The sequence below is a fragment of the Pseudorca crassidens genome, chromosome 15 (genome assembly GCF_039906515.1).
Source record: "Pseudorca crassidens isolate mPseCra1 chromosome 15, mPseCra1.hap1, whole genome shotgun sequence".
Lineage (NCBI taxonomy): Eukaryota > Metazoa > Chordata > Mammalia > Artiodactyla > Delphinidae > Pseudorca > Pseudorca crassidens.
The window spans coordinates 15,410,617-15,521,246 of NC_090310.1; the positions used below are offsets into that span (position 1 = coordinate 15,410,617).

The 110,630-nt window shown below is 53.0% G+C and overlaps 6 protein-coding genes across 18 annotated transcripts; 1 reads left to right on the top strand and 5 right to left on the bottom strand.

Annotated features, from left to right (window-relative positions):
- Positions 1-9,232: 9,232 nt before the first annotated feature.
- STX4 (syntaxin 4) lies at positions 9,233-17,984 on the bottom strand. Of its 5 annotated transcripts, none has more exons than XM_067706081.1 (11): positions 17,473-17,918; positions 17,183-17,284; positions 16,971-17,070; positions 16,760-16,834; positions 15,959-16,029; positions 14,316-14,424; positions 14,168-14,244; positions 13,793-13,930; positions 12,794-12,904; positions 12,616-12,714; positions 11,272-11,411 (listed from the first exon to the last, which is right to left on the bottom strand). In XM_067706081.1, exons 1-10 carry the CDS (start codon positions 17,500-17,502, stop codon positions 12,634-12,636), a joined length of 894 nt encoding a protein of 297 aa, XP_067562182.1. In that variant the 5' UTR covers positions 17,503-17,918; the 3' UTR covers positions 11,272-11,411; positions 12,616-12,633. The 5 variants fall into 5 exon arrangements, with proteins under 5 accessions (XP_067562180.1, XP_067562179.1, XP_067562182.1 ...); XM_067706082.1 differs by lacking the exon at positions 11,272-11,411 and adding an exon at positions 11,427-12,519 and having other exon boundaries at positions 16,971-17,092; positions 17,473-17,928; XM_067706080.1 differs by lacking the exon at positions 11,272-11,411 and adding an exon at positions 11,430-12,519 and having other exon boundaries at positions 17,473-17,914.
- A 14,665-nt stretch (positions 17,985-32,649) lies between these two features.
- STX1B (syntaxin 1B) lies at positions 32,650-51,623 on the top strand. The gene is made up of 10 exons (XM_067706107.1): positions 32,650-32,936; positions 41,675-41,749; positions 41,948-42,047; positions 42,136-42,210; positions 44,704-44,777; positions 45,183-45,291; positions 45,485-45,558; positions 47,539-47,676; positions 47,778-47,888; positions 48,145-51,623. Exons 1-10 carry the CDS (start codon positions 32,907-32,909, stop codon positions 48,223-48,225), a joined length of 867 nt encoding a protein of 288 aa, XP_067562208.1. The 5' UTR covers positions 32,650-32,906; the 3' UTR covers positions 48,226-51,623.
- A 109-nt stretch (positions 51,624-51,732) lies between these two features.
- On the bottom strand, positions 51,733-55,469 carry HSD3B7 (hydroxy-delta-5-steroid dehydrogenase, 3 beta- and steroid delta-isomerase 7). Of its 7 annotated transcripts, none has more exons than XM_067706102.1 (7): positions 55,334-55,469; positions 54,793-54,979; positions 54,415-54,570; positions 54,013-54,121; positions 53,836-53,881; positions 53,320-53,482; positions 52,232-52,790 (listed from the first exon to the last, which is right to left on the bottom strand). In XM_067706102.1, the coding sequence occupies exons 1-7, from the start codon at positions 55,445-55,447 to the stop codon at positions 52,375-52,377; spliced, it is 1,191 nt and encodes a 396-aa protein (XP_067562203.1). In that variant the 5' UTR covers positions 55,448-55,469; the 3' UTR covers positions 52,232-52,374. The 7 variants fall into 7 exon arrangements, with proteins under 7 accessions (XP_067562204.1, XP_067562202.1, XP_067562203.1 ...); XM_067706100.1 differs by having other exon boundaries at positions 53,836-53,935; positions 54,793-54,964; positions 55,334-55,468; XM_067706099.1 differs by having other exon boundaries at positions 53,836-53,935; positions 55,334-55,468.
- Positions 55,470-55,976: 507 nt separating this feature from the next.
- Positions 55,977-78,396, bottom strand: SETD1A (SET domain containing 1A, histone lysine methyltransferase). Its single transcript, XM_067706095.1, is given in 19 exon segments — positions 55,977-56,803; positions 56,886-57,023; positions 58,572-58,691; positions 58,873-58,983; positions 59,076-59,248; positions 59,675-59,852; positions 59,854-60,710; positions 66,692-67,027; positions 69,207-69,294; positions 69,451-69,608; positions 70,322-70,409; positions 70,544-70,720; positions 71,243-72,028; positions 72,182-73,031; positions 73,316-73,545; positions 73,779-73,900; positions 75,442-75,712; positions 77,691-77,786; positions 78,002-78,396. Coding segments are annotated over 19 exon segments (5,103 nt in total). The 5' UTR covers positions 78,152-78,396; the 3' UTR covers positions 55,977-56,629.
- A 2,755-nt stretch (positions 78,397-81,151) lies between these two features.
- ORAI3 (ORAI calcium release-activated calcium modulator 3) lies at positions 81,152-86,570 on the bottom strand. Its single transcript, XM_067706106.1, has 2 exons — positions 85,552-86,570; positions 81,152-82,623 (listed from the first exon to the last, which is right to left on the bottom strand). The coding sequence occupies exons 1-2, from the start codon at positions 85,810-85,812 to the stop codon at positions 81,964-81,966; spliced, it is 921 nt and encodes a 306-aa protein (XP_067562207.1). The 5' UTR covers positions 85,813-86,570; the 3' UTR covers positions 81,152-81,963.
- Positions 86,571-87,626: 1,056 nt separating this feature from the next.
- Positions 87,627-106,439, bottom strand: FBXL19 (F-box and leucine rich repeat protein 19). Of its 3 annotated transcripts, none has more exons than XM_067706097.1 (11): positions 106,116-106,439; positions 104,602-104,802; positions 103,063-103,206; positions 102,855-102,941; positions 102,543-102,761; positions 102,012-102,044; positions 100,230-100,741; positions 93,132-93,295; positions 92,880-93,041; positions 88,279-88,497; positions 87,627-88,170 (listed from the first exon to the last, which is right to left on the bottom strand). In XM_067706097.1, the coding sequence occupies exons 2-11, from the start codon at positions 104,776-104,778 to the stop codon at positions 87,992-87,994; spliced, it is 1,896 nt and encodes a 631-aa protein (XP_067562198.1). In that variant the 5' UTR covers positions 104,779-104,802; positions 106,116-106,439; the 3' UTR covers positions 87,627-87,991. The 3 variants fall into 3 exon arrangements, with proteins under 3 accessions (XP_067562198.1, XP_067562197.1, XP_067562199.1); XM_067706096.1 differs by having other exon boundaries at positions 101,883-102,044; XM_067706098.1 differs by lacking the exons at positions 102,012-102,044; positions 102,543-102,761; positions 102,855-102,941; ... (1 more) ...; positions 104,602-104,802; positions 106,116-106,439 and adding an exon at positions 101,474-101,597.
- Positions 106,440-110,630: the final 4,191 nt, after the last annotated feature.

The following is a 110,630-nucleotide window of genomic DNA, read 5'->3' on the forward strand; positions in this document are numbered from 1 at the left end:
GCCAATGCAGGGGACACGGGTTTGAGCCCTGGTCTGGGAAGATACCACATGCGACAGAGCAACTAAGCCTATGCGCCACAACTACTGAGCCCATGTGCCACAACTACTGAAGCCCGCGTGCCTAGAGCCAGTGCTCCGCAACAAGAGAAGCCACCGCAATGAGAAGCTCACGCACCGCAGCAAAGAGTAGCCCCTGCTCGCCGCAACTAAAGAAAGCCCGCAGGCAGCAATGAAGACCCAACACACACAAAAATAAGTAAATAAAATTTTTTTAAATGTTTAAAAAAATGAGGCTTATTAATCTATGTTGTTGAGCAATATTCAAAAAATATGTCAAGTGTAAAATAGTGAAGTACAAAGCAGTGTGGTTAGTATGCTCCCATTTGGGCCGAATTACACATAAGTGCTCAAATTCCTATAGAATATTTCTAGAAAGATAATCAAGAACTGATTCTGGACTATAAATTCTAACCACCAGGGCCTTCTGCATTTATAAGCCAAAACAAAGCCAAAGGTCAGAGTGAACCAGATCCTTCTTTCTATGCTGTTATCTGTAGACTTGGGGGCCACCAAGTTGGCAGCCTTAGGAAGTGCCCGGTGTGCCACTGCCAGTCATGGGGACTAGGCAGCAGCTGGCTGTAGCCCAGGACTGGTACACCAGGTAGCACCTGGAGCAGAAGTACTAGGTATCCCCTTGGTGTCAGGGGCCTCACTCAGTGTTGTCATGCCCAGGCCCTCATTCCTGTTCTCCACAGCAGAACAAGGGGGCCACATGGCAACAGCAGGGATCAGTGTCATGGCTGCAGAAAGAGGGCACCAGTTTGACCAAGGACACTCACTGCCCAGAACCATATCCAGAGCAGGAAAGAAACAGACACCGGAGGGATTGAAAGCAGGGGAACTTTTGTTTACTACTGACTTGAGTTTTGGCCTTGAGCAAGATGATTTATCTTGGGGTTTGGGGAGGCACCTTTTAAAAATAGGTGTAAAGATACCATATACACTAATCAACAGATATCCCTGGGTATCTATCTACAGTGAAGGATGAAGTGGGTCCCCTGGATGTTCAGAACAGATCCACAACTCCTGCTCCCTTTCTGGGCCCAGACAACACACCCATCCCTTGGTCCCTCTTCTCTGACACCCCCAGTATCCCATACCCTAGTTCCTCCTCCCTGAGGACACAGTCTGACTTTCAAAAAATTAACAGCATTATTAAAATATAATTCATATACCATACAATTAACCTGTCTGAAGTGTACAATTCAGTGTTTTTTTTGTATATTCACAGGGTTATGCGACCATCACAGTCTGATTTTAGAATATTCTCATACCCTCAAAAGAAACTCCATACCCATTAGCTGTCACTTCCTATTGATCCAAGCCCCTCCCCCCACCAACCCTTTTCCCTCAGCCCTCATCAATGGCTAATCTACTTTCAGTCTCTATAGGTTTGCCTATTGTGGACATTTCATGTAAATGGAGTCATACAATATGTGGTCTTTTGTGACGGATTTTTTACTTGGCATAATGTTCTCAAGGCTCATCCATGTTGTAGTTTGATCAATTCTTCATTCTTTTTAATTGTCAAATAATATTCCATTGTATGGCTATGCTACCTTTATTTATCCTTTCATCAGCTGATGGACATTTGGGTCTCCATCTTTTGTCTATTGTGAATAATGCTGCTGTGAACATTCATGTACAAGTTGTTTTTTTTTTAAATGAACTAAGTGAGCCTGTCTTTTTTTAAAATACATTTACTTATTTTATTTTATTTATTATTTTTGGCTGCACTGGGTCTTCATTGCTGTGCACGGGCTCTCTCTAGTTGTGGTGAGCGGGGACTACTCTTTGTTGCAGTGCACGGGCTTCTCATTGCGGTGGCTTCTCTTTGTTGCGGAGCACAGGTTCTAGGTGCGCAGGCTTCAGTAGTTGTGGAATGTGGGCTCAGTAGTTGTGGCTTGCGGGCTCGGTAGTTGTGGCTCGCGGGCTGTAGAGCACAGGCTCAGTAGTTGTGGCGCACGGGCTTAGTTGCTCCGTGGCATGTGGGATGTTCCCAGACCAGGGATCAAACCCATGTCCCCTGCATTGGCAGGCGGATTCTTAACCACTACGCCACCAGGGAAGTACCTGTACTTTTGGGTGGACAAATTTTCAATTCTCTGTGTATATATCTAGGAGTGGAATTGCTGGGTCGTATGGTAACTCTATGTTTAACCATTTGAGCAACTGTCAGACTGTTTGCCAAAGTGGCTGCACCATTTTACATTCCCACCAACAGGGTATGAATGTTCCAGTTTCTCCACATCTTCACCAACAGTTGTTATTATCTGTCTTTTTTATTACAGCCATCCTAGTAGGTGTAAATTTGTTGTTTTGATTTACATTTCCCTGGCGGCAAATGATGTTGAGGATCTCTTCATGGGCTTATTGGCCATTTGTATATCGTCTTTGGATAAATATCTATTCCAAGTCCTTTGCCCATTATTATTATTTTTTTTTAATTTGGCTGTGCTGGGTCTTAGTTGCGGCACGTAGGATCTTTTAGTTGCAGCATGCAAACTCTTAGCTGTGGCATGTGGGATCTAGTTCCCCGACCAGGGATCAAACCCGGGCCCCCTGCATTGGGAGCACCAAGTCTTAGCCACTGGACCACCAGGGAAGTCCCCCTTTGCCCATTTTTTAAATTGGATTGATTCTGTTGAGTGGTAGGACTTATGTATTCTAGATACAAGTTCCTTAGGATTTGCAAAAATTCCCTCCTGTTGTGTCGGTTGTATTTTTACTTTCTTGATGGTGCCCTTTAAAGCACAAACATTTTTAATTTTGATGATGTCCAATTTGTCTATTTTTGTCTATTTTTGCTTGTGCTTTGAGAGCCATATCTAATAACCCATTTCCTAATACAAGGTCGTGAAAATTTATGCCTATGTTTTCATCCAAGGGTTTTATAAACATTTACAAAGTTTATAATTTAGTTATAAATGTAAAAGTTTAAAATGCATAAAAGTTTTTTTCAAATAAACTATGTTTTTATAGCTAAAAGCTCTTACATTTAGATTTTTGATCCATTTTGAGTTAATTTTTGTATATGGTTTGAGGTAAGGGTCCAACTTCATTCTTCTGCATGTGGATATCCAATTGTCCCAACTCCATTTATTGAAAAGACTATTTTTTCTCCACTGAATTGTCTTGACTTCATTGTTGAAAATAAACTAACTGTAAATATAAGGGTTTATTTCCAGACTCTCAATTTTATTCCCTGGGTATATATCTTTCTTTATGCCAGTATCACATTGTTTTGCTTACTGTAGCTTGGTAGTAAAATTTTAAATCAGGACCTGTGAGTCTTCCAACTTGTTCTTCTATTTCAAGATTAGTTTTGTTTTTCTAGATCCCTTGCATTTCCATATGAATTTTAGGATCAGCTTGTCAACTTTTGCAAAAAAGAGGAAGAAAAGCAAGCTGTCTGGGATTCTGATAGGGATTGCATTGGCTCCGTAGATCAATTTGAGGAGTACTGTCATCTTGACAATATTAAATATTCTGACCCATGAACATGGGGTGTTTTTAAATTTATTTAGATTTTAATTTCTTTCAACAGTGTTTTATAGTGTTCAGTGTATAAATCTTACATTTCTTTTGTTAAATTTATATAGAAGTATTTTATTCCTTTTGTTCCTATTGTAAATGGAATTGTTTTCTTTCGTTTTTGGATTGTTCATTGCTAGTGATGAGAAATACAATAGATTTTTGTACATTGTTCTTGTTTTCTGAAACCTTGCTGAACCAGTTTACTAGCTCTAATATTTGTGTGTGTGTGTATTCCTAAGGATTTTCTATATACAGGATCATGTCATCTGTAAAATGAGATTGTTTACTTCTTCTTTTCCAGTCTGGATGCCATTTGTTTCTTTTTATTGCTTACAGGGTTAAATAGAAGTGATGGGAGAAGACATCCTGATCTGAGGGGGAAAATATCCAGTCTTTCATCATTTAAGTATGATGTTAGCTGTGACTTTTTCACAGATGCCCTTTGATAATTAGCAAGTTAAGGAAGTTCCCTCTTATTCCTAGTTTCTTAAGCTTTTTTAAAACATCAAAGTTGTTGGGCTTCCCTGGTGTCACAGTGGTTAAGAATCCACCTGCCAACGCAGGGTACACAGGTTCGAGCTCTGGTCCGGGAAGATACCACATGCCGCAGAGCAACTAAGCCCGTGTGCCACAACTACTGAGGCTGCGTGCCACAACTACTGAAGCCTGAAGGCCTAGAGCCCATGCTCCTCAACAAGGGAAGCCACCGCAATAAGAAGCCCGTGCACCACAACGAAGAGTAGCCCCGGCTCACTGCAACCAGAGAAAAGCGTTCACACAGCAATGAAGACCCAATGCAGCCAAAAATAAAATTAATTAATTAAAAAAAAAAAAGAAAATCGAAGTTGTTGGATTTTGTCAAATGTATTTTCTGTGTCTATTGAGATGATCAGAGGGTTTTTGTTCTTTATTCTACTAATATTCTTTATTACATTAATTGATTTTCAGATGTTAAACCAACCTTGCATTCTTGAGATAAATCCCACTTATATAATCATTTTTATATATTGCTGAATTCTGTTTGCTAGTATTTTGTTGAGGATTTTTACATCTATATTCATAAGAAATAGTGATCTGAAGTTTTCTTTTCTTGTGATATCTTTGTCCCGTTTTGTTATCTGGATAATTCCCAGACAGTCTGACTTTTGGCCCTCACTTTTCTTCTGCCCCAACTTCAATTCCCTGGCTCTCTGCCAGGACTGTCCCAGGTAGTGAAAGCATCTTGGGAATGCAAAATCATAGGCCCCGCTGCTGGGGCAATAGCTGGCATCACTCCTTAGTCTGTACTTTGGACTTCAGTCATGATCCCCTCCCCAGCTGAATGTCTGCATAAACTGGGACTCCTTGCAGGAGAAAACTCCAGAACCAGGGCTGAGGCAGAGGTAAGGGAAGGCAGCAGGCTTTGTAGATGGGGCGGTCATTCTAGATTCAACCAAGGAGATTTGGAGACTTGTTCTCAATTACTTATGCACAGCCCACTCTCAACTAAAAGCCCTCTCCCTGGAGCCTGCTTTCCATTCAAGTCCTATCCCAGCTCTGACCTCATCTCTTACCTACTTTTTACACTCAGCAGGCTCCAGCCATGCTGGCCTTCTGTTTATTTTCTTCCCAGTCTTGGGACCTTTGTACTTGCTGCTTCCTGGGGATGGAACCCATAATCCTAGATTTGCCCATGATGCTCTTTCTTTTCAAGTCTCAGCTCAAATCTTACTGCTTCTACTGCTGCATAATAAATGACCACAAACTTAACATCTTAAAAACAACGTCCATTTCTTATCTTATGGTTCTATAGATTAGAAGTCCAGGCTGATCCAGCTGGGTCCTCTACTTGGTGTCTCATGAGGATGAAGTCAAGGTCTTGGCCAGTGTGAGCTTTTATCTGGAGGCCCTGGCATAGAATCCACTGCCAGACTCACCTGGGTTATTAACAGAATTCAGTTCCATTTGACTGTAGGAATGAGGTCCCTGTTTCTTTGTTGGCTGTCAGCCAGTGGTTGTTCTCAGTTTCTAGAGGCCATCTACATTCCCTGGCTAGGAGCCCCTCCCTCTTCAAGATCAGCAATGGCACATTGAGTCCTGCTTCAAATTTCTCTGACTTCTGTCTTCCTCTTCTGTAGCTAGCTGGAGAAGCTTTTCAGCTTTTAAGAGCTCATATGATTACATTTGGTCCATATGAATAATTCAGGACAATCTCCCTATCTTAAGGTCAACTGAGTAGTAAACTTAATTACATCTGCAAAGCCCTTTTTCTCATGTTAGGTAACATATTCATAGAGATTAGGGCATGGAATCTTTGGGGGCCATTATTCTCCTTACCACAGTTCACCTTCTAGCCCTCAAAGATTCATGTCTGTCCCACACACAAAATACACTCACTTCCTCCTGAGGTCCCTAAAAGTCTCATCCCATTACAGCATCAAGTCAGAGTAAAAATAAAAAAAAAAAAGTCTCATATAAATCTCATCAAACCAAAAGTCCCAAGTCTCATTATCTAAATTAGATGCAGATGAGGCTCTGGGTATAATCCATCCTGGAGCACAATTCCTCCCATCTGTGGACCTATGAAACTAAAAAAACAAGTCATGTACTCCAACATGCAATGCTGAGACATGCATAGGGTAATAGTTATAGACATTCTGGTTCAAAAAGGGAAGAAATGGAAGGTAAAAAGGAGTCACTGATCCAAAGCAACTTCAAAAGCCAGCTGGGCAAATTTCTTTAGGTGTCCAGGCCTACAAGTAACCCTCCATGGCTCTGCTCTGCCTTCTGAGCGCTCAGTTCTGCCCTTTGGATTAATCACCTCCCCTAAGAAACCACTCCTGACTATCTTTTAGAACAGCCGTCTCCAACCCCTTGTAATTTTTTGTCACAACACACTGCTTAATTTTTTAATAATACATGTCCTGGTTTTGGGATGTCTTAGCTATTTCTTTACTTGTCATCTCCACTAAAATATAAACTCCACGAAAGCAGAGACCTTGTCTGAATTTTCACCTCTATTTCTCCAGCACCCGCCATAATGCCTGGTGCGTAAGTCTTGCTCAATAAATATTTTGGGAATAAATGAAAGAATCAGTTAAATGTGGATTGGGGTGCTGTGGTATGCTGAACAATAGCCCCCCAAATATGTCCACATCCTAATCCCTGGAACCTGAGAATGTTACTTGACTTGGTAAAAGGGATTTTGCCAATGTGATTAAGTTAAGGATGGTGAAATGGTAGATTATACTGGAGTATCTGGATAGGCCTAAGGTAATCACAAGGGTCCTTATAAGAGGGAGACAGGAAGGTCAGAGTGGGAGGAGAAGGTGATATGATAGAAGCCAAGATTGGAATGATGTGCTTTGCAATGGAGGATAGGGCCACTAGCTAAGGAATGCAGACATCAGTTAGAAACTGAAAAAGGTAAGCAAATGGTTCCTCCAGAAGGAGCCAGCCCAGCCAACTCCTTGACTTTAGCCCAGTGAAACTAATTTTGGATTTCTGACCTCCAGAGCTATAAAAGAATACATGTATGCTGTTTTAAGCCACTAAGTTTATGGTAATTTGTGCCAGGAGTAATAAGAAACTCAAGTTCCATTGCCTAAAGCAAACCATAGCTGATGTCAGTGGAGTGGGGATATATAATCTTTTCGTATGGAGGGGCCCCACAGGGAAGGCCAACGAGTTTTTGAACAATTGTAAAATCTTCCCCCGTCTGCCCTCTTTGTCACAAATACTGTCTTTTGTGTTTCCTCCACATGCAAAATAAATGCATCCCCGTCTCAAGGCAGACCACCCAAATGACCTATCTAATCATGGCATCAGGCTCAAATCCAGGACCTCTGATAGTCTCTATATCAGGTCCAGATGTGGCATCTCTTGATCCAGAGACCTATGACCCAAAGTAAATAAACAGATAAACAGATAACTAGATAGATAAATAACTAGATAAATAGATCAATCAATCAATCACAAGTTATCTCTGTCCCCTCCACCACATCCAACATATGAAGTGGAACAGGGACAGGATAATAGCAGTAAATACCCTCATTCAGAAGGAAAAATGGGAGACAGAAGTTACTGGTCTATGATAATTCTAAAAATCCTGCTGGGCAGATGTTGAAAAGGACCCCCCTCCTTCCCCTGGGAGTGGGACTGCTTCCTGGGACTAGTTCCCTAGTTCATTCTTCTCCATGTCCTTAGCTCTGCCTTTGTTTGTTTGTTTATTTGGCTGTCTTAGTTGGGTCTTAGTTGCCCCGTGCGGGATCTCCAGTTGTGGCATGAGGGATCTTTAGTTGCAGCATGCGGGATCTTTAGTTGCAGCATGTGGGATCTAGTTCCCTGACCAGGGATCAAACCCAGGCCCCTGCATTGGGAGTGCAGAGTCTTAACCGCTGGACCACCAGGGAAGTCCTGGCTCTGCCCTTACAATGGCCCATCCTTTTCCATTTATTCTCCTTGGCCACATTTGAGAACACTTGGAGGTTATGCCTTTCTTTAATAAGGCAGCTTTCTTTTTTTTTTTTTTTTTTTTTTTTTTGCGGTACGCGGGCCTCTCACTCTCGTGGCCTCTCCTGTTGCGGAGCACAGGCTCCAGACGCGCAGGCTCAGTGGCCATGGCTCACGGGCCTAGCCACTCTGCGGCATGTGGGATCTTCCCGGACCGGGGCACGACCCCATGTCCCCTGAATTGGCAGGCGGACTCTCAACCACTGCACCACCAGGGAAGCCCCAGACATGCCTCTTTTTCGACTTAGTTGTAGGCAAATGGAGAGTTACACTCTTAATCTCTTTTCCCTGAATCACCTTGTATAACTGAAAGGATTTACTGGAAACCACTTCGACCAAGTCAGAGGTTTTTACATAAGGCATGAGAGCCATACACTTGATATGGCCCTTGCCACAAAGATGAGTTTGTTTTTTTACAATAAATTTATTTATTTATTTATTTTATTTTTGGCCGCACTGGGTCTTCGTTACTGCACGTGGGCTTTCTCTAGTTGAGGCGAGCGGGGGCTACTCTTCCTTGCAGTGCGCGGGCTTCTCATTGCAGTGGCTTCTCTTGTTGTGGAGTACAAGCTCTAGGCACGCAGGCTTCGGTAGTTGTGGCTCATGGGCTCTAGAGTGCAGACTCAGTAGTTGTGGCGCACAGGCTTAGTTGTTCCACGGCATGTGGGATCTGCCCCAATCAGGGCTCAAACCTGTATCCCCTGCATTGGCAGGTGGATTCATAACCACTGTGCCACCAGGGAAGTCCCACAAAGATGAATTTTAATAAAACTTTGTGCCTTAATGGCCTTGTCAAGTTGTATCTTTCACTGGTTAAAAATCTGGATCACTTGCCTGGAGTTTCTATATTCTCTTCCATTTCTGCTTAAAAACTGGCCAATTATATTCTGAGTCATCTCTTTCTTACAGTAACTTGTCAAATGCACGCAATAGCAACCAAGGCATGCTACTAATATTCTCTTTCCCCAATTTTTTGCCTAAAGCTCTAAACTCAGTTGGACATTATTTATACTCTTAGTTCTATTCCCAGCTTACAGTTTAAAAAAGTGCTTCACCACTGCATAACACACATCACCATCTTTCCAGCTTCCAATGGTAGTTTCCTCACCAGCCACTGTCCAGCTCCAAAGCCAATGACACACAATTCAGGTTTATTTTTTATTGTAGCAACACCCCACTGCTGGGTAATAATTCTGTAACAGTTGAAAGGACTGTTGATGTGGTAACAGCCAACCTCAAAATATCAGTGGCTAACAGCAAGAGAAGTTTCTCATTTACATTACGCACCATTTTACAGGTGGGCTACAGCTCAGCTTCATGTCCTGTTAATTCTGGGTTCCAGGCTGAAGGAGTCTTGATCTGGCAACTGACAGTTTCATGGCCGAGGAAAAAGAGAAGGGAAGCTCTCAGAATACTCATTGGTGCTTAAAGCTTCTATTTGGAAGTGGTACTTTGCATTTCTACTCATATTCCACTGGCCATAGCCAAGCCCATTGTAAGTGGGGCATGAATGTATAATCCTCCTAAAGAGAGGGGCCCAGTAGGAAGGACAGCATATATTTGGAACAATAATCTACCACAGGGCTGTACCGGAAACTGATATCAATGACTGAACTCGTCCATTCTTGCTTCATATGCACTCTGCTGCAGCGTTTTGTACCATGTGACACCTCTCATACATCTTGATCAAGGGTAAAATCTTGACTCAAGGTAGACAATTCATAGCTAGGTCAATGTAGCCTGACCTGGACCAGTCAGGTTCCTTTTCTTAAGAATCTGAAGCATGAAATATTCAGCGGGTGAGGGAGTAAGTGGAGAGGGCTTGCAGGTGAAAGGTGATACAACATGATTTGGAAAAGCCACAACTAACACAGGCCATGTTCCCTGAAAGTTGGGCTGACAGCAGCCAAGCCAGGATTTCAGTGCAAAACCTGCCCTGAGCCCCTCACTCAGGTCGGTTTCCCACAGGGAAGGGGTATATGCAAGGAAGCCTGTGAAACCTCCGGTGCACTTGTCTTCTAAGTCTGCTCCAAACTTGCCACTCACCTGTTCAAAAATCTTCTATAGGTCCCCACAGCCCACAGAAAAAGTTCAAATTGTTGAGCCCGGCATCTGAGCCCTCGCTTGGCCATCTAGCCACCTCTTCCAGGAGGTTCTGGATGGCGTCCTGGGTGAGACGGTTAAGCAGCCTTTCAGGGTGGCGCTGTCCAGCACGGCCAAGCGGAAGACACACGCTGCACGTGGACACCCAGCTGCGTAGATGTGGCAGTCTCCGCGTCGGCTTGACAATCTCTATCAGATTCCAGTAGGTACCATGGGTCGTGCAGTTTGATTCTGAAGGTAGAAAAATGGGGGACTGGACAAAGGCGACCAAGAGGACAGGATTCTGCTGAAGCAGCAGGCCGCAAGGGGAAGAGATGGAGAATGGAGAATCAGGGAAGCGCAGAGGCCCCGCGTCCAAATCAGTCTTCCCCTGGGGCAGGATCCATCCGGTTCCGCAGTTTCCCCATTGGGTGGGCATCCATAGTGTTCGAACGCTTCTGAAAATGAGGGGTTACTTCCTGTAGGCGTCTACTAGAGTTTCTTCTGTACACAGGACACAGGATCTCAGACAGGACGAAGGCGTGGGTAACCTCCCAGACTCGGCCAGCCGCAAGTCCGAGCAGCTAGGGAGAGCGACCCGGCCACGCCTTCTCGCGTGAGGTTCTGACTCCCTGCGCACGCCTGCCAGTCTCTCACTGGCCAGCCGCCTTCCGTCTCCTTTGGCGTTTTGATCATGCCCCTTGAGCTCTGTGATCCAATCGCTTTTGGGTGCGACTGAGGACTCGCTCTGAGGCCCCGCCCACATCAGCGTCCTCTAATTGCTGTTTAATACCCGGTGCTCACTCCTTCAGGACGCCCTACGGACCAATCCTGATGCTCTTCAGGAACAACACTTAGGTCCGCTAGTCAGTCGTTTTCCAAGTGGCGACCGGGCTACCCTTCAGCCACACCCCGTACACTCGGGGCCAAGTGTACCCTCGGATCTGGCGCAGGCACCGAGCAACCGCCATTCTAGGGCCACAGGGAGGGGCTGCAGGCGGGCGCCCAGCCACGGATGGAGGCTGGGCGGTCCTGTCCCACGTCACTGGGGCCCAATCCCGCCTTCTGACCCCTCCCCCATCCCGGGTCCAGGGGCGGGTCCGAGTCTGCACCAACGACCACACAGCTAGCCCTTCATCGCTCGCATCGCCCCGGCACCCACGTGTGCACCCCATACTTGGTGGCCGAAGCGAGCGGTACTGCAACCAGACGGGCTGGGCTACAGGAGCAGCAGCGGTGACCTGTGGGATCGAAAGTGCGATGGGACAGGGCGGCTGGAACCCGGCTCCCAGACCTTGGTCAGGATCAGGCACCTCCCTCTTTTTACCAGGCTTCGGAGCCAGCAGCCCTGAAACTAGGTGTCTGGGGACAGGCGCCACACCCAGCTGCAGAAACTAGGCATGGGACTTGGAACTCTTAGACATTTAGAGTGGAAGCCTGGAGCTCAGGTGAGTCATGGAAACCCTGGGGTCAGGCTCCTCTGCCTCCTCTACCCGCTTCAGCCACAAGACCCCTGAGAAACAAGGTGAGCTGATACAGTGCCTGGCTCCATAACCTGAACTCATATAAGAGGCAATGCCTTTTTCTGGGCACAGGGCCTGGCCTGCTGAACCCTTTGCCTGGCAACCTCTTCACTGATTCTTCCCATAACTGGCCCCTCCTCACTTGCCACGCCACTCAAATATCGCCCCCTCTGAGACAGGCCCTTCCGAGGCCACTATATCCAAAGTAACAGGCTCAATTACTTTTTCACAGTGCCTCTTCTTCTTGGCCTCAGGAATGCCCATAGATGCCACACACACACACACACACACACACAGCACCTGTGTCCCAGCCTGGCCTGGCTCAGCCTCACTTCTTTGGGGTTAGGTACTCACAGCCAGATGTGGGTGTTACACCCTCCCGGCCCCACTCATTCTCATGGGAGAGTAGAAGGGCACTGCCAGCCTGGTGTGCTCACAGCACCTACGACAGTCTGATCTGAGCCTGCCTGGGCTGGGCCTGTCCCCAAGGGTGGCCAGGAGGTGGGAGGCTGGTTACCTGGAGGCCCTGGACCAGCCTTTTCAGGAACACACATGCACAGGGGAATCTCCAAGCTTTTTTTTTTTTTTTTTTTAATTTCTTACAAAACCACATGTCCCAGCCAGACAGGACAGTGCAGGCCCGCCCCCAGGCACTGTGGCTGGAGGAGGGAGGCCCCCATGGATGAGGGGCTGCCGACCCCAGAAGGACCGTCTGCCCCTCTGCACAAGGCCAGTGTGAGGAAGGGGTCTGGCTGGAGGCTCTGTCCTGCCCACCCCCAGCTGCTGGGAGAGAAGGTAGACCCGGGGTCCCTGGTGCTCTTAGTGCCTGCAAGGGAAGGAGTGCAGAAGAGGGTCTGAGGGGAGGAGGAAAGGCTGGGGTCAGGGATGGGGCAGGCCAGGGGGCAGGCCCACAGTATCTCACCGAGAATATGCAGCGCTATCAAACCAACGTGGAGACGCTAATGATGACCACCAGAACGAGGACAGTGACGGACAAACAGATGGCAATAAAGACTTTCTTCTGTGGGAGAGGAGTGGGGTCAGGGAAACTCAGGAGCGGAAGGAGGGCCACCCGGGGGGTGGGGTGGGGGGAGGCTGACCTTCCGCGCCTTCTTCTGGCTCTCCAGGGCCATCTTGACATGTTCCTGCCCACGTTCCACATAGTCTGCTGAGCTCAGAATGTTCTTCTCAATTCTGTTGATAGTCTCCCCCTGTTCGGAAGAGGGGGCGGTTCAGGCAGGTAGGAATGACTGGGGGTGGAGGGCCCAGCAGCTCCTCAGTCTGCCCAGCCCAACCACAAATGACTGAAGGACATTCCTGACAGAGAACACTGCACTAACAAAGATGTGGAGGCAGGACCACATCTGACCAAAGTCCGCTCTCCTGCAGGTGGCTTCGAGGCCCCCTTCCACCATGTGGTCCCTTCTGTCCTGCTCCCTCTCCCCATACAACCTCTACTCGCAGTGCTGGCTGGGAGCTGAGTGCCTTACATGGCTCCTATCTTTTCACACAGGGTGAACTTTTGTCCCCTCACAAGTCTGTCTGAAGTCGTGTTCTTTAGGCCTGTCTCCCTGCTGCTGTGAAGCTCTCCCTATCCTGGTACTCCTACCGAGTGAAAGCTCTTCCCCATGACTCCCAGCTGCGAAAGAGCATTGGGTCAGCTCCTCCAGGACAGGGCTGGAAGCTCCCCTTATCCTGAGATAAGGGCCGGGGGGAAGAATACCACCTCGCACTCCATACTTGTACAGATTTTAGGAGGCAGGCCCTCTAGGGGGCAGCTGTGGAGCGCTCAGAAGTATGAGGGTAGATTCTGTTGGTGGAGGAGAAGCCAGGGTTGGGGCCATACCTGGGGTGGGCTCAAGTTTGAGGGATGGGGTACAATGTATAGAGGAGTGGCCATCCAGGTAGCTGTTCAGGAGGACGCAATTTGGGGGCACAGCTAAGGATGGAAACAAAGGCCAGCCTGGGGGCTTGGCCCAGTCTGGAGGGGAACAAAAGCCCCGGGGAGAGAGGCTAAGGGTGGAGGTGGGCTGACAGGCACAACACAGTCTCACGTCTGGGGGCTGAATCAAGCCTGGCCAGCTGCCTGGGGTACCCACCTGCATCTCCACTTCAGTAGCCAGAAAAGTGAAAATCTCATGAAGTTCACGGATACTGCGCTCAAGCTGCTGGATCTCACTGTGCCGGGCCGAGATCTCATTTAGGGCCTGTCGAGTCACCTGTGTGTCCTTCAGTATCTGGAGAGTGGACAGGAGTGAAGGGACAAGTCACAGGGAAACCAGCAGCAGGTTCAGAATTTCCTGTTCAGCTTTGGAGCGGCCCTCAGGCCTAGAACTGGGGCCAGGCCCCTGATGAGTGGTTCCAGGCAGGCTAATTCGTGCCCTTCCGGGCCTCAGGATTCCCTCCATGAAAAACGGCCAGGACTCAGAGAGGACGGGGGGCCCGGCAGAGGGAGGCTGGCTGTGGCCACTCACATTGGACACAAACACCTCGCTCTGCCCGCTGTCCAGCATCTGCTCCAGCTCCTCGTCAGACACCATTCCAGCATTTGCTGTGAAGGAAAAGGCCAGGCTCAGAGCTGGTCAGGTCACCTGACCCTGTGGGCCGGATGCCGCAACTCACTGATCTTCAGCTGCCTCCGAATCCGCTCCACGTTCTTCTCCCGGTATTCGGACTGCATTGAGTTGCACTTGTTGATGAGCTCCACAAATTGTTGGGACAGGACCCCGTGCTAAGGATGGAGAATAGAAGCTGGGTACTCCTGGGAGGATCCCTGCCCGGTCTGGGCTTCAGCATCCCCGTGGGTACAGTGAGCAAAGAGCATGAGCTCATAGGTGCCTGCTGCCTTGACCACCTTGAAAGGCTCCCCCAGTCTCTCAGAGTAAAAGCCGAAGCCCTTACCAGGACCTGCAAGGCCCTATATGACCCGCCCCTTCCCCCGTTGCCCCTCTGACCTTACCTCCCAACACTGTTCCCTCACCCCTTCCCTCCAACCACAATGGGCTCTTTACTCCTCCCTGAGCAGAGCACAGCCCCACCTCAGGCCTTTACACTTGCGCGCCTTCGGCCTGGAGTGCTCAGGCCCCACAAAGGCCTTTAGTCTTTGTTACAATGTCACCTTCTAAGTGAAGTTTTCTCCACCTTATTGCAACCTGCCTTCTCCCGATGTTCTCATTCCCTCTCCTCCTGCTCTTTTCCCTTAATACTTCCTATGTTCTAAAATAATTTACTGATTTATTATGGTGATTGTCTCTCCGCACTGGAATGTAAGCTCTGTGAGGATAGGGATCTTTGGTTCACGGCTGTATCCCAAACAGCTGAAAAAGGGTCTGGCACACAGTAGACCCTCAACAACTATTTGTGGAATGCTTGTTGAACACCAGCCTCACTGCTTAGACTAGAGGTGTGCTGGGATGCCCGGGGGTCATAGCGATTGCCCAGATTTTTACAGGCCCACCTGGGCCGTCAGCCTCTCACACCAGTGACTACCACAAGCCCCCCCCTCCCCCGAAACGCTCTCTCTCCTTGTGAATTTTGCTGATGTCTAAAATCTGCTCATTCCTTGGAGTTCCTTCCTCAAAGACACATCTGCTCTCTTGGCTTCAGCTGTACCCTTTCAAGATGCCCAAACTGTTCCATCTTCAATCTGGGGTCTTTGCTGAGCTCTGGGCCCACCTACTTCAACTCTGATCTCCAAGAACTCCAAACCATGCCTCACTGCGCACCCAGAGGAGGCTGCTCAGACCACCTCAAATCTCCTTACAAAGCTGTTGATTCAGTGACCTTCCACCCCAGGGAAGTTCCTCTTCCTGACTTCTTGAATTCTGTCCCTGGGGCAGAGGATGTCCCTGTCACATAGGCAGGGAACCTCCCAGCCATTTGACTGCACCCTCTTCTTCCCTGGGCAGAGCCATTAGCTACCAAGTCCTACCTGAGTAATGTCTTTGTCATCTATTCAAGCTTAACTCCCCATCTTGGCTTCTAGAAAGTATCTCCTACAGCCGAGCCCAGATCATGTCTAGGGACTCAGCAACTTCTCACTGAATGGAGGAGAAGAGGGCAGTGATATAATGGCCTGGAAGTCATGAGACCTGGGTTCTTGACCTTGGGTGAATCCTATTCCTCTCTGAGCCTCAGTTTCCCCATTTGGAAAATCATCTGGTTGGACTTGATGATCTCTAAGGGCCCTTCCTTCTCACATCTGCCATCTAATGATCTATAAAACACTAGCTGAAATTTCCTAGTTCTGGGAATAACGAACCCACCTGGGTTTTTCTCATTCTTGTGTTGACCGAGTTATAGTTCTCATCAGCTTCCTCCTTCTGGGGCTCTATGGCTGTGGAAAGACACAAGAGTATTGGTAGAGCAGGGGAGTTTGACCTGTGGCTTCTGAAATTCGGTTTGGGGACTAGGACCCCAGCCACCCAGCCATACAATAGAGAGGGGCTTATGACATAGGATGTTTTTTTGGAAATAAAATTTATCATAAAATGACTAATTCTGAGTCTCTGACAGGCAAAAGTATATTTTTCTTTGCAATAAATACGTCAGAGAATTCCCACAGGCATGCAGAGGCCTCCTAACAAAACCCCCATCGGCCTGCCCAAAGAATGGTCACTGGTCAGCAAGAATTGTAGAAGTACAGCTGATCCTTGCACAACTGCATGGGTCCACTTATACTTGGATATTTAGAAAACAAATGCATGCTACAGAACTACATGATCCACGGTTAGCTGAATCCACCCATGCAGGACCTGGGATATGGAGGGTGGACCATACAGTTATATGCATATTATGACTTGGGGGGTGGGGTGGCAACACTAACCTCTGCCTCGGTCAAGGGTCAAATGTAAATGGTTTCATTATAAATAAGGGAACCTAAGAGGCAGGCATATGCTGTGGAAAGAACTTTGGACTGGAAGCCAGGAGACGGAGATTCTAGACGTAGGCCTGCTGTGTGACCTGGATATATGTCACTGGCCTCTCTGGGCCACACACTCCCCAGATATACCAGGAGCTGGGCAGGATCAGAGGAAAAGTATCTGTCTGAGGTCCTAGAAGCTCACCCTTCAGCTGCGCGCGGATGTCCCTCCCCAGCTGTTTGATCTCGTCGCGCAGGTTCTGCAGGTCCTGCTTCATGCCTGAACAAGAGAAAGCCATGATGCCCAAACAGCAGCCCCTACCTCAACAAATCTCCCTGCCCACCACCTGCGTGGAACTACAATCCCCACAATCCCTCGGGCTCAGCATGCGTTCTACACCCAGGGTTTGACTCACTCTCCTCGGGAAGGGGCGTGGCCAGAATGGTGACCTGCTGCTTCTCCAACTCTCGGACTTTATTCTCCAGCTTGACAATAGTTTGCCGAATTGTCCGAACCTGGGGAGGATGACCGAGAGGGCTGAAGGAGATATGGGGGTACTCCAGGCCGCTATGCTCTTCGGGTCCTCCAGCCCCCTCGTGAATCCAGGCCGAGACCCCAGCCTCTTACCTTCTGGAAGAATTCATCGTCCGGGCTCCCCAGCCGTGCAGTGCCCGGGTGTACCACCAGCGCGACTCTCTCCTTGTCTTCATCGTCCGAGCTGTCATCCCCCTGCCAGGGCCAGGGTCACTGGCATCACTTCCTTAATATTGCTCTCGCCCAGCAGGACTCACAGACTTCCGGGTCTTTCCTTCCTAGCCCACAGCCACCCCTCCCTGCCCCGAAGACCAGGAGTCCTGCATTCCAGCCAGACCCCACCCCGTCCGCCTGTCCCCAACCCTGCTGTTCCGACTTCTCACCTGCCTCAGCTCGTGGGTCCTGTCCCGCATGGCGGCCCGAGCTCCCTCTCCCCGGCGCCGGAGCCCGGCGGGCCTCAAGATTCTAAGTTTGAAACTCCCGTATCCCACTCACACTCTGACACTCCCCTCCGCCCTCACCCTGCGGACCCCAAAACTGCCCCCTCCACGAGCCGCCAGAGGCTCTTTCCCTGGCACCATCCACAGTCAAGGGGAAGGAGCCGATCTCGGGGACCCCCACGTTTCCACAGGTTGGAATTCCCTTTTCTTCCCCCCCTCCCGCTCCAGTAGCCTCGGCCCCGCCCCCTCTGGGATGACTGGAGCATGCGCACGGGAGCTCGTCCCTTCCCCACCCGAGGGAAAGGCGGAGGTCGGAAGCAGCAGGGCTCCGAACGGAAGCAAAATTGCCAGGACGTGAGAACCCGCCCACTTCGCCGGAACTATCGCATCTTCAAACGGAAATCTACTTGCCAAAAGGGGTGAGAATGCGTCATTGGTATGTAATCTGAGAGGCCCCTCATCTCACATCACCCCACGGTGCACCCCTCCTCGCGTCACGTGACCGGCCCGGTCCCAGCCTCTCGGACTACAGAACGTGACGCTTGGACTGTCACATGTCTCGGCTCTGTCAACTCCGTCTCTGGAACACCTATCTCCCCACGACGTCCTCGGCACCCCGGTGCCCGAGTTACCTCCCTTCAGCCCCCACGCGGCGGGGAGGGGGCGCTATCCCCAGAGGCAGTGGGTGGTAGGACCCTGGCTGAATTCGGCTTTATTTCTTTTGGGTCCGGGCGTGTTGGGCAGACGACTTAGAATTTGGAGCTGTCAACATGATGAGACCTTGAAATTCAGAAAAGAAAAAGATCCAGCATCAGAGAATTGCAGGGTTTTGTAGGCAGAGCATCTGGGGGTGGGAAGTGACCTCACCCGAGGCAGAAATCTCTTCTCCCGCATACTCCTGGCACAGCTTCTGACAGGTGGGCGGCTGGCGCCCGGCTTGAACGCTGCAGTCCCGCTGCACTCACCACCTTCTGAGCAGCGACACCATTTCAGGGCAGCTCAGGCTGAGAAAAGAGTCTATTATATTGAGCAGCATGTCACTTAGACCGCCGCCCCCCAGACCCCCACCTTGCACCGGAGTCTACCCTCTGGAGCCCACAAAAAAATTCCACATTATAGTGGCCTGTGAGCTCTTGAGGTGAGGGCATGACTGTAGGGTTCTCACCAGAATTCCAGCACCTAGTTCAATACCCAGCACATAGTGGACCCTCAGTAGATATTTGGGGTTTTGTTTTTGGGTTTTTTTTTGAGGTACACGGGACTCTCACTGTTGTGGCCTCTCCCATTGCGGAGCACAGGCTCCGGACGCGCAGGCCCAGCGGCCATGGCTCATGGGCCAAGCCGCTCCGCGGCATGTGGGATCTTCCCGGACCGGGGCACGAACCCGTGTCCCTTGCATCGGCAGGCGGACTCTCAACCACTGTGCCACCAGGGAAGCCCAGTAGATATTTGTGGACAGAATCTTAGCCTTTCATATAACTGAAGATGAAGCTTCTGGTTCCCTAGTCTTCTCTTTTAGGCTTCAGGCTGTCACGGTGACACTTCCCTAACCCTAGCCCTGTAGACATTCATTCATTCAGTGGATAGTTATTGGGAATTTACTATGGGCCAGACACTGTTCTAGGGCTGGGGATACATGAGGGCATAACAGACAAGAATGCCTTGCACTTTTGGAACCTACATTCTATAGGAGGAGGCCCCAAGGCCACTGAGTGAGTCTCAGCATAGCCAGGATGAATATTAGTTCTCCTGGATCCCAGGGTTCTTTCCAGGGAGCTTATATGAAGGTCAAGCAAGGGAAGGAAGGGCCCCTTTCTGTTATGCCCTACTAAGGAAATCTAGATTTTTTTTTTTTTTGGCCACGCCGTGCAGCATGCAGGATCTTAGTTCCCAGGGATCGAACCCATACCTTCTGCAATGGAAGCCAGGGAAGTCCCAAGGAAACCTAGATTTCTGTGACTGAGTTGCTGTGGACTTCTGGAAAGTCACTTCTTATCTCAGGGCCTTGATCTCCCATCTCTACAATGGGTGGCAGTAGGGGGATGGGGGGATAGTCTTTATGGGTATTCCCTGCTCTAAAGCTCAATGATAGTGAAACTGTCAAGTGCTGTATCACTCTATGTGAGGGGCTTTGATCCTTCTCCTCTTCCCTTTAGAATTCGGCTCGTCTGGGTTTGGGAATGAAGGAGTGAAGATGGTGCTGCTCTGATCAACCCACAGGGGGAATGAAGGGTTAGAGGCTTAAATGAAGGGTTCGGGAGGCCAAGCCCTGCCCACGGAGTTCCCTGGAAATCAGGAGGAAGAATTGCTCTGCTCTTGGGTCTTTCCTATTGGCCTCTGCCTCCCTGCCCCCCTCCTTTCTTTCCCTCTGTCTCTGTCCCTAGTCTCTCTCTGTCTCTCTGAGTGGTACGGTGGAAGGGCTTTTGGACATCTGACCTTTAGTCCTGTCTTAAATAATTCATTGCTCCTCCGTGGGCCCTAATTTCTTCATTTGACAACTTGGTCTGGTCATTTCTGTTTTGCCTAAGGTAAGAATTGAGCAATATCAGGTGAGGTAAGGAAGGATATGAAAGGGTCTTGCAAAAGCCCCCCTCTGTGGGCTTTTACTGCTGTGGATTCCAGGTCTCTCTGGGCCCACCAGTCCCACCTGTCTCTCTCTGTTTCTCAGCCTTTGGATGACTTGCCTTCTTGGTTCCAGCTATGATCTGGATTTGTTGGTGCCTTTGTTAAATTTCCCAGGATTATGATAGTCATTTTATTTGTGGTCTCTGGATGGGATCACAGGGCTATGGGATGGTGACTTAAGGACATACATAGGAGGCTGGGCTCAAAGCCCCATGGAGTGGTGTGTGGAGGAGCTGGGGAGCAGAGGCCATCTAGAGGGAATAGCTCTGGGGATGGAGCTTTCCAGAGCTGAGCCCATATCTCTGTTTCATGGTCCTTTTTGACTCCTCTCAGGCCCTCTGAACAGCCTTGAAGGGTGCATTAACTATATTGGGCCTCGAATGTGTGGGTGTTGGGGGGTATTTTCCTTTCAGTCTGTGGGAAGGTCAAACCCTACTTGATTTTCTTTAAATTTTGTTTTGGCTGTGCGGGCTCTTCATTGTGGTGCACAGGCTTCTCTAGTTGTGGCGCTTGGGCTCTAGAGTGCATGGGGTCAGTAGTTGCAGCATGCAGGCTTCTCTCTACTTGCAGCACACAGGCTTAGTTGCCCCGCAGCATGTGGGATCTTAGTTCCCCCACAGCATGTGGGATCTTAGTTCCCCCACCAGGGATTGAACCTGCGTCCCCTGCATCGGAAGGCGGATCCTTAACTGCTGGACCACCAGGGAAGTCCCAAACCCTACTTGATCTTGATGCCTGGCAGCTTGTCCTGTCCCCTCCATCTGCGGGTCCATCTACCAACAGTGGAACCAGATGACCTGGGTTGGAATCCCAGCTCATTCACTTGCTGTATAACTCTGTAAGTCAAGTTACTTAACCTCTCTATGTTAACTCAGTTTCCTCATTTGAAAAATGGGAACCATAACAGTACCAATCTCATAGGGTTGCCGTAAGGATTCAATGAAATGATATATGTGTAAGGAGAAAGAACAGTATCTGGTATTAGGTGCTAGCTAAGTGTTTGCTGCTATTATATGAGGGTGATGATCACGATTGTCACTCTGATGATGTCAGCAGCCCCAGTGTCTCTGCCAGGGTTTCCACGCTGCTGCTCGTCTTCTTTCCCCTTTCCATCTCCTGAGCCCCACTGTGCGCCAGATCACAGGCTAGCTGTCTTGCCAACTCCTGCCCATCTCTCCTGTCTCCACTTGGATCTGACACACCATATATTTTGCTAATTTATTTTATATATTGTCTGCCTCCACCCCTCCTCTCCACTACTAAAATGTAAGCTCCATGAGGACAGGGATTTTCACCTGCATTATTCACTGCCATGTCCCCAGTGCCTACAACAGTGCCTGGCACATAGTAGCTAGTCAATAAGTATTCACAAAGGAATGAAATTATTTCTTTTTAATTTAATAGTTACCTAGCATTCACTATGTGCCAGGTACCAGTACTAGTACTTTATAAATATTTGCTCATTTCATTCTCATATCAATTCTATGAGAAAGTACTATTATTGTCCTCATTTTACAGAGGAGGAAACTGAGGCACAGGGATGTTAAGTAATTTGCCCAAAGTTACACACTAGTAAATGCAAGGGCCAGGATTTGGAACCAGAAAGGAAGCTCCAGACTCTATGCTCTTTTTTTTTTTAATTATTTTATTACTTTATTTGTTTATTTTTGGCTGCTTTGGGTCTTCATTGCTGCGCGGGCTTCTCAGTGCAGTGGCTTCTCTTGTTGCGGAGCATGGGCTCTAGGCATGCGGGCTTCAGTAGTTGCGACACGCAGGCTCAGTAGTTGTGGTGCATGGGCTTAGTTGCTCCGCGGCATGTGGGATCTTCCCAGACCAGGGCTCAAACCCATGTCCCCTGCATTGGCAGGCAGATTCTTAACCACTGCGCCACCAGGGAAGCCCCAGACTCTATGCTCTTAGCCAGTTCACTAGGATCCAAGGAAAATGCCAGCCAGGGATGGCTGCCTGTGTTCCACCCACCTTTGGGGAGTTGTTGCTACCTATTGATGCACTGCTTTGGATCATCTGTGGGGGGAGGAGGGGGCCGACTGCAAGACTGAGCCTTTTTCCTTCCCCCATCACCGGGTCTCTCTTCCACACCTGTTGGGTTGGGGCGGACTGCCGGGGAGGTTGTTGGTCCTCCTCCCATTCCGTTTGCCGTCTCCCCAGGAACTAAAGATGTCCATGCGTGTATTACATAAAGGGCTTCTCTTCACCCTACAGATGTCTCTGAGGCTGGTTTTGTGCCCAAGCCCCAGGTGCTACAGAGATGAAGCCCACACAGCTCTCTCCTCATGATATGTCTTGAGCCTGACCTTGGTCACTCCCTAGAGCGCCATCTGAGAACCTCCCTTCTTTAAACTCTACACACATTCTCGTGGCTTTAACTGACATCGTATTTGGCTCCCAAGCCCACGTCTTCAGCCCCCAATTTTCTCATAAGCTCTAGACCCCTGAATCCACTTGCCTCCTGGACATCCCCTCCTCCCCTCTTGGAGGTCCCATGAATGTCTTAAACTCACCATGTCCCAAACACCATGCATCATCTCCCCCTGAGAATGTCCTAAACCAGCTTCTGTTCCTCCTGTTTCCTCTCAATGTGGATGACAGGGGGTCACCCATGCCATAACCTTGGCCTTGAACTTCATTCTAAAGGTGATGCTTCACACAACTTGTCAGGATAACCTCCATAAAAATACTAGAAGAGGGCTTCTCTGGTGGTGCAGTGGTTAAAGAATACGCCTGCCAATGCAGGGGACACAGGTTCGAGCCCTGGTCCGGGAAGATCCCACATGCTGCGGAGCAACAAAGCCCGTGCGCCACAGCTACTGAACCTGCACTCTAGAGCCCGCGAGCCACAACTACTGAGCCCACGTGCCACAACTACTGAAGCCCGTGCACCTAGAAACCGTGCTCCGCAGCAAGAGAAGCCACCACAATGAGAAGCCCGCGCACCGCAGTGAAGAGTATCCCCCGCTCACCGCAACTAGAGAAAACCCGTACACAGCAACAAAGACCCAACACAGCCAAAATTTTAAAAATTAAAAAAATAAAATAAAATACTAGAAGAAAATATGGGCAAAATTGTTTATAATTCTTAGAGTGAGGAAGGCCTTTCCAACTACAATTCAGAAACTAAATATTTTATAATAACCTATAAGGGAAAAAAATCTGAAAAAAAAAGATATATATATGTATAACTGAATCGCTTTGCTGTTCATCTGAAACTAACACAACTTTGTAAATCAACCAAACTTCAGTAAAAAAAAAAAAACACATTACCAATGGATATGAAAAATTCAGAAACTATAAAATAAAAGATTAATACATTGTCTACGTGAAAAAATTCTGCATGGCAAAAAAAGTCAAAGCAAAATCAAAGGCCAATAAACTGGGAAAAAATATTTGCAATCCTTATCATATACAAAGGGCTAATCGCCCTACTATTTAAAGAGCTCCCATATATCGATAAGAAAGACCAACAGTTCAATAAAAAAAATGGGCAAAGAACATGACAGATCACAAAAAGACAATAAAGACAAACAAATATGCAGATGTTCATCTTTGTGCATAATAAAAGGTGAAAATTAAGATAATACTGAGATATTATTTTTTAATTTATTGCACTAGCAAAATTCATATTTTTTTTTTCTTCTTCTTTTTTTTTTTTTTTGGGCCACACTGCGCAGCTTGTGGGATCCCAGTTCCCCGACCAGTGATAGAACCCGTGCCCCCTGCAGTGGAAGTGCGGAGTCTCAACCACTGGACCGCCAGGGAAGTCCAGCAAAATCCATATGTTTGACAACATAGTCTTTTGGCAAAACTGTGGGGAAACAGGGACTTTCACTCATTGGTGGGGCTGCAAAATGATACAACCCAGACCATAGTTATCAAGATTCTGAATGTATATATTGTTTCTGAATTCTGAATGCATGTATTGTGTCTCCAGATTCTAAGAATGGCTGGGTGGTTTTTCTGCCCATCTTACCTTAGATTACTCAGCAGCGGTCAGCTTGCCCCTTGGCTGGAGTTGGATGGCCCACGATGACCTCTCTCACACTTACATGTCTGGGACCTAAGCTCTGATGGTCCAGTTGACCAGGATGGCTGAGCCACTCTCTCTCTATGGTATTTCATCCTGGGTTTCTTCATAGCATAGTGGCCTCAGAGTTCCAAGACGGTGGGAGTAGAAGGTGCAAGGTCTCTTGAGGCCCTCCGGCACAACATTACTTGCACCATATTCTATTAGTTAGAGCAAGTCACAAGTCCATGCGGGCTGCAAAGGGTGAAGAAATGGAATTTTAATTCACCAGATCTGCACACATGTGAAATGACACATACATCAATGTTATTCATTGGATATTGTTTGCAGTACATCCGAAACTTGTCCATTAGCGGGTATGCAGCCATCAAAAAGAATGAAGATATTCATTATGTATAAATATGAAAACATTTCAAAATATATTGTTAGTTAAATGTTAGAATGAGTGTATCATGCTACCGTTGTATAAGAAAGAAAGTGTGCGTGTGAGTGTGTGTGTGTGTGCAGGCATATGCACGTGTTTTTCCTGGAACCTCATAAAGAAATCCTGGAAAGTTGTGCATAAACAAATAGAAGTGGTTCCTGTGGGTGGTTTGTGAGACTAAGGTAGTGAGTACAATTGTTAGAGTAAGAATTTTCACTGGAAACCTTTTGTATAATTTAGATTTTTGGACCATGTGAAAGTATTATTTTTTATTTATTTATTTATTTATTTATTTTTTTGCGGTACGCGGACCTCTCACCGCTGTGGCCTCTCCCGTTGCGGAGCACAGGCTCTGGACGCGCAGGCTCAGCGGCCAGGGCTCACGGGCCCAGCCGCTTCGCGGCATGTGGGATCTTCCCGGACTGGGGCACGAACCTGTGTCCCCTGCATCGGCAGGCGGACTCTCAACCACTGCGCCATGAGGGAAGCCCTTATTTATTTTTATTTATTTGTTTTATTTATTTATTTTTGGCTGCGTTGGGTCTTCTTGGCTGCGTTGGGTCTTCGTTGCTGCACGCGGGCTTTCTCTAGTTGTGGTGAGTGGGGGCTACTCTTCGTTGCAGTGCTTCTCACTGCAGTGGCTTCTCTTGTTGCAGAGCACGTGCTCTTGGCACACGGGCTTCAGTAGTTGTGGCGCACGGGCTCAGTAGTTGTGGCTTGTGGGCTCTAGAGCGCAGGCTCAGTAGTTGTGGCGCATGGGGTTAGTTGCTCCGCGGCATGTGGGATCTTCCCAGACCAGGGCTCAAACCTGTGTCCCCTGCATTGGCAGGCGGATTCTTAACCACTGAGACACCAGGGAAGCCCAGTATTATTTATTTTAAATAATTATATCAAAGAAAGAATGGTAAAGGCATACCTTTGAATAATTTTAAGCAAAGACATATGTCTTAGCTTGGGCTGCTCTAGCAAAAAGCCATATACTTGGTGGCTTAAACAACAGACATTTATTTCTCACAGTTCTGGAGGCTGGAAAGTCCAAGGTCAAGGTGCCAACAGAGGGAGTTCCCTGTCGGTCCAGTGGTTAGGACTCTGCGCTCTCACTGCCCAGGGCCAGGGTTCGATCCCTGGTTGGGGAACTGAGATCCCACAAGCAGCGTGGTGCGGCCAAAAAAAAAGGTGCCAACAGATTTAGTTCTTGGTAAGGGCTCTCTTCCTAGCTTGTACTCACTGTGTCTTCACATGGCAGAAAGAGAAAGTTCTGCTGTCTCTTCCTTTTCTTATAAGGGCACTAATCCCATCAGGGGCTCCACCCTCATGACCTGATCTAAACCTCATTACCTCCCAAAGGCCTCATCTTCTGCTACCATTACATTGGGAATTAGGGCTTCAAAATATGAATTTTGGGGCGACACAGACAGCCAGCCCCTGATAGAGCACCATGATCAAACTTTCATTTTACAGAGATACCCTCTGGTGGCCACGTGCAAGGCCACCACAGATGACTGTGCCAGTGTGCACTACACAAGGCACCACACAAAAGGGCCACCAAGTACATGTAGACACCATGTATTTGAACATTTATTACAACAGTTATCTGACAGATGGAGGTAGAGTGTCCTGGGAAAGGACACCTTTCTCTATTTGCACAAGGGTGTAGTAAGTATTGACTATAGTGAAGGTTGATTGGGAGATCAGTTAGGAATCAGGCCAAAAATAATGAGGCCTGAAGTTAGGGATGCAACATTCACTAAAGAGACAGATCTATCAGACACGGTTGCAGATTGGAAGGGATGGTGAGGGAGGAGGAGGGTCCTAGAGCACTCCTCAGTCTCTGGCCCTTGCTGTATGTGGAGGCAAGTTTGCGGGAATAAGAGAAATACCTTAAAATAAATTGCCATTATAAATCATAGCAACAAACTATTAGGAAATGTAAAATCACCATTTACAGAAATATATGATGCCTGGGACTTCCCTGGTGGTCCAGTGGCTAAGACTCCACGCTCCCAATGTAGGGAACCCAGGTTCAATCCCTGGTCAGGGAACTAGATCCCGCGCACCACAACTAAAAAGATCCCACATGCCACGAAGAAAATCCTGCATGCGGCAATGAAAATCCCACATGCCACAATGAAGACCCAGCACAGCCAAATAAATAAATATTTTTAAAAAAGAAATATATGGTGCCTAAATAAATCTTTTAAGAATATGTCAATGGCCTTTATGAGAGAACATTTTTAAATTTTATTGAAAGACTTTAAAGAAGTCCTAAACTAATGGCTAGATATCCCACGTGCATGGATAGGAAGACTCAATATTATAATGCCATCGGTTCTCCCAAAACACATCTACAAAGTCAGTGCCATGATCTAGTCTCTGCTGCATGATGTTGACTCTGGTTTTGATGGAGAGAAGGGCTAGAATGAGCCCACTGGGAGGCAGATGCCCGTCGATCAGGAGAATGTTTCAGTAGTCCAGGATTTCTGCCTGGTTTGAATCCTAGCTCCTGTCTCGAGTAAGTTACTTAAACTCTTTTACTTCAGTTTCCTTATCTGTAAATGGAGATAATAATAACAGTAATCCCAGATGGTTTTTGTGAAGATTAAATGAATTAACACTTAAACAGGGACTTAGAAGTTAGGTAAGTGGCTCCATGGGGACAGGTTGATGTTTGTTTTGCCCTCTTCTGTGTCTGTAGCCACAGGGCATAGTCCTGGCACAAAGAGCAGGGCCTCAATAAATACTGGTTAATGGATAAATAGGTCAAATGGGTATTCCTTCTTTTGTTCCTGAGCAAGCAGGTGTGATAGGTCCTGTGCCAGGTACCATGGGGAGGCAGAGATTAATCAGATGGGGTCCTTGAATATGAGGCACTCGGAGTCCAATGGGTTGTTAAGCTGCGTTTAAATTTTGCCACCTGAAGCACTGAGTCTTCCTTGAAGGACAGATGCTCTGGGAAGTAACCCAAGCCCACTACAAAAATAAACCTTTGTTGTGTTAAATCACTGAGATTTGGGAGGTATTTGTTATGTAGCATAACCTAGCCTTAGCCTTGCCTATCTGATATACTGTGGTTCCCAAACTTGACTGAAAATAAGAATTGCCAGAGGTAATTGCTAAAAACCCAGATCTACTGACTCAGAATTTCCAAAGAAGAGACCTGGTCATCTGTATATGTAACAGGCTTGCCCTTCAGCTTCGGGAGGGTCAAGAAAGACTCCTGCAGCTCACCTTGAAAGGAAGAGTAGGAGTTGGACTTGGAGATGGAAGAGGGAAAGGTATTCCAAGGGTCAGGAACAACGTGAAGAAAGGCATGGAGGTGGGGAGACGCAGGAACTACCTTGGGACCAGAATCAGGTACATGGGGAATGGTGGTACGTGCTAAAGTGGGAAGTCAGGTGAGAAAGTCTGAGCTTTATCTCATCAGCGACGGGGAACTGGAGAGGTTTTCTGAGCAGGGGCTGGCCTGGTGATATTGATGCTCTAGAAAGGCCACTCAGTCAGGGAGACTGCATAGGAGGCTGGTGTGTGGTCCAGGCAACCCACCTCACATTGTTATCGAGTGGACTTTAAGTGAGCATGGATGTATTGAGCTCAAAATCACTGACCCGTGAGACGGATTACCATTGTCGTCACATCGTGTGTGCTTATATGTGTCCTTAGAGCCGCAGCCAGATTTGAATTGTGCATCTTTCACACATTCACTCATTAATGAATATTTACTTTTTTGTTCTGTTTTTTTTATTTAACCAATATTTATTGAGCACCTACTATGTGCCAGGTGCCATAGTGCCACTGGAGAACCAGCAATGGACAAAACAAGCAAAAACCCCTGCCTTGAAGACCTGAATAAACACTTCTCCAAACAGGATATACAGCTTGCCAACAGGCACATAAAAAGATGTTCAACATCACTATCATCAGGGAAACGCAAATCAAAACCATCATGAGATATCACCTCACACCTGTCAGAATGGCTATCATCAAAAAGAACACCGATAGCAAATATTGGCGAGGATGTGGAGAAAAGGGAACCCTCGTACACTGTTGGTGAGAATGTAAATTGCTGCAGCCACTACAGAAAACGGTATGGAGGTTTCTCAAAAAACTAAAAATAGAACTACCATATGACCCAGCAATTCCACTCCTTGGTATATTTCCAAACAACAACAACAACAATTAAAAAAAACTAATTCAAAAAGATAATTGCACCCCAATGTTCACAGCACCATTGTTTACAATTACCAAGATATGGAAGCAACCTAAGTGTCCATCAACAAATGAGTGGATAAAGAATATGTGGTGTACACACACACACACACACACACACACACACACACACACACAATGGAATACTACTCAGCCATAAAAAATAATGAAATTTTGTCATTTGCAACAATATGGATGGACTTGGAGGGTATTATGCTAAGTGAAATAAGTCAGGCAGAGGAAGACAAATACTGTATATATCACTTATATGTAGAATCTGGAAAATACAACAAACTAGTGAATGTAACAAAAAAGAAGCAGACTCACAGTTATAGAGAACAAACTAGTGGTTACCAGTGGGGAGAGGGAGGGGGAGGGACAATATAGGGGTAGGGGATTAAGAGGTACAAACTATTATGTATAAAATGACTAAGCTATGAGGATATATTGTACAACATAGGGAATATGGCCAATATTATATAATGACTACAAATGGAGTATAATCTTTAAAAATTGTGAATCTCTATAGTGTACACCTGTAACTTATACTGTACATCAATTATATTTCAATTTTTAGAAAATCCCTGCTTTCATGGAACTTATTTTCTTTGTCTTTTTTTTTTTTGCGGTACGCGGGCCTCTCACTGTTGTGGCCTCTCCCGTTGTGGAGGGAGGCCTCTCCCAGGCTGCACAGGCCGGATGCACAGGCTCAGCCGGATGCACAGGCTCAGCGGCCATGGATCATGGGCCCAGCCACTCCACAGCATGTAGGATCTTCCTGGACCGGGGCACGAACCCGTGTCCCTTGCATTGGCAGGCGGACTCTCAACCACTGCGCCACCAGGGAAGCCCCCTTCTTTGTCTTTATGCTGGGATAAAGGTGTGAGGGAATATGCCATTCAGTCATTCATCTCTTCATTCAGATTTTTAGTGAATGTCTACTTTGTGCCTCACCTCATGTTAGTTGCTGGGGAGAAGCAGAAATGAGTCAGCCCCATGGGACTCCCATGGGAGTCCAGTGGTTAGGACTCCATGCCTCCACTGCAGGGGGCACGGGTTCCATCCCTGGTGGGGGAAGTAAGATCCTACAAGTTGCGGGGTGGCCAAAAAAAAAAAAAAGAAATGAGTCTAGTGTGGAAGCAGACTCAGCCCACGGCTCATGAGGCTGTCAGCCTGGACTGCCGGGAGAGGCTTGAACTGGGTCTTGAAGGATGAGAAGGCTGACTATCAATGAAGGGACGAAACAGCGTACTGGGTGGAGGAAAAGACACAGCAAAAGACTCCAGGGTGTTTGGGGTCCATGATTCCTTGGTGTCGTTAAGGCCTGGGGTCCATGGAACAGGGAGGGAAGTGGTAGGAGAGATGAGGTGATGGGGACCAAATGCCAGAGCAACGATTGAGTGTAATCCGGGAAGTTGTGGGGCGTTGACTTTGTTGATGTAGGGGACTGATTTTATCTCATTTCTTTGGGGGGTAATCACACTAGCACCTGGGTAGAAAACTGGATGTGAAGGAAAAGGGCTGCAGGTGAGAAGACCAGAAAGGAGGCTGTTCTTTCTTTCTTTCTTTCTCTCTCTCTCCATCCTTCCTTCCTTCCTTTCTTTCTTTCTTTTCTTTCTTTCCTTTCCTTTCCTTTCCTTTCCTTTCCTTTCCTCTCCTTTCCTTTCTTTGCCATGCCGCACGGCTTGCAGAATCTTAGTTCCCCAGTGAGGGATTGAACCCCAGTCCATGGCAGTGAAAGTGCCAAGTCCTAACCAACCACTGGATGGCCAGGGAATTCCCCAAAAGGAGGCTGTTCTGATGGCCCAGGTCAGTCACCCCTAGACTGACCAGGGGTGGTGGGGATGGAGGGGACCCAGGAGACAGCTCTGGATTTGGCAGTTGAGGGAGGGGCTAGAACCTTGTGGTCTTACGAGAATGAGCTTTGTAATCAAAAAATGCAGGCAAGAGCCCCAGCCCTGTCCTTTACTAACTGTTATTTAACTATTCCAAGCCTGTTTCCTGATCTGGGCACTTGGGATGATAGCAGTAGCTGTCCTGAGGTTGGAAGGATTATGGGGGCTACACAGTGGAGCACCAGGGACTTGGTGGATGCTCGGAACATGGTAGCATTCTTTGGATGGGGGAGGGAGCCAAGGACAGCTTTCTGTGTGCTTTGAGTGACTGGGTGGACGGAGATGCCCTCTTTGATGGAGAGCACTTTGGGGGAAGGCGAGGCCACCACAGTCTTTGTGGTCAGCGTCAAAGCCCTGGCCTCGCTTACGATAGTTATGGATCCACACGTCTCCGAGTGCATCTTTGGTCTCTGTTCTTGGTGCTCAGCTCAGTGCTCAGGCATACAGCAGGTACTGCCCTTGAAGAGCAGGACCTGGCTTGCAGGTATAGATGTGGATATTGCAGGCATGTAGGCGTGGCTGAACCTGGGGAGGTGACAGGGTATAAAAAGAAGAGAGGGCTTCCCTGGTGGCGCAGTGGTTGAGAGTCCACCTGCCGATGCAGGGTACGCGGGTTTGTGCCCCGGTCCGGGAAGATCCCACATGCCACGGAGCGGCTGGGCCCGTGAGCCATGGCCGCTGAGCCTGCGCGTCCGGAGCCTGTGCTCCGCAACGGGAGAGGCCACAACAGTGGGAGGCCCGTGTACCGCAAAAAAAAAAAAAAAAAAAAAAAAAAAAAGAAAAGAAAAGAAAAGAAACTGGGAGGGGGGCCCGGAAACCCTGCTGCTGCGGGGATGTGGAAGAAAGGGGGGGGTGGGCGGTCTGGAAGGAGGCTGGGAAACAACATCCAGAGTTTGGAGGGGGAGGCGTGGGAGGCAGGAGGCAGGTGGGAGCCAAGATGGGAAGGATTTCAAGAAGAGAGGGGTCATCAGTGTCGAATATCCTCCGATCACGATCACGGAGGATAAGGCCTGGCAAGTGGTCCATGGATTCAGCATAGAGGAGGTCACTGGGTAACTTGGCAGAAGCAGGTTCAAGGCCTGTTAGAGGCCAAAGCCCCATTGCAGGGGTAGAGGACTTGATGTGACATTAAGACGTGGAGATGGGAAGAGGTGAGGCAGGCATTAAGGAGAGGGATGCAGGGTACTTGGACCCTCGGGGGGACCAGAACTCCTCTCCCAATAAGGACAAGTTTTGTTTTGACAGAGCCATCTAAAGATAGGCCAGGAGGTCCCTGGAGGTGGTGAGCACCCTGTCCCTGGAGGTAGACAAGCAGAGCTCTGTGACCCACACTGTCCGGGGACTCTCACACTTAGAGTGGGGAAGGCTGTGCAAAAAAACAAGCCCCATGTCCTTCTCAGCTAGGCTTGGCCGATTCCTTGCATCACAGAAGCCACCTAGAGGGTCACTCTTGCTATTTCTAGTGTCCAGAGAGCCTCCCGCAGGGACACACACACAGAGGTGGTCGTGCACAGATTCACACAGATGCTCCCAAACACAAACTATAAAATCTATCTATATCTCCTGGTGTAAAGGGATCCACAGCTCCTCTCCCCAGGCTATTCCCTTAATTCATTCCCTTACCCCTTCTTTCTGCCATTCCACCGTCACCCCCGTCCCACAGCAGCATCCCTGTGCCTCCTGCCACATCTCCTCCGTCTCTCCGCATCTCTCCCTCCTTCTGTGGCTCTGCCCTTCCCCACCCTCCTCTAGGCCTCTCCAGTCTCCCTCCCTCCTGGGTCCCCCTCCCCGGACTACAACCCCCAGGCGCCCCCAGCCCCGGGCGCTGCGCATGCCCCCTGCTCCCCGCCCCCTCCCGGTTCCCCCCTCCCTCCCTTCCTCCTTACCTCCCTCCTCCCCCCTCCCCCGCGCTTCAGCTCCCGCATCCCTCCATCCAAGCCTGTGCCGCAGCCGCATCGCCACCGCATACCCGGCAGAGCCGAGCCAGGCCCAGGCCCCTGCCCCTGCCCGGCCCTCAGCCCGCCGCCCCTCAGCCCGCCCCCGCCCGCGGGCCCCCCTACAGCGGCCTCGGCGCCCCCCCGCCGGCGCCCCCAGACTCAGGACTCCAGCACCGAGGCAGGAGGCAGGGAGCAGAAGCAGAGGCAGGAGAACGAGGAGGAGGAGGAGGAGGAGGAGCCGTCGCAGGATGAAGGATCGGACTCAGGAGCTGCGGAGTGTGAGCTTGGGGGTGGGGAAAATGGGGGGGCGGGACCCCAGTATTTGGGGAGCGCGTGGGGGTGGAGTGGGGGAGGTGCTGGGACGTGGGGGCAGATGATGAGACTGGAGGTTGGTGGCAGGGGCACCCCAATATGTGAAGGCACCTGATGTCTCCAATGAACCTGCATTTTAGGGACAGTGGCTAGAAGGGGTTGGAGGCCATTAAGACACAAGGGGGCAGGAGAGGTCTCAGGGGCCCTGGACACCCTACATTCCCAGGAGGACCCTGGGGTCTAATCTGGGGATGGAAAAGAGTGAGTGTGGGAGAGAATTGGAGGGTGCTGTCATCCGCTGGGCAGATTTGCTGAATTAGAAGGATGTGGGCAGTTCCTGGGCCAGGCTGAGCCCAGCGAGACCCAGATTTGGGGGCTGCTGTGGGGAAGGACACACGTTGGGACTGACTGAGATGCCAGCACCTGGCAGTGAATGAAGCGTGTGTGTGTGTGTGTGTGTGTGTGTGTGTGTGTGTGTGTGTTGCTCTCCGTGGGGAGGGGGGCACCTCTCAGAGACAAGGAGGGAAGGGGTGGCCTCAGGAGATAGCCAGAGGGCCGGGGCCTGAGATAGGGTGACCCCAGAGGTGGGAGAGGGGGTTGCAGGGGAGACCGGGAGGAGGTTCCACGCACAGGGCCATGGAATTGGGCTGTATGATGGGGATCAGGCTCCACTGGGGAGAACTGGGGCATCCTAAGCTGACAGGGGCGGGCTGGCGTGGGCCTCTGGTCTGCAGGCCTGAAAAGGCCCAGCTCCAGGAGTCGGGCCAGGCAGTTAGCTGTGTTTGGGTGACGGGGGAGGAGGGTGGCACTGGTGTCTGCAGTGAAGGCTGCCATTTGGAGGGGCTGGGGAGTGGGGGCTTGTTAAGAGTGGCTTCTGGGCCTGGGGGGATGCGGTGGGGTGGAGGGTTGTAGAAATGACCTGGGGCCCCGAGGAGGCAGAGCTGACAGCCTGCTGTGGGGTTATGTTAATAAAGTACTAGACCCAACTGATGTAGCCTGACACACTTCACCAGGAGCCTATTGGTTATTACCCTGGGGTTGTTATCCCATTTGACAGATGAGGAGATTGAGGTTCAGCAATGGGCAGGAACTTGCCCAAGGTCACCAAGCAAGTGGCTGGGAACATCAGACAGGAATCTGGGTTTCCCGTCTGCAAAGTTGATATGCGTCTCTGCTTTTTTAGCCTTTGAAAGAGAAGTCTCAATACTGGGGGTAAAAAGCTCTGTCTTTGGAGAGCCCCTTGGATTTGGGGGTGGGGAACCTGCTCACAGAAAGACAAGAGGAAGGGGCTTAGAGGCAAGTGACTTGTCTCTGGGAGAGGTGGGTTGGCAGGTGGGAAGGAAGGAGGAACTGGTGGTTGGGGGAGGGAATTTTGAAGGTTTATTTTTTTAAATTAAACTTTGAGTGAATATACGCTTAGGCATCAGGAAAATGACGGTGATAAAAATAACCAACACTCATGTGCCAGACAGTTCTAAGTGTTTTATACATACTCATTTCGATCCTCACAGCAACCATAGGAGACTGGTACTAGTATTATCCCATTTTATAGATAAGAAAACCGAGGCCCAGAGAGGTTAAGTAACTTGACCAAAGTCACACAGCTAATTAAAGGCAAGCAGGCAGGCTGACTCCAGTGTTGGTGCTCTTAACTCCCTTTCTGTCCCCGTTTTCATCCAAAGCAGGTTGCCATCCATAATCTCATTAGACCCTCACCTGGTAAGGTGGGGAGACTGGGCAACTACTTCATTTTATAGTGAAGGAAACTGAGGCCCAGTGGTTGAAACTTGCCCAAGGTCACACAGCTAGCAAGTGAGTAGTCTGGATTTGAACCCAGATCCACTGCTGCCAAGACTATGCCATGACTCCAAAATCCCAAGAAATGGAAAGTGGGTCAGGGTGAGGTGGTGGTGGAATTGTGGTGTGATTAGAGGGAGGGGGAGGGAAAAGGCGAAGACAGGGGTGCAGGGAAGGCAGGGGATGGGAGTTCTCATCTGAGTGGATCAGGGACCCCCTGCCCAGAGGGGAGGAATCCTGTCTGCTGGGGCTGCTGGGGGCAGCAGATGGGGGAGGTGGGAGGCGGGGTGGAGGGGCAGAGGGGGCTGAGTGAATGCTGATGGCTCTGGTGTTAGTCATGGCTTAGGGAAACTGGAGATTTGGGAGGGCATGTGTGGGGCGGAAAAAAAGCTTCCAGATACAGGGAGTACGGGGGTCTCCCTGCCAGAGTTGAGAATGAGGAGGTTGGGAGGCAGGAGAGACTAGGCAGGGTGTGGGAGGCCTGGGAAAGGGGTCTCTGAGAAGCTGAGAGGGACGGAAAGGCAGTGATGGGCGGGGATGTCAGCCCAGGGGGCCTGATTGTCTTTTTTCAACAGTACTTTGAGTTCCCGAGGGGTTCTCACATCTGTTCATCACATAGCTGTCAAGGGCACAGATTTGGGAGTCAGACTGTCTGGGTTCAAATCCTAGCTTTGCTACTTCCTGTGTGACCTTGGGTAAGTTGCTTAACCTCTCTGGTCCTCACTTTCTTCATGTGTGAATTGGGAGTAATAACGGGACCTGCTTCAGACGGCTGTCCTGAGGATTGAAATTATGCTGGAAGCGCCTAGAAGGAGGCCTCGTGCTCAGCATTGCTCCATGAGTGTTTGTTATTCCACAGCTGACTCATTTATTTCTCTTGAGTCTCACATCAGCCCCCTGAGATGGGCAAGATGGGACCCCTAATTTATTGGAGTAAATTGAGGGCCACAATGGTAACCTGACTTGCCCAAGGTCATACAGCTGTTAATGGTGGAGCCAGCGTTGAACCAGGGTTTTCTGTTTCCAGTTCACCAGGCACCTTTGGTCAGCAACTGGGAGGCACTGGGCTGGAGTGGAGGCTGCGACGGGGAGTCAGTTGGCTGGATGGGTGTCCCAGGGTCCAAGAAGTGGGTCCAGGGATGGGGCTGAAGAGGAGAGCAAGGGAGCAAGTGAGGTGGAGAGGAAGGTTGCGGGGAGAGAGAAGCCACAAGGGGACGTGTTGTGGGCCGGAGCCTGAGAGGCAGCTGTGGAGTGGGAAGGCGGGGGTGGGGGTGGATGGGAGACTGGGAAGTGGGTGGGGGGAGACCTGAGGTGAGGGAGGCTGGAATTTGAGGACGGCTGTTCTAGGACAAATCATGCACCCTGGGGGCAGGGACTGGGTCCCAGGTGCAGCCCTCAGGTATGGGATAGGCACAATAGGCGCTTTAGAAATGCAGACCTGAAGCAGAAGGAAAGGGCGGCCTCATGTTTGAGGAGAGCGGGCACGGACCAGGAGAGCCCTGGGTGATGGGTTGGTATCCCCCAGCTGCGTGGGGCTTGTTTCTGCCATTCAGACACATCACATTCCCCCTGCTTGAGGGCCTTTGCACTTGCTGGTGCCTCTGAATGCTGTTCTCTCTGCCTGGACACTGTTCCCTCTGCCTTGAATTCTGTGTGCTCCAGATTGTGGTGCAGTTAACTCCTCAGGCCTTAGCTCAGATGTCAAGGCCCTCCCGAAAGGCCCTCCCTGATGCCCATTTCTCTCTATCACACCTCCTGCTTTATCTCCCTCTTGCTAAGTAGCACCATCTGAAATTGTCTTGTTCATTTTCCATTGTCTGTCTCCCTCCGCTGGAATGTCAGCTCCTTGGAGGCAGGAGCCCTTCCTGTCTTGTTCACCATTGTATTCTCCGCAGCACCCAGAAGAGAACTGGACACTGATCAGAGATATTTGTCAGATGACTGAAGGGCTCAGTGGGGCAGAGGGAGGGTGAGGAAGGGAGTCGGTCGGGGAAGGCAGGGAGGGCGGAGGAGAGAGGTTGGGATGGGAGGACTGGGTTGGATGCTGGGAGTGCGCAGAGGCCTGGGTCAGGGAGACAGATGGACAGAAGCAGGGGGTGCGGTGGAGAGAGGCTGCTGCCTCTAGATCAAAGGATGCTCATGCCCCTGAGAAGCAGGTGTCAGCACGTGTGTGTTGTATGCGTGGGCATGCATATGTATTTACACACACACACACACACACACACACACACACACACTCTGTGACTTTTTTTTTTTTTTGGCCGCACCACGCGGCATGCTGGGATCTTAGTTCCCCTACCAGGGATCAAACCTGCAGACCCTGCATTGGAAGCATGGATTCCCAACCACTGGACTGCCAGGGAAGTCCCCACTCTGACTTTTCTATCACCCAATTCCAGTCTCTTTCCACCTCTGTTTTAGTCACCCTCTCGTTTGTCTCTGTTGACTTCCTGGCCCACGTTGTCCCACTCCCTCCATCCACGCATCTGTCTATGTCGTCTCCCCGTCACTGACACTCCTATGAAGACCTCAGGTGTCTCTGATGGGGAAGGACTGAAGCTAGAGGCTTGGATCTGATGCCCCCTGTCCTCAAGGCGGTTCCAGAAGGTGCCCAGGGCCTCCACGGTCTCCCATTTCATCCTCCTGAGCGCTTGAGGAGCTGGCAATCCGTAAAGAGCAGCGTGCCTGGGTTCCAATCCAGCGCCATTGTGTCAGCACCCCATCAGCTGTATGATCAGAGGCAAATTACTTAATCTCTCTCTGCCGCATCCATCAGATGGGAATAAGAAGAGTGTCTACTTCATGGAGTGAGTGGCTGTAAGGATTAAACGAGAAATGCAAAGCACTTGTAACAGAGCCCGACGCATGGTAATTGCTACCTACTTGTTGGGTATATATGATTCTTACTTTCTTCATTTCACACAGGAGGAAACTGAGGCTTGAATTGTCCATATAGTGGATGGGAGCACATTTGGTCATCTTTTCTGAGGTAGTCTCATTTGCCCTCAGCCTGTTTTCTTTTAGTCTGGCCAGCTTCTTCCAGAAATGGAGGCCGTGCTCATTATGAAACACACACCTCAGAGCAGGGAGGGCCCATGCATTTCACAGATAAGCCGGGGCCCAGAGAGGGTCTGAGAGTCACACAGCAAGTCAAATGGAGGCTACAACAGCTGGCTTCCTGTCTGGGCTCTTCCTTGCAGCCTGGCACGTCTTACTGGTTTTCTGTCCCAGCCACAGGAGTTCAGTGGTACTGAGGACACAGCAGAGCAGACTCTTTAGGGGCCAGGAAGGAATAGAGAGACAGAAGGGAAAGAGCCTGAGGTTTAGCACCAGGACAATTCAGGTCCCACCTCTGGCCTTATTTCCTGTGAAGCCTTAGGCAGGGTCAGACAACCTCTCTGAGGCGGTTTCCTCATCTGTAACATGGGGGAGGCAGTGGGTAACAGCCAAGCCTCCCTGAGCACTTATTCTCTCAGGCAGCATCAGGCATTTTTACTGCCTCGTCTCACTGGCTCCTTCTGCCCACCATTTAGGGAGGACTTTCTCGCCATTCAGCAAATGCAGAGACTGAAACTCAGAGGGAAGAAGGCATGTGGCCTTCCAGCTGCTGACCTGGGCAAGCTCGTTAGCCTCTCTGTGACTCAGTTTCCCTATCTATAAAAGGCAGCTATTGTAAGAATGAAATGGATAAATAAACGCAGTATGCTTTAGAACGGTGCCCAGCATGTTATCAAATGCTGTGTAAATGTTTTCCACAATTATAGTTATGTTGACCAATGGTCCTTACAGAGTTTTAATGAAGATTAAATGAGATAACAAGAATGCAAGACCTAGGCCAAAGGTGCTATCACACGCTAGTATTTTGCTAGGTTTTCGGGGCGCAGAGCCTCGCCCAGATTGTGTCTTGTCAGGAGGGGACCTGAGAAGGGAAATCTCTGGTGGCAGAGTGGCCAGCAGGAGGCAGCCTGGTCTCAAGCCTCAGAAGGGACTATGGGAGGGGCTTCCCTGGTGGTCCAGTGGTTAAGACTCCACGCTCCCGATGCAGGGGACACAGGTTTGTCCCTGGTCAGGGAACTAAGATCCCGCAGGCTGCACAGTGATGCCAAAGGGGAAAAAAAAAAAAAAAAAGAAAGAAAGAAAGGAGGGGCTATGGGAGGAGGCATGTCTTAGATGTCTCTGGTTTCCTGGCCCCTTTCAGCCTGGGTGCCCTTGAGCAAGTCCATTTCCTCTTCCCCCTCAGACCTCCTGTTCCCCTCATCTTGAAATGGGGACAGCTTTTCTCGAGGGCTATGGTAGTGAGGATCAGAAGAGATTATAGATGTAAAAGTGTCTGTCAACTGGAGAGGACTTTAGCTGTCAGCTGTCTGTAATTATTACACCAACTAAGTCATCCTTGGGCACTCTACCTTTCCTCCTCTCTCAAGGGCAAGTAAACAGGCAGCCAGGGACACCCCAGGGCAGAATCAGGGATCTGGCCCTGGGAACCAAAGGAGAGAGGGAGAGAAATGAGACTTGAGGAAGTCTAAAGTCAGTCTGGGGAGGGGAAAGAGAGAACAGGAAAGTTCCCAGATACCTGGGCCAGCGAGAGGCCTCATGACCTGTGGGCAGCCAAGCTGAGGGCCAAGTGCTTGAAGGCAGAGAAGGGACAGAGGCGGCGGTGGCGGTGTGGGTGGGTAAATCCCTTGTGTGTCTCTGAGCCCTGGGGGGTGGAGGGCTGAGCAGCTGCAGCTTGGCTCTAGGGGAAGGGGAATCTCGTGAGGCAACTGGCTTTTTGAGGATAGAACATCATGGGAGGCCGATGGGTCCTCAGAGATGAGCCGAGCATCCCAGAGCCTCATGGAGCCAAGGTCTATTGGTGTGGTTCCGGGTCAGGTGGAAGCTTGAGAAGCCAGAAGTCGCATCAGGGTCGCCAAGCCCCACCTGGTACCACCCCTCCTTCTGGGGGCAGCTCAAATGGAGGCTAGAACAGCTGGCTTCCTGTCTGGGCTCTTCCTTGCAGCCTGGCATGTCTTACTGGTGGGCAGAGAAAGAAGAGCCTCCCTTTCCTGGGAGATATTTGGAGCTTAAATGGAAGTGCTGAAGGTATTCCCCAACATGGCGAGGGGAGGATCCCTGGGGACCATCTGAGCCGGGCTTGGGTGGGAAGCTGGGGTACCTTCGAGAGGGTCCAGCTGGACGTCTCTGTGTTCACGCTTCCTGAGGGTGCTGTCGGGCCTCTCTGATTCCAAGTTCACTTGGCTGTCTAGATCACATCTAGGTCCCATCTGGCCCAGTCTAGGTTCGATCTGAGCTGTCTGCCATCAGTCTGCGCGGAGTCTGGTTCGGTCTGAGCTGTCTGGTTTCTGTCAGGTCCTGTCTGCGATCTGCTCGGACCCTGTCGAGGCCCCGTGCAAGCTCTTCTCTTTAGATCCCAAATGGCAATACCCCCCGCTAGACGCTGTGTAGATCCCATCTTGATTTCATTCAGGCTCTGGTCATGAGATTCTGTCTGACTTTTGGCTCGTTTTTTTCTGGAAATCAGGGTGAACTGTTTTGTTTGTTTGTTTGCGGTACGCGGGCCTCTCACTGTTGTGGCCTCTCCCGTTGCGGAGCACAGGCTCCAGATGCGCAGGCTCAGCGGCCATGGCTCACGGGCACAGCCGCTCCGCGGCATGCGGGATTCTCCCGGACCGGGGCACGAACCCGTGTCCCCTGCGTCGGCAGGCGGACTCTCAACCACTGCGCCACCAGGGAAGCCCAGGGTGAACTGTTTTAAGTTTCCGTGGAGGCTGATTAGGGCCCCAGATGTAATTAAGCTTGATGGGCTCAGCTTTTGCCCTCAGACTTCTGTCCCGAGCAGAGTCTTGAGACTGGAGTTTGGAGCACTGGGGAGCCCTTCCTAACCCCCTTTCCTCCTTCCCAGCTCTGAGTGAGTGTGCAGACCGGATGCTCAGAGAGGCTGGGAGAAGAGCCCCAGAGGGCCCTCCCGAATGTCCCTGGGGGCAGAGGGCCCGCTGCACGTCTGTGTGTCCACATGTGTCGGCAGGCAGCTTTGCTGTGGGTCTGTGTGGGTGTCAGTGGGCCTATTTCTGTGTGCCTTGTGTGTCAGCCCTTCTGTCTATGTCACTGGCCTGTCTGGTGGCGGCAGTGGCAGTGTGGGTGGGTAAATCCCTTGTGTCTCTGAGCCCTGGGGGTGGAGGGCTGAGCAGCTGCAGGTTGCAACTGGGAAATCCAAGCAAGTGAGAGTAGGTGGGTGTGAAGTTGGAAGAGGCTGGATGAAAGCAAGTGAATACACGGAGGAGAGTGGGGGGAGGGGAAGAGAGTGGGTGGGAGGAGGGAGGTCGGGGTGCTGACTGTGTCTCTCATCCAGCCCTCCCCTGGCCGACTGCTTGCTTAACTCGGCGCCTGCCGCTGGCAGTGAAGTGACCTTGCATAGGGGACTAGGGGACGTGGCTGGTCGCGTTGGAGGCTGGAGGGGAAGAGAAGGGAGCAAATTGAAGCCTGGCAGGAGCGGCTGGGGGGATGGTGGGGGGGGGGGGTCAGGCTCCTGGGACGCTATTCCAGACCCCTTCTCGCAGCCCAGAGCCAATTACCGCAAGGCTGACATTTAGCTGGTTGTTACAATATCGAAATACTTCCATACTGGTTGGTTAAAGCATCTGTCCAGAGCGCCACCCGCCTCCAGGGTGACTGCGCTCACAGGACCACGTCTACCCTCGAAACGGTGCCTTTGGCTAACTCCCTCCAAGGTGTCCTTTGGGCTGTCAGGTACCCGGCCTCCGGGACTCTGTGCCACAAGACACCCAGGATTCGTTGTGACGGCTTGGTGCCCCGGCCCCCTGCATGTGACCCTTCCCAGGACCCCCGCTCTGAGCCCAGAGCTGGGAGCATCGGGATTGCGCACAGACTGCCTTTCTTTGCCTCCCAGGCGAAAGACAGCGACGATGAGGAGGAGGTGGTCCATGTGGACCGGGACCACTTCATGGATGAGTTCTTTGAACAGGTAACAGAACCTGGCCCCCAGCCAACAGCTTCCTTCTCCCTGGCCCCCGGCCCCCACCCTGCTCTCTACTCCTCCATCCCCTTGGCCTTTTACCAACCCCTCTGGGTCTGGCCCGTTTCCCTGAACCCTGACTGAGCCCCCTGAATCCCTTTGTCTGGCCCGACGACTTGGCTGGGTATAGCCGATTTGCTGCCCCAGGTGGAAGAGATCCGGGGCTGCATTGAGAAGCTGTCAGAGGATGTGGAACAAGTGAAAAAACAGCATAGTGCCATCCTGGCCGCCCCCAACCCGGATGAGAGTAAGTGCTGCTGCCGGGTGGCTGGGGTCTGTGGGCAGGAGTCTGGGGTCCCACCCAGACATCTCACCTGCCCCTCCCCTCCCCTCAGAGACCAAACAGGAGCTGGAGGACCTCACTGCAGACATCAAGAAGACGGCCAACAAGGTTCGATCCAAGTTGAAAGGTGAGGAATGCCATCCCCTGCCTAAGGAGGAAAAAAACTCTGCCCTCCATTGGACTAAACAGGCCTCTCTGTGAGGAGTGTCTACAGACTTCCAGGAGCCAGATTCTTAAACACTGAGAAAGCATAAAACCCGAGATTTCCCAACTTGCTCCAGATGCCTTGGAGAAAGATATAGACATGACAGGGAAATGACAGAGAGGAGGCTTTCTGTCCAAATTGCATCTGACCTCTGCTGGTTCCATCAGCAGGAAGGTCCACCAGGAAAATACAGTCTTCCAGGTGGGTTTAATTTCACGAAGGCCTCATTTCTCCAGAACAGTTGCCGGACATAGCGCTAAGCACCCAGTAGGTGGGCTCAGCAAATGCTTCTGAATTGGTATCCTTAGCGCAGGACAGATTGGACTGTGTGGCTGACATCAGGGGCTGGCAAACTTTCAGGAGGGACTTGCCAAATGCTCATGTATTCACTCTAATTTAAGGACTTGGGTGCTGGTAATAACCACCTTCCCCCAAATCACTGTGGGTTGGGAACCTCCTTGTCTGCTGGTGCCAGGGGAATAGCAGTGTTACCATGATGCTAATTTGTATGCTCATGGTAATTCAGCATCAGAAAACATTTGCTGAGCACCTTGAGGCACATTGCTGGGCTTTGGGGGAAAGGAGTCATGTCAGATGCCTGGCCCTGAGCACAATGACCTTGGTCCAGAGAGATGAGGACAGGGACTCCGTGCTCTCCTGGACTCAACAGGAGGCCATATGTGAGCCTCCAGTGCTGATCTGTAAGCCCTTTGCACTCAAGAGAGCGTGCTAGAAAGCAAAATGATCCAAACTGGGAGCACACTGATTGCAAATCCAGACAGAGGGAGCCCACTTCCATCACCAGCTCATTCTGGACAAGTACCCTACCCTCAGTTCCTCATCAGTACAGTAAGAACTACTAAAGCAATTTCAAAGCTAGATGTTTTTGTTGTTGTTTGTTTTTGTTTTTTGGTAGCAAAATCTTTTTTTCCCAAGTGAAATCTTACCCCAAATTCCAATACATACAACACATAAAAGTCAAGCTGTTCTGGCTGACCTGGGGTTGGGAGACCCAGAGCCCTACCTGCCTAGCCTCCTCATCACTCCCAGGAACAGACCCCTCTGAGGTTCCTTCTCAGAAGCAGGGTTCCGTGGGACACAAGTTTAAAAATCCCTGGGCTCAGCAATTTCTTTGAGCCCATTGAGCTCTGACATTAACACTCTTTATAAGACCATGAGGAGGGCTGTATGGTTTAGGAGTTCAGGAATAGACCAAGAAAGAAGCTAGGAAAAGTGGCAGTGGCTCAGAGGAGCTGACCCTCCAGAGCTCCAGAAAAAGAGAGATCATCTTCTCCATCTTTCTCCAGCTCTGTGGTGGCATGAGCTCCGGCATTGCGTGTGACCTTGAATGAGTTGTTTTCTCTATTTCAACCTCAGTTTCTAGTCTGAAACCTGGACTGAACTCCCAGGATTACTGTAAGAAGTCAATAAGATCCTGTAAAGGATCCTTTCCTCCTGGGCTTGGCCCCAGCCCCAAGTCTGACAACAGGGTCCCAGTCTGAGCCAGAGATTCCAACATTCCTGGGTGTGTGTTTCTGGACTTTTCCCATAACAGCTGGGCCAGAGCTGTCACTCAGTCCCTGTCCCGCCATCGCTGGCAGGGGAGCGTTGGGGTGCCACCCAGCACCGTACCTCCACCGCTGCCAGGAACGGAGAAGCAATGTTCTCGGGAGTGGCCCGGAGTCTCTTCCAGGTCTGAGAGGGCCTGGTGATTCATCCCTGCTGCATTTTCCGAGCACAGTAGATCTTACCCTCAAGCTCTTTTTTAGAAAATCTAAATAAGTGTGGGGAGTGCATGATCTAGAAGCAGTAATCCCAGTTAATCTGTGTGCTTTTCCAGAACATCCTTTAGAAGTGGGGATTCCTGGGACAGGGATCACTTTGTAAGGCGGGGGGAGCTATTTTCTCTGTTGGAACATCCATCCACTTACCCTAGAATTTTCCAAGGAAAGGGCAGCCACTGGAACCTGACCCACTTGAAAGTGCTTGCCCTCCACCAGATAAATCCCAGGGTGGGTTCCTGACCCTTTTCTGAGGCTGCAAAAAGCAGAGAGTTCTCCCACCCCCCATACAGGGGATGTGGACTGGGGGGCTGGGCAGGAGTTACAGCTGTGGGACTTTCCAAGACGCAATCCTTCCACCAGAACAAATAGCCCCCTTCTGTCTGGTGACCGACTGACCCTCGATATCCCCTCCTACCTGGTTTCCAGGTCCCCTCAAACATTGGTCCCTTTATCCGCTGGCCTCCTGCCTCCCCACCCTAGACTCTTTACTGTCTGCCCTCGCCTGGGTATGACATCCGTTCATGGGCCTGGGGGGCCTGCCTCGGGGTGTCCACTCTTCATATGCCCCAGACCCCCGCCCCACATGCGCCGGGTCTCTCGCCCTCCCGTCACTGCGTCCTCTCTCCCGCAGCGATTGAGCAAAGCATTGAACAGGAGGAGGGGCTGAATCGTTCCTCTGCGGACCTGCGCATCCGCAAGACCCAGGTAGGAGGCAGCGGCCAGGCACGGTCAGGGTCGGGGCCGGGACCAAACCGCACTGGACCGGACAGGGGAGGGGCCCAGGCTGGAGACCTGCCTGTTGGGCGTGGGCGGGCCAGAGCAGGCACTAGCGTGGGGCGTGGCCAAGGGGGAGCCTGGGCAGGGGCGGGGCTTGGGGCGGGACTACAGCGGAGGTCGGAACCCGGCTACATCTCAGTGCCCTAGCCTGGCCTTGGCTGGCTTGGGCGTAGGATGGGGGTGCTGGGGTATGGGACTGCACACTTGCGAGGGCTTGGGGTCGTGGCATGAGCTGAAGAAGGGGCCGTAGGCTAACTCAGCCCCTCCCGCCCACTCCATCCCTCCACGGTCTCTGCTCCCTGCCTCCTGATGTGTCTGTACCCCCCACCACAGCACTCCACACTCTCCCGGAAGTTCGTGGAGGTAATGACTGAATATAACGCGACCCAGTCCAAGTACCGCGACCGCTGCAAGGACCGGATCCAGAGGCAGCTGGAGATCAGTGCGTGTGACATCTCCCCCCCGCAAACTCCCCAGACCTGACCCATACTCCTTCCAGGCCCTTCCCCTCCGTGGAGGGGACTCGTGGCCTGAGGCCGGATGGGAGGGTGGGCTCCCGGGTCCCTACCACATCCCACCACCTCAGGTGTCCAGGCTGGCCCAGTCGCTGAGCAGCGAGTCGTTTCTCCCCACAGCTGGAAGGACCACGACCAACGAAGAACTGGAAGACATGCTGGAGAGTGGGAAGTTGGCCATCTTCACTGACGATGTGAGCCCCGCGTGGGGGTGGGGTCTGTTTTTGGAAAGCATTCGCCTTTCCTTTCCAAGCGTAGGCTGAACTCAAGGTCCTAAGTCCGCCGTGAAATAACAAGCATCGGGAAGTCTGAACCTGGAACTGGGGAATTCCATGGGGGCAGAGCAGGAAGTACCCTCATAAAAATGGCAATCAGTAAGGTGCCAGGCACCGTTCTAAGCATTGAATGTATTTACATTTACCTACTAAATTCATTTAATCCTCACCACAAGCCTCTGAGGGAGTCGTGTTTCACAGATGAGGTAATCTGATCCAGAAAGGTTAAATGACTTGCCGAGGTCACACAGCTACAGGCAGAGCAAGGATCTGAATCCGCAGTCAGGACTCTTCAGTGCTAAGATACACTTCTCCCTAGTGATGCGGGTCATTTCACCAAGTGACTAATTTGCCTACATTTTGAAGGTTTTCTAAAACATCAGTTTCAGTTTTGCTGAAGTTTGGCACACTGCCCTGCGCTTGTCATCTTATATGTGAAAGAGATGGGCTTTCCCCAACTGTAGTTCTTCTTTCTCTTTCTTGACTTTCGCCCTGGCTGACAGGTTTTATCTCCCTTTCAGCTTCTGGTGGCAGAATGACTCTGGTTTAGGTTTCTAGACCAGCGTTAAAGTACATTCAATGACCGTCTAGCAGTTTTCAGCAAATTGCTATTTAGAGAATTGATCTTTGTTAAATTAGCTTTGAGCAAATTGATAATGGGCCAGTTAGCCCGGAGCCCTCCCAAACAGCTCTGCCCAGGCTGTCAGTCTGTCTGAGAGTGGAGGGAAACCTGGTGAGGGGTTCTAAGGGGATAGAGCTGATCCCTGCCGGTTAACCCACCATCATTACGATGCAGGGTGGTCGGTACCTTGCCTGAGGGCTGAACAAGATGCAGACAGGCCCTAAGGTAGTAGTTAACTTCTAGGGTCGGGAAAGGCTTCCTGGGGGAGGTGGCATTGAGTTGTGTGCCTTAAGAGACAGGGAGCATTTGGACACGGGGAGATGGGCAAAGGACATTCCAGAAAAAGGGGACAGACTGAACAAACACAGAGAGAGTGGACCACTTGCCAAAGAGCCATTGGATGATTGGGGCTCTTAGGATTTGGGGAGATGAGGACGGAAACGGAGATGGGGCCTCGACTGCTAAGGAGGTGAGGACGGAAAGGGAGATGATGGGGCCTCGACTGCTAAGGAGGTGAGGACGGAAAGGGAGACCTCGACTGCTAAGGTGAAGGTGTGGAGCCTGTGGATGGTGGGGAGCCTCGGAGGGCTTCAGAGCAGAAGAGTGTCTGGATGTGGTCTAAACAGTGAGTGGTTTGGAAGGCGAGTGGTCTGGCTTCCGTGGGGAGGAGATATATCTGACTGTGGGTTAGAGTCTCTCCCACTGACTCTGGAGGGCTGCCGAGCCTTTCCTTATTATTTCTACCCCGGCCCATATCATGGGGGCTCCAGGGCACACTGCCTTCTCATCTGGGCCTCCTTTTCTGCTTCCACTCTCTGCTGTGTCCCCTTCCATTATCCTGTCTGCCTTTGACCAGATGGTGGCCCCCAATCCTGACAGGGGTCCAGGACCCCTGTCTCCCTTCCCAGGGCCTCCCTGGTGTGTGTGATAGAGACAGCCATGGGCTGAGGTGGCGGGCTCAGGGCAGGTTTTCCTTCTTGTAATTTAACAGATGTCTCTTTAGTGCTTCCTGTGTGCCAGGTACTATTCTAATTGATACACACATAGTCATTCACTTAATCTTCGCACAACCTTGTGAGGTGTGAAGTATCTGCATTTTCTAGGTGGGGAAACTGAGGCCTGAAGAGGTTAAACAATTTGCCCATGGTTACAGCTAGTAAACGCCAGCCAGGTTCGAACCCAGACGCTCTGGCTGCAGAATCCAAGCTCTTCCGGGAGTGAAGCGTGGTCTGCAGCTCTCCTCCCTCTTCCCCCCTGCCCCTCCCCTTTCACCCTAGATCAAAATGGACTCACAGATGACAAAGCAGGCACTGAATGAAATCGAGACAAGGCACAACGAGATCATCAAACTGGAAACCAGCATCCGTGAGCTGCACGACATGTTTGTGGACATGGCCATGCTTGTGGAGAGCCAGGTACTGCCTCTGCCACAGGCCTCGGGGAACCTCACCCGGGTCCCCGGGATCCCCTCTTCCAGCCCAGCTCCCACCCCATCCTATGCATGTATCCTCTGCAGGGCGAAATGATCGACCGCATTGAGTACAACGTGGAACATTCCGTGGACTACGTGGAGCGAGCCGTGTCTGACACCAAGAAAGCTGTGAAATATCAGAGCAAGGCCCGGAGGGTGAGCCGGGGCAGGCGGGCCTGTGGAGCAGGTGGGCTGGAGCCGAGCGGGCGGGGCTGGGCTCAGGCCAGGGCTGAGGTGAGTGATGAAATCCCGCGAGAGGCCTTATCTCTGGTTCTGACCTCTTCCTTTTTCTGTTTTCTCTCCCCTCTTCTTTTTCCTCACACCCTCCTCCCCATCTGTCTGTCGGTTTGTGTGTCTCTTTACCTCTCTGTCTCTCTGTCTCCTCCCTCCCTCTCGCCCTTCCTGCCTGCAGAAGAAAATCATGATCATCATTTGCTGTGTGGTGCTGGGGGTGGTCTTGGCGTCATCCATTGGGGGGACGCTGGGCTTGTAGGCCCCCCACCCCTGTCCCTCCCAGACCCTTCCCCACCACATCGGGAGCAATACCCCCACCACCCCTTCACTCCATCCCCTGCTCCAGGCTCACCCTCAAGACAGACCCGGGCAGCACCCGCAACCTTTACCGCCTGTCAGACCCTGGAGTCCCTGGACCTCCCCCCCGCCATGGACCACCCCCCGCCCCCGCACGTAGATAGCAGCAGGCGTGATTACACGTGCACACCAACATGCATGCCGCCGGCACATGCTCGAGACGTGTGGACTCCCCAGCGTGTGTGTGTGTACGTGTGTAGACGTGTGTAGAAGCACCGAATCGCCCTCTCTGCCCCCACCTCAAGTCTGTGTGTCGTCTGAGCTTTCCCCCTTCCCCTGGGTTGTTGTGTAGACTGTGGCTGGGTGTGACACAGCAGCCATCAAGCCCCACTCTTCTGTCTTCTGTGAATAGGGGTGTGTGTGTGTGTCTGTGTGTGTGTCTGTGTGTGTGTGGCGCCACAGATCCGTGGACACACAGTTTGCCTACATGGAATTTTGTGTTTGAGTGTTTAAATCCAATGTAACAGCACCTCCTCCACTGACACCCCCCCTCCCCCATGTCTGCTACAGATGGGGCAGGTTGTGAGTGTGCAGAGGCTCACACTAACATTCCCAGAGGATCCAGGCACAATACACACACAGGCCATGGCAGACATCCCAGCGTGATGTTGAGCAAACCCTCCTGGCTTAGTCACCCCGGGACTGACATGTCCTGGGGAACATGTGTGTGTGTGTGGAGTTCAGTCGAGGCGAGTGGAAGAATACACGTGTCAATAACCTAGCTTGGCCTGTATATCCATGTGCATTTCTCCCAATAGGTGATGTGAGGGACGTGTGTGTGTGTGTGTGTGTGTGTGTCTAGGATGTGCCTGAAGTGTCAGTAGGTCTTCTCCTGAGACAGAGCCCTCCACATTTTGCACTGGACATCTGTTTTGGGTGGGCACAGAAATCTATATTTCTACGCTATCTAGAGTACGCCTGTGCGAGTGTGTGTGTGTGTGTGTGTGTGTGTGTGTGTAGAGGATTTCTACGTAGTGTGTTTCTATCCCCCTGTGTATTATACACACACGTTTACCTTCAAGGACCTGTGCCCCATCCAGGTTTGTCTATCCAGATTATTTGCCCCCTCCCTTTCTCCCCAGAGCTGCTGGCCGCTATCTGGTGTGGCCACACACTGCTACATCAACATTGTGCAACTGCAGCTTCCTGCCCTGCGTGGTTGGATCCCCTGTGCATACATGCCCACGTGCTTATCTTTCTCGGTCAGATAGGCCTGTACATGTGGAAGCTGGGACACCTCAGTGTGCTCCCACCCGCCCCGGCAGATGAGGCCACACCCAGGCACACACATGCACACAGGAGCCGGCGTATGCTGACGCTGGCGCTGGCACGGTGCCTGTTCAGGCGGGCACTCGTTTGCACATGAATGCCTCCCTATTGATGGGAAGGGCTATTGATGGGAAACATTACTGATCACGGGAATGTCAAGGGCTATTGATGGAAGGGCTATTGATGGGAAGGGCTATTGATGGGAAACATTACTGATCACGGGAATGTCAAGGGCTGCCCCAGGCTCTCAGAAATAACCTTCTTGAGCACTAACCTCAGAACTGAGAGGCCAGCGATGGTCCCCACCGCCCCATCTGATGCTCTGGCCTTTGCCTCAGGAACCTTGGATTTAGGGAACTGTTTATTTCCGACGTACTGGAGTGGTCTAAGTCCTGGGGCCCATGCCCTGGACACATGTCCTGCTGAAATGTCACCAATATCTGTTCCCCTGCAGGCTGAGACTGAGGGTGGGACACGGGCCTGAGTTTCTGACGGTGAGGAAGAGGCCAGCTCCTCCCTTGCTGCATAGACAACATATGCATCAGTGGGTTTGTGCGATGGGTGGCAGGTGGGAGGTATGTGGGCAAAGGACAGTGTTAGAAGCCTCCCACTCCACTGGCCCAGGAACACAGACCCACATATACAGGATTGAACACACAAGTACAGGAATGCGCCCTGCCTTGGGGTCCGACATCCGTGTGCACAGGGTGGACTTTGGTGTGTGTGCAGATCGTTTCCTGGAGTCCCTCTTCATGTGAAGCGTGTATGTGTGAGAGAGAGACAGTGCAGATGTGACCTTCTGGAACATAGTACCCCACTCCCACCTCAGCTCAGATAGCCAACCTCTTCCCTACCTGGCTGGGCCCTGCCTGTGTGTGGCCAATATATATATATACATATATATATATATATGTATGTAAACCCCAAGGTGGGCTGTCCGTTCCCACAGTGCCCTTTGTCAGGACGGGAAGTTTGCCCCCGTATCTGACTGCAGCCCTCCTGCTCCCACTCAGGCTTCTTTGGGGACATCAGAGCAGGCCCCAGCACCCCCCACCCCAGCCTTTTTCCTTCCTGTGGTCCAGCCAGGATACCCTTTCATACCAGGCGTTTCTGGAATTCCCACAGCCTTGGGGCCACAAGGAGAAGGGTGGAGCCATGGCTGGAGTGATGCAACCGCCTCATTGACTGGTATTAGGCCCGTAGCTGCCCATCTCTGGGCCTCAGATGGACCAGAGCATCCCTGAGGGTCTGTTCTGCCCCAGCTTCTCTAAGTCCCACACATCACATGATGTGTTTGCTTGTTGGCTGCTGTGTCTGTATGTGTCCTGGAATGTTGTCTGGGGGCTGGTGTCTTTTGCATGTTCTCAGACAAGTGTGTGCTGCCCGCCCGCCAAGCACCTACAACCATCAAGCCCCTGTGTGCCCCGTGGGTGGTCCCGGACCTGGCCAGGGCTCGCTGCTTCCCCTCCCCCTTTCTCCCTCCCCCTGCCTCTCACAAAGCACACTGCGTGTCCGTCCCATGTGCCTGTGGGTTGATGTGCGCTCTTGCCACGCCTCGAGCGTGCGTACATGATGTGTTCTATGCATTCACCCTGCCCCATTCCCAGCCTGCCCCGCAGAGGACAAGATGGGTGGCCCCCGGCTCCCTCCTCCCCCACCCCGCCTGCTGTGCAGCCGTGTGCGTTGGCGTTTCTGTGTCGCTGGCGTGTCACGTGATATAGCCGTGTTTGCTGACATGAGCCCCTGCCCCTTCTGTTTCTCCGTTGGTTTCTAGAGCTCTTTCCCTCTCCTCCCCAGAGGGAACAGGACTCCTGGGGCCTGGCTGGGGGCCCAGAGCCAGGCCACCCTCTCCTGTTAGCCCTCAGAGTCCCATTTCTCTCTATTGGTGACCAAGTCGCAAATGGATAAAACACAGGAAAATTCTGCCCCCCTCCCAGCCCTGCATGTCCTGTCCCCAGAGCCCCTCACCCCCACCCCGGGCCGGGTCGGGCCCCGTGGGACGGGAGAAATAGCAACCAATCCAACAGCGGGCGTGCTGTGTGCTCACTTCCTTCTGTCCCCACACGGGACGGGCGCCGTGGGGAGTGGGAGACATGGTGGGAGGCGGGTGTGGGAGCTGGACAGGTGGAGGGACACAGGCTCGGAGAAGGAGCTTTAATCCAGGGCTTGGACTGGTACAGCATTACTGGGGCATCCTCAGGCAGAGATCAAACAGTGCTGCAGGAACTGATTTGGGTAGAGGGTGGCAAGAGGTGAAAATACACAGATTTCCTCAGCCTTCGTTGAAGAGAATAAAAAAAGATAAATGTCCAAGGGTAATAAATGTTTTAAAATAATGGGACTATGAACCCCAAGGAGGGACAAAGGTGGTGGGAGGAGCCAGAAAGCATCTTCACTCTGAACCCGGGTCTGAGGATCACACCTGGATATCCGAGGTCCAGCACGAGGCCCTGTGGAACTTCTACCCACTTCCTGCTTGAAAAGCCAGAAATGGGATGGGACCGTGGAGAACGTCAGGGGAGTCAGACCCTCGCCAACCAGCCATCAGGCCTGGGTTGAGAGTGAAGACACACTTGCTCCAAAACCCTGCCCTAGAACTGAGGGGTATTAGGACACAGGCTCAAGGCTCATGAATTACAATGTGGAGAGCTCTAGGACAGCCAGTCTGGCACCAGACCCCTCCTCCTCCGGCTCTAGAATGTAGCCCTCCCTCCCCACCAGGGTCTGAGGGCTCTGGACCTGGATGGCTGTGCCATGCTGGCCTCCAGGCCCAGCTCCACCATCACTGGGCTGAGCCCTCCACGGCCTGCACCCAGCGGATGGTGCGGGTCCTGCTCTCCTCCCAGGAGAACAGGGGCTCATAGCCAAAATGGCGCCGAGCCTTGTCGGTGCTGACGGTGAAGGTGGTGTTGGCCATAGCCAGCGTGTAGGGGTTGAGCAGGGGCGCATAGAGCAGCAGCGGCCGCAGCAGCCACTGCAGCAGGACATTGAGGGCAGCCAGAAACAGCAGCAGCCAGTAGGGCAACAGTGGGCGGGTGCCCACCAGCCGGAGTCCACAGGGGCCCAGGAACTCCATGTTGAAGTCCTCATAGCTCTTGTAGGGTGAGTTGTCATAGCAGAAGTACACCTGGCCACCCATGAGTGCAGCTCGGTGCTGGAGCTCCCGGGCCACCAGCACGTGCATCCAGGCCACGTTACCTGTGGGTAGCGGGGGAGAGGGGGTGCCGAGGAGAGAACCGGGGGTGGATATGTCCTTGAATGCCCTTGCAACCATGTAGATACTGCTCTATTCTGGGCCAGGGCATGGACAAGCCACCCCGTCCTTGGGCCCACGTAGATGCTGCCCACATAACTACGGCCCTGCTGAAGGCTGCTTCTTCCAGGCCCCTGTAGCAATTTACTCTCCCAGGCCAGCCTATATGGTTGCTACTCCTTCTTCTGTTAGTCCTGGGTAGATGCTCCCCCCTCCTCTCCCGGGAAGACGCTGCTCACAAAACTGCAACCCTTTCCTCAGCCTATGACACGGTATTGATGTCAGCCTTCCCAACTGGCATGGACACTGTTTTGTCTGTGGCCCCTGCAGACGATGCCCACATATCATAGTCTGCTCTGGCCCATGTATAGACCATCCTTTTTTAGCCAGAGTATAGAACACCCCCTTGCCCCAGTACCATGTGGGTCCTGCCCTGTTTTTTTAGCCTCCCCCAACGCCTAGCCCGGGCCTCACCCACGTAGACCCGGCCATGCTCCACAGAGGCTGGAATGGCCCGGAAGAGCCGACCCCCCAGGCGCAGGCCCTGGTGGTAGAAGTCCCTCATGATCTGGTGGCCTTCGCCGTAGATACCGGTGGGACGCAGGGCACATGTCACGAGGGGCAACCCCCCGAGGACCTGGGGGCAAAAGGCAGGCACTGCTAAGACCTAGGACCCGGTGGTTTGCCCTCTGCCCTGATCTCCTCAAGCTGGAGATGGAAGGAATCCAGGGCAGGATGCAAAGGAGCCCACAGTAAGAAATGAACAAACAAAAAACCAGGGGCTGCCCTGGTGGTCCAGTGGTTAAGACTCTGCCCTTCCACCGCAGGGGGCTGGGGTTCGATTCCCTGGTGGGGGAACTAAGATCCCGCATGCCGTGCAGTGCGGCCAAAAGAGGAAAAAAAAAAGAGGAGCCCACAGGCCCTGGCTCTGCCTCTGCCTGGCAGCCCTTTCCGCCCCCGTCTCCTACATCTCATCTTCTCCAGTCTCACCTTCCTCCCATTGGCTTCCAGGACGAGCTGCTCAGCTAGGGCCTTGCTGCAAGGATAGGGGTGTCTGTGTACTGCTTCGTATGGGGTATTCTCATTGCCCCTAGTCGGGGGAGAGGGAAGATTCTTAATGCTGAGGGGAGATGGGGCCCTTGAAGTATTGGGGGAAGCTCAGCTCACCTGTAAAAGGGCTGGCCTTTGATGTTGGGACCCACAACTTCCATGCTGCTTGTGTAGACCAGGAAGCGTGTTCCAGTCTGCACACACGCCTCAATCACATTCCGCGTGCCTGGGGGAAGGCGGGAGTGTATCCAAGCTGAAGCTTCCTCCCCCTCTGCGTCTTTCCCCTCCCCATCCCAAAGCTGGATGAGGACACGTGCCTTCTTTCCCCAGGCCCAGGGAGAACCGCCGCAGGCCAGTGAGGGCCAGCCCGCCATGACAGGGGCAGAAGTGTCCACAGGACAGATTGTCACAGGAGAATCACAGAGGTCAAGGTCAAAGAGGGGGGCAGGAAACAACCAAGATCAGGCCATGTGCCGGGGGTATTGAGGACATTGTCAGAACAGGTAGGGAGCATCTCACCCTGCACGTTGACCTCATGGATGGTTTCAGGACTGGTTTTCCCAAACACGTCCACCAGCCCAGCTGTGTGGATGACCACGTGGGCTCCGGCCACGGCTGCTGCCACCTCGTGGGCCTGGGTCACGTCCCCCTGGATGGCAGTCACCTGCACGGGCCCTGAGAGTGGGTAGGGGCAGCCAGAGGCAATGTCAGAGCTGAGGCCGTCAGCCAGCTGCTGGTTTCGGCCCACACCCTTGGGCGCCACACTTTCCCAGTGTGACTCATTCATCCTATCCATTCACACTGGAGAACATAACAGGCATCATCTTTTCCACAAGGAAGGGCGTCTACACCCTCCCCCGCCCCCACCCCCACCCCCACCCCGTCCCCACCAGTCACCTGTCTTCAGCTCCTCCAGCCAGGGACCCAGGTGTAGGTCAAAGATGCGCAGCTCACGGAGCTGGGGTTCCTGCTGCAGCAGCATGCGGACCACATGTTCCCCCAAGAAGCCACAGCCCCCTGTGACCAGGTACACCAGCTTCTGGGCTTGTGCAGAGTCTGCCATGCCTGGCTGGGGAAAGAGACACTGGCGCGCCTGGGTTGAGACACTGCCCCAGCACCAGCAGCCCCGTGACTCCTAGGAGGGGCCCCTGGCTGAGTGGCCTGGAGCAGTGACCCAGAGGCCAGAGCTGTTTCTGGAGGCTGTAGCTGTCGGTGCAGTGGCCAGGCTACCTGCCCTCTGACCCTGCCGGCTGCAGTTATTGAGATAAGGGGGAGGGCTTGGCCTGCAGAAAGGGGTCAGGGTTTGAGGTGGAGGGAGAGGTTCTGGGACAGAAAACGAAGGGTGGTTGGCAGGGAGCTGGGGAGGCAGAGTAGAGGAAGGCGAAGAGAGCTGGGATTGGGGGAAGGGACCCCGGGCCCTGGCATCACCACTGCCTACCTGCAGCCACAGTCCCAGGCCGCCCAAACCGGCCACCGGAGGCCGTCTTCTACAGGCTCCTGGGCCAGCGACACACCGTCCCCTTCCGCTTGCTCCTCCTCCCTCCCGGCCCATTCCAGCAACAGAGACCAGCCCAGCCTCCACCTCTCCGCCCCCGACACTCTTGCCACAGGGCACCCTCTGGTGGCCGCTCCGGGCTGCACTGGCATCTGGTTCCAGCAAAACTTGGGCAAGAGGGGTGGGGAAGCCAGAGCCTGCCGGATGGGTGCCGAGTAGGGTTTTCAGCCACAGAATGGAGCAGGCAGGGTGACCTCACTCCCGGTGCATGATATCAGCCTTTCCCTCTTGCTGGATTTCCCAGGAGGCCAGAAGCCCAGCAGCAGCTGTGGTTCTGGGAAGGGAAGGGAGGCCTGACCTTGGCCCCACTCTGGCTGGCCTTGGCGGGGGATTTCTGGATGGCTCTTGCAGCCTGTCTGCTGGCCCAGAGTGATGGTGGCTGAGTCTGCAGGTCTGGGATCTTGCCCAAAAGCCCCTCTACCCACCCCAAACGTCAGGCCACCTATTTCCCTGTCTTCACCTGCCCCACCCTCTGTCCTCAACCCCCATCCCACCCTGCTGTTCCCCAAAGATACTGACAAAGCCCTTTTGTAACAATAAAGTTTAATCACAATTATAAAAATGTGGCGTTGGGTTCGCGCTATTAACATATGTACAGTCCAGCCCAACAGGAAGGGCCCGCCCCCCACCATCCGGGCCTGGCGAAGCCGGAGCTTCCAGACACCAGGGTGGGAGGGTGACCCACAGGGTCTGGCAGGAACAAAAGACGAGGCAGGGTTCCAGGCACAGAGTCCCCAGGACTGGGGGCGCAGGGCCCCCCTCCAGGGGGAGAACATGGCCACTGCCCCTAGAGACCCCTAAACTGGGGAGGGGTGCACGCAGGGCACAGAGGGGAAGTCCCCATTAACACAGAGCAAGGGGGCTATGCAGCCCCCCCAAGAACAGGATCTGTACAGGCCGGCACCCCAGGTTTCCACAGGAAACAGCTGCTGGCAGCTACAAAACATTTACAGCTTCTTCTCCGCAAAGAAAAAAAATCGGGGTGGGTGGGCAGGGGCAAGAAGGGAAGCGGAAGTTGCCTCAAGGGACTGAGGCTCCCTCGCTAGGCTCGGGGCCCCCCAACCCCACATCTGGAGATGGGGCATGTGGGCCCTGCTGAGCCCACTAAGGCTGGGTGGGCTGGGAGCTCAGGGCACCAAGGGGAATAAATAGGGGTGAGGGCACCAGTCCTGCCCCACCTCAGTTGAGGGAGCCGCGGCAGCTCTCGGTGCCACACAGACAAGGGATCTTGTTGTCCTCCAGCGGGAACTTGTAGTCATAGGTGATCTCCTCATCCACGCCGATGGGCTGCTTGGAGTAGATCACGATCTTCTTCTGGGACTCGATGGTGATCACCTTGGCATAGCAGTTGGGCTACAGGAAGAGGTCAGCGTGAGTCACGCCGCCCCCTCGGCCCCTGCCCCGTCCGCTCCCCCCAGTCCGGCCCCCTGCGCACCGTGCAGCAGTGGTTGATGAACCTCGCCAGGTTGCCACACTTGGTGGCGTCGATGATGGTGTCGTGGTCCACCCGGAACAGGTAGCTGCTGCCAATGCCCTCTTGCACGTAGCGCTTCTCCCGCATGTCGGCCACCATCTAATAGAGGACAGGGTGCGATGGTTAGGGGGCTTCCCCTCAGCTTCCTGCCGGGCTAGGCCTGACCCCACCAGACCCTGTGATGGGGGGTCTGGACAGTCTCCCAGCTGCCACCCTGGGAGCCTCACTGGCCTGTCCTGGATCCACAGCTCTCCCTCTGGTACCTGCTACCCCAAGGTGCTGACTCCTGACTTTGCTTCCAGGACCCCCACCTCCCAATACCTTTGTCTGCCGTTATGACAAAGTCACCCACAGGACCCCAGGGAAGTCTGCACTGGCCATTGGGCAGGAGAAGCGGTCACTGTCTCCTCCTGGAGTGTCTGCCTGGCCCACGGGACAGCCCGTGGGGACTGGGTCGGTTCCTGAGATGACAGTGGCCGTTTCATGGACTGAATCCTACTCATCCCTTCTCCCAGGACCCTCTCTCCAAAACAGGCGCCCACGGCTGCTGCTGTCCACGCCAGGGCCCACATTCTTGGGTAGAGGGAGGACCTCGTTTCCCAGAAAACAGGATGATAAACCCTCTGCACACTCCCCTTGGGTGAACTCACTCTCTTCCAGGGCTTCAACTGCCAGCTAAGTGGTGGGAACTCCTCCCAAACTTCCATCTCCAGCCAAATCCACCTCAGTGGAACTGCTGGGCGACACCCGGTAGATGTCCCCCGGTCACTGCAACTTCACATGTCCTGACAAGAGCTCATCTTGACCACACATCCGCTCCTCCTTGCTCCCTATCTCACTGGCAGCCCTACCTACTCCCAGCTGCTAAAGGCAGCACCGAGAAACCATCTCGCCTTGGCCCTCGCCCTCATTCCCCAGAACCAACTCGTTGCCTGGTCCTGCCAGCTACCTTGGACCCACAGACTCCTGCTACCTTGGACCCACTGCCTAGTCCAAGCCACCCCCGCCTTCGGCTGGGATCTCTGCAACAGCCCCACCCCGCCGTCTCAGCCTCCAGTTCTCTCTGCACGCTGCAGTCAGATGGAACTTACTAACTTCCAAAGTCCTCTCCTGCTTAACACTTCGCAGCAACTTTTCTCCTCTCACCATTGGCCCAAACTCATTAACGTGGCTCCCAAACTCTGCGGCATCCGGCCTCCACCGGCCCCCTCCAGCCTCACGTTGCTGCCACTGGCCCTAGTTTTTCCAAGTGGCCATACTGACCTCCTTGCCCTAAGACCATCCTGCATCCAGGCCTTTGCATGTGCCATCCTACAGTGGAGAGCACCCTCCCCCTCACCCGGGCCTGGGAGTTGCTCAGCATCCTTCAGCCCCTGGTTTAAACATCACTGTGCTCCCACCTCCCCTGCCTCCCTGAACACCGCCTTTCGTATCAACCCAACACCATCCTTATGTTTCTTGCTGGATCATTTACATCTAGTTTACTAGTACCCATTACTAGTTGTTGAAGGAAGGAAGGGAAAAAAAGAAAAGCAGGTTTCACTGGCTAAGTCTCAGAGCCAGGAGGGACCCCGAGGGCCGGGTGGTTCTCATGTTGGCATCCCAGGCTGCCGTCAGGTCAGGCAGGGGCTGGGCGTGGGGCCTCACCTGGCGGATGTTCTGACCCACGTATTCGATGACCATCTCGTCAGCTGCGATGGGTTCCATGGCAAAGAGCCCCCACTCATGGATCCGGCTCCGGCCGAATCGGAGCTTCTTCTTCCGGAACTAGAGGGCGGAAGGCAGACTGTGCTGCTGGACGTCCCCCTCAACCTAGCTGCTGCTTGCCTCTCCTCAGACCTCCGGGGCAGGAGGGTGTTCTGGCCACTCGCCGCCGGCCCACCCCTAGGGGGCTCCACAACGCTGTCTTCCAGTGGCGCCCCTTCCCTCCTCAGTCCCCACTCCTCACCTTGAGCTGGTTTAACTTCAGCAGGTCACTGTCCATGATGGCAGAGGTGCCGATGGCGCTCAGGAGCCGCCGCTGCTCAGAACGGCGCTCCGAAAGCACACGGTTAGTCCCCTGTGAGGTGCAGGGCAGGGAGGAGGTAAGTGACAGGAGAACTAATGGGAAGAAGATGCCGCCAGTGGGCAGGTACCAGGGCAGAGCCTCACCTGAGTGTCCGCTCCTTCCAGTTGCCGGGCCGAGACGGGGCACACGTCCAGGTACCTGTCCTTCTCCTTCTTGCTGATGGGGTAGTAGCCCTCGCTGCGGGCCGAGCCTGTCTGGTGCTCGCGGGGCCCGTCCTGGGGCCGCCGCTTGCGTTTCGGAGTGCTCAGGTTGGTGAGTGCAGGGTGTTAAGGAAGAGAACGGGGTCCTCACCAGCCAGATCCCTGGGGCTCCGCTCCTCTCTCCCCCGCAGTCCCAGCCCAAGGAAAGGGCGACTGACCTTAGCTGGAGGTCCTGAGCATACTCAGTGTGAGGACAGAGAGATGGAGAGAAATAAGTCTTAGACCCCACCTTTCCTGCCACAAAATCTCTGGGAGGCAGAAAAGAGGCACGAAACAGAGAGCAATGGTGGCTTGGTAGCCAGGGGAGAAATAAATACCCAAGCTGAACATGGCAGAGAACTGGCCAGGGAAGGAGGCCAATGCAGACCCTAGGAACGATCTCAGCAGGACAGTGCCTGGCTGAGCGACCGCAGGGAAGCCCTCCCGCCCCCCCGGGCCTGCCTCCCTGTCCTGAGAAGGCCAGCCTCTGGGGCTCAGGATATTGGTGTGATGGACCCAGTGGGTGTCGTTAAGCCAATCAGCCCCACTAGTCTGCTGCAGCAGCCGCTCGTATGTGAGCCGCAGGTAGCCCATGTCCTCCAAGTCCAGGCCCGAGTTCCAAATGTCATACAGGATGGTCATCTGCTCAAACTCGCTGCGGGGCTCGTAGGTGGGGGGGGGGCGGGGGCGGGGGCGGCGGGGGCGGCCGCCGGCGCCGGGTGTGGGAGCGGAGGCTGCGCCGCCGGGTGGCCCCCTCGCCGTCGCTGCTGCTGCTGCTGCTGCTCTCCGATGACTCCGACTCCTCTTCCTCCTCCTCCTCCCCATCCTCTTGCTGCTGCTGCTGCTGCTTTGGCTCCTCTGCCTCAGCCACCACCACCTCAGGGGCCTCCAGGACCTCGTCTGCCGGGGAGCTGAAGAGGGCTGCAGGGGCAGGAACTGGCTCCAGGGGCCGAGGGGCCGGCGTGGAGGGTGGCGGCTTGACAGCCAGGGCGTAGTTGTGCTCCAGGAGGATGTGGCTGAGCAGGGGGCCCGGGCGGTCCACCTCGTCCAATGTCTCTGTGGCCTCTGAGTCGTCGCCAGTGGGCAGGGCGGGCAGCCCGCGTCGGGCTGGGGTCAGAGCCAGGTCAGCCAGCACGGCCAGGTCCACTTCTGTCCCTGGCTCAGCCTCCTCTTCCTCGGTGGAGCGGCATCGGCCTCCAGCCCGGCTCCGGCCTCCTCGGGACACCTCCTCGGGCCAGCTCTTGACCAGAGACGCGTGGTCCAGGGGCAGGTTGCGAATGGTCCGCTCCACGGCCCGGGGGACTTTGCGGGAGGCGGGGCCGGGAGACTTGACCTGCGGTGGGGCAGCGGGGGGAGGCTCTGGGGCCGGCACCTCCTCCACCGCAGAGAAGGAGACGGTTTTCCGGCGTTTCTTAGGTGGGGGCAGGAGGGGGATGGGAGAGGAGGGGCGCTCGTCGGGGCGGGGGGCAGGGGCCGGGGGTCCAGCCGGTGGCTCTGGGGTTGGCTGGGGCACACTGGGGGGCGGTTCCTCCGTGAAACCTGGGGAGGGAAGCACACGGGGAAAAGGAGAGGGTCAGCTTCTCGGCCGAACGTCATCACAGATTCGCTACCGGCAAGAACCTGGCCAGCCTCCCTGGGGAGTCCACACCCCAGCTGCCCTCACTCCTCAGCTCCCTACAGACACTCCTGCCCTCACAGAACTTCTAGTCCGATGGAGACAATCACATGAAACACATGTGCAGCCGATCTCTGAAGGGCGGGGGTAGGGGCTCAAAGGAAACACACGCTTGGACTCTAGTCTTTTTACCAAGCCTGGCGGTGACAGAACCACATCCAACAACTAGACACAGAGATCAGACAACCTTTTGTCAGCTGCATTTTATAACCAGGATGCAGTTGTCCAGACCTGAATTAAAGCATCCATTATTTTGACTACAAACAATATTCTTTGTTCAGTGAGGTGAAAAAGATACAACGTAAGAAACTGAATCTTTTCATTAAACTATTTTATAAAATTGCACTGTGGACCTGCCCAAGTGAGAAAGGGGTCAGGAAGTCTCCCCTCAAGAAGCTGAGGGTGGGACTTCCCTGGTGACGCAGTGGATAAGAATCCGCCTGCCAATGCAGGGGTCATGGGTTCAATCCCTGGTCCAGCAAGATCTCACATGCTGCGGAGCAACTAAGCCCGTGTGCCACAAAGACTGAGCCTGCACTCTAGAGCTCATGAGCCACAACTACTGAGCCTGCGAGCCACAACTACTGAGCCCGCGTGACGCAAGTGGTGAAGCCTGCGCACCTAGAGCCCGTGCTCTGCAATAAGAGAAGCCACCGCAATGAGAAGCCCTCGCACCACAACGAAGAGTAGCCTCTGCTCAGCGCAACTAGAGAAAGCCTGCGAGCAGCAACGAAGACCCAACACAGCCATAGATAAATAAATAAATAAAAAGAAGCTGAGGGTGAAGCTGAGGTCCCAAGGATGAGGAGCAGGCAGTGCTGTCTCTCCCCAGCTAACAGGGATGGGGAGCAAATCCTCCCTCTGTGGACACCCCCAGGCCTGCTGCTGAGTGCTGGGGTCTGAACATTGCTCAAGGCATGCATAGCCCTTTCCCCAGGGCCCAGCCCTGTCCTGCAGACCTGACCCATCCCCATGACCGGTCCACAGCCTTGCCCTCTCATCCTAGGTTTTAGCCAGTCAAGCAGACATGGCCTTTCAGGCCCCCGGCCCTTTGCTCACATGGTTCCCTTTGTTCGGAATGCCTCTCTCCTTTCGCCCACCCAGAAAGTCCACACGCAGATTTTGGACCCAGCTCAATGACACCACCTTTGTAAAGCCTTCCCCAGTTTCCTCAGACATTGGTAACATCTTCCTCTCAGAACCAGAAGGCTGGTGGTTCTCAACTGCCATCTTCAAATTGGCTGCAGCAGATTAACAGCTAGAATTTTGTGCCAAGCACCAATCCAAGCCTTTCACATACAGTAAGTACTCACTTAATTCTCATAACGATGCTATGAGGTAAGTACTATTATTAATGCCTTCTTACAGATATGGAAGTCAAGACAGAGAGAGGCTGATAACCTGCCCAAAGTCACCCAGCTAGCAAGTGACAGAACAAGACCTGCATCCCAGGGCAGCCTGGGTTGAGTTCGGGGTCTTACCCACTGCCCCTCGCTGCTTTGGACCTCCTAGCCTGGGACTCAGCGGCTACAGGTCTGGCCCTACCACCCACAGAGCTAAGGGCAGCCAGCACCAGGCCTGGCCTGAGTAGGCAGTGATCAACATGTGTCCACTGCCTCAACCGACACACCCTCAGCCTCCTGTCTCCCGAGGGTCTGGACACCCCTGGGCTCTCAGCCAGGAGAAACCCACGCTCTGAAGCTAGTGAGGTCCCAGGTGCTGGTCCCCGGTCCCCCAGGTCCTAGGAGTCCTCTCACATCCTCTCCTCTCCAGCGCTTTGGGGCGGACCTCTCCTCTGATCCATCCTCCCAACCTAGCGCACTGGGCCCTCTGGAAGCCTGGGCCTTGAGAACAAATTCCACCCGCCACCCCCGACTCAGCTTCTTCCCACAGACTTCCCTTTTGCTCCCCGTCCTGAAGGAAAGCTGGCAGGGCCTTTCATCATTTAGGGAGGCAACTTTCAGGTTACCTGCCCAGTCTACACAACTCCCAGAAGCCACTGTTTCTACGGCATGACCTACCCCACTCCCTCCCTGTGCCCCGGCCATCATTAACTGATGGCTAAATGACCCAAGCCAGCCCAACCAGAAACTTCCCTAAGGATAAGGTTCTAAGATAGAAGAGGGTGGGACTTCCTGGTGGTCCAGTGGGTAAGACTCCACACTCCCAATGCAGGGGGCCCGGGTTCGAACCCTGGTCGGGGAACTAGATCCCACACGCATGCTGCAACTAAGAGCCCACATGCTGCAACTAAGAAGCCCTCATGCCACAACTAAGACCGCATGCCACAAGTAAAAGATCCCGCATGCTGCAGTGAAGATCCCAAGTGCCACAACTAAGACCCGGTGCAGCCAAAATAAATAAATAAATAGAAATAAATCTTAAAAAAAAAAAAGACAGGAGGGAGTCTGTCTGTGGGGGCAGATATCCTCTGATGGAATGGAGAAGGAAGACCATTTGCAGGAGAGAGGGATGAATAGAGGGGAAGACAGAAGAGCAAGTCCTAAAGGTGTCCAGGCCCCTGTCCCTGGGATCTACCAGACAAGCCCTCTCCTAGGCTCCTGCCATTGGGCCACACAGGCCTCTATCCAGTTGTGTCCTTGGTAGCTCGGTTTTCCCTACCATTCTCTAAAAACCAAGGGACCGGCCTTAATTTTCCTCTCCTCTCCCACCTCTGCCATCTACCTAAGGGACTCTGATAGCCCACCTGTTTGCCAGATTCTCACATTCACTCATCCTCAGCTACCCTCCACCAGTCACACACCCGACCTTGTCACCCCCTCCACGTTGGACGGTGACACTCTGACCACAGTTCCCCAGGTCCTTTCAGTTCACCCCACTGTACCTGTTCAATTTCCCATCCTCTATCGCCCCGCCCTCTAGCCCACCACCCTCCCCCTAAATTAACTTCATTCTGGGTCGTGCCCAGACCACAGCGGCCCTTGCTTCGTCCTCTCCTTTCAAGCTACTTTCTGCAGCCTTCCACCACTTCCACCCTGTAGACCCCTAACCCGGAATCCACCCAACCACCTGCCTTCTCTCCTCCTTCACCCCAACCCCCAGCCTCAGCAGGGCTTCTGAGTTGCTGGCGATCCTAGTCAGCTTTCATCCTCACTCCCCACCCTCCTCATACTCCAGGCTTCTACTCCACTCATGCCCCCTCATGCTCAGAAATGTCCTGCCTTCCTACTGAAGAGAGGAAAAGGAGGCCTTCGGCTGAAACCCCACAACTCCCTGCTTCCCCATTTACGGAGAGATATGCATCTGACCTAGAGGGTCCATCCCCCCCAGGTGCGCTGCTCCAGCAAGGATTCCTCTCTCTCCTGACCCATCCACCAGCTCCCTCGTCCCTTCAGTGTATGAACACACTCCAGTCTCACGTACTTTGAAAAGGTAACCCTCCACCAACCCTGCATTTTCTTGCTGTCTCTCCAATTCCAGTTGGGTAACCTTGAACAACTCACTAAGCCTCAAATTCCTCATCTGTAAAATGGGAGTAGCAGAGATGTTGTGAGGAGTAAATGAGAAAGTGAAATTTGCAACTTTGCAACATGCTAGGGCTGGCACATGGGATCCCGCACATGGGATCTACTCAATTAACGTTAACTAATATCATTAAGTACCACCCCTCAACTGTCTTCTTTCGCAAGAGTAGCTTACCCTTCCAAAAGACTGGTTATCTATCACCTGCCCTCACTCCTTAACACCCCCTAACTTGAGCCATGCTACTGAAATTGGTAAGGTCACCAGTGACCTCTTAACTGACAAATCCAACAGATGCTTTTCCTTTTGCGGCCTTCCAATACAGGCCACTCCCTCCTTTTGAAAACCCGAGCTCCCTGGTTTCCTTCCACCTCTCTGATCACTCCTTTCCAGCCTCCTCTGGCTCCACTCCGCCCCCCTATCTCTTGTAAGACAATTAAGGCTCTGGCCCCCTTCTCTCATTCCATACATCCTTCCAAGGTATACACAAGTGTACTCACACCCATACTTTCAAATACCTATCGCATTTCCAGCCTACTGTTTTCTAGAGCTTCAATCTTTTTTTTTTAACTTTTTATATTGGAATATAGTTGATTAACAGTGTTGTGGTAGTTTCAGGTGTAGAGCTTCAGATCTATTGATCCAACAGCCCACTGACTGTTTCTACTTGGAGGTCCCAGAGGGACACGAAACTCAACCCCAATTAAATGCATCAGCCTTCTTCCAAATTCTGGTTCTCGAAGTAGTTTAACCAAGTGGTTCTATGTCCTAAATTTCTCTGAAACCCTCATCCCCACTTCCACTCCCCGCACCTCACTGTAACCACCCTGGCTTTGGTTCAGGCCCTTCGCTTACCTGCATCCTTTCAAACCGTCTCATTAGCTGCCCCACCTCCCTCCTTACCTCTTCCACATCCCTCCCCCTCCTGTGAGAATGATCTTTCTGAAATGCAAATCTGATCACATCCCACTTTTTCTTCCTACCCTGAAAATGAAAGAGTACTGAGATTGCTGTCCCCTCTTCTGCCACCGATTGACTTCGAAGAGACTGAGAGGCGTCTTAGGATTAATCAGAACCTCGACTCCTTCTCTCATGGGTTCTGGGCCAGAAGAGAACGCCTCAGTGCTAGGAGGTCCTCCTGTGCTCACTGCCTATCTCAGACCATGGATTCTCAATAATGTTCGAGAGAGATCTCTGGAAGGCCACATGCATCTTTGAAGGATAACTTGAAAACTGAGTTAATTCCACCATAAGAGCAACCTACTCCAAGTTACCACCATTGCTTGCCTTACTTCCTGCAAGAGCCTCTTAATCTCCCTGCACGAACTCTGGCCCCTCTCCAAGTTTTCTCTGCACTGCATCTTTTCAAAACACAAATACAACCACGTCAGTCCTCTGATGGCATTCCACTGCCCTCAAGATAAAGCCCAAATTCCTAGTGTGGCCTGTTCATTTTGCATGATCCAGCCCTTGCTAATCTCTCCAGTTTAGGCCACCCCAGCTCCCCCTCACTCTCAGCTCTCCAGAAGATGAGCTTTCTTTTTTGTCTCCCAACATGCCACTTACTCTGCCTTGGGGCCTTTGCACATGCTAATCACACCCTCCCGCCTGCTTTGGCTTGATTTCAGCCCAATGGTGCTTCCGCGGAGAAGACTTCCTCACAGACATGCTCAGGTTCTCAGAGTACCCTGTACTTTTCTTTCATGGCTCTTACAGTTTGTAGTCACAGATTTTCTTAAGTAAAGATTAAACTGTCTCTCCCTATAGACCGTAAGCATCATGACAGTGAAAACAGTGCCTATTGTGCATACCATCACATCCCTTGCACCCACTGTAAGGATTCAGTAAATAAGTATCTATTGCCTGAAGGAACAGTTCACTCAGCAAGATACATTACGCGTGTGATATAAAATAACAATTGAATGTACAAATCCACAAAGGAAAGCAAAGACAGAATTAAGTTCTGAGTTTATGTTAATAGTTATTATCTATCCAATTTGACCATTTAATCAGGTATATACTACACATTAAGGAAGAGGCTTAAGAAAAACTGGTAGGAGAAATTTACTAAGTTGGGAATTCTCTCTTTAACTTATTTGGAAAAGATCATTCTGTTTTACTTTATCAGCCAAACACCCTGGTCTAACTCTGAAAACTGTTTATGGCAGTGCAGTTTGAGTGTGTTAGGACATAAATGTCTCCAAGGGAGGAGTGACAGGAGATAGTGACTTCCATCCAATTTTGTATGTTTTCCAACAAAGTCACACACTTGCATACAATTAATAAACGTCAACCACACTGTTCCCATGAAGACAGACACACACATACACAAAGACTACAACAACAGTTCCATACCACCTACCTGCAGGTCTTGCTGGAGACTTCTGTTCGGGGAGAGGTGTGACTGGGGAGTCTGCAACTCTTTCTGGCTCAGGCTCCTCCGCAGGTGCTGGCAGGGGCACGGGGACATCTCTGGGGGGTGATGATGCTGAGGGTATGACTGCTGGCTGCTCCTCTTCCTCTTCTTCTTCAGAGGAGGACTCAGATGATGATGAGGACGATGAGGAAGAAGATGAAGATGAAGAAGATGAGGAGCTGGATGAGCTGCTGCTCTCAGAGTCCGATGTGCTATCATTCTCACCATCTGAGTCAGCATACAGAGAACATTTGGAGGACGAATCGCTTTCGTCGTCCTCGCCTGGAAATCCAGAAGGGGGAATCAGGCGAGGTGAGAAGACCCCTCACTTGGTCAAGCCGTGGGTTCATTCACTGACTCACTACTAGGGATGTGTTAGGCTCTGTGCTAGGTGCTGGGGATTCCTACTCTCAAGGAGTTGGAGAAGCACCCAATCTGTCCACAGTGTGATAAACTTCAGTATGAAGGGCTAGTGGAACAGGCAAAGGGAAGCCCTGGATTCTGCCTGGTTGATCAAGTCAGGGAAGGCATCCCTGTGAAGGAGATGCTGAAGTCAAGAAGGACAAGGAGTCCGCCCAGCAGACGCGGGGGCTGAGTGGGGATGTCAAAGGTAAGAGAAGATGGTGCCCTTGGAGACTGGCAAGCAGCCTGCCCTAACCACCAAAGCTTTTCCCAAAGTGGGTCTTATAGACACTGCCTGGACAACAGACTCTGAAAAAGGATTCCAGGGTAAAATAAGCTTAGAAAACGTTATATGGTCTATGCCTCTGGGAGTGGTAATACATTGGAAGGGCTCTAAGAAATTAAGAATTTCAGAGTCTTGGAGGAACATAATCGAATAGGGGTCTGGAGAATGGCAGGATGAAGCTGAACAGATAAACAGGAGCTAGATCACAAATGGCCTAAAACATCAGGCTGAGAAGTCACCTGTGGAAGACACGGAGCCAGGAAGAGACTTAATGGGGGAGAGTAAAGGGTCAGGTGTGCATTTTAGGAAAGATTCCATCAGCAGGCTAGAAAATGGATTGAAATGAGAGGGATGGAAACAGAAATGGGGAAAACAGTCAAAACTGCTGCAGAGGCTTCCCAGGTGGTACAGTGGTTGAGAATCCGCCTGCCAATGCAGGGGGCACCGGTTCGAGCCCTGGTCCAGGAAGATCCCACATGCCATGGAGCAACTAAGCCCGTGCGCCACAACTACTAAGCCTGTGTTCTAGAGCCCACAAGCCACAACTACTGGAGCCCACGTGCCACAACTACTGGAGCCCACGTGCCACAACTACTGGAGCCCACGTGCCACAACTACTGGAGCCCACGTGCCACAACTACTAAAGCCCGCACGCCTAGAGCCCATGCTCTGCAACAAGAGAAGCCACCACATGAGAAGCCCGCTCACCACAACCAGAGAAAGCCCGCGCGCAGCAACAAAGACCCAACACAGACAAAAATAAATAAATAAATTAATTAAACAAACAAACAAAAAAAACTGCTGCAGACTCTGAGTGAGAAAGGCAAGAGAGCAGGAACAAGGGAGGTGACAAATTCAAGAAACACTGAAGCGGTAAAACGGACAGGAATTGGTGACCAAGTGGATGTGTAGGGTCTGCACCCCTCACTCTCAGCAGATGACCTCGCCCTCTGCTTTCCTGAGCAAGAGGCTCTCAGATCACCGTTCTCATAATTCTGGCCTCTGCTGAAATGGCACCTCTCGGAGGCATCCCTTCACCATCAGATGTAAAACAGTCCACCTTTCCCCTGTTCCCTGACCCTGTCACTCCCTACCGCGTTACGCTAGTTCATCTTCTTCAAGCAAGTATCTCTACTTGAGGTGCTACTATTTGTCCACTTGTATGTCAAGTCCCCGCCTCCCCCTCTTAACCAATCACAAGCTCCAATAAGGCAGGGACCACATGTGTCTTGGTCGTTGGTATTTCCCTAAAACCTAGAACGGTGCCTGGCACACGGGAGGGGCTCGATATCTATTTCCGAGCAAAGGAATAAAAGAGAGACTGAACCATGTACTCAAGCCTCAATAAATCTGGAGGAACAGACAGGTGTTCAACTGAAGAACAGAGCTGTGTCTGGTGCCAGCAGCTGCAGCAAGGGGAAGAAGGAGGCACAGGTCGGTGGCCGGGCCTTAACGGAAGAGCAGTGCCCAAAGGGGGAAAGGCACAGTGGGGCAGCAGGAGAATGCAGCCCCCTTATCTTGAGAAAATAAATGGGCTGTACTGGGTTGTCTTCAGGGGACAGCATGTTTCAGAGGTAAGCAGGAGGGAGTGTTCTGGGTATTGTTTACAGTGGGCCAAAGGTTCCAAAGGATGGGGCTAAAAGGCAGTTGTTTTGGGGGAAGGCAAAGATGGCCAATCAATCCAGCTGGCAGGTTACATGGGCTCGGAAAGGGCTGGACAGGTGGCTGAGTCCCTCCTTCCCCAAAATTTGACTGTACTCTGTGCGTGCTTACCGTCTGATGCCTCTGTCTCCTTCTTTGCAGCATCCATGGCTTCTTCACGCTCTTCATCATCCTCATCTTCCTCCTCGTCCTCCTCATCCTTAAGGAAAGGGACAAAGGGGAATTAACAGAAGAAGGACAACTGGTCCTCCAGGAAGCACAGCTACCAGGGCTCCAGCCCAGAGAGAAGCTGGCTATGGCGGCAGGAACTCAGGACGTAGGCTCCTGGCAGGGACCGGGTGCCTCAGCTCCTCACCTTCTCTGAGGAGGACTCCTGGGATGCCTCCTCCCCCTCGCTGTCCAGAGCAAAGGACTTGCGGTGCTTGCCCTGGGTCTTGCTTCGCTCTTCATCTCGTTTTGGGGGCTTGGTCCCCGGACGTCCTGGCTCTCCAACCTCCTTCTCTCGCTCAGCGTCTAGGCCCAAATGAGTAGTGCAGTTTACCATCAGCAAGAGTTGCCCTATCCTGTGAAAGGAGCTCTGCACACACCATCACTGACCTTTCTCACAGTCCCACAACACAGACCTCATTTTACAGACAAGAAGTTGAAGCTCAGCAGAGAAACATAAAAACTGCACATTTTACTTCACATTTTATACAGGTTTAAACACATTGCACCCATTTTATCTTTCATCTTGTTCTGCGATGGGTGGAAGAGGGAGGTGATTTTGTTATGTCTGGTCCAAGAAAATAGTACTAAGGCCAACGGGTCTCCAGGGAAGCAGATCACACTCAATAAGGAAGTTTTCCGCCACAGAAGCTGTCAACCTATAGCTCAGACTTAGACAAACTGGTAGGAAGGGTGTAAGAGTGCTTAAGCATTAGATAGTAACCTTGGGTAGAAAACCTGTTTTAACCTCATGATTATTCCTCTCTTATGGGGAAAAAGTGAAACACAGAAAACTTACGTCAGCATACCAGAAATAAAAACCACAGCTAAAATCCAGGGATAACCCTACCTGAAGCTTCTCACATCTCAAAGAACTGCTTTACTCTAACCTGTTCCAAATCTTCACTTGGCTCCTTGCCCTCAAGACACCTTCACCCCTTCATCCCTGCCTCCTCCTTTCCTATCAGAATCGAAGCAGCCTTTTTCCTCCTTTCTGCTTCACCTGACCTCCCACTCACCATCTTCATCTTCCTCGGCTGGAGTAGAAGGCCGGGGCCTCTTTTCCTCACTGGCCTCTGAAATTTCCGAAGGCTCTTTTCGCTTTACCTGGGAGATGAAAAGAGATGGTGCCCTTCAAAACCCAAACACTCACGGTTCCCAAGCACCCTTACTCCAAGGAAAGGAAGCCCCCCTTAACCCCCTCTCCCCACGCAACTAGGCAAGATCACAATCCTGGGTACCTTGAAAGAAGGCAGCCGCAGGGCTCCTCGCAGTCCTGACCCAAAGGCGAAGGCTTCGATGCCGGTGGTACCCCCACTCTTGGCCCAGTCTACCAGGGACAGCAGGCCTGGCTCTTTGAGCTTTGTCTTTTCTTTATCCTCCTCCTTGGCTTGCTGTTTAGCTGCATTCTGGAATGGCTGCAGGCAGTAGGGGGACCAAGCTCCAGAACCCAGGCGCTCCCTCCTGCCTCAGAACTACTCCCAGGCCCCGGGAATACAGAAATGCATCTACTCACTTCTCCATCTGACACACATCTATGCCACACCTCCCTCGCACCAGCCCCTGTACAGGCATTTTCTCGAAAGTCCGCTCATTCAGTCCATCAATCTTATGAAGCTGCTACTATTATTCCCACGCTACAAATGGAGACCCTGCAGATTGATGCCCAGAGAGATTTAAGAGCTTCGTCCACCACAAGGAAGCAGTGGATCCAAGAGAAAGCTCTTCTGACTCTCAGACTCCTGCTTCTTCTACTGTTCTGTGTGCCCCCCAACTCCCCTGGGCCCAGCTATGCATGCCACCGAGTGCCCACAGTCTCTCTCTCCACTTGCCCCAATCACCTCTCTTCCCTATTCTGAGCTGTGTAGCCTGAAGAAGCCGGAGGTCTATTCCCTCCAGTGGAGCCCCAGGTCTCCCCAGTCCCAGGCACTGGCCCTCACCTTGGCCTTCTCTTCCTTGCTCTCCCACCACTGGTCAAAGGCTCCAAAGGCCACATTCTCCACCATCTTGCGGTTGAGGTCTCGCTGCATGATGCTCTTCATCTCTTGGACTAGGGTGGCCAGCACACGGCCCACGGTGCCTGCCGATGGCAGGGCCTTGCCCTCTGCCAGCTCTGCGTCCTCCCTGGGAGGCAGCCGGGCCTCTTCTCCTGAGACTGAGGAGGAGGGCAGGGGCTCGGCTGCCATGGGCAAAGGCAGCTGGTAGGCCTCCCGGGAGTATGCCCCTCGGCCTTCTTGCCCTTGTGTGTACAGAGCATATGGTAGGCCATAGGCTGCCTCTTGTGGGGGTGGGAATGGGAGGAAGGCCTCCCCAAAAGCCCCACCAGGGGGACCAGCTGAGGCAGTGGTCAATCCTTTGCCCTGCCGCAGTTGGTGGAGCCGAGTTAACATCTGGGTCTGCATCTGGAAGGACATGGGCATCCCTCCCCACTGAGCCCCAAGTCGATCCATGAGCTCTAAGGAGTTCACAAAGTCATAGATGTGGGGGGGTGGCGGAGGAGGTGGGGGGTACTCGGGGGGCGGTGGCCCATCAGGTCGGGGTGGGAGGAGATAGGCAGGCTGGTGGGGAGGGTAAGCAAGCGGAAGGGAAGCCATGTACGGAGGGGGAGGGGGAGGAGGAGGGGGAGGAGGGGGAGGTTGCTGGGGGGGTGTTGGGGCCGGAGGGGGTGAGCCGCCCCTGTCATCGTCGGAGATTTCCATGTCCTCTCCAGAAGAGCATGGAGAAGCCTGTAGGGGTGCAGAGGACGGTCACAGAAAGCTACTGCCTGTTCCTTGGGCTTTTCCTCAAATCTCTGTTCTCTTGCCTAGTTCCCTTCCTTCTCCCAACTCTGCCTCCTGGATCCCAGGGACTTCCCCTGGCTGACCCCAACCCAACCTCACCTGGTTCTGTCCGTTGGCTTTGGGTGACTCCCGGGTAGCTCCTGGTTCCCCACTCCCTGTAGGTGCCACATCCTCAAAATTCGCCGGGGCTGGAGGGGGCGTGCAGGGCCCGTGACCTGACCCAGAAGGAACCTCGCTCCCTGTGTCCCTAGCCCCAGGGCCCGTGGTGCTGTTCTCTTCCTCTTCCTCGGTGTCAGAAGCCAGGAAAGAAAACTTGGAACGCTGCTCCTTCAACAACATCTCAATGCGGGAATCCAGGCTGCTGTGCTGAGCGAAGGGCACACTCTCATTGGTGGTCTCTGGGGCCGGAGAGCCGGAACGGGCAGGTGAGGCTGGGCGGGGGGAGGTCCGAGCTTCTTCCCTCTCAGGGCTGGGCCCCCCACCACCCCCGCCTCCACCAGGTTCTGGAGGCTCTGGGGGTGGAGCTTCTGAGGCAGGGGGCCGGTAGTCCTGGTCAGCAGGCCGGTTGGGCTCAGGGGGCAAGTAGGAGGTGTAGGAAGGTGGGAAGCGCTCAGCTGTATTTTCAGCAAAAGGTGCCCCAGGGGGCTCCTCCCGAGTTGCCCGGCGGGGTGGGTAGGAAGCATGGCGTTGGTAGCGATTCCAGCTTTCATAATATGCTGGGTAGTTTGAGTCAGAACCACGAAAATGAGAGGATGAGGAAGAAGAAGATGATGAAGAGGACGAGGCCAACGAGGAGGAAGAGGAGGAGGATGCGGCGGTGGCCGCAGTGGTGGCGGAGACGGCTGCAGAGGTGGTCGTGGGGGCTGAAGACGCAGAGAAATGGCGGCGGGAGAAGGAATCTTGGTAGCTGTTCTCTGACCGCCGGGGCTTGAAAGAGGCTGAAGTGTTGCTGGAGAAAGCGTGCAGAGGGGTTAGCTGGGTTCAGCTCCGCATGCCCCAACCCCGCTGCCCCGCTGTCAGTACCCAAAACCCCTCTACGTTGCCCCCAAAGGAAGATCTACACGCTACTAAGTTCCTAGCTAGAGAGTAAATTCCCTGAGGACAGGGATTTGTTGGCTGGATCCAGAGAAACTAAGACAAATTACTCCCAACCCCCTCTTAGAGACTCTAGGTTTCTTCTTCCCAGTGGCAGCTCCCAGAATCTGGGGGTCCCAGAGGGTGTTTCCGCTGTACCTGCTGGAGTAGGCAGAATCCTGAGAGTAGGGGGTGCTGCCCCGAGACGTGTAGGGGGTTCCTTGGGAGGACTGTGGGGTGAACTGGCCGAAGGAAGATGGGGTGTCTTGTCGGCTGCTGGAGAAGCTCGTGTCCTGGGAGCAGGGGGTGCCATTGCCAGGAGTGCCCACCACAGCAGTGCCTGCTGGGAAGGCAGCTGTGTCGGAGGAGGAGCGGCGGCGGGATTCAGTCTGGCGGGAGAGAGTGGAGCAGGGAGAAAGGAAAAGAGATCAAGCACCATTTGACCATATGCCCTTCACCAAACCAAGAACCCCAATTCCCTGCTTTTTGAAAAAAAGCTAGGCCTCTTTTCCTTGCCTCTTCCTATACTTAACAGTGAAGTCCAGAACCTCCCAAAGGCTGCTTCTGGCATCTAAGCACCGGGCCCATGTGGCTAGGGCTAAAGCAACCACAAGCTTCTCACCGTCTCAGTGGCTGCACCAGAGCCTTGGAACTTCTCACTGAGGGCCTTGCCCCCAGTAGGCACCGTCTGAGGGGTGTAGGAGCCATTGACTATCAGTTCATAGTACTTCATTCGTTGTTGTCCTGGAGGGAGGAAAATGGGAACCAACAGAGTCAGATGGAGGAAACAACTCCTTTCTGATTTCACGTCCCCACACTTCTTTCTCGGGCCTCAAGCTTCCTAAGATTTCTTGGAGTCTTGGGTTTGGGGCTTTCAGTTCTTCTACCTCATCTCTACCTAATAACTACTACAGACAACGTATCGGGTGACGTTTCACAGTTTACAAAAATACTTCTAACGTGCGTTACTATGTTGGATGATCACCAGGAGAGAGAAGCATCCGAACCCCTATTTTAATTTATAGGCTTAAAGAAAACTAACCTGCACAAAGTGGCAAAACTAGAATTCAAACCCAGTCGTCTGATGCTACATCCCACCATCCTCTTCATCTTATAAACTGAAGTTGCAAAATGGCAGCCTGAAGGCAGCCCACCGTTGTGTGTTTTTTTTTTTTTTTTTTTTTTGCGGTACGCGGGCCTCTCACCACTGTGGCCTCTCCCGTCGCGGAGCACAGGCTCCGGACGCGCAGGCTCAGCGGCCATGGCTCACGGGCCCAGCCGCTCCGCGGCATGTGGGATCTTCCCGGACCGGGGCACGAACCCGCGTCCCCTGCATTGGCAGGCGGACTCTCAACCACTGCGCCACCAGGGAAGCCCACCGTTGTGTTTTATTTGCCCCACACAATCACTGAAACTATTGGCAAGGGCAAGGGAGGAATGCAACGTTTAAAACCCAGGAGATTTCACACAAGAACCTAGATTTCTGGCTTTAAGAAAAACTATCTATGTTAGTCCTCATTCCCACTTACAAACTGGCTAATGCCAACTAACAGCTGCCTCCTTCCGATGCCACTAGACAGTATGCCACAGTCCCCACCCCTCCCTACTGCTCCTTAGCACAGAAGCCAAGACTGCTTCACTCACCTATACAGGTCCCTAATTCTCAATCCAAAATTTCAATACCTCGTGTTTTTAGAATTTGGCGTCAAAACCTGGTATCAGGCTATTTACTATAGTTCTTATTCATCCTACCTAGTGTGACTCTTCATAAGTTTTCTTGTAAATACAGTCATACACTAGACTAAAGGGTGCTGCCCCAACCCTGCCAAAGACAATACACAAAAAACCGTATCTGGGGACTTCTTTGGTGGTCCAGTGGTTAAGACTCCACGCTCCCAGTGCAGGGGGCCTGGGTTCGATCCGTGGTCAGGGAACTAGATCCCGCATGCTGCAACTAAGAGCCCGCCATGCCGCAACTAAAGATCCCGCATGCTGCAAGGAAGATCCCACGTGCTGCAAGGAAGATCCCACGTGCTGTAACTAAGACCCGGCAGCAGCCAAAATAAATAAGTAAATAAGTAAATAAATGTTAAAAGAACAAAACAGAACAAAACCCGTATCTGTACCATAAACTCTCTGTAAAATTCTGATATCAGAAACACACCTGGCCCAAAGGTTTCAGATGAGAAATCATGAAACTGATCACCTGCCTGGCCCCAATAGGCATTTGCGTGTACCATCTCTGCCAGAGCCCAACCGTGGGCAGCAGGCGATGGAGAACTCACCTTTGATGTCGAGCTGGGCATGGATGATGTTGCCCATGACGGAGGTAAGGTGGAGGTTTTTGACTGTTTCCTTGGCTCCCCGAGTGCTGGTGAAGAGCACACGGGCTAGGCCCAGGTGCTTGCGAGTACGGGGGTGAAGAAGGATCTCTACCTCTTCCACCTCACCATACTTTCGGCACATGTCCTTCAGGAAGGTCTCCCGCACATTGTCATTCAGTCTTGCAAAAGTCACTTCTTTCAGTGGGATCTGTCCGATGTAGAATTCATCCAGCTGTGGAAAGGACAGTAGTTACGTCCAGGGTCTCAATACTGACCACTGCTCCTTTGCCCTTTGGGAAATTTTAGCGAGATCCATGAGGCCAAGAGAGATAAAACTGGGAAACTACGAGGCAAGGGAATGCGGAAGGGGGTCCCAACAAGGGATACATCAGTCTTGACCCCTCTCTTCCCTGAATTCTTCTCACCACAGAATGACAAGAACCAGGAAAAGAAACGCACAAACTGAAAACTAAACCTCCATGGAAAGAACTAGTTATATGGAAATAATTCACCAGTTCAGCTCTTACTAAGTCATTACCAAGGACTGGTCACTAGGAATACAAAAATGTGAAAAAAAGAGATTCCTATTCAGAAGAGTAGACAAGACAGACACACACAATCGCAACATGACAAAACAAGTGTCAGCAAAGGTGGAGACAGGGTGTTTGGGAGCCCAGAGAAGGAAACCTTTGTTCAAACTGGAGGCAGGAAAGAATTCATAAAGATGGTGTCATTCAAACTGGGCTTTTCAGATAAACCAGAGTTCACCAAAACGACAGGACCTATAGGGCAGAAAACTATAAAATAACACGGCATTGCCTAGAAACTGCAAAGTGCGTGGCAGGACAGAACACAGGCATGCAGGAGATGAAGCTTGGTCAGATGAATGATCATACACACCAATGCACAAAAAACGTGGACTTGGCAGCAAAAGTAAAATAAAAGAACAGGTCTTCCCTGGTGGCGCAGTGGTTGAGAGTCCGCGTGCCGATGCAGGGGACACGGGTTCGTGCCCCGGTCCGGGAAGACCCCACATGCCGCACAGCGGCTGGGCCCGTGAGCCGTGGCCGCTGAGCCTGCGCGTCTGGAGCCTGTGCTCCACAACGGGAGAGGCCACAACAGTGAGAGGCCCGCATACCGCAAAATACATAAATAAATAAATAAAAATAAAAGAACAGTAAAACCAGAGACAAATGACAGCAATAAAATGGAGAGGAGAACGGAGGCGAGGAAGCCAGGGGAAATAAATACAAGTCTGTATTAAAGGAGTGGCAACAGAGATAGAAAAATTAAGGTAAAAAGAGACGTGTTTACAAAAAAGAGTCAGCACAACTTGGTGACACATTAAGGACAGAAGAATCATAGGACGACTCCCAGGTTTCTAGCTTGCGCAGCTGAGTAGATAGTGTTGCCATTCATCAACAAAAGGAAAATATAAAGAAGAGTAGGACTAAAGGGGTGAAGATAATTGTTTTATATCTCTTGAGCTTGAGGTTTCTATGGGGCCTCCAGATGGAGCTGTCCCTCCAGCAAGCGTGTAAGTCTGGGGTTCAAGAGACTGATCTTGGCTCAGATCAGAGGTTTGGAAGTCATCAACATTTCAGTAATAGTCAAAGTTGTGGGTGGAAAAGAGATTGTCCAGGACAAGTGTACAAAGTGAAAAAAGAAGGATGAGAGAATCCCACAAGTGACTTATTTAAAAAAGAAGAAGAAAGAATTAGCGAAGGAGAATAAGAACCACCAGTTTCCTAGGACCAGTGCTCCAAGTCCTGATGAGTCTCCTGCCTGGACAGGGACGTGGGAATCCTCTGAGGAAACGAGACGGAGGAGGGGCGAGGAACAGAGGACTCCAGGGGTGGAGTCCCTGGTGTTGTCACTCCGCGTAACTGAGAAACTGGGGCGACACACAGGGCACTGTTTTGCTATGTGCTGTCTAGAAGTACACAGTGATAGGTGCAGCAGCTAGACCTGTCTTCATCCTTCAAAAAGTTAACACCCCTGCTTGAAACACCTCACCTATATCTTTCTAGAAAATAAACACACTTCCTGTCCAGAACAACTCAATCTCACAGTCTCAGAGATTATTAGATCTGGCTGTGATCCTTTCATTGGAAAACCCCCTTTTATTACACTACACTAAGACTGGACTACCAGAATGGATCCTCCACACCTCCAAGGGCCACCACACCAGGGGACTAGCAGACACGTACCTTAAACTTAGGGACTGGGAGGGAAAAGTCTCTGTTTTTGGACCTGACGTGGCAACGGGGGTCTTGGAGGTCTTCCACTGGTATATACTTTGAGTCCTAGGAAGAAAAGCAGAAACAGAAAGACAACTCAAGGTGAAATCAGTGTTGAGCTCTAGAGCCCATTTGGAGACCCATATGCAAAAGAGCTGGGTGTTGGCTGCCCACTTTAAAGAAGGCAAGCTATGGGTATGGGAGTTCTAGGTGCTGAACAGAGGTAACAGAGAATGGGGCTTGAGTTCCCTAGATGGTAAGGAAAAGCCTGGGGCACTCACGTTGACACTGAAGTGGATTCCATCGTATCGGTACACCTTTTGAGAAGGCCTGCGCAGGGCAGGGTCCAAGGCAGGATCGACGATGAGCTTGTAGTTCCTCCACTGGAAGCTCGGGGCCTTCTGCCCATCTCCCCCACCTTCCTGATCCATCTTTGCTCATTTACACTGTCAGGAAAGAGGAATACGCAAGGGGGCTCAGGACTTAGGCCTGCCTCCCTTGCTGCCCCTCACAGACTAGCCCCGACTCCAGGTATCCCCATCACCCCAGTTTCCACACCTCACCATGACCCGAGGCTCCCCTAGATTTTCTCCCAAGTACCTTCTTTCACCACAACACCCCATTCTCTCTCCACCTCCCAACTCTCTCCTCAAGGCCCCAGGCCCATCTCGCGCCCCCTTACCTTCCCGCTCTCCCTAGCGCGCGCCCCACTTGGCCTCGGCACAAGACCCCTCCCCCGCCCCCTGGCAGGCCCCGCCCCCTCCCGCCTCCTCACCGGCCAGCGGCCCAGGCCAAGCCCGGCTCCGGCTCCCACACACCGGCTCGCGTCCCCGCGCCCCGATCCTCTGGCCAAGAGGTGGCACCTTTTCGGGGCGTTGGAAACACCGCGAGACCGAGCTCGAGACCCGGCTTCGGCCCCGAATCTGGGCGGGGGGTGGGGGGAACGCGCGCCGCTGCTCTCTCCTCCCGCCCCGGCGCGTTCTGCCCCCCCACCTCCGCGCACGCGCGGCGCGGCCCCACTCACCCGCTCGTGGCGAGCGGCTCCCCCTCCCCCCACCCCGCGCGGCACCTCAGCGGCGCGAGGCGGTGGCGGCGGCGGCGACAGCGCGAGACCCGGCCCCGCAGCGGTGGCGGTGGCGGCGCCCCCCCACCACCACCTCCCCGGCGCGCGCACCAAACACCACCGCCACCTGCGCGAGGCCCAGCGGGCACAGCTTCTGTATTCGCACTTTCGCCACGGGCGCCGCCGGGAGACCCACGGGGCCGAAGATAGCGGCTTCGCCTCGGCCGGCGCGCTGTAAGGCTCAAGAGTTGCGGCCCAGGGAGCCTGGAGATTGGCCGCATCCCCCGGAGAGTGGGTTTCACCACGGCTATCCAGCTGCTCTGGCCTGGGGTCCTTGACGAATCGGCGGCGACGAAAGCAGCGACTAATCCCTGAGGATAAGGGGGCGGGGCGGAGGGGAGGAGGCCAGCCAGAGCTGGGGAGATTTGAGTGGCGAGTTGAACAGGCGCAGATTCGTCAGGCGGGCGGGGCGAATCAGTAGACAGGATGCGCGCTCCTTTGCTCCTCTAACCCGCCGCTTCCTCACGCGGCCAAAGGTCTGAGAGGCTGCAGATTTGCCACAAGTCCTGGCCTCAGCTGTCGCCTCCCTTTAACCGCCTTGGTGGAGTCAAGAAAATAATGCCGGGTTAGCCAAGCCCTGTTGGCAGAGTGGGCCACTTTTCCTGGATCTTCCTTACTAGCACAACTCAGAGGACTGCTCAGTTCTGACCTGGGAGAAATGGCTACAGAGTCCGATGAGGATTTTCAGCCGAGTATAGAGAGGCCCGAATAATTCTGAGGAGGAGCCGGCCTAGCGAATCTGCGAATTCCTTCGTGGGCGGGGCCAAGGCGCCGCGCGCAGAGGGCGTGGTCAGCGTGTGGAGCCGGGCGTCGCGGGGGCGCTTCCTGTAGGACCCTCCGAAACCGGGGTGGGCTGGGAGCGGCGCCCGGGAGGTGGAAAAATACTACCAACAACGGTGACTCAGGCTGTTTGGCGCCGCAAGTAATGCAGGGAGCGTTTAACTCCCGTTATCCTCCTTGGGCCTCTAGCTGTTTAAGATGCCCATTTGACAGATGGGGATACTGAGGCCTTCAGAAGGTGCCGCATTTTGCCCGTACTGGCCCGCCATTAGTGATTACATCTTAGTCTGTCTCAAAGTTATGTAATAAGGCCGGTGGGCCCTAAAGGACCTTGAACCGGTCCTGTAAGAAACGATAAACTAGGTCGCACTTGAACTTGGGTGGGTTGGTCGATTCCCCGGGCGTCATGGTCCCAGTGCCCGCTGTTTTCAGCTGTGCAACCCCCTGCCGCCCGCCCCCCGCCCCCCGCCCCCCTTCGCTTACGCAGTCCCGCCGCTCGAGGGCAGCACCAGCCCGGGCTTAAACTTCGGACCCTGGGGCTGAGGTCGCCCTGATTCTGGGCACCGTTTTTCTTAGGCTTGTTTGCAGGCATCTAGGTCTCAGGGTAATGGCACTCCCAGGCACTGCCTGTGCTGAGGATGCCCTAGGTTCCAGACTTCTCTCAGTACTGTCAGCCCCCTCGATGTACATGACCTTGGGCGAGTCATTAACCACCTCTTAAAGCGTCAGATTCTTTCTCTGAAAATGGATGTTAAATACTGTCATGCGGAACTACTGTAGGCATTAAAACAATGTAGGAAAGGCCCTTGAGACCTCGTTCATGCAAATTCACAATTTTAAGGAACAGAGAAAGATTTGTCCAAAGTCTCACATCAAAAGAATCAATCCTTCTGGGAGAGGATTAGGACCCTTTACAAATTTGAGGAAAATGAGGCTGAAAAAATAAATTTATAATGGAAACATGGGTGATGAGATCAGATTCCTTTCTCTGGTCCCAGTTGAAAGATGTTGGTTCCTTTTCTCAAATAAAACCATTCCCCATGTGATGGTAAAAGTAGTCTAAGTTTTCACTGACTAGCTGGGTGGCTTTGGGCAAGATCCTCAGCCTTCTTAGGCTGAAGTTCCCTTATCTCTGAAAACGCTAATGATAAAGTCTTGCCTCTTGAGGTGATTTTTAAATAAGTTAAGTAGGCTAAATAAGATTACCTATGAGAAGCCCCTAGTAATGTAGTAGTCACTCAAGAAAGAAACTTACACTAAAAGAAACTTATACTAAATCCTCAAAGGATGAGGTAGAGACCCTGGGCTCAGTAACAAGAGTGCAAAAGCCTTTAGCCTTAGAATAACTCAGTCTCCACATTCAGAAGCTACTGGCCCCTGTCAGCACCACAAGGGGGTCATACCTGGAACCTCCTCTCCTCCACCCCTGCCCTGCCCCCAGGGACACTTGCCTCCACTTGATTCTTAAGAACAAGTCAGCTGTTCCCGACAAGGCCTCCCCTTCACCCCATTCACAGCCACAGGGACATGTGTGAAACAGTTTATTATACAAAACTAGGTGCATCAAAACTTCAGTGTCAGAATAGCTCTGTATTCCAAGGGCTATGGACTGGACCTCCTCCCTTAAAACCTCACCCCAACCCTTGCTAGGGATCAGGCTGGGCACACCGACCCCAGTTCTGAACCAGGAGTAGGAACCAGATACAGAAGCATAAATGTGGGTCTAGGGCAGTGGGGCAGGCATTTGAACTTCCTCCAAATAGGGTGGCTCCTCCTTGGAAAGGCTGGACATATGCCTAGGGTAGAAACACCCAAATCCCTCTACCCAAACACCAAAGCAAGAGGGTGGAACCCATCAAAATCTGAGGATGAGGAAGAAAAAAAAAGCCAACCATAAAATAGATTCTACAAAAGTATAGCAAGGATTGGCTGCCTTCTGGGGCAGCTGGGTGGGTGTGTAAGCTTCTGGCCTGCACATTCTATAAGGGGGCAAGTGGCTAAGAGTCAGCACCAAAGGTCTGACAGGGTCTCCCTGCCTCCCCTCTACCTACTGCATGAGCCTTGGACTGAGGACCTTCTGCTTCCTCCCTTGCTCCTCCCAGCCCAGGTGTAGAGTAGACTTTCCAAAACCCATAGGACAGACTGACAGGGAGAATCCCTGGGAATGTGGGAGCTGCCCAAGGCCCAGCCCAAAGGACCCTGAGGGCAGGAATCTGTTCTCTACCTGAGAGTGGCCACAGGAAGTGGCTCCAGGCAGGGCGGGGAATGGGGTCCGTAGACCTGGGGCCTCTGGCTGACCCCTGAGAGAGGCGGTGCTCGCAGCTGTGGCTAACACCGGCCTCACACAGCCTGCAGCTCCCCCTGCAGGCGACTCAGCTCCTCTAGCTCTTGCTTGTGGCGGTCGGTCTTGTGAGCCACCAAGGAGCGGTAGAAATGCAGGGCAAAGGCCATGAACACAAGCCCAACAGGTACCATGATTGCCGTGGAGGCCATGGCTGCTTGCCAGCCTGGTCCATGGGCCCCACCACCGCCACATGCTTGCCGAGGTGGGCAGGCCTCAGGTGGCTCAGCCTGTGACGGGGCTACAGAAGCAGAGGATGGCTTGGAAGCTGGACTAAGGGAGGCGGCCACTGGTGGCAGAGTCTCAGGCACCTGGGAGGCAGGTACCACAGAGCCTGGTGTGCCCAAGGGGGCCCCGATGGGCACAAACTTGACCCAGCCAACCAGGACAACTTCAGCGAGGAAGAGGAAGGTGCCCAAGGCAGTGGAGAAGCCCCAGGCCAGCTCCACGTAGCGGTGGAGTCGCTGGTGTGGAGACTGGTGGACAGAGTTGAGGTTGTGGATGTTGCTGACGGCTTCAATGTGAGGCAGCAGACAGGTGGAGACCATGAGTGCAAAGAGGTGCACAGCCACCAGCACGGTGGTGCAGGCACTGAAGGCCACCAGCAGGCCCGGCGGGTATTCGTGGTTGCTCTCCAGCTGTACCTCTACCATGGCCACCTGTGGGGACAAGAAGGGATGGGTTGAGTGCCCATAACCTCAACAGTAGAGGGGTTTTCTGCCTCTTGGTGTACATCACTGATGTATCCCTAAGACCTAGAACAGTGCTTGGCAGAGAGACGGCACCCAGTCTTTGTTGAGTGAATGAATGGGCAGCCTTGGCAAGGCTCTGTCCTGTTCCAGACCTCAGTTTCCCCTCCTGGCTATCTAGAGGGCTGGATGGCATGTTTCTGACAATCTTATCTTGTTATAACATAGGGGTTAAAAAGCACAGATTCTGGAATGGGGCGGCCTGGGTTCATTTTCAGCTCCATAAGCTGTGCAACCTTGAGCAAGTGGTTTGGTTCTCTCTGTGCCTCAGTCTCCTCACCTGGAAAATAGGGATTGATAACAGCACCCACCTGTCTTATACGGTTGTTTTAAAAATTTAATGAGATAATATATATCAAGTGATAAGAATAGTGTGAGGTACACAGTATGCTCAGGTAAGTGTTTGCTGTTATTATTAGAGTTAACGCTGAAGTCCAAGGCCAGAGTTTGCAAATTGGCACACCATAAACCCAGGCCAGCTTGCAAACATGTTTTGCTTGGCTCAGACAGTGTGTTTTTTTAAAGAATTACGTTGCCAACTTCTAAAACTCAAGAGATGTCATGTAAATATTCCTATTTCCAGATCCTCTTGGAAACTTGGAAGGTCTGGTTACACCAGGCCCACATTCCTGCACGGCACTGATCAGCTAGGGCTGAGTCATGGCTGCTCCCTTTGGATGGGTGAGGAGTGTCTCTTGATAGCCACAGTCCCCACCCAGCCAACTTGGCATCCATATTGCCAAAGGCCTTTGCAAACATTTGAGTTGATGATTCTGTTCTAGGCTTGTATACATCTGGACTCTAGAGCTGGACTGCCTAAATTCAATCCTGCCACTTACTTGCTGTGGAACCCTGGGCAGGTGTCTTAACATCTCTGATCCTCAGTTTTCTCATCTGTAAATTGGTCACAGTAGTGGTACCTACTTCATAGGATAATAGAAGGATGATGCACATAAAAGCCTTAAGCATAGTGTCTGGTACTTAGTGATGGTTCAACACAATTTATATAATGTTATTCTAACCCAGGCCATCTGAATTCCAGAATCGGGATCTTTCCCCATGCCTGGTTCTTGCAAGATCCATTAGGTTGCTCTGGGGCTGGGGGAAGGAGGAAGGTGCAGAGCCAGGAGGGTGGTGGTAGGAAGGCAAGGCTGAATATTTTGGGAAATTGGGCCATGGCAGGTGTTAGCAGGTGTTTTCCACAGACAGAGATCTGGGCCAGGCCTGGTCCTGGTTTCTCCCACAGCCTGACTCAGCCTTGACCTCCCCTGGCAGGACTGGGGCCAGTCTGGCCCCCAGAACCTACTCATCTGGCCTCTTGATCCTGCAGAGAAGGTCCTGGCCCTTAAGCTGTCACCCCAGCAACGTGCAAGTCCAGCAGCTGGTCGGATTGTCCCCTTGGGAACAGGCTGGACCATGGGGGATATGGGGGTGGGGCAACTCCCTCAGCTAGGTCCACGCGGCTGCTCCCTTCCCTCTGCGGTCTGTACAGGTGAAGGGGAGCCAGCTCCCTGTCCTGAGATGACCCCACATCAGGAAGGGTGAGCTGACCTGCAGATCCGGACCCTCACGTAGAAAACCATAGACCTAGGATGACCCTTAGGGGTAGAAACTTTCCCTCTCATCATTCTAATACAGAGGTGGTGGCACAGAGAGGAGCAGAGACTAACGCAATCACCTAGAGCTATGACCCCTTTTTATCCTCATGTTGATATCCCCCTCATGTTCCTATGACGACCCCCCTCCAGCCCATTTTCTCCTTCTTCCTGTCATGATGGTGGGAAACCCTGGACTAACAGTCTAGCGACCCTGGGTCCTAGTTCATCCTATATCCTTCAGCTGCTGAGTGCTCTTGGCAGGCAAAGCCACTGCCCCATTCTGGGCCGTGGTTTCCGTTAACAGGTAGTCTGAGGCATTCTGATGTGTGTCTTGCTCTGACATGCTTGGATCTAGGGTTTGATGACAAGAATAAGCTCACCTTGGGGCAGCTACTTGGCAAGCTACAGAGGGTGCACCCTCCATGATCTCACAATTTCCCACTGGCCTGCGAGGAGGCGGAGGCCTGTCCAGGGTTACATAGCTGGCCACAAGCAGGAAAGAACCAGGACTTGTGTCTGCTAACTGCTCCTCACCCTGGGACCTCCCTCGGTCCCACTTCCTGTGAGGCCTCTGCCCGGGACCGTCAGCGGATATCACCTGCACTTGGAGTTTATCATCTCCAGAATCATGCATCAGCTTCCTAAGCAGCTTTTTTCGCTAGGGGCTCCCTCACAGGCATCCTCTCTTCTCAGAGCTTTCCTGGGCTACACTAAGCACGCTCTGTGCCTGCTGGGGCCTGGCCGCCCTCCTTTTGGGTGTGACCACTCCATCCAGTTTGTTCTCTCAACCACCCCACCTCCCAGCCCCCACCCAGCTCTGATTTGCTGCTGAACCTCCGGTGGGGATCTAGTAACCACTAATGCTGGACCATGCTCCTTTTGGAGCACTTCGCTCTATCCTTGCATATGTATCCCCCTTGGTGATTGTCTACCCCCATGACATGACGTGTCCCCTGTGACACCTTTAGGACTTGCTTATCCTCCCCACGGCCCAGTTTATGCTAGGGATCTGTTTATACACATACATACATACATACGCACACACACACACACACACCCCCATAAAAATGGACTTGCGGAGTTCCTTGGTACCTTGTTTGCTACCCCTCTTGTACCTCTTAAAAACCCGTCCTTCCCTTTCCTCTACCCTGTCTCCCTTGGGTACCCGTTCACTTCGCCCCCAACCCGGTGCCCCCCCTGCGCTTCACCCCCACCCTGTACGACCCTTCCCTTCCCTCACCATGGCGAAGCCCGAGAGCAGGGCAGACGTGCGGCTGGAAGCTTTCAGCTTGGCCCGACTGAGGTAGAGGCGGCGCCAGCTGAGTGCCCGCAGCGAGTGCTGACTGGCCCCCATCAGGTCCAAGTAGCCGCGGTGCACGAACTCCCGGTAGGTGGCCGAGCCCGCGGGGCTCTCGGCCTCCGGGTTCAGCGGGGCCTGTTCGCCCGGGTCCCCCTCGCCGCCCTTCATCCTGGGGCCGCAGCACCAGGCGGGCCAGTCCATCAAGGCGGGGCCGAGTCGCCTCGGGGACCCCAGCAGGGCCGGCCCAGGCCGGGGGAAGGCCCCATCCCCCGGCGGGACGAGCGGGGATGCGGACTGTGAGCGCCCAGGAAGACGTGGCCCGGGCGGAGAAGGAAGAGCAGGCGTCTGCGTGGAGCCCTAGGGGCTGAAGCAGGACTGCCGAGGCCGAAACAGGAACTGGGGCGGAGGCGGAGTCGGGGCGGCCACATGATGGGGTGGAGCCGGGGGACCGTCCGCAGAGATCCCGAGACCCCAGTCCACCTAGAATATCCTCTAGGTGCCTGAGCCCCGCTGAGTTGAACGCCCAGCCCCAGCCAGTGACTGGGAGTTCTGGGCTCTGGACCACTGCAGGTACACCTGGACACCTCCAACGTCCAGACTCCAAAACCCTACCTAAACAGTGAACTCCGGGAAAGTGAGCTCATCTAACTGTAGGGACGGCAGGAGACCCTGAATCCTCAATTTCCGGAAGCCCAGTAGGACCTAGGTCCCCCAGATCCATCCAAACAGCCCCCTCCTCCCAGGGCCTCAAAGAACACTCGGGTCATCCCCGCCCTAGCCCCACATCCCCAACGCCGCAGACACACACACGAACTCGGCGGCCCCGGCTGGAAGATTTTGACTTTTATAGCAAACCATATTGTACAGACCCGGGGCCCAGGGGCCCAGCCCGGCTGGGTTCCCCACTTGCCCCCGGCCGGGCTGCCTCCTCCCCCTCCCCCAAGCGGCCCCATCCTCAAGCCTTTTGCGATTCCCAGGACCCCCTCCCCTCCGGCCTTTGGTCCGCCCAGTCCCTCCCCCCACCCGCGCACCTCCCTGTTACCTGAGGTATGTGGATAGATTCCCCCCTCCCCTACATGGTACAACCTGGCTCCCCAGGGAGGCCTGGGCTGAGGGGGGGGGGGACCTGGCCCCGACCCCTCCCCCTGGCTCCCCAAACCCCGCCCTCGCAGTGAAGGAAGGGGCAGGGGAGGGCCGAGAGTCTGTTACTAAGTTCCCACGGCAACTAAGAGGGGCCCTTTCCAGCCTTAGCACTGGCTTTGGGAGGTGTCCATTGGCTGCTAATTCCATGGCAACCAGGAGTGGCAGTTCCCTGGGCAAATGGGATACAAGTTTCCATGACGATGAAAGAGTGGGAAGAGCCAAGCTGGAGGAGTCCCATCTTCTCCATCACTGGGCTGGCACCCCACCCCCACCCCCACCCCCACCCCCACCCCAGGTCAGGAGGGGTGGAGCTGCTCAATACAGTAAAGCAAGAGAGAGCCTGGGGGTAGTCCAGTCCAAACTGGGTGCCCACCAGTCCAGTCTCAGTCCAAGCTGGTCCTGTCCCCTCAAGCTCCGGCTCCCCCAGGTCCGAGGTTCCCCCGGTTCAAGTAACACTTCAGTACAGATGAATGTTCAAGTATAGTGTGGGGAGGCAGGTAGGGGGCTGGGGTACCCCTCACCGCTCCCCAGGGCCGCGCCGAACAGCGGGTAGGCCCGCAGCCCCCACTCCTCACAATAGCTGCCATTGTCAGTGACGTTCAAGGAGTCAGGGCTGGGGGGAAGGAACTGAAATCTGGGGAGGGAGGAAGGAGAGGGGTGACCCCGAGGGGGTGCTCCTGCCCCCACCCCTCACTCAGCCCTGCCTTTCCCCTGGCTCCCCGAATCCCCTCATCTCCGACGTCTGGATCCCCAATTGCTCCTCTGGCTTCCCTTTTCGGGCCCCCCCCACCCCCCAACTCCAAGTATCTGGTCTTTGTTCCCTGAACCCTTGGTGGTCTGCTTTCTGCCCGCCCCCCACCCCCCCCCCGCCCATCCTCCACCTCCCCCAGCCCCCTGGCTCCCAGTATCCTGTGTGCAGATACCCTTTCCCCATTCTCCCTCCCTCAGACTTGCACCTCTGCCCCCCTCCCACCATCCCTTTGGCTCAGCACCCCCCAGTACCTCTGACCCACTCCCCCCAGGGAATGGACAATGAAGCAGGTGGAAGGGGGAGGGGATGGGAAGGAGAGACCCCCAGAGATATCAGTGCAGGGGGTAGAGGGGGGGAGGCTGGCTCAAGTCCCTGGGCAGGAATCCCTAGTCATGAGGTGGGGAACCTGGCCTCCTGGCAGGGGTGAAATGAAGGCCTGAGGTCCAGGCTCCTGATGAGTCCTGGGGGAGGGTGGGGGGCACCCAACTAGCTGTCCTTGAGAAGCAGCTTCTCCTCTGGGCAGCGGAAGGGGCCAGGGGGCCCGGCGGCTGCCAGCCGGGCACAAGCTTCAGGGGAGAGCTGGCGGCAGGAGCGCAGGTCTAGGCGGCGTAGGCGCGGGCAGCGGCGGAACAGCGGGAGGCAGTGGTCCGTGAGGCGGTGGCAACCTGGGGATGGGGCAATAGCAGCTGAGACCAGGAAGGTGAGTAGCGGGTGGGCATGGACCACAGGGACCAAGAGGTTAGCAGGATGGACAGACAAGGGACCACGCTTACCGGCGAGGTTGAGGTGCACCAGGGTCTCTCGGAGCGGGGAGGTGGGGGCCGTGAGGAGGTGGACGCTGGGATCCCCAACGTGGGCGCAGTGGCTCAGGTCCAGGGCGCTCAGCTGGGGTGCGTGGCGCAGCAGAAGCCGCAAGGAGGCATCGGTCAGCTCCAGGCCGGCCAGGCGCAGCTCAGCTACCCCCTGCAGCCGCCCACGGCTCTCCGTTTGCCCTGGGCAGGCAGAGAAGAGGTCAGCCTCCTGGCTGCTGCCATCCCTGCACCAGCTGTGTCTCCACACTCATCCCTCACCACCCCCTAAACCTGCTCCCACTATAAGAGAACCTCGACTTGCATTCTCTATGTGGCTTGCTCTTCTCCCCCAAACACACACAACTCGACATCATTTCATCTGTCCAGTGCTCACACTGCCTCCTCAAGGAGGCCTTCCATGATTACTCCACCTGAAACTGCAACATTCCACATACTCAAACCCCTTCCCTGCACTTTTCCCTCTTTTTCTCACCATCTGACGTATTATATATTTTTCCTCTTGTCCCACTAGAATGTCACTTCTATGAAGGCAAGAATTTCTGTCTGTCTTGTTCTTGCTCTGTGCCCAGGAATTGGGGCATAGGTGCTCAATATGTAGCCACTCATCCAACAAATGACATCCCCGATGGAACTGCCATCCCAGCAGGCTCCTCTGGCACATCTCTCTCCTTCCACGATCAGTGGAGTCCCCATCTGGATCCCTTCACCACTGGGGCGACACCACTCCTGCCTGAACTCCTGCCCCAGCCTCTTCACTCACTCATCCAAAGAGAGCCGTTCTCAAATGCAAATGAGACCACATCCCTCCTCTGCTAAAAACTTTCCAAGGGCACCTCAGAGAAGTCCAATCTCCTTGGTAGAACATTCCAGTTCCTACAAGATCTCACCGGTCTCAGCTCCAAACTCCTCTCTCTCCCCGCCAAATACTTGGGCCAAACTCCACAGGGGACCCTACCCCAAGAGATTCTGCCTGGGGCCACCTGTGCTCAATCCCCTGCCTGGCCAGGGTCCCTGGCTTTCTGGTCTGAGCTCAGAGGTCTCCTCTTCCTCTATCTCCAGGGTAGAAGAGCACCCACCCCTTATCTCTGCACCCAAAGCTTTCCATTTATTGTATCTACCACAATCCTGCATTTCCGTTTTTGGTTTTTGTAACTTAACTCCCTTGGTGCACCAGCAGCCATTGCTTGAGCATGCACCGTGGGCCAGGCACCAACTAAGTGGCTGCCTGCTCCTAGGCCAGTGGCTCTCCAACTGGAGAGGCTTCTGCATCTCCCTGGCAGCTGGCCCCGCCCCCAGAGCTCAGGTAGTCTAAGGTGGGGCCTCAGAGTTTATTTTCCTAATACGTTCTCCAGGGAATTCCCTGGCGGTCCAGTGTTTACAACTGTGCGCTTCCACTGCAGGGTTCGATCCCTGATTGGGGAACTAAGATCCCGCATGCCGCCTGGTGTGGCCAAAAAAAACAACCAAACAAAAAAAAACAAGTTCTCCAGCAATGTTGAGCTGCTGGTCCAGAGACCACACTTTAAGAACCACAGCCTTGGGAAACAAGTTCTCTGATCATCATTCCTGTTTACAGATGAGAAAATTGAGGCTTCAAATCACTAAACAATCTATCCAAGATCTGAATTAACAGAGCCAGGACACGAGGCCTTGTGACTCTTAAGTCCAAACTCTTCCCACAGCGCTCTCTGCTTCCCAGACACCAGCCTAGCCCCTAAATAAACTAGATCAGATGTCACAAAGTCAGGAAGCTAGCCTACACAAGTGTTCTATGGTGTCTGCATAGTGCTAAAAATTTTCTCTGGGACTGATGCTACATAAAAGGACTTTTTTTTCTTTCTTTTTTTTTTTTTGCCACTCCACGTGGCTTGCAGGATCTTAGTTCACCGACCAAGGATTGAACCTGGGCCCTCAGCAGTGAAAGCTTGGAGTCTTAACCACTGGTCTGCCATGGAATTCCCAAAATGACATTTTTATAAAGAAATTTTTGATGTGGAGCTTTTCCTTGAAAAATTGTCAGCTCTGTCATCACTGGGCTACCCCTTTCACCTGATGATGAAAGCTGCATGGTGTACTCCCTAACGTCCTGCACCAAGCCCACCACTTCTGCAACCTGCCAGGCCACCAAGTCTGTGGGCACCTGACTTGGCAATCTCTGAATTCTACGTCTTTTTTTTTTTTCTTTGCGGAGCTGAGAGCCTGGAAAGGGGATATATCTGCAGATGCCCTCAACCTCGGGCCACAGCTAAGAGCCAATAGAGGCAAGCAGAGGAAAGAGAGGTCACATGTGGCTGGGGCGGGAGAAGTGGGCGTCAGGGAGGATTTCACTGAGGTGGGCCTTTAAGCATTTGAACATGTGGAGAGGGAACATGGGAGGGAAGCGTAGCTAGGCAGAGAACAGCAGGGGCAAAAGCAAGGAAGTAGGAAAACTTTGTTTTGCTCCAGGAATGCTGCACGAAGCCAGGGAGCCAAGATGATAAAGGTGGGTGTAAAGTCCCAACGAGAATTTAGGCCTTGGAGGCCTGGACAGCTCACCTTTGCAAGCTCCTGAGAAAGGGGCTTAGACTGAAGTGAATTGAAGCAGGAGGAGATGGAGTCAGTCTGCCAGATAACCGGCACTTTCTCACCTCCTGGAACGCACTGTTCCCAATGCTCGGTCCAACTCCAGTAAGAGTGGGCAGTGGGTGGGTGCTCAGGTCTGGCTCTCAACCCCTCTGGGCCCCTGGGGCCTCACCCAGAAAATGGGAAAAATCCTAGTTCTTCTTCTACTCCCCTTCCAAGACTGCTGTGGAGGAGTATGGGGTGGGAAGAAGGGAGCCATGAAAGAGAGCTGTGAAAGCAAGGTGCTGGGGTGAGCGGATGGTCCTCACCCTCACAGAGCTTAAGAATCTTGTGGGAGGAAACTAATTTTAACCAAATCATTTCACAACTGTACAGTGATATGCTGGGAGGGGACTGTTCTCTAAAAGAGGGACTGTAATCTCAATGGGGGATAAGATCATGGAGGGCTTCTAGGAGGAAGCGACATTTACGCTGAGACCTGAAAGACAATTAGGTGTTCATCAGGTGAAGGAGGATAGAGCATTCTAAGCAAAGAGGAGTGGGCAAAGGCCCTGGGGCTGGAGGACACTTGGCAAGGAGGCTGAAGTGTAAGGACACCATAGGTCAATGGGAGCCAGACCAGGCTTTATCGACTGTGGTAAAATACTGATCTTCATCCAAAGACCACCAGGGAGCAGTGAGAACGAGTGTAGAACATGGGATGACGTGGACAGATCTGACCTTCTGGATAGTTCACCGGCTTCATTATGGAGAACAGACTGGTGGGGGCCAGAGAAGATGCCGTGAGTATCCCATCTCCTGGCTAGAGCTAGACAAAGAGCCCCAGGCCTCAGCATCCCCACCTCACGCCTCCATATGACCCCCAAAGTGACCAGGCCTGTGCTCACCTGACCAGCCTCAGTTCCCAACATCCCCCTTTGCCAATATGGTTCTCACATCCCGTAAAACTGTTTATTCCTGCCTCACACTCCCTGGGAAAACGCTGTCCCTTTCAGGACTCAGTTCAAATAGCACCCCCTCAGGGAGGGCTTCTCTCACTGCCTTCCTGCCCACCACTTGCCCCCCGCCCCCCGACCACAGCTCCCACCATGTCACGCCATAACCTTCTACTTCTGAGTCTCTCTCTTCCGCATGACTGGGGTTCCACCCGGGCGGGGAATGGGTCTGACTCAGTTTGAGGTCTCCAGGGCCCTACATAGGGCCGGACCCAGAACTATGTGTGCCATAAAGCTGACTTTACCTGGCGGGGGACTTGGGCCTGACCAGGTGAAGAGGTCTGGGCCTGACCAGGTGACTTGGGCCTGACCAGGTGAAGAGGTGGCTGGTCTGACTTGGGAAATGAAACTACCACCGCCACACAACCTCCCAAGTCAACTGGCTCTCTCTTTCTGCTCTGTTCCCTCAGCAAAATCCTTACCCTTTCACTGTAGGACAAGAGGATCTAGGGGCCAAATCTGTTGCTCAGTCATGTTTTTGCTGGGTCCACACATGAATTTTAAAAGAATCTGAATTAATTGCCATCATTTAAAAACCAGGATATTTCACAGAAAATCCTTATTTCTGGCTCCTCTTGACAGATGGAACTGACCAGCCACATCGGGCCTGCATTCTTCCACAGCGGTCACCGCTGCTCCCTCTGGCGAAGGCTCTCCAGTAGTGCCCGCCACACCCGGAGACTTCACTCACAATCCCCTGGCTTCTCCCAGAATTGTGTCATCCTCCTGTCCTGTATGTGTTTCATCCCATAATCATCTTCCCCCTAGAAGACAGGGGCTACATCCTCCTCATCCTGTTCCCTCAGCTCTGACCACAGGGCCCAGCACACAGCAGGAGAGTGAATGAATGAACAATGGCCAAGCAGGGCCTGTCTACTCAAACTCATGTATCCTGTCCTTTCTTCAAATCCTTTAATACCTAGCAGGAGTCAGAAGAGACCTTGGAAGCCTCATACCCCCACCTTGTCTGACCCCCTTCTACAAAGGAGTGAACAGAGGCTGCACCTGGTTTGGTGTCTGGCGGAGGCAGCAGCAGCTCTCGGAGCTGGGAGTCTTTAACATCCTCGATCCAGCGGAGGTCCAGGAGCCGCAGGGCCGGCAGTGGGGCTGAACCCAGGGCAGAGACGGAGAGCCAGGAGCAGCCAGAGAGCACCAGCTCCTGCAGGCCTGGGGGCGACGGGAAACTGGTGCTAGGAGGACTCCGTCCTAGGCCTGTCCCCCTCCTCCCCCCAGTCCCACCTCACCACCTGGCACTACCTTGCAGTCGGTTCAGAAGCCACATGAGCTGCTTCTTGGAGACACCTGTCCAGCTGAGGTCCAGAGCTCGAGGCTGGCGACGAACCACACCACTAAGCATGGGCGGGGTCAGTGACTTCCGCCGGCTCAGGTCCATTCGAGGCCACAGACGCTTGTCGTAGCACCTGTCGGCCACAAGGGGAAGACAGAGACCTCAGTCCTCAGCTCTCAGGGAGCCCACAATTCCCCACCCCCATGCTAACCGGTTCACCCCAGCTCTCTCCTGGTCCATATAAGATAGCGGGGAGGACAGGAAGCCCCAGGACCCAGGCCAAGAGCATTGGGCTCAGGGGTCAATTCCATCACTAACTGGATGTGAGACCTCGGGCAAGTTCACTCCTCTCTCTCAGCCTCAGAGGCCTTGTAGAGATGACAGTCCAGACTCAGCCTGCCCACAAGGTTGTTGTAAGCTCAAATGGGGTTACTATAGTTAGTGGGACTTAACAGCTGCTAAAGCGTTCTGCCGTTCTGCCAAAGACACCCCCCCACACACACCGTATTTGATGGAGCCCCAAAGAGATCTTTCAGCAGCGCCCCATCCCTACCCTGGGCTTCTTATGGTGGCTGTGGGCACTTCTCATCCTCTATTAATTTCTGCCCTTGATTCGCGTCTGCCCCTCCTGAGGACCAGCTGCCCAAGGCTTGACTTACAGCCCTAGTCTCTCTTTGATTACTGTATCCCTCCAACTAGAATGGAGGCTCCACGAGGGCAGCCCTGGCTTCTTCCCCTCAGCAGCCCCAGTGCCCAGCACTGGGCCAGGTGCATAGGACATTACCTGTTGCACATCTGTTGCATGAATGGATGATGCCAAGCCACTGTGAACCACTCAAAGCTCCCACAGAGCACCCCCTACAACACACCTCATTTATGGCTTCCCATTTATACACTCAGTCAGTGTTTATGGAAGGCCTAGTAAGTCCCAGGTATTGAAACTACAAAGACGAATGAGGCCTCAACAAGTGAAACAGGTTTGTTTGATCCTGACCCCAGCATTTCTGAGAACCTTGACTAGGCCAACATGCAGAGACCTGGAAAAGGGCTTCCCAAACTTATTTTACCAGGGAACCCTTCTCCATCTCTCCCAAGGTCATCTACTAATACTTTGTAGTACACTGAAGTTCCTCAAGACTCAGTTTGAAAAGTTTCTTCTAGTACAGTAGTTCAAAGCCATGTCAGGAAATTCCCACTGGGCTAGATGAACTGTGTCAGAAGCAGCAGGGGTGAGCAGGGATGCGGGAAGCTGTCTCTTATCTCTCTCCCAGCCCCCATTCTGGAGGCTTTCCCTTCAAGAAGCCCTGGGCTGGGGCAGTGATGCTCAAACTCTAGTCATTCGCTATCCACTCATCTGCAGAACATGAATTTATGTTTAAATTGATTCCCCTCTTTGAACTTAAAACCAGTATTGTTTCACATAAATATGTTACCCTTAGAAATAAACACCATAATAACAGGCCAAGGTTACTAAATTCTAGCTAGGTGTTTCTGTGGCTCTTGGCTACTATCTAAAGACTATTTTTATTAAACAGGGAGATAAGTATTAGAAAGGTGTTAAAGATGTAATAGCACCCAATGGAGAGATTACCTTTTCAAAACTATCAATAATGGAAGGATTAAGCCATGTTTTTGTGCCACTTACAACTGCCAGGCACACTCCAGAGTCCCGGGTGACATTTCTGGGAAAGTTGGAAGCACAGACACTAAGCCTTCAGTCTGAACAACTCCACCCCTCTGTCCCACCTGTCACCTCCTACCATTTCCCCCCTCTTCTAGCATTCTAGCCTCTCCCTCTCCTGGTTCCGTCCACTCAACCAATAAACATTTGCAAATCTCTCCAATTCTAAAAAGGAAAAGGAAAAAAACAAACCCCAAAGTAACCCACCTTCAACCCAGCTTCTGCCCCTAGGTCCTTTTCTCCATCCTACTCCATCCAAAATCTCTCTGCTCACTCCGAACCCAGTCCTGAGTTCCAGCTCAACTGCCGCCACCACCTTGAAGCCCTCCTGTATCTTCCACGGCTAGAAGGGAACCCTTCCCCCTGGGGGCACACATAGGCCACCAACTGTTTCTATATCGTACTCCACAAGAGCCAGGCCAAACCACCTGCCCGCCTATAGACACACACTGTTTGGTGCCAACGCATTTTGGCACATGTGTGACTGACAGAAATGCCATCCACCCCAGATCACTCAGGGCTCAGCTCCAGTGCTTCCTCTTCCAGGAAGTCTCTCCTGACTTTTCCTGGCTGTAGCTAATTTGTCCCTTTGCCCTTAGATGACCAGAACACTGGGTTTAAACCTCAGAGTGGCAGCCAACAGTCACTGAGGGCCCTACTGATACTAAGTGTCCAGGCATGGAACAGTGAGAAAACAGGGGAGTATCAGCTAAGTCCACAGTAAGTAAGGCAACAAGGAACATGATAAGAGTCAATGAGAAACTGGGAGGGGGAGCTTCCCAGGGAGACAATGCCTGATCTGAGACTTTAAGGAAGGCAGTAGTTAGGACTTCCCTGGCGGTTCAGTGGTTAGGACTCTGAGCTTCCACTGCAGGGGGCACGGGTTTGATCCCTGGTCGGGGAACTAAGATCCTGCCTGCCACGCAGCACGGCAAAAAAAAAAAAAAAAAGGAAGGCAGTAGTTATTCCGGTGAGGGGAGGAAGATGATGTGAGTTCCAGATGAGGAAGAACCAGTATCCAGGCCCAGTGCACAGAGAGAAAACGGAGAGCTCTGAGAACCTGAGGCAGCAGGAACAAAGGGCAATTCATCATCTCCCCTTAACGATGAGGATGACGATGACAGTCACTCTAGCACTAACATCTGGTGTTCACTGAGGGTTTACTGCATTCTGTGCACTAAGCATTTAACCTCACAACAGCCCTAGGAGGTAAATACTAGTCTCCTTTTTAGAGGTAAGGAAAATGAGGCCCAGGGAGGTTAAGAGACTTATTCAACGTCCCACAGCTATTAGTGGTAACAGAGCCAGGTTGTAAACCAGGCTAGTCTGGGTCGAGAGCCTGAATTCTGAAGTGGAGAAGAGGCAGGGGTGAGGCTAGAGGAGGCCCAGGGTAGGGGTGCTGTGGCAAGGAGGGCTGGAATGCCAGGCTGGACGGCTGTGGCCATAGAGCTCAGAGGTGAGGAGTGTGAGCCATGGGGATCTAAATCCCAGCTCTGCCACCTCTGTGCTTTGAGTGACCTTAGGCAAGTCACTTGCTCTCTCTGGGCCTCCGCTTTCCATACCATAAAATGGGGTAAAGGCAGCACTTATTTCAAAGGTTTGCTGCATAAATGAAGGGAGAGGAAATTAACTATACTTCCATTTTTTTAAAACAATGATTGAAAAAAATTAAATGAAAGATGTTAAAAAAAAGAAGAAGGGAGATAGTGCAGGACCCTTCTGAAGGGCTTCTCTAAAAAGAAGAAGTGTTTAGTGTAGTCACTGTGCGTGTCCAGATGTCCAACGGGACGGTGGAAGTTCGTTGCGAAAGTGACAGGGAGCCATGGCCAAGTTCCTTCTAGACTAGAGAATGACACTTAGGCAAGAGGTCAGAAGAAGTCTGAGGCCAAAGCATACATCAAGCCAGGGGAGGTAGAACTTTATGTTCAAATGCCTTACCCCATTCCCTTTCCCCCTGACTCAACACCCCTGACCAAGTCAGCACCCTACTAAGCCCACCTCCAAATCCCCAAATTCGAGTACAAAATCTCCCTCTTGCAGAGGCCCTCTGGGGCCACAGAGCCAGACCAGCCCAAACTGCCACCTGTAAGGAATGCACAGCCTCCTGGCTCCAACCGAAGACAGTTCTTCCTTCTCAGCTCTCTGGACTCCCTGCTGCCACCGCTGTCCTCCAATCTGTCCACCTCTAAGTCTTTACTCCTAACCCTAACTGCCTTGAACCTGGGGTCTAGTTCCTTCCTTGCTCATTTCCTCCAAAGTCCCAACCCTCTTCCCTGCGACTCAGCAGCTCCCCCAGGCCTTGTCCACCCGCCCTCCCTCCGCTCGCCTGGGCAGATCACTCTGCCGCCCGTTTCCAAGAGAAGATGAAAGGCACCAGACAGGAAAGCCTGCAACCTCCTGCTCTCCCACCTACAAATTTCTCTCCCACTCCACCTTCACTACCTCTTTCCACATTCTATCCTGATTTCCTCACTTTCATTCATTCACTCATTCAACAAGTGTTTTTTCAGTACCTACTGTATGCCACGTATCTTAGAAACTAGGGACACAGCAGAGAACAAACAGATCAAGTCCAACCTCAACTCCAGGCGAATTGGCTCCAGTGCCCTCACCCCCACGTAGCACAGCCAAAGATATCAACGTCTCCTTGTAGCGAAATCCAACTGCCACTTCTAGTCCTTGGCCTCTCATGACCTCTCGTCAACACCCGACCCTGCTCGTCACTCACTCCTTCCTCAACCTCTCTCCTTCAGGACACACTCGTGCCCTCGATCTCTCTCTGCCTGTTCTTTCTCTAACTCACAAATGCTGACATTCTGATTTCTGCCCTCTTCCTTGAAGTCGCTACCTATAGGTTACAAACTCCCGAACTTGGATATTTCTTTTAAGCATCAGACCTGTACATCCAGCTGCTCTCTCTCCTGTTTGTTCCTGACTGGCTCAAAGGCCTTTCAGACCAAACACGGCAAATCTGAGCTCTTGGCTTTATCCCGGAACCTGCCCCTCCTCAGTACTCCCAAGCCTGGGCCATGGCATTGCTGCCCACCCAGGCTCATGGACCAGAAACTCAGTTGAGAGTCACCCTGCTGCCCCCACAGCCATTTAGTCACCAAATCCAAGCCATTCTGCTTCTTAAAAAGTTCCCAACTCCAGTCCCTCCTCTCCATCCTCACTGCCCCTGCTTCTGTGCCTACGCTGGCAGAGCCTCCTGACTGGTCCCACTGTGCCCCACACAGGCCCTTGCTCCGCCTTCCCCTCATCCTTCTCATCAAAAGCCACTACTTTATCGAGTGTTTAGCACCCTTCAGGTGCTGTGCTGAGTGTTTTGCAAGAACCACCTCATTTTATCCCTACAAGGTATTGATATGAACCCGGACTACAGACAGGAAAAGGGAGTCCTTGACAGGTATAGTTATCCAGCCACGGCCATTTCATCCAGGAAGTGCAGGAATCACAGCTGATGACACCCATGGGTGCCAGACTCCAGGGCCCAAGCTGGAAACCACCGTCCAGTCCAGCTTCTCTGCTTCATCCGCCTCCAGTCACAAGTCTCCCCTTGAGGCAGAAATCAGGTCCTCTTAAAGCTCTGGATCCCACGTGCCAAACACAGGGCTGGCCCTGAAGAAGAGGCCTCAGCAAACATTTCCGCAATTATTACTTGAGGCAAGGGTGGAGATCCCCAGCAACTGCTGTAACTATTTGCTTCTATGTTGCAGTTTGACTGGGAGCTCTTCAAGGGCACAGATCTGTGTTCTGAGGATGTAAAAGTCTATGCTTTCAGTAAATATTTGTAGCTGAGTGAGTAATAATGATTGCTGTTAAGGCACTGAGAAGTTTCTCTTTCCTAAGTACTATCCTCAATTTTTTTATGTATATTAGCTTACAAAAACACTAGGAAGTAAATGCCTTGGTTACCCTGTTTTAACAGATGATGAAATTGAGGCATAGAGAAGTTAAGGGAACTAGCCCGATAGCATACAGCTCATCAGAGAAAGAGTAATTCACCTACAGGTAATTTACCTCCAGAGCCTACCTTCCTCTCTTCTTAGCTATATAGCTTCCACAGAGACCAGAAAGTATGAACAAGCACCCCAAAATCCTTAGGAAAAGGACTGGGGTTTGAGGTCAGCCACTAACTGCACTGTGCTTTCAGGTGTCCCTCATTCCCCCACCTCGCAGGGCTGTTATTATGAGGAACACATCAGCTAATGTTTACAAAGTGCCCAACAGGATGCCTGGCCCACAGTAAGGGCCTGGGAAAGAGTCTGGATTTACTCATTTAATAAAATGTTTTTTGAGCACCTACACTACCCTTTGTCCTGTGCTGAGAACATGAAGCTGAAACAGATACAGTATCTGCCCTAAACAGTTTCATGGGAACATGAAAGTGAATGAAGGTTTGTCAACATGCAGCAAGCCTCTATGTGCTCTTTTTTTTTGGGGGGGGGTATGGAGGGAAGAGTGTTGTAGGAGTTTGATGGAGAGGTGGGGGGGTTGCCAAGGGCAGGACCAAAGAGGAAGACCAGGGGTTTGGGAAGATGACCACCATTTCTGTAGAAACAAGACTCAGAAAGCAGTGAGGGGCTTCCCTGGTGGCGCTGTGGTTGAGAGTGCGCCTGCCGATGCAGGGGACACGGGTTCGTGCCCCGGTCCAGGAAGATCCCACATGCCGTGGAGCGGCTGGGCCCGTGAGCCATGGCATCTGAGCCTGAGCGTCCGGAGCCTGTGCTCCGCTACGGGAGAGGCTGCAGCAGTGAGAGGCCCGTGTACCACAAAAAAAAAAAAAAAGAAAAGAAAGCAGTGGGGAGATGGGAGGAGGGCAGGCAGAGGGTGCTGGTGGTGGCTCCAGGCCACAGAGAAGTTCCAAGCAGTATCAGGAGGCCCAAATATGGCTGCCTCTGGGAGGACAGAGGCCACTCGGCAAAGGGCTTTCTTATGGGTAAGTGGGACCAATAATAAGACTGTCCTCAGCAGAGGGAAGTGAAAAGCAAGTGAGATGATGCAGGCACAGCAGTCAGCACTATGCTTGGCACGTACTAAGCACTCATAAATGACAGTTATTAAGAGGAAGGGTTCTGGAGCCAGAAGGACTGGGCTCAAATTCCTGGTTCTACTGCTTCCTCTCCACATGACCTTGACCTCAGCTTCATCTGAAGAATGGGATAACAGTACCCACCTCACAAAGTTGTGAGGGTTCAGTGACCTCATATATAAAAAGCAACCTGTACATAGTCAACACGGAAGTACCACACCGCAGTATGTACATCCTGCAGAAACATTATCATTACAAAAACAAGGCCCAGGGAGGCTCTGGGATCTGTTACAGGTCACACAGCAAGCGAGGAGCGTGTGGGCAATGGAATCCAGGCCTGTCCAGGCCACTCACCAGCGGCTCCAAGTCCGGCAGACTCGCATGCAAATGCATAGCTCTCGGGGCCCGAGGTGCTGGAAGACTCGAAGCCAGGCGGCTCGGGGCAGGGGGTGGTCGGATCCGGCAGCCAGAGGCAGCGTGTCGGGCTCGGGGCTTCGAGGTGGGGGCCGCACCACGTGCCGCTCCAGCTGTGGGGGCCGGGGCGGGGGGGCGGGGCCCAGGGGCCAGCTGAGGAGGGGTCCCCCACTGCCAGGGCGCACAGCCCGCCGCCCCCCGCGGTTCTCCTTCTCGCCTGAGCTGCCCCGGGCTGGCCGTCGCCCATTCCGGGCCTCCCCAGGAGCCTCATCCTCACTCAGGGATGTGCCTGACGAGTCGGAGTCCGAGTCGGAGTCTGACGAGGACGAGGAGGTGTCAGGCACCCGCTCCAGCAGCTGGCACATCCGCTTGAAACGCTCTAGCTTCTCCCTCTGGGGTGATGGGGACGGCACCGCCGGGCCCTCCGCAGAGGCCAAAGGCGGCTTTGGTTTCTGCGGGGAGAGAGGAAGGCTGTTCTAGGGCCTGACACATACCTCCCCACCCCCTATCCCTGAGGAGTCACCAAGGGATGAACGGCCCGAGGGACAGTCCTGAGTTCCAGCCCTGGCTCTGCTCCTGAGTGACATGAGGCCTCAGTCAAGCCATGGCCCTCTCTGGACTTTTCACTTTCCTTATCTGTCATATGAAGGCGCTGATCCAAAGAATTAAGTCTTATGGGTCTCACTAGCTTATGAGTTTCCAAAAGCAGTGAGGTGTGGAGAACACATACAGGTCTAGTTTTGAGTACTGGCTGGGCTATCCATTCTGTGTGACATTGGGAAGCCCCTTTCTCATCATCTACAACATGGAACGCTGGACCAGACAATTTCAAGTGTCTCTTCAATGATGTAAGAGTAACAATGACTGTCTGGCCCTGGGTGGAGCCTCCCAACCTGACACATGACATCCTCACAGTGCTGGGATGGAGTGGGCAACTTGGGCCACTCTTTTTAGACATGAGGAAACTTAGGCTCAGAGACTATGGGACTTGCCCAAGGTTACAAACCGATAAATGGCAGAGGCAGAATTTGAACACAATCAGGCAGACCCTGGCATTCAATGTGTCAGTGCAAAGTGGCATCTGAATTCTAGCTTTGCTGTGTGACGTTGGACAAGTCTTTAAACCTCTCTGGGCCTTATTTCCCTAGAATCTAGTACATTTTCAGTTTACAAAGCTCGTTTACTTTAATGTCATTAAACAGCTCGGTGGCATAGATGGGGTAAGGGAGGTAGTATCATCTCCATTTCACAGATGAGGAAACTGAGGCTCAGAGCAGCTGACAAGTTGCCAAGACCAATCAGGGAGTCAGTGGCTGAACAGGGATTTGAACTCAGTTCTTTCCCCTTTAAGGTCTGGAAAGACAAGGCAAATGGGTCAGATGATACCCCAAGGGTTCTTGGGAAATCCGGGGCTCTTGTGGCCTGGCCCCAACCCACTCTCCCCCTCCACTCTTCCCAGAGGCCCAAATGCCCATCATGGTCAAGTGGGGCTGGGGCAGGACAACGTAGGCAGGAAGGGACAGATTTCTGTCTTCAGGGTGGAGGGTGGGGCAAGGAAAGGTGGGAAGGGGAGGGAGGAGGTCCCCGGCACACCTCCCAGTTCTCGGGAGGGAGCCCAGGGTGGCAGGACGAGAAAGCCTGGCTTGGATTCAGAACCCTGGGGGGCAGAAGGCCGGGGCCGCCTGGGTCCGATCCTCGGAGGAGGCAGGCATCTCCACCCACCTTCTTCAGGTGCCTCTCTCGGCCTCCTTTCACCTACCAAGGCAAGAAGGAGATGGGGGAAAGGGACAGATGCCATTAGCCCCACACTGTCCACAAAACTAAGATCTATGCTCTCCTCTTAGACTACAAATCCCAGAAGCCCCCATCTCAGGAAGAACTCTGAGCATGCTCACCTTGTAACCAGTATCTTGGCTCACTGAGCATGCTCTCATCTCCTCTTTCTTCCCCCTCAGGCCCTTTCCAGCCCCTCCTTCCTCCTCTGCAGCAGCTAATTTGAGCATGCTCTCTGCCTCTTCCCTAAAGCACCCAAAGCTTTCCTGTCCAGTGCCATTTGCCTCTCACCTGTACCTCTCCACCATACTGAGCACGCACCATCCTCCCACCAACAACTCCTGAACTACATCTCCCTACAATCCCTGGGGGAAACCCATGAAGCACTATCTCCCAGGGCCCACTCCCCTCTAAAAGGAACAGGACTACAGCTCCCAGAATCCCTTAGGCTGGACCTAGTGAGCATGCTCCCTGGCTCACCTTTTTCCTTGGGGTAGGGGGCTCATTCCCTGCCTCCCTCTCCTTTCTTTTGGGGGGCCCAGGCACGTCCTCTGGGGGGGGCCCAGCAGGTAGGGGACCCTTGCGCCTGGGTGGGGGTGGTGGAAGTGGCGGCTCCTCCGTCAGCTTCCATCCACTCCCCAGGCTGGCGCCCTCCTCGCCGTTGTCAGCCCTGCGACGGCCTGGTCCCTCACCTGAATCCTGGGGAGATGGAAGCTGGGGGTGAGGTTCTGCACAGATCCCCAACCTCCCGCCTACCCAGAGCCTAGCACCCAGACAAGCCCCAGCCCCTACCTTGCTAGTCCGGCCTTCCTGGGTGCAGCGAGGGCACTCCCAGCAGTTGGGGATCTCTGCATTGATGACACCCTCAGCCTTCCCCATCTGCAGGCAGAGGGCAGGGAGTGGATGTCAGGTGCCAGCAAACTCAGAGGCAGCCTGGCCCACCTCCTTGCTCCCCGACCATCTGCCCTACCCCAGCCTCCAGGGTCCCCAGGGCCATCACCTTCAGGCAGCCAGGGTGGACGATCTCATTGCAGATTGTACACTCCATGAGACTCAAACCAAATTTCTCTTCCTCTCCCTCCACTGTGTCCTCCTTCCCAGCCTCCCCACACAAGAGGCATACAGCTGTGTGTGGGAGCACAGGCTGTCGGGGGAGAGAGGACGTCAGGGACCCCAAAAGCAAGCAGCAGGAGAAAGACCCTTCTTTCTGGGGATCCTGGCCAGCTGCTGGATGAGGTTCAGAACCTGTGGGCCACATTGGGTCAAATCCTGAATTTGCTCCTTTTTGGCAGTATGACCTTGAGCAACTGATTTAACCTCCTTACATCTCTGTCTCTCCATCTGTAAAACGGGGCTAGGAATTTTTTTCTTGCAAGACTGTCATGAAAATGAGATAATGCAAGAAATGTAGTTGATACATAGTTGTTATTACTGCTGTGATCGTTGCATCTGGATCCAGGGCCTTTGTGACCCTGAAATTGTAGCTGGCTTTGGGAAAGGAAGAAGACTGTAGGCAAACGTGACAATAATACCCAGAGAGAGCTGGAGGGAACACAGCAGCAGCTCGGGGTGATTCTGAGTTTGCTCAGTGAGCAGCACAAGGATTGCCCTGGACCCCACAATAAACCCGGTTTTGGCAAGACCCCTGGGACCACTAAAGGCAGCTGGCTGGTCCTAGAAAAAGGAGAGTGGCCTTCAGACAACATGAGTTTGGGAAAATCAGTGGTAATATTGAATCATATCGAGAAGGTTGTGAGGCAGGTTCAAGGAAGCAGCAGGTGGGGAAGAAGGAAGGAAAGTGAGGCAAGGGTTGGGGGAGAAAGGAGGAAAAGGGAGGGGCTGTGGGGTAAAGAGACCAACAAGGAAAGAGTGGCTGCAGGAAAAAAGGGAGGTGGCGGCATGAGGGGGACATAGGATGCAGCTGGCTCCTCATGGCTGCTGGGGAAGGACCACTCTCTGGAGCCCTGGGAAGCTCAAAGGATGAGGAAGCTGGGAGGAAACCCATGTTTCTTGGATACCTACTGTGTGCTGGGCCTTGTAGCAGCTACATTCATATCCATGCTGTTTAACCTTTACAACTCAGCAAAGGAAACATTTCACAGAGAAGGTACCTTGAGGTTCAAAGTGATTTGCTCAAGGTCACACAGCGGGTAAGACTGGCCTCAAATCCAAGACCACTCTAACAGGTGAAAGGACGCTAAAGAAAGCAAAGACCTATTCACAGGGCCAGCTCTGGGAAGGGGTACGAGAGGGCCTGAGCTTTCTATGGGCCTGTACCTCTGAAAGTTGGGAAAAAGGTGAAGGTACAGCGTGGGATGGATTCTTCTGTACACCCTAACACTGGCCCCAGCTTGAAGCTGAGGACAAAAACAGGCCTGGCGAATATTTGAACAAGCCAGTGAATGAATGAGTGAACAAACAGCAACTTTACATTACACTCTAAGGAGTCACCACCAGCCACCCAGAAAGGTGCTGGGGCTGGCTGGGGAAAGGTGCCCGGAGCCCCAGGCGTGCCCGATACGGCGGGGGCAGAACTCACGGCAGTGCACTGCCGGAGCAGGCACGACTGCTTCATGCGCCCGGGCCCCCCAAACTTCTTCATGTCTCGGCAGAAGTGGCAGTCCCCGCACTCAGTTCGCACACAGGCCCGGCAGCGGCGGCAGCGGGTTCGGCGTCGGCGCGCTCCGGCCCCCGGCCCCCGGCTGCTCGACGACATTGGGGGCGTCAGCAACGCCGAGGGCTGTGGGTGGAGGGTGGCAAGGTCAGGGGCCCACTGGGGCCCTGGCCGGGGAGACTCCTGGCAGCTTCCCCCACTCCTAGGCAGCCAGAGCTTGGCTTCCTACCCAGGGAGACAAGGAACAAGGTGTCCCTCCTGCAGGGGGTGAGGGGAACCACTCCGTCTAGGCAAGGCTGCTCTCTCCCTGAAGCAGCTCACCCGGGCCCTCTGGGAGCCCCGAGAACTGGCTTCCTGAGCTCACTCCTGCTCTGACACTTCATCGTGCCCCCCTGCCTAGGCCAGGGAGGACGAAAGGACACTGAGAGGGACATGGGCCCTCTCCACTGACATCCCCACAGCAAAGCTCCTTGGAAAGCCAGGGGCTCCTTGTCTGTGGAGTTACCTTAGACAGGTCCCAACTCTTCCCGTTACCCAAATGTGCTCCAGCCCATGCGCTCCCCAATCTAAAATGCCCCAGATTTAGCTCCCAAATACCCACAGATTCCAGGGTGGAAGCTCCAGACCTTTCCTACTCCCTCTCTTCTCTCTTTCATAAGCTACTAACACCCAATCTCTCTTCCCCTAAAATCTAGATTTCCTCACCGGATTCAATGGTATCCTTCTTCCCTAACCCAGTCCCTAAAGAGTCACTGTTGCCCAACTTCCCAGTGCTCGGAAACCCTCCCTGAGATGCTGCTTCAGAGCCCCTCCTCAGCCAAAAATCTCAACTCCTCTGCTCCCCACAGAGCTCCGTCTGCTCTAAGACAGCCTCCTCATGGGTCTCTCAGGTCAACCTGGGCAATCTCCCAGATTCCCTGGGATTCTCGAATCCAGCCTGACATCTCCACAGAACTCACGATGGGCTCAGTCCTACATGTGCACCCCCCCCCCCAGCTTCCCAAGCTGCTTTCCACCCCTAATTGTCTAGAATCCCTTGGGCTCCCCTTCCCAGGGAAACCAGATCCTCCAAGATCCCATACAGACTCAGCAGGCCTGGAGAGTCTCTTTATGGCCAGAGTCTTACCCCAGCTTCCCCCTTTCCAGGGACTTCCAGACCCATCCATGGGGGGAAGGGGCCCTCCAGCGCTCCAGGGGAGGGGTCTTGGAGGGCGGCGACTGCAGGCGGGGATGGGGGTCTGCAAGGGGAAGCAGGGTCTAGGAAGGAAGGCCAGTTCCCCAAGGTTGAGAGATAACAGGAAGGAGGATTAGAGATGAGGAGTTTGGAGCAAAGAGAGGGTGAGGCTGGGGGCGGGTAAGGTAGAGAGAGGCCGGGCGGAGGATGAATGGGACTGGGAGCTGCCCAGGTCTGGGGGTGAGGAGGAGCCGCATGAACCCACCTCACACGTGTCCCGGGAGCCATCTCTCCCTTCTCGGCAGCTCCCGGCGGGTCGGCGGCCATCGGCGGCGGGGGGGCCGGGCGGCACGGGGCGCGAAACGCTCAGAACGCCGGGGTCCACGGCCCCCCGAGGGCGCTCGGCCCCTCCCTCCGGCGGAGGCCGGGACGGCGGCGAGTGGAGATGGGGGGCGCCGGGGGCGAGGCCCTCCCACGGGCTGCGGCGCGGCCCTTCCAGGGGGAGGTCCTGCTCTGGGGGGCTTAGTCCCTCAGCCCCCCCAGGCCAACGGGGGCTCCTCGGGCGCAGGGTGCACAGCTTCTGCCCGGGCCCCACTCAGTCCGGGGGTCCGAGTCCCAGCTCCCCTCCCCCCACCCCGCCCCGCCTCTCCCCGGCGCCCCTGACCCTTTAACTGGCCCCTTCCCGGCCCCCACGGCCCAGGGGTCCTGGGCCAGGCCTGGGCCCCCGCACCGTTTCCGGGGTTCAAGCCCCGCCCACCGCCGGTTCCCGGGGAGGGGGGGGTCCCTGTAACCTGCCCCCCTCCCCTGGGCCCGCCCCTGGCCTGCGGCCCCCTGCCCGACTGCTACGGGGCGAGCAGAGGGGGGTGAAGGAAGCTGCTCGGCCCCGCCCCCCCAGCCTGCGCGCGCCCCCGCCCTCTCCCCTTCCCCCCAGCGCGCGACCCTCCGGAGATAGGGATTTAAATAAAATTTGAATAAATCCCCTTCCTCAAGCAGGAGGCTGGAAGGAAAGGATGGAAGGGGGCAGGAAAAGGGGGAGGGGGCAATTGGGGTGTCTCAGCCCCCCTGGTCCCCCGGCCCCGCGCTGCTTCGGCCCGGGGCCCTGGCCGCCTCTCTCATCCCTCCTGAGCTCCTTCCTCCTTCCTCCTCTCTTCCCCCTCCCCTCTCTCCTCCTTCCCTCCTCCTCCTCCTCTTTACTCCCTCCTTCTCCCAGAAGAACCCCGCCCCCTGCCCCCTCCTTCCCCCACCACCTCCACTTTCCAGGACTAACACGCGCAGGGCACGACGGGACTCGTGGTCCTGCGGACGCTGGTGCCACCGTGGGAACAATGGGATGTTGGAGCCAGCGGGGACTACAAACAAGATGGTGGAGGACGTGCCAAACCGGGAGCCGAGGGTGCCGGGAGTTATAGTCCGGTTGCCCCGAGGCTCCCCGTTGCAGAGCATAGGGCAGCGGGAACGATGACTACAAACAACATGGCCTTCTTCCCCGGCCCGACCTCCTTCCCAGGCACTCACACGCCCTCCTGTCCACAACCCTCCACGTCTGTGGTACCTGACGGGAGTCGCAGTCCATCTGCTGCCTTCCCGTTGCCATTTCTACTCGTCAGGAACAATGGAAAGGTGAAAAGGAACAAGGACTACAAGCAAGATGGCGGAAGAGGGGCGGACACCTGACTAGTAGTCGATCTTATGAGGTGCGATGGGAATAGTAGTTTCTTGGCCTTCTAGCGTTCCTTAAGAATGGCGGATCCAGGAGGATAAGGAGACTACCATAAAGATGGCAGGCTACCTAGCCTCTCCCCATCGCCTCATTCTACCACCTTGGCCATCTCGCCCGCCGGTAATACCGAAATCCCCATCCCGTTGGCGCAGAGCCTGACGGGAGTTGCAGTCTTCCCTGCTCCCCTCTATTATCTTCGGTCGAGACAATGGAAGGGGAAAGGGGCGGGGGCTACCAGCGAAGATGGCGGCCGAAGGAAAGGGGAGACGGCGACCTGGGATTTGTAGTCCATGCGCTAAGACTACTCCCTACGGAAACGGGGGAAAGGACTACAATAAGATGGCGGCCTCTGCGCCAGTGCCTGCTGGGGGACGTAGTCCTTTCCTTAGCGCTACAGAGAAAGGACGTGGGCTGTTGAAATATGCATCACGGCCGACACGCTAAATTGAGAGCGGACGGAAACAGAGGGTCTCTTTCCTTCTATCCCCGCCACCCCCTTCTGAACGACCTGCCGGGAAATGTAGTCTCATGCCTTCACTCGCTAGTAGCGGGGGAGAATTTATGTCACCAGTGGGGATCAATGCGGGTGAGGGAGAAAGACGTCCGGGCGATCCAGGAATATATAATATCCGCCTCCCCGTGTGGCGAGGACTTCATCTTTCGGGGGAAGGCTCTTAAAGGAAAGCAACAGAAATCAGTGTTGTCGGGACAAGGGGGGCGTGGTTCTGGCCGAAAGTACCATTACGCTGTTGTCCCTTGGAAAGCTTCGGCGCCTCACACCCGTTGCTTGTTCCCCCAAACCTCAGAGAGTCGGTAGCTTCCAAGTCGTGAGAGCTCCAGGGGAAAGGCTCTGGAGTCATACAAAATCCCCGCCCCTTCTTGGGAAGTCACCAAACCTCGATTTTTCTCATCTGAAAAATGGGGATAACGATACCTACCTCGAAGCAGAGCTAGGAGTGTTAAGATAATGTTCACGAAAATGCCCAGCTCAGGGCCTGACACGGGGCACACGTTGGTAGTTCCTTTTTCGAGGTCCCTTCCAGCCCACCTGTTCTGGGATCCCAGGAATCCCTCATGCCGGAAGGAGTTAGCTCCTGTGAGAAGAAAACTGTGGCAGGCAGTCTACCCCATCTTGAGCCGCACCGCCTCCTACCCCACCGCTCATCTGGGTCCTCCTGTGTCCAGTACCGAGTACTGCTCCCAGGGGGCGCCCATTCTCCATTTGACTGAGGTCTTACAAACTGACCAGATTCCGCAACCTGAAGTTGTAGGCGCTGCAAATCGCCCAGCCAGTCTTGGAGGCACCTGCCCTCACCCAAACACCTCAGCTGACAAAGCAAATGGAACTGCTTCCTACCTCTGTGCCTTCTTACCTGCCTTCTTGATATTCCTCCTCTGCCTGGAAAACAACTCACTTTTGATCCCTGTGCTTCCCCCTCTCTTCTGTGTTTCAGAGAAGAGGGTTAGAGGGCCCTGCGGAAGACTTGGTGGGTGTGGTTTTTCTGTCAGGAAAGTTAACACAGGCCAGTGTGAGTGAAATCCTAAATTTTCAGGGACTGGCCTCACGCTGAACTGAGACTCCTTCTAGCTCACACTTTATCAGTTAGGAAGTCCTTGGCTCCTAGAAGATTATCTCCTCTGCGTCCTCACTGCTCTAGTTTGGGTTTGCATGATTGCCTCAGGGCTTTCTCTGGAGGTGGTCCCTCTGCCTGTTAGGCCCTTCCCCTCCACCCTTCCCACTGCTGCCCCCAGTTAACTGTTCATCCTTCTGGTCTCTGTCCCAGTGAAACCTTCATGTGTGGAATTCCCACATGAGGTTCATTTGACTCTTCCCCTAGATTATAAGCTTTATGAAGAGCCCATCTCATATGTGCTTTCAGCATCTCATTTGATCCTCATAAGAATCCTATGAGGTAGAATCCCATTTTATAGATGAGGAAACTGGGAATGGATGTGTGATAGATAGAGCTAGGATTCAAACCCAAGACTCCAGAGCCCATCGTCAGAGCAACTGCAGCATCCGCCAGCTGATCAAATGCAGCCCCTTTGTGTGTTAAGTTTGGCAGAGCAGCCACAAATTTCTCCTTTCACTTGAAATCCAGCAGCACTGAGTCTGCATTCCTTGAACAAGAATCAGCTGGAGGGGCTTCCCTGGTGGCACAGTGGTTAAGAATCCACCTGCCAATGTAGGGCACACGGGTTCGAGCCCTGGTCCAGGAAGATCCCACATGCCACAGAGCAACTAAGCCCATGAGCCACAACTACTGAGCCTGCACTCTAGAGCCCGCGAGCCACAACTACTGAAGCCCGCGTACCTAGAGCCCGTGCTCTGCAACAAAAGAAGCCACCGCTTCAATGAAATGAAGAGTAGCTCCAGCTCGCCGCAAGTAGAGAAAGCCCGCACACAGCAACGAAGACCCAGTGCAGCCAAAAATAAATAAATTAATTAATATATTTTAAAAATGAAGAATCAGCTGGAGCTGAACAGTTGGCTGCCCATTTTGGATAAGACCTGTACTCACAAGATCAACACAGTCCCCATCCAGCTTGCTTCCGTCCTAACGTAAGCACTATTGGCCCCACTTCCTTAACTGAGAGACGAACATAAGCGTACTGAAGGTCAAGACCATTTCTTACACTGTGTAGAGCACCTCAGTGCCAGGCCCTGGGACTACACCCCCAGCTGGCTGGGTAGGGAGATGGCTGAGTGAGACTGCATACAGAGATAGAGGAAAACTTTTACTTTTCACTTTATAATTTACTCTGCAGTTTGACATTTTTACCATGAGCAGATATTATTTATATATACTTAAAACATGAGTTGAAAATACTCTAATCCAGCCATGTTGACATTAAAATATAATGACTTCAGACCCTCTCAGACATAAACAAACTCAAGGTATTAGCACCCAAGAGCCCCTTTTCATTTGTACAAAAATAAGGTTTGTCTTCTTTTTTTTTAAATTAATTTATTTATTTATCTATTTTTGGCTGTTTTGGGTCTTCGTTGCTGCGTGTGGGCTTTCTCTAGTTGCGGCAAGTGGGAGCTACTCTTCATTT

Excerpts from the sequence above, each read along its gene's own strand:
- STX4 (XM_067706078.1), bottom strand. The coding sequence starts at position 17,502 with ATGCGGGACAGGACCCACGAGCTGAGGCAG. Across the intron at positions 16,835-16,970 it reads CACGCCCCTTCCCGAGGAGA|GCATGAAGCAGGACCTGCAG; the intron begins GTGAGTCAAACC and ends TCTCTTGTTCAG. Across the intron at positions 14,245-14,315 it reads TCGGAGGCAGCTGAAGATCA|CAAATGCTGGAATGGTGTCT; the intron begins GTGAGTTGCGGC and ends TTTCCTTCACAG.
- STX1B (XM_067706107.1), top strand. The coding sequence starts at position 32,907 with ATGAAGGATCGGACTCAGGAGCTGCGGAGT. Across the intron at positions 44,778-45,182 it reads TGCGCATCCGCAAGACCCAG|CACTCCACACTCTCCCGGAA; the intron begins GTAGGAGGCAGC and ends CCCCCACCACAG. Across the intron at positions 45,559-47,538 it reads TGGCCATCTTCACTGACGAT|ATCAAAATGGACTCACAGAT; the intron begins GTGAGCCCCGCG and ends CTTTCACCCTAG.
- HSD3B7 (XM_067706099.1), bottom strand. The coding sequence starts at position 55,447 with ATGGGCCGGGAGGGAGGAGGAGCAAGCGGAAGGGGACGGTGTGTCGCT. Across the intron at positions 54,980-55,333 it reads GCCTGGGACTGTGGCTGCAG|TGTCTCTTTCCCCAGCCAGG; the intron begins GTAGGCAGTGGT and ends CAGGCGCGCCAG. Across the intron at positions 54,571-54,792 it reads GCTGGAGGAGCTGAAGACAG|GGCCCGTGCAGGTGACTGCC; the intron begins GTGACTGGTGGG and ends ACCCACTCTCAG.
- ORAI3 (XM_067706106.1), bottom strand. The coding sequence starts at position 85,812 with ATGGACTGGCCCGCCTGGTGCTGCGGCCCCAGGATGAAGGGCGGCGAG. Across the intron at positions 82,624-85,551 it reads TGCTCTCGGGCTTCGCCATG|GTGGCCATGGTAGAGGTACA; the intron begins GTGAGGGAAGGG and ends TTGTCCCCACAG.
- FBXL19 (XM_067706096.1), bottom strand. The coding sequence starts at position 104,778 with ATGTCGTCGAGCAGCCGGGGGCCGGGGGCCGGAGCGCGCCGACGCCGA. Across the intron at positions 102,762-102,854 it reads AGGAAGGCCGGACTAGCAAG|GATTCAGGTGAGGGACCAGG; the intron begins GTAGGGGCTGGG and ends CCATCTCCCCAG. Across the intron at positions 93,296-100,229 it reads TGCCGGACTTGGAGCCGCTG|GTGCTACGACAAGCGTCTGT; the intron begins GTGAGTGGCCTG and ends TGTGGCCGACAG.